Genomic DNA, 121,896 nt, shown 5'->3' on the forward strand with positions numbered 1-121,896 from the left:
TGCCCGGGCTGAGATGCTGGGAACGCTCGGTGTTGGTCCAACTCTGGCTCTCTGGGAGCAGGAGCAGGACAAGGCCAGCACGGGAAGTTGTAGGAACCCTGCTCCTAAAGTGCATGATGTGTCCCCAAAATGCCTACCCTGGCCTTGCTGGCACACGCCCCTCTCTGTCTTGCAGAGTCGTTCACTGCTGATCACAAGCCGCTCATGGGGGAAGCCCCAGAAGTCCGAGGCTTCTTCCTCGGCTGTGGCTTCAACAGCGCCGGTAAGAGAGACCTGAAGGGATCGCACCTTGGGCATCCCAACGCAGGCACCGTATCCCGGGCAGAGCCCGGCGTCCACAGCTGCGCTTGGCCTCCTGGCCTCATCTGGGTCCTCGCCTCTTCCCCCAGGGATGATGCTGGGAGGCGGCTGTGGGAGGGAGCTGGCTCACTGGATCATCCACGGGCGGCCAGAGAAGGACATGTATGGCTACGACATCAGGCAAGTCACCCCGGCTGCCCCAGGTCCCCACGGGCTATGGGCTCCTTCGCCGATACCCTTCATCCGCGCGTGGTCCTTGGGGACGGGTTTTGAGGCGGGGCTGGATGCTGGCATTGGGAGTGGGTGTCAGGCTGCAGCCCCTCCGAGGAGCTGGAATCAGTTACGCTCGATGGCTTTAATGAATTTACACGTGGGGTTTATCTCATTTGCCTCATCCTACTTCTATGCAAGCGGCTTCCATCAGACACGAGGAGATTGCAGTGGGGAAAGGGCAGGGTAATTACGTTTGGGTTTTGTTGTTGTTCAATTAGTGCCGTGCCTAATCCTCTAAGTTAATAATCGGGGGTGACGATTTCAACAGGAGAAAGATTAGCTTTTCCCTCCCTCTGCAGCACGACATGGGCCGGGAGTTTTGACTGTGCAGATGTTGGCTCTGTAATTGCTTTTGACTTGCTCGATTATATTTGATTGGGTTTGGGCTTTCTTATAGGGCTGCTAGTGACAGCAACCACCTTGGCAGGGACAAAGCTTTGAAAATCATGTTACTCTAGTGGCAAAGCTGGTAAACACCCATTGACTTGGGCTGGGAGGAGAGGGGAGTTGGTGCTGGTGCCTGCAGAGGTCAGCGGGAGATGCCTCCAGCAGCCCTTCCTCCACCAGCCCTGCAGGCAGGCCAGCCATGGGCCAAGCCCGGGAAGGAGAAACCCCTGGGCTGGGCAGGCACCGCTGCACCGTCAGACCGGCGGTTGGCACAAGCGCGGCCATCGTGGGGCTGACCTGCACCATGGGACCCCAGCCCCACTCAGACAGTGGCCGTGGGCTTTCCAGCCCTTGCATCTGGATTACCCGAGCATCCCCCGTATCCCATCTGCCTCGTCATCAAGCTGGTGTCAGTCCCATTTTTTTTTTTCTTTTGGTGACAATTACTAAGCTCCTCTTTAAATAACTCCCTTTCCCGCACATTTAAATATTTATCCTCCCAAAACACTCGCTTGTAAATATTTCATCTGGCAGCTGTTGCTCCTCTTGCCGCTGTCAAAAATGCAGCACGTTGGTGAAGGGGCTGGGGCTGACGGGGCAGCCGGGGGTGCCCGTGACATGCCATGTGTCACCTGCTGCCTGTCCCGTGCCTGCGGAAGAGGCAGCTGCCCTCGCAGCAAGCCCACAGCTGCTTTTGGGGAGCATTGCTTGCATTGCTTGCACCACTGCAGGGCTCGGCTCTGGTGCCCTGCCTCTCCTCTGCACCCAGGCAGCGGGGAGGGAAGCTGAAAATATTGTTTTCAAAGGCCCTATAGATGACATTTTGCCTTGCCTTTCACCTGCTGCCTGCCTCCCTTTCTCCAGACCTGGGGGCTTTGGTGATAATTCGGAGAGCCGCGCTCCCCTGCCTGCTGAAGCCGGAGGACGGGAAAGGTGCCACCGGCACCCGGGGCTGCTCTCCGTGAGTTATAGGTCTCTGGTAATAATAACCTGAGCATGTGCTGAGCTGGCACATTCCTTCAAGGAGCTTTTCTGTTTGAAAGATGAAAATATGTCAAACAAATTTAAAATGCTTGGGGTTTTATTTATCTTTCAGCCTAGGGAGAATTGGATGAAAAATGTAAGGAATGTCCAGGGCTCTTTCCTTCGTCAGGGCTGCGTTTAAACCCGGGCTGTGTGCGAGGCATGCTCTGAGGCTGGCCCCATGCTGAAGTGAAGCAGAATTAACCTCAATTCTCCTTTTTTTCTATTCCCCCCCACCCAGCAGGGCTGTATTCTGCTCCCAGTTGCCCTGGGGTACATGTGCCTGGAGCAGGGCTGGGGAGCTCGGTGCGGGGCTGTGGCGAGCGCCCGGCTCCGGTGGGCAGCACCACGGAGGCAAGAGGGGCTGCGGCACGGCCAGCACCAAGCCCTGCTCCGTTCCTCTGCTCTCCTACCCATGAAATGCGTGCAGGAATAGCAATTTTACACCGCAGCAGCTGCATCCACACCTGGGTCCATGGCTGGGGGAGGAGGCACGCTGTGAGCTGGTGGGCTCATCCGGACGCTGCCCTCTCCCTGCCTTCCAGGAGGTTTCACCACTCCCTCACCGACAACAACCGCTGGATCCGGGAGCGGAGCCACGAGTCCTACGCCAAGAACTACTCCGTCGTCTTCCCCCACGACGAGCCGCTGGCGGGGCGCAACGTGAGGAAGGACCCCCTGCACGAGGTGAGGACCCGCACCCCAACCTGCGCTGCCTTGTTGGAGCACGGGGATGCCCTCACACCACCCTTGCAGCCAAAAAGACGTGGCAAGGAGTGGCCGCGGCATTGCGGCACCTGCGGCTTAGAGCCCCCCAAAGCACCCAGCGCTCCCGAGGTGCTCGGGGTGACCCCGTCACTGCCAGCCCCAGTCCCAGCCCCGGCAAGGAGCAGCCACATTTCTCAAGCCCATTTCTGCTCGTCACTAATTCCTATCACACCATTCCTCTTCCGATGGAGAGCAGAGGCTCAAGCAGTAAAACAGACGTCCCTCCCCGCCGTCCCCCGGTGTTTGGTTGACAGCTCGGTTGTTTTCTGTCACCGAGGATGCAATTTATTTTTTAATAGCATGTCTAATAAGCGATGCCCATTTGACTGACAGCCTGGTATTTATACATGGAGCTCCAGAACATGTGCTGTGTTTTATAAATAGGCACTGAATCATTTCTGAAATGTTCAACAAAATCTATTCTTTTCCGAACAGAGGCACCAAACAAAAATATCTTAACGGATCCCTAATTAATTGTGTGCAGGGAGATTTTCCTGAGAGCACAAAGGAGGAATGAGAAGGCTGCCATATAAATCTTAAATGTTATTATATAATTACTTTTGTAAACATCGGGGGGAATCTTGCTCTCCGGATTTAGCATCTCTCGGTCAATAATTCCTGCACCGGAGCGCAAGCTTTGGAGGGGTGCGCAGCTGGGCTGCCAGACCCCTGCCCGTCAGCTGCCGTTGAGGCAAATACCTTTCTTGGGGGAACAAAAATATCAGGCAATTTGCAGGCAGCTCGGGTTTGCCACTGTTTTAAAAGACAAAGTGCAGAGCTGATTTTGGCTGCTGATAGCCAAAGCCAAGGGGTCACAAGTCAGGTCTTGAGCATGTGCTCAGGGAGGGCAGCCTGGGTGCTGCTCAAAAAGCAGCGAAAAGGCTTTTTTTTAACCATTTGTTCCCATTTCTCTGGCTTCGCTTGCGTAGGAGCTGCTGCGACAGGGCTGCGTTTTCCAGGAGCGGCACGGCTGGGAGAGGCCTGGCTGGTTCAGCCCCGGGGGAGCAGCCCCAGTAAGCACAGCACGCGTTTCGGGGGGGGTTTGGCCGGAGGGTACCGGCCGTGCCTGGTGCGTGCAGGATGTGTCCTGCATCTGCAGGGTGGGCGATATGCTGCAAGCAGGTGCATGTCCCCAAAATGGGCCCATAAAAGCTGTTGGGCTTTAATTCAGTGTAACAGCAGTAAGAAGGAGATCCGTGTGTGCATGTTGTGTGTGTCTGTCTGCCTGTCCCTCTGCAACAGGCAACATCTGCCTGCAATGCCCTCAGACGAGAGGCACCGATCTCAGTTCTATATATTGAAAAGCAGTGGGCAGGGATGCCAGGGATGGGACCCATCACCGCAGGCAGGGATGTTGGGGTGGGGACCCATCACCACGGGCAGGGATGCCAGGGAGGGGACCCATCACTGCACACAGGGATGTTGGGATGGGGACCCATCACTGTGGGCAGAGATGCCAGGGAGGGGACCCATCACCATGGGCAGGGATGTTGGGGATGGGACCCATCACCGCAGGGAGGGATGTTGGGGTGGGGACCCGTCACCACAGGCAGGGATGCTGGGGTGGGGACCCATCACCGGGGACAGGGATGTTGGGGAGGGGACCCATCACTGAAGGCAGGGATGTTGGGGTGGGGACCCGTCACCACGGGCAGGGATGCCAGGGAGGGGACCCATCACCATGGGCAGAGACACTGGGATGGGGACCCATCACCGCAGACAAGGATGCTGGGGTGGGGACCCATCACCGCGGGCAGGGATGCCAGGGAGGGGACCCATCATCGTGGGCAGGGATGCTGGGATGGGAACCCATCACCGTGGGCAGGGATGTTGGGGAGGGGACCCATCACCGCAGGGAGGGATGCCAGGGAGGGGACCCATCACTGTGGGCAGGGATGCCAGGGAGGGGACCCATCACTGGGGCCAAGTCCTGCACGGACCCGCTCCTCTCCTGGCATAGGGTGAATGTGACTGGGAGCAGCCCCTCAGCTTCAGCCTCATGCTGTCTTCCTCACTGCCCCCATCCTCCCGCTTCCCCCCCAGGTTCTGGATTACGACTACTACGGCGCGTATGGCCAGGAACGCCACAGGGACTACACCTACAACCGGCTGCTGGGGGATGAGTACACCTTCGACTTCCCCCCCCACCATGACATCGTGAGTGCGGGGGGCAGCCCCCCCCCCAGCCAAAACCGCTGGGCACATCTGGAGCGGGGGGGGGTTAGAGGCAGCAGAGCCCGTGCCACACCACTGCTTTGGGTGGAGTCAGTGAGGCTCAGAGGGAGGGGAAGCAGCGAGCTTTGCCCAAAACTGGGAAAAATGTTCCAAAAAGATTAGAAGAACTGCGTGGCGTGTGCTCGGAAACCTCGGCGGAGGGGCCACGGGAATTTTACTGCTGCTTTCCTAAATGAAAGAGTTGAGACTAGCTTGGGGGAAAAACCCAATCTGATAAAATTTAACTATTATTATTGATAACTGTCACTGTGTTAGTGAGGTAAGGAGTGGGATTGAGCATACAGGATGGCCTGCCAGGCTTGCTCCATTTAACACCTGATTTTTCAGGAGCGTTTTGAAGCTGTACAGCCTTTAAAGGCACCAGGCAAGTGTTCTGGTATTGTTTCCCATTACGTAAATGGTTTTAATGCGCATCTCCCTTTGTGGAGTGAGAATATGGATCAACTTCAGCAGTGTGTTTGCTGTAATTGTAGATCAAGAATGAATGCTTAATGTGCAGAAACGCCCTGGCTCTCTTCGACATGTCTTATTTTGGGAAATTCTACCTGGTTGGTCCTGAAGCAACAAAAGCGGCGAACTGGCTGTTTACTGCCGATGTGAGCAAAGCGCCAGGTACTGGCTCAGCCCCCTTATTTTGGCTGCGTGCTGCCCCTGCCGAGCGCTGCCCTGGAAGGATGCCCTGGGAAATCACATCTTACACCAAAACAAACCAGAGGGGACCCAAACTGGCTTTTCTTTTAAGTGCTGCTTTTGCAGAGGGTATGGGAAGCGTGTGAGAGCGACTGCTTTCCCTGTTCTCACCGGAGGCTGGATTCTGCTCTCATTTATACAGGGGCAAATGTGCTCTGAGCTGGGGGGTGAGGGAGGGGGGGTCCCTCTGGCTCCAGCTGTGGCTCACAGCTGGAGATGTGATGGGTACTGGAGTAAATCAAGCACAACCCTCGCCAGCCACGGTTTGGGTACTGGAGTAAATCAAGCACAACCCTCGCCAGCCACAGTTTGCACGGGGAGAAGCTGCGCCCTCCTCCAGGGCTGGGAGGCAGCTTATGGCATTTCCAAGGATGCAGCTTCAGCTCCTCACGCAGATCTCAAGGGGAAAAAGCATCGCTCCTCTCCCCCTCCTGATGCTGGGACGTGCAGGGCCAGTCAGGGCATACCCAGGCACTGGCAGCCGATGTAGCAATGAGGACAAATTTTCCTGGTACCCACCTCCCTCTGCCGGGGCCGTGGCTCTGTGCCAGGGCCGGCTGATGGGCAGCAGTGCCCGTCTCCTTTCCCCAGGCTCGACCGTGTACACCTGCATGCTGAACAAGCGGGGCGGCGTGGAGAGCGACCTGACCGTCAGCCGGATCAGCCCCGGGGACCCGGCCTCCCCCCTGGCCCCCGCCTTCGAAGGTAAAAGCCCTGAGCACAGGGATGCTAGAGTCGGGTGCATTTCTGCAGCCGCCGTGGGGCTGGGAGCGGATTGCCAGCTGGGTTTACCCTCCCGCAGCTCAGCTTCCAGCCTCTCCCGCTGCCTTTTTCAGCTGCATCAATGCACTCAAAGACCTTTCCAGCCCCGGGAAGCCATGGTGGCACGTTCGGTCCAAGGCCTGCCAGCATCTCCTCCATCCCCGCCATGCTCGGGGGGCTGCAGGCGCAGGGGTGATTGCATTTACCTAATGGCAGCCACCTGGCTTTTTCCACTGCCGCCCCTCGGTCCCTGTAACCCGATTATCCCCCTTGTCCCTGGGGGCCTGCGCTGCTCACCGGTGTTATTGGGTTTGTCCAGCCCCGGCTGGCGGCACTGACCTCTCCCCAAGTCCTTATCAGCTGCAATAAAGAGGAATTGAAAGGGAGCAGAGCAGTCAGCCCAGAGGGCAGAAATGGCATTAGGCAGCAGCAGCAGCAGCAGCGGAGGAAGGCGCTGAGCTCGGCTCCGGCAGCGCTGCCAAGCGCCGTGCCCAGTGGCACCGGGCTCTGCCAGGGCTGCTGCCAAGAAGGGAGGTTTGCACTGGGATGCCCGGTGCCAGCGCAGCCCCGTCCCCAGGCACTGTCACCCTCAGAGCTGCTGCTCGGAAGGGAGCAGCCCTGCAGCGGGTGCAGCCCCCAGCGCCGGCGCGGGGCGGTGGGCGTTGCGGGGACGATCTCGCTGCCTTTGCCCTGGCGTGGTCGGGTGCCAGTGAGCTCTCCCCTCCCCGTGGGAGAATCCTGCATCCCTCTCGTCTGGGGTGCTCGCAGGGGCGACGGGAAGCGCATGGCAGAGCTGCAGGGTCTGTCGGGCGATGGAGGAGTTTAATCACAGCAAAGTCTATTTTTCCGATTACAGTAGGTGGCTGCGCTTATTATCGTTATGACAGATTATCAGAGAGCAATTTTGTAGTGGCAGGAAAGACAGAGGGAAGATTGATTCCATATTAATCAGCTCTCAAACCCCATCCCTGAGGATTTTTCCAGCCAGGATTACTGACAAGACAAAATTCTTCCTGGTATACAGTGCAGCTCCCACCTGCAGTTCCCGGCTCCCTTCGCACTTTGGCATCCGCTCTGTACTGGGACAAAAGAGCAGATGCTTTTGCTGTTGGTCTCAAGGGACAAAGAGGTTTTTTTCTCTTCCCGTGATGCTCACACACACACAGGCACCTTCAGGGCTTGAACAGCTTTTTTTACCCTTTCTCCTTTCAGGTTTTAATGGTCATTTGCTTTTCACTGTGCTGAGCCCCACAAAAGGCAGAGTGGATGTTAGCGGAGCCCCAAAGCCCTCTCTTGCCCCAGCGCTATTTAACCCCCCCTTTCTTGGCAGTCCCCCCCCAGGCTGTGCAAGCTGGAGAGGCTCAGGGCTGCAGCTCAGCCTCCGGGGAGCAAAACCAGCCCCGAGCTGGGCTGGGCATCACCCCCAGCCGGATGCTCTCGAGCCTGAAAGGCTGCCGGGGGGTGTCTTCCAGGGGACGGCTACTACCTGGCTATCGGCGGGGCCGTGGCTCAGCACAACTGGTCACACATCACCGCTGTGCTGCAGGACATGAAGTTCCAGTGCAAACTCCTTGACTGCTCGGAGGAGCTGGGCATGATGAGCATCCAGGGACCCCTGAGGTGAGAGCGGGGAGGGTGTCACGGCCCCCTCCTTGCACCCTGACCATGGAGGGAGGGATGGAGGGATGGATGGAGACACAGACGCAGGCCAGGTCCCCGTATCGGGCAGGGGTAGGTGTGAGCCCCATGGCAACAGGCGATGGTCTGGCTGGAGCGACACTGTTTGCTGGGGAATTGGCATTTCTTTCGAGGCTCCCACAGCATGGCATATCACCCACGGCAGCTCCCCCTTGGAGGGAGAAGTCTGTCTTGCAGGCAAAACGAGAAAGCGAGTTTTAGTGATAACGCTCAGAGCAGGCTGACAAGCTACGTCCTTTCACTGTGGCCGCTTTGCTGTTTCCCCGCAGCCGCATCGTCCTCCAAGAAGTGCTCGACACCGACCTCAGCAACGAAGCCTTCCCCTTCTCCACCCACAAACTCGCCGTGGCTGCAGGATGCACGGTAGGACGGGGCCGGCCCTCCAGCTCCCCAGGGACGTCTGTTCCCTGGGGTGACTCCTCGCCAGCCTGCACGGCCGAGCATCCTCTGCTAGGGAACCCATCTGCCTCCACGTTGCTGCAGTGGGCAGCTGGGAGGTTTTGTTGGGTTTTTTGGTTGCAAAAGGCCAAAAACTGGGGTGTTTTCCTCCCCGTTTGCTTGCCAGGTGCCAGCCTGCTCTCCCAGCCTGCCCAGCAGTGTCGTAGCCCGGGCTGAGCTTGAGGAAGGGACATGGTGACTTATGGCTTTGCAGCGCTGTCGGAGGAACAAGAGATGCCTCCCACAGATTAGGGCTGAGCACTGGTGGTAAAGAGATTTGTGTGACACTCTAGATCCACTCCTTTTCACCCTACTCATAAAAAAAATAGGGACTATTTAACGTAAAGCACGTCAAGCACTGGCGATAAGGGCTGGGCAGCCTGCGGAGCCGGTGTATTTGATCACAGGAGAAGTCTGACAACCTTAAGCTTTCTGTACAAACGCAAATCATCCTGCGTTTGCCCAGACTTCAGGGCTCACACCAGCGGTTATGCAAGAAAAGTGCAGAAATGGTAATGCTTCGCACTAACACCCCGGGCTAAGCCCCTCAGTGTCACAGCAGGGGGACGAGAAGCCCTTCGGGGTGACGGTGGCAACCAGCCTGGCTGCCCAGCTTGGGTGCCTGGTGGGGAGTCACAGGTGGGGGGTGCTGGCCGGCTCCTGCCCCCCGATGCTTCGCGTGGGGAGGCAGCGCTGGTGCGGTGTTTTGCAGCTGGAGGTGAGCTCGCTTTGCCTGCGCTGCCTGCCTGCAGCGCTGCCTGCCTGCAGCACTGCCTGCAGAGCACGGGGCAGGCACATGCGTGCCCTCCTGAGAGCCACAGTCCTCAGCAAGCCGCGGGAGATGCACCTTGCCCAGGCTGGCAGCCCGGCACCTCTGCCGGCACCCGCAGCGATGGGTTTAACACATTGTGTGGCATCACTCGGAGGTGTTGAGGGAGCAAGGCTCAGCCTAAAGCGGTCTGGTGTCCTTTGCTGTGTTGCAAAGAGGCGGATCAGTCCCCGGGGTTTGCTGTGAGGTTTTGCAGTGCTGTCTGCTTGGTTGGACTCTGTCTTGCCTGGTGCAGGGCAGCGAGAAAAATGCCTTAAATCTCTCCCCAGCCTCATCCGGCAGAGGTCAACACGGTCTGAAGTTATCCGTGGGGAAAGTGGGTGATAGCAGTTCTTTGGGGAGTTTTGTCATGTGTGAAGCTGCTGATTCAGCCTGCTTGAAACACCCTAAATAGAAGAGTTGGTGACCATGAAGTGTCGTTTTGTCAAAAGAGAAACATTCTGGGAAAATCTGCTGCGGGCAAGTTTTGGTATCGGGGAAAAGGTTTTGCAAGGTTTGCCTGAGAAGCTCCGCCTCGGTTTCTTATTGATGTTTACCCCATCGGGGTAAAATATTCCCTCCGTTGCAAAAACACCCCTTTGGGAGAGGGGCTAGAGTTTGTACCCTGGCCTTCCCATGGGAAATCTGGGCAGGCAGCGGTCCCAGGGCATCCCTCTCCTGCCCGGAGGAGCCGGCTGGCAGGAGGGACTGTGCCGAGCTTTGCTCTGGCTCTTGGGCCAGTGTCTGATGGGAGATGAAGGGGGTGACGGTGCAGTGGTAAATCTTATAAAAGGCAGCAGGAAAACAGGGAGCCAGAGGCAGGCTGGATATTAGTGAAATTGGGTTAAGCCGCGTGCAGACACTTTTCATTCAGAATTAAAGTGACTTTAATTCGAATGCAGCTGGCTGCTGAAGGGATTGCTGCTAAATCAAATTAAGGTTACTTGATTTGTGAGCAAGAGCCTAGCCAGGGTTTAGGGTGGTTTAACTAAGCCACAGATTTTGCCCAACTCGGATTAATTCTCCAAACCATCACCATCAGTGTGTCCTGTGCTCCGGGTACCGAAACCTTGCAGTGTGCCCAGTGTCCCTTGGGGGAGAACAGTGGCACAGGGGACCCAAAAGCCAATCCGTGGTTGCAGGTTGTCCAGTGCGCTGCATTTCAGTCTCCACTGCTGAGTTATAACCCTCCCCACGTCCTCCCGTCACGCCCGTGGCAAGCTGATAACATCTCGTAATAATCTACTTATCCCCTGGGAAAGGTGTGTAAATGTTCCCGTCTTTAAGAGCGTGATTAGTTTATTTGCATTTCGCTTCAAGTTTATAAAAAATAATCCGGTCCTGCGAGGCAGAAATAGCTGGTAGAAATGTTGTGGCTTCTTTTGGGTGTAAATGCCCTGGCTGTAGGAAAAAAGCTTTCCTGCCCAAGGGCTCTGGGCTGGGGGGGCACCCTGCCTGCTGCGGGGCCACCCTTCAGGAGGTCTCCGTCAGGCCCCCGCCGCACAATGAGCCAGGGGACTCCATCCCACGCTGAAATTAGAGTAGGAGGGTTTCTCAGGACAGCAGGCTGAAGCCTTTGCTGATATTATCGCCTTCCAGGGGGATTAAACTGAACCCAACATCTTTAAAAAGTTATTGCTGAGATTTTCATGCATTAACTCAGTAGTTGAACAAAATCAGCTGGAGTGAAAGGAGAGCTCCAGCAGAGTTAATGACTCTGGAAATTACCGATCGGTTTGCGAGTTTATATATAGCGTCTCTCATTGTATTGAACAGCAGAGAAAGGTCTCCCTTTGAATTTCACTGCTGGATACAGGGTAAAGTTCGGGTTTTCATTTTCTAGAATACTTAAAATGCTTTTGAATTGCTGCTGAAAGACCCAGGAATTGATGCTATTTCATAGCTCCAGTTGAAATCTAACAGAAAAACCTGTTCCTAGGGGAATTTAGCAGAAAGCCGGCTGGGGTGGCTGAGCTCCAGCCTTGGCCTCCGTGGTGGGGTGCGCACCCCTGCCTGGGGTACGCTCGCGTGGGTGCAATCCCCAACCCCTGCCTGTGCAAAGCTAATGACTGGCACCCCAGTTTTCCTGAGGATACCTGTTTTCTACGGTGCACTGCTCTGCCTCGCCGCTCTTGCCGGGGTGCTCGCTCCCCCAGAGCAGCAGTGGTTTGCGGGGAAGTTTCTCCCAGGAGTAACTTGCTCCTGGAATTAAAATGCACTTGAGCTGCAGCGCTGACTGCTGAGTCGCAGGCAGGGAAGTTGCCTGCCAATCCCCAGAGCATCTCCTGCCGCATGAAGATGGTAGCTGGCTGCAGTGGCTTGATCGCTGGCTGTTCCCTAATTAGGTGACACCTTTGTGAAGAGTGAAAAGCTTCTCCATGCCGCTTGTGTCTGTGCACCTCGGAAGGCGGTTGCCAGCCTTTGGGCTTCGCTGTGCGGCTGGGGCAGGGGCTGGCTCCCCGGCACGTCTTCTGGAGAGGAGGCTCAAAATAAATTCCCAATATCTATTGTGTTCCTTCCTCCTCTCCACTTCTATTGTAAAGGTTAAGGCGTCTTAAAAGCTGCCTTAAACTCTGCTTGAGGACATTATTTTTACAGTGCCCATAGAGCACAGGGGGGGCTGGGGGAAGCAAGGATGGATTCGGGTTCTTGGCCATCGCCCGCTGGCCGTCCTCACAGCGGAGAGCCCGGGCACCCCTTGGTACTTCTCGTGCCTGTCGCTGCCTGTTTTGGGCAGCGGCTGCTGTTGTCTGTTGTTGTTTATACCTGGGATTAGACAGCACAGCTGAGACCAGACCAGTTCCCGATTGCAAATGGCAAGAGGCAGTTTCTGCCCCAATGACATCCAGAGCCACCACGGGCAAGACAGCCCCAAAGCTGCTGAGCATGCCTGGCCAACAGAACCAGCCTGGAAGTCTCTTCCTAGCTGAAAACTGCTTTATTAAGACTGCAGATCACAATCTGGTGTGAAACTCTTGAGTTAATCTCTCTCCCAAAGCGAGGTATGCATTTGCAGTTGATGTGCATCCGAAGAGATGAACCAGAGGAGTTTTTGTGGGGGAGGAAGTGGAGAAATCCAAAGGGATGAAGCAGAGGGAAATGCAGCTCAGACTCAGGGGGTATCTCCAGGGAAGATGCCTGAGCTGGGGTGGCCTCAGCCGGCCTGGAAAGCCTTGGGAATGCAGACTGGTTCAGCAGGGACAACAAGGGGATGCAGGCAAGCCTGCCTGGGTGAGAAGCTGGGGAGGGGACATGGGCAGGACAGTCCCAGCATGGCTGGGACGTCTGTGCCCCTGGCAATGCAGGCAGGCAGGCATATCTCCGAGGATGAGGCTTCCCCAGAGAAGCACCGAGTCCCCTGTGCTGATCTGCTCATTCCTCTTTGGAGCTTCATGCATTCGGTGTGGAGCTAATTTGGCAGCAGAGAGCAATGCTTTGGGGCACAACCTCCCCTGGGGGAAACCTGAGCATCCCCTGGGCTGAGCGGGGCGCGGGTCGGGACGCTGGGCTCAGCCCCTGCCCAGCAGCGTAGGGCCTTTGGGTGCCTCTGCCATGGGAGCACCGTCCCAGGTCGGGGACATCCCCGGGGGACAGCGGCCACCAAGTGCCCCAAAGCAGGACAGTCCTGCTGGGGGCCGTCTGACGGGCTGATGTGGGGAGACACAGGGCTGGGGGTGCCCGTGGGCTTTCTTCTGGCGTCGATGGATCAGCAGAGGGAGACAAAAGCCCGGCTGGAGCCGGAGCATCACGTCTAACCCCAGCCGGGCTGGTGCGACAGCCCTGGGATCGATGGCTGGAGGATGCTGAACGCAGCCCCCTCTGCCCGCTGGCCATCCCTCCTGGGCGCTGACGGTAGCTGGGTTTGAGGTGCCAAGTTAGGCTGTCCAGAGACAAGAAATTCAATCTGACCCTGGCTTCCTGCACTAGGGAGAGCACAGAAATGCCCTTCACCGAAGCAGGGCGTTTGCACAAGGTTCCTGGGCAAGCTGGCTTTCCCCCTGCCACGGCGGCACGTGGCCCCGCAGCCTCTCCCGCGCTGCACGGCCCAGCTCCGTCCGCAGCGGTGTTTGGCCTCTTGCATTTCGCAGGTCCGTGCCATGAGGTTGTCATTCGTCGGGGAGATGGGCTGGGAGCTGCACGTGCCCAAGGCGGACTGCGTGAAGGTTTACCAGGCGGTGATGCAGGCGGGTGCCCGGCACGGCATTACCAACGCTGGCTACAGAGCCATCGACAGCCTCAGCATCGAGAAAGGTTTCTTGCTTTCCTTACAGCAGCGCTCACTGCTTTGCCTCCGGCCAGGGGACCAGGGCAAATGAGTTTTTCCCGGCTTGAGGGCGGGTTAGTGTGACTGGAGGTCTGGCAGCTACTTGCAGAGATGCTACCAGCCCCAGCACTCCTTGTTGAGACTTCCCCAGTACAGGCTCCTCTCGAGGGTGCTTTGTCCAGGGCCAAGTGAATTGAGGGCAACAGGGGTGTCCACGAGGCAGGGGTGATGTCTTGGTCTCCTGATGCTGCTCACCCTGGCCTTGCTGCCGTGGCAGGGAGGGGCTGGGCGACTCATGCTTGCTCTCTGCAGGGTACAGGCACTGGCACGCAGACCTGCGCCCCGACGATACCCCGCTAGAAGCAGGCTTAGCCTTCACCTGCAAGCTCAAGTCCAGCATCCCCTTCCTGGGCCGGGAAGCTGTGGAGGCTCAAAAAGCCAAGGGCATCTTCCGCCGCCTCGTCTGCTTCACCACCGAGGAGTGAGTACCACTGTTGGGCTCTGCTCAGCGCCGGCAGCACCCAGTGCCAGTGGCCACCCTGGGACGAGCACCTTCAGCCATCCCCATCCACCCCTGCACCCGGGCACGCACGTGGAGCTGAGTTGCAAGCTGGCTCAGCTGTTTCCCATGCTCTGATTCCGTCTCTAATTTAAATCCCACTGCCAATCCCCTGCTGGATGTTTAATGGGAGCTGTAATGGTGTGACAGGGAGTGGGTTTATCTTGTTTCACCCAGAACAGCGGGAGATTTTGCAAATCGGGCTGGAGGGGCTTTGCCAGCACCTGGGATCACCGTGGGGGGGATAATGAACCCATGGGCAGCGGGAGCCCTGCCATGTGGGCTGGCCTGGGGCAGAGCCAGGGTCTGGTCCCCCCAAGCCCCTCTCCCCCATGGGGTCCCAACGTGGGGCTTTGCGGACGGCAGCTCTGCCTTCGCCTTGCAGGAAGGTGCCGATGTTCGGCCTGGAGGCGGTCTGGAGGGATGGCGAGGTGGTCGGCCACATCCGTCGGGCAGACTTTGGATTTGCCATCGACAAAACCATCGCCTACGGCTACATCCGCGACCCCGCGGGGGGCCCGGTGAGTACAGACCCCCCTGCTGCCGCCGCCAGGTCCCAGGGACATCAGCGCTTCCTTCCCCGCAGTGGGGGCTTGCTGGGGGGGAGCGTAGCACTTGTGTGGTTTGGAAGCCATATGCACAAACCTGTTGCAAACCCGCTGTCGTCTGGGGAGCAAGATGGAGCAGCCCCCCTCGCACTTCCCCCGCGGGAGGCTGGAGGGTGAGGGATGCCATGGCTCGGCGGCGAGGCTGGTCTCACTGGCTGTCGCTCTGCCTGGTCCCAGCAATGCTCTCTGGCTCAAGCGCTGCCTTGGACGTTAATTGCAACCAAGTATTTAATTGCAGCAGTGAATTAACTTATGTTACAGGGAGCAATGGCCAATAGGAGCCCAGCAGGCTCTTAATTAACCCTGGGAGACTCCTGGATAGTAAATCAGATGCCCTCATTAAGCAGCGTGCTGTAGGCAGAGGCCAAGGAACCCGTGCGGGGACGGAGGGTTCTGGATGACGTCCCCAGGGACCCTCCCTGTTGCAAACCAAGAGCAGTGCATATGCTCGTGCTTTCATCCTCTTGCTTGCCTTGACTTTTAATCCTGCATCACTGCAAGTCTCCCAAGTCAAGTGGTTTTGTGGTCCAGTTGCTCCCTCAGCCCCTGGAGACCACCTTTTCTCCCCATGGTGAATGTTCCCCCCTAGACTTTCCTCTCCTTTCCCCCTTCCCCCCCCCCCTCCTCCCTGTTGCATCTCGCTGCCCCGGCCGCCCCCACCTGCCCCAGGCAGCACGACGGAGGCAGCGGGATGGAGGTGGCGGGGGAACGATCCCCTCCTGCCTCCAGCGAGGCACCGATGCGGCAGAGCGGTGCTGAGCGCATCCCCGCCGGGTGCATCCATCGCGCTGCTCTCCCCGCTCGCACACCCGCTGCAGGGAAAGCTCTGCCGTGGCAGCGTGCCGCGGGGCTGGCAGCAGGCAGCTGCCTGCTGGGCTTTGCGGGGGCTGAAATGGCAACGGTGGGGAGAGGCACCGTGTACGGGTGGTCGCCCCGTGGGGTCCCCAGCCCTGCCAGCTCCTTTGCGTGGCCGCTGCAGCCAGGAAGCGGCGCTTGTTAAGCAGATGTTAATGTGCAGCCCTCGTGTCCCCGCTCCCTGGGATAGCTCTTGCTTGCTTTGGGCAGTAATTGCGGAAGGAGAGGGGAGTTTTGCTGTGCAGGGAAGGGAGGTGGCTCAGGGGACCTGCACTGGGACCCTGTCCCATACCATCCCCATCAGGGACTTGGTGCTGGACCCAGACCCCACACCAGCCCCGAGCCCTTGGAGGAGGGCACACAGAGCCCCCCTCTTTGCAGCTCCCTGGCAGTGAGGTGCCCAGCATGGCTGCTCAGGGCCTTGCCATGTTGCGTGAGACCCTTTAGTTTCCTTCCCGTGGGTATGGCCCTTCAGCGAGCGGGTGTGATGCTCCCCGGCTCTGGGAAGGGGGGTCCAGGATGGGGATGTCTCTGTGGCATCAGGGCTAGAGAGTCAGAAGAGCAGAAGAGGTCCAGGGGTTGAGGCGGCGAGGAGAGGAACAAAAATTCTGTTTGTTGCTGAATCACTGACAATTTCCAGGTGATAAAAACACACCAGCATCGAGAGCCTCCAGCCCTTCCCTGCGCCAGGGTGTCTCAGCCGCCGGCACTGCCTGGCACTGGGTGAGCCCCGCGGGCAGAGAGGACAGCTCATGCTTGTCACGCCGAGCGGTGACATCCTGGCCGCCACCGTGGTCCCCTCCTGCAGCCAGGGCTGACCCCGATGGGGTGTGCCATCCCCCCGCCCAGCCTGGTTGCTCTGGCCCCTCTGGCAATGAGCTCCCACAGCCTGGCTGTAAGTGCGCCTTGCCCTGGGTGCCATTGAAAAAATCCACGGGGGGGGGGGAAACAACCTCCAAAAAAATTAAATACTGCATTCTTTTTATTTTTTTTAGCTGAGTGCTTTTAAAAATCTATTTTTCTCCTCTCTGTGCATCCTCCTGGGATGGCAGAGCTGGGTTTTCTGCAGAAAGCAGATCTGCAGGGTGGTGTGGGGTCTTGCCCCGTGATGGAGCTGGGATGCTGGCAGGGCGCTGGTGCCCCACTGGTGCCTTGCAGCTCACAGCACCTAACGGGGGTTTCGCCGTGGCTCTGCCTTGCAGGTCTCGCTGGATTTTGTGAAGAGCGGCAGCTACCAGCTGGAGCGGATGGGAGTGACCTACCCTGCCCGAGCACACACCAAGTCCCCGTTCGACCCGGACAACAAGCGAGTGAAGGGCTTTTACTGAGAGCGTGACAGCGCGGGGCTGGCAAGCGGGTGCTGCGGACGCCGGGATGGGGAGAGGGAAGATGCCATTAGGAGCTGCCAGCCAAATTCCCAGCCCCTGGGTGCCCCAGCTGGCTCCAGAGTCTGCTGGGAGAGCTGGGCAAACGTCTGCAGCGAACTCATCGAGCAAATTTGGGTCAAATTAGAGGGGAAGAGGAGGAAGAGATTCCAAAAAATCCAAAGATTTTGTTCCTGTTTTCTAAATGAAGCAGTACCACTACAGCAATAATTCTTTTCCATGGGTTAATTGGCCTGAAAACAGTGTTTTGCTTGACTGCAAATGAAGTGGTTTCAATTTTTGACTTTGCTGGAAACCCTTTCCCCCAAAATGTAGTTTCACGCTGCCTGGAAATGAATTTTTTAAACTAACTCTGCTGTTAATAACAGCTGTAGCCTCCAAACCTGCTGTCTCTCTGGTCCTTGCTGCATCTGTCCCCGCTCTGAGGGCTGTCACCTCATCCTGGCTGTGCCCTGGGGACCTGGAGCTGGGGTGGGAGTGCTCATGGGGGCCACGGAGGAAGGGGCAGGGAGCCCAGGGCCATTGCCCAGGCTCACGCCGTGGATGTTCTGCCCACTGCAGCGTTCTTCTGCACCATGAAACTGTTGGCTTTACCCAGGGGGTTTCCAGACATGTTCTTCCCATGTCTGCAAGCACAGGTTCGTTCCTCCATCCCATCTTGCCCCGGTCACAGCTGAAGCTTCAGGTCCCGCTTTGGCAAAATGCTTCCTTGTGTCTCCAAAGTTCAGAGGGAGTTTAAGCACCAACTTCTGTTGCCTTCAGTGGTAATTGGCACCTGAGGCCCTTTAAAAAAATCAACCCTGGCGTACGAAACGTTCAGTGCCTGCTTCAGTTTTGTTCGTGGTGATCAAGTGCTGCCTCAGCGTGCAATGGCTGTGCGGAGGGCGGGGAGGGTCGATCCACCCCGGACCTGAACGATGACCTTGTCCGTTTGTGGGAGGGCGAAAGTAAAGGCAAGTCCCAGTTTTTGGCCGTGGCAATGGGAGCGCGTTGGTGCCCAGGGAGCACTGCCAGCCTGCGCTGGCCCCTGGGTTTGGAATGAGGAAAACACGGTGGTGCCGTGCAGCCCCTCGAGGCTTAACTGGGGCGAGATTCTCGTGTTGCGCCCCAGCGAATAAAAGAAACTCCGAAAGGCAAGTGCCGTTGGAATCTGGGTCCTTGCTGCACGTGTGTGTCTGTAGCCTCTGAATTTGGAGGAGAAGGAAAAAGAGTTTGATGAACGTGTTTTGGCCCACGGCTGCTTTGCCGGTACAGTTTGTGTTTGTGTGTCCTCTGGGCTGCTCCTGGTATGGGCAGGACCAGCTCAGCGCTGTGGTGTAAGCTCACCGACTGGGGCACCGACACCAGGGCTGCCCTTGGCCCCCGGCCGCCGGCGGCTCCACGTTCCCGTCTGCTCTGCTGGCATCTTCCCGAAGGTCGCCTTGGAGGTCCCTTTTAGCTCCCGATGGAGAGAGGGACGCACGCAGAGGCTGAGCTGCGTGCTGCCAGCCCCACAGCCTCTGCCAGTGCAGAGCTGGTCTCGGAGCCGTCAGGGAAGGGTTTTCATCGCGTGAACCCCTCCACTGCTAAGGGGAAGGGGCAGCTGCTCCCAGGCTGTCCCCATAAATCATCCCTTGCTCCGGTCCCCTTGCTGGGCTCCATCTTCAGCAGCGCAGCAAGGGCCTGATCTCTGCCGAAGCTTTTACCCGCCTGAAGAAATAATCACACTGCCTGCTTTCACTTTATTTCCCTTGACTAGGCTTGCTTGGTTTATACTCTCTTTAGAGCTGATTTCAATTCCTTAGCCTCGTGCAACAAGCGCCACGGGCAAGCGTTTGAACTCTCAAATGCTTTGGCTTTACTGGAAACATTAAAAAAGAAGATTGGGATGATTTTTTCTCTGAATAGGAGGTGATTGCACTCCCCCATGCTGCCCAGGAGGAGGGCAGAGGAGGGGGTGGCCGCAGTCCTGTCCATTTGTCCTGGGGATAAATGAGGGAGCTGGTGAAGGAGAAGAGGTGCAAGGAGCACACTGCCTCCCTGCTCAGCCAGGGATGCGCCGCGTGCCTGCGAAGATAATGTTTTGCTTCAAAACAGCCTTTCTGATCCGCCGTGCTCTGACCGGAGATTTTTCCTTAAACCTAAGGTGCCCTGGCTCCCACCCGCCCCAGGGCAGCGAGGGGCAGGGGCCCAGCTGGGACGGACGGGCTCTCCTGCAGCACCGCTGGCCTTTCCTCTGCTCCTCCTGAGTATTTTCCCTTTGGAGCTCAACAGCAAAAAGTAATTTTTCCTTTTTTTTTTTCCTAATTTTACATTTAGGTATTTCATGGAGTCATTTTTCCTGCCAAAAGGTTTGTTTCCCCCCCCCCCCCCCATGTCCCTCCCTCCTCTCCCTCCCACTTTCTAAACCCCATCACAGAGGTATCATTTGTTCCCGGCCATTGGCATCTGGTGGCGTCAAGACGAATATTCCCCAGCGCGGAGGAGTGGGAGGAGGAGCGTGGCGGGGAGCCGCAGGCCCTGCAGCGGGGAGGCAAGCGCCGGGTGGGAGTCGCAGCATCCCTCCCTCCCTCCATCCCTGCCAGGGTGCCAGCATGGGAGAGTGCCTGCAGAGCCGCCCCGAGCTAGACGGGACCGTGGGGCACTGGGAAGGCTTGTACGCTGCTCACACGCAGGTCTTTGCTCCGTGCCTCAGTTTCCCTGCGGGAAAACAGGCTTCTTCTCCCCCTCCCCGGGGCCGCGCTGGGTTCGACACAATAGCAAACCTCCACGTTATTATTCTGGGGGCGGAAAGCAGCATTACTCAGAGCCAGGATTGCTAATAACACACTAAATATAGCACTTCCCATCTCCAGAGTACTTTCTGAACTCTAGCTCATAAGCCCTAACCCCCTCCGGAGGCAGGGGCCAGGGCGCTGGCTGGCATCGCTGTGCGGGCAGGGATGCCAGGAGAGTGATGGGACGACGTTCCCTGCGGATGCTCCTGCCTGGAGGCACTTCCCATCGTGGTGGAGGGAGCAGGCATTGGGTCAGTCCCTCCTGAGCTTGCCCAGGTTGAGGGGGACAGGGACGGCAGCCTGAGGCCCCGGGGCGGGCGGGCAGCGCGGGACGGGCTCCTGCAGCCTCTCGGTGATGGTGGGAAGCGACTGCTTCTCCCACACGCCCTGCAAGAGAGATCGGTACCGTGAGACCACATTGGGATTTCGGGTATTTGGAGGCTCTGTGTTTCTCCCTGCTTGTAAAAATGAAATGATCTTTAACATTCAAAGTGTTTTTAGCCCAAACCAGGATGTTTTCTTACGAGGTGTTACTAATTATTTGTATTGCAGAAGCACCTACTCATCCCCCTGGCGACGCAGACGTCTGCGGTGCACCACATTGCACAGACCCACCACAGTTAGGGAGTTTCTGCCCCAAAAAGTGTTACCCACCAAATCAGATGGAGACAACCCAAACCAGGGAGTCCCACCGACCTGCTGTGCTCTCAGCCCAGCCTTGAAAAATGCTCTCCACCAGGTATTGGAAGGAAGGGTGGTTGGAGGCAACGTTTGCAGTGTGCCAGCATGGATTTCATGTGCAGCTGCCGCAAAACGGGAGGGACGCAGCAGCCTGGATGTGGTGCCGCGGGGCAGAGCCGGGGAAGGGCTGTCACAGCCATCAGGGCTCAAGGTGACCACAGCCAGGACAAAGCCCCCAGCTCCGTGCGTGCATGGGGGCACCTTGTCTTGGGGATGCTCCCTGCAAGGAGCGATCTGCTGGAGTCAGACAGTGCCGAGGGCTGAGCCCGCTGGGCAGGATCTAGCTCAGATGTGACGTGTTGGTCCGGGTTAGTGGCCGGGTGAGACGCGGGCAGGGGCTGCGAGGGCAAAGGGGGGCTCAGTCTGGGCTGAGCTCCGGTTCGGCGATGCAACGGTTTGGCTGCCGGCTGCGCGCTCATGCAGAAACGTCAGCGAGAGGCTGAGCTGCAGCGTGAGCAGGAGGAGGGAGGTCTGGAGAGGAGAGGTAGAGCCGTGAGTCATCAGCAAGAAGATGAAAGCTGAATTTATGTTTTCAGATGAAATTCCTTTTAGTATGTCAAGCGAAACAGGCCAGAGCCTGCACCAGCACAAGGAAAACCCTGGGGAAAGGGATGGAGGGACCCTCCCAAAGCACACGGGGAGTGACCGGAGAGGGGAGGGCATTGCAGGGAAGCACCAGCTGGAGAAACGACTATTTTCCTGTACCCTTATGGCTTAAGAGAGCAGTAAAGCATGTTTAGGGTGTGCCTGCTCCAGGGCTCGGCCCCAGCCCCGAGCCCATCTGCTGTGGCACTCTGCCCCGCCGACATGTCCCAAACCCTGTGCTAGCACCTCACCAGCGCCCTGCTTTTGGGGTAGATCGAAGGTATTTGGAGTGTCTCAATAGTGGTTGTTTGCAGTGCTTTTGGGTGGAGATATGAACATAGAGAGTATAGAGAGCTCACTGCGAGCCCTCGCAGGTGCAGGGGACTTGGGGACAGCGACATCCCCGCAGCCACTCACAAGTGTTACCTTGAGATTTTGCCAATAATTAACAGCACTCAGTCCTTCCAGAAAGCTCGTCAAGTTTGGGATCGCTGAACTGCAAAAACACGAGCTTAATTAGAAGCTGGTGCTTTTCTCTTGGCAGAAACAGTGTGGAATAAATGAGATGTCTTAAAATCAGGCTCGCTCTGAAAGCACCAGCAGAGCAGGAGGGGCAGCTCAGCTCCTTCGCCCTCGCTGCGATGCTTGTGACCCACTTTGTGCCGGCATCGGCTCTGCTCCGCTCCAGTCTCTTCCTGGCCGCTCCCCAGACCTCTCTGGAACCAAGAGAGTTGCTTGGGCCGTAATTAAGAGGCTTAATTCATAATTCTGCTGCTGCACAAAACTTCTATGCCACTTCTGTCTCTGCAGCAGAGCTCTGCATGGCCGAGGGATGCCGAGTCTCCTGTTCCAGGGAACTGGAAGGGTTTCTGCCCCCTCCAGAGCAGACTTTGCTAAAGGGGTTTTACCAGGGCAGAAAGCTGATGGTCTTTCCTGCAATCAGCTCGGCATCCTCCGGCGCTGCGGTGGTGTCCTGGTTTCAGCTGAGATTGAGTTAATTTTCTTTAGAGTGGCTGGTATGGGGCTATGTTTTGGATTTGTGCTGAAAACAGTGTTGATAATACAGAGATGTTTTAGTTGTTGCTGCACTAGCCAAGGACTTTTCAGCTTCCCATGCTCTGCCAGGTGCAGAAGAAGCTGGGAGGGGACACAGCCAGGATAGTTGATCCAAACTGACCAAAGAGGTATTCCATACCACATGACATCATGCTCAGTATATAAAGCTGGGGAAGAAGAAGGAAGGGGGGACATTTGGAGCGATGGCGTTTGTCTTCCCAAGTAACCATTACGCGTGATGGAGCCCTGCTGTCCTGGAGATGGCTGAACACCTGCCTGCCCATGGGAAGTAGTGAAGGAATTCCTTGCTTTGCTTTGCTTGCGTGCGCGGCTTTTGCTTTCCCTATTAAACTGTCTTTATCTCAACCCTCGAGTTTTCTTACTTTTGCTCTTCCGATTCTCTCCCCCATCCCACCAGGGGGGAGTGAGCGAGCGGCTGTGTGGTGCTTAGCTGCCGGCTGGGGCTAAACCACGACAGGTGGATAGCACTGGATCCAGAAATTGCATGTCATGTAAGTTTATTACACTGATAAATGGCGTCGGGAGCTGATGGTGATAGGGACCATCAGTAGTTTTAAAACTTCATCACCATCATCGTCATGACCATCATCGCTGGGCCTGTTTTTTCTTTAAAGACCTCACGGCCCTTTATCCTTCATGTTTTGCTGGATCGCCACATTTGGAGACTGCACAGATGCTGCGTGTAATGAGCTTGCTCTGCTGGGTCCTGATATAATTTGCCAAAATCCTAAAAACCACCTCACGTTTCTCCTTGGTCCTGGAGCTAGCCCTGCTTTAATGCTCAGTGAAAGTAGCCTCAAAATCGCTTTATGCAAATGCATCTCCTAATTGAATCTGGCCGAGGACATCCTCAGCGGGCTCATGCTGTGTTGTTTTAAGCACCAGGTTTGGGCTGGGCTCAGCGTCCTGCTGATGCCAGGGCTCCCCAGGCAGCACCAGCTCCTTGCCCTGAGCCCACTGGGTGCAGCCATGTCCTGAGCACCAGAGACCTGACTGTGACGGTGCACTTCCCCTGCCCCGGACCTTTATCTCCTGCAACCCTGCCCAGGTGATAACCACCAGTGGTGATTGTAATGGATGCATCTGGTCACGATGGCTGCATCGGCTCAAAGTGGCTTCAGGAGACAGATAACAACACAATAGCCTAGGGCTACTGTGCAATGTGCCCACCGAAGAAACTAAAATCTGTGGTCGGCATGCAAATATGACTATGGGTCAATTATCTTATCCCCTGTAAATAGTGAGCAGCCCAAGAGCCCTTTGAGCTCTCCTGCACGGCAGCGGGCTGCACGCCAGGATCTCCCCTTGAGCAGGGACGCCTCTCAAGGTTACTCCTCAAGGTTGAGAGATTCCTTGCCGCAACAGATCCTCGGGAAGTGACTAACAGCATGCTAAACTTTGAAATCTTAGCTAAGTGATATAAAGGATTGATTGTGCACATATAATCCTTTAGACTTAAACCGTTGACCAAGTCTGGGACTAGGACTGGATCTAGCCGCACCTAGACTCCTCTCTGAGAAGGAGTTTAGAAAGCAAGGGGATCTTTTCCGAACCTCAGGACTCAATGGAAGGGTCTCCCTGACAGTTTTGTCTGAGCCTGTCCTCTATGCAGTAAATAACCAAGTGTGCCTCGCCATCGAATCTTGTTAAAACACTGTCGCATTGAACTTTGTTAACTCCCTATCCTGTATCAATAAACTATATTTTTAAACTGTATTTTTACTTCTCTCTTGCGAGTGAAGTGCACTCTCACTCCATCCGCGACACTGACCCATCTCATCATGGTCACCCTGCGGCACAGCTCTGCCCAGCTGCTTTTTACCTACGGCCAGGAGTTATGCTGTGAAGCTTTGGTTGTGAAGCTATACGTACCGGGAACCGGACGGCTGAGGATTTGTTGCAGTGCATCGAAATCGGAGCAAAGCCGTAGAGGGATTTCAGCATGTCTCTGTTGAACATGTTCCAGGGGATGGAGAAAAACTGCTGCGGGATGGAGACCTGCGGGCATGTGCAGACCTCCTCGTCGTTAAACCTGGGGCAGGAGAAAAGCCACGCTGAAACGCATCGGTGCTGTCCCCTTTCAGCGCTGGATGTGTCTAATTCCTCCCCGCCTAAAGCTTGGCCTGGAACGGCTCCGAAGTCGGTGCTGGGAGCAGGGAGAGCCTAGCGCAGCCGGCACCTGCGGGGGAAGATTTGGGGCGAGCGGGACTGCCCGTGAGCAGGACACCCTGTGCCAGGTCAGCATCTCGCCCCTCTCATCGTGGGTGAATGAGCTGCAGCCTGCTTCTCTGGCAGGGATGCTTGGCGTCTATCTTGGGTTATAAGAAGTACTTTGCACATAAGCACTTGGCCATGCACTGACTTTTGCTGGGAAGTCCCTCCCCAGGAATGCTCTCCCTTCCCGGCGGTTCTCACTACACAGCCATCCTTAAAGCCCTGGGTTTGGCTACCTGCTCTGGACAGGACCGTGCTCCAGCACCGAGCCATGGCTCCCGAGTCCCGCACCGCCTGAGTGCCCCTGCATACCTACTGCACAGTCAGCGCCTCAAACCCCACTTTTTAAACTTTTTTCCAGTGTTACTAGCAAAGGGCCCTGCGATGGTCCCTCTCCCCTCAGCACCGCTGTGCAGGGGCTCTGTACCTGTTCACGAGGGTGAAGTATCGGTGCAGGTAGCCTGGGTCCACAGCGCTTTTGCACAGCTCCAGCTGCGTCTGGGGGTAGTAGTGCACGTAGTTGACGCACATCTCCTCCAGGATGCCAAACCCGCCCTGCGGCACAGACACAAACGTGCTGGCAGCGGGGTCCGGCTCTGCCCTGCCAGGGCTGCACAGGCAGCGGGGAGGGCAGAGGGGCTGCAAAGGCACAAAGTTCACACCTGTATGTGCACCCGTGCACATACACATACATATATATATATATATATACACCCCCCTTCAGATGCATGGGATCAGCTGCAATCTGCTCATCTGCCCATCCGCCCTTTATGCAAGGACAGACCTTCAGGCTAGATCGTGTGGTTTACATTAAAATGCAGATTTCCTATAATCCCTCTGCTATATTTAGCTTTGTCCCTGTTGATGGTACCTCTGACAGGCTCTTTTTTTTTGCTGCCTATGTAAGAAAATAACATGCACTGTCAAAAAGTGCCACTTCTCTTTAATTACAATTAATCCCCGGTGGAACAGTTTGTGATGGGAATTAGAGTGACACATGCTACTTCTCAATTAGCACCTTAACATCCCCGCTGCAGGCAGCAGAGCCTCGTGGGCTCGCTTCTTTACTGCCCTCCCTCTGTTTTCTGGCTGTGATTCAGCCCGGGTTCATGCAGGTGCTCACTTTGTGGGTGCCCCAACCCTGGGGTGCAAACACACGCCAGCCCCACGCGGGCAGGTGAGCTCGCCCCAGCACTCACCACGGTGGCTCGGCTCCGGTCCTCCGTGTTGTACGTGCAGGTCGTGATGAGTTCGTCGCCCTGGGGGGTTGGAACACAGACACGTGTAGGTGTGAGAGTGCAGAGCTTCCCCTCTCCAATCAGCAAATTTGGGGAGCGGGGAGTTTGTAACGTAGCAGATCTCTGCTCTCTGTCGAGGTGCCAGCCTGCGGGCAGCCTGCTTCCCCACCAGCACCCGCCACGGTGCCACAGGAGCATTTGCTAAACTTGCATCCCCTGCGGACATTCCCTAGGGCCATATCCCAGGGATGGTGTTTCCTCCTTTCCTCACTTTCTAAGGATTTCTGCAGGGTTGAAGCACCAAAAAATATGTACTTAGGCAACATTTTGAATCGGCAAACCTGTACCCAACTTGATGGCACAGCTGCCTCCCCGTCCACAGCTGGTGCCAGGGCCCGCGGGGACACCCCGGAGCACAGCCCTGGGTATGGCTTCAATGGGCGGTGAGGCTTTGAGCAGCCTCCTGGGACACGACGGCTCCTGGAGGTGCCCTCCGCTTTGCAGCCGGGTCCGTCCTCCCCTGTACAGCCCCGGGGAACACTCAGCCTCTGTTTTACCACCCATTCCCACCACATTCGCTGCCGAATCTCTTTTCTCCTTCCCCCAAGCAAGGAGGGAGGGGGCACCTGCAGTGCATGCATGGTTTGCCCTCACCCCTCCCCCGAGGAGCCTCCCTCTGCTAGAGGAAGCCCAGCTAAACTAGATGCTTAATTTAGCTCCTGGAACGGTTCGGTTGCCCACACACCATTTTGGTGCCATATGAGATGGGTCCTGGTGTCCCTGAGGCATCTGTGAGGAGGTGGCAGGTATGGCCCGGGGACCGCAGGGAGCGTGTCCTCCTGCAGCCCCCCGGGAGGTCCCAGATGGCAGCGGGTGCCAGCGCGTGGGCAGGGGCTGCCGGCGGCGGAGGGGGTGAGGCGGTGTAAAGGAGTCGGGGGTCTCAGGGCCGTGGGATCAGGGGAAGCTCTTGCACTATTTGGAAGCCACTGTGGTTTTTGGAGCCACTTACCGGAAAAACTGCAACCACCTCCTTCAGCATGCGGATCTCCTGGGAGGGAAGGAAAGGGGCCGCGTCAGAGCAACGCCGTGGTGCTGTGCCCGGGGCAGCCCCGTGGGTGACGTCCAGCCGGGACTGCCCGCTGCCCCTGCAGACCCCTGTACCTGGAAGTGAGGGCTGTAGTGACCGTCGGCATTCACGACCTGCCGCTCTCTCCCGTCCCGGGACAGCACTGTCACCACTTTTCTTCCTGCCAGGTGAGTGTGGAGCTGGGAGGCGAAGATGTGGATGCCGGCAGCAGGCAGAGCCTGAGGGAAGGATGGCTCAAGCCCCCGTGCCCAACCCTGTCCCTCTCCCGCACATCCCCTTGCTCCATGCTCGAGACCGGAGCGAGCTCCATGCTTGCTCCCTGCGCTGGCTCCCGCGCGGGGGTTTGGGGATTGCTGTGCCGTTGGGACAGCGTAGAAGTGAGCTCCCTGCAGAGGGAAAGATGCTCGGTCCGCTGCCAAATCCAGTGTATGTGCTGCCGTGCCCTAAGTCAGCAGGAGCAGCTGAGCCGGACGCTGCTTGCTTCCTTGCATTCGTTAGTGGTGGCACAAATGGTTCCTTTTGGGTAGGCCCTACAAAAACGTCCACTAAAAATTCCCTGAGAGCAAGGTGGGCATTTTGAAACTGTCCATGAGAGAGCTCTTGGCGAGCTCCTCGGAAGCAGAGGCCAATCTTCCCATCTCCGTGGAGGGAAGCACCGCCGAGGCACGGCCAGCTCGGCAGTAAGTTTTATGGGAATGGTACCCCGGGGAGCTGGAGCAGATGGCTCCCCAGGAGAGCTGCTTCGAGGGGGATTCAGTGCATCCCAACCAGCTGCTCGCTGTTTGTTGTACACGGCAGATTTTTCTTTCCAGTGCAACCTCATGGTAAGGGGTTCGGGGAGTTTAAAACTGGGAATTGGGAGCCTGGAGCTCGGTGCCGTATCACCGCTGCCTGGGTCCTGGGAAAAATTGTTTGCAACCTCTCTCCTCCGAGGCGAAGCCGGGGCGGAGAGGACGGGCACTCACCAGCCGGGTGCACTTGTCGGTGCAGTACCCTGTGAGGACGAAGGCATCCTCGCCCGGGGGAATGGCCATCACTGGCGTGTAGACCAAGCCCAGCTCCATGATGCCAGCATCGTAGCGTCGCAGGGTGGCCGTGTAGTAGAGGCGGATCCCCGAGGAGTCGTGGCGACCTGCCGGGCAAGAGGACGAGGCTGCAAGTCACCGTGGAAGAAGTGAAGGCTGCAGGGACAAGGTCAGACGTGAAAAATGATGCTGTGCTGTGGGTGTGGGGAGAGGTGCTCCGGCCTCTCACTCGCAGCTTGCTTTATGTGTGCAGTTTTTGCTCTTTTAAAATCCTAGATACACAAGTCTTTACTGAGCGGCCCCAAACACACGCCTGGTCCCCTAGAGAGGTCACCAACCTGAGGTCGAATTGCTCCCAAGGGAGGTAAGTAGTGCCTTTGGAGAGCCCAAAGCAGGAGGACAGATCATGGGGTGCTTTGGAGAGCTCCCTCATAAATATGGCTCATTGCATCTTTAACTGATAATTCCAAATAATTAAGGCCATGCTGTTATTGGGGGCCTGGGAGGCGGAGAAATGCATGTGGAGCAAGTACTCCTTGCGTTTGGAAAGCTTCTGGTCTCTCTTGCATTTGAGATGGCTCCATTTAACCTCCCCCAAGGAGCTGGTGGGAGCCATGGTGTGCCCCCGGCAGATGCTGACCGTGGGGCAGGCAGAGGCAGCAGCGAGCTCTGCTGAGATGCGAAGCCAAGCTCTGGCTCTCATTTGCCCCCCAGCTTTGCGAGCAAAGGGAAAGGGCAGGTTCAGGAGGTCAGAGGGGTTGAGGCTGGCCTTGAACCCTCTGTCTCTGGGCTGGAGCCCACCCAGGGATAAGAATAACGGGGGAGACACTATTGGTTAACACACAAAAGCAGATAAATTATGAAAGACGTGAGCTCTGTATTTATAGACGTGTTTCTTCTCGAGTTGCCGAATGTGCTATGATTGATCTACAGTACATATGCTCTGGTCTCCTAAAAATATACTTGGGTAGTCAAGAAGCTACTTGTTTTTATGTAAATGAAGAAACTGGGTTGTTTGGAATCCTTTTTTTTTTTTTAAATGTGTCTCCTGACAATGTTACCGAAGCAGGAGTACCAGTAAAACAACATCTAAATTCCCCCATCCCCAGCGAGGCTGGTGCTTCGGTGACTTCGGCACCGCTGTTGCTCTTGGCTCTGAGCTCAGACCCACCACCACGCACAGAAACTGGGGGGACACCCAACACCCAGCTAAATAATGGTGTTGCCTTGGAGCATTGCCCTGCACGAACGATGTGTAGGGGCAACTTTCTGCCTGGGGGGCTGCGGGCTCAGCCAGGCTCCCTTCCCTGAGCCTCCCTCCGCATGCATGAGGATGGGGTCCAGCCTCTGGTGAGGATGACTTCGCTGAGACCAGAAAGGCAGCAGCATGGTGGGGATTTAACATATTTCTCCCACTAGCGCAGATCTGGACCATGAGGTCTCCAGAAAGTTGCAAACAGGGCTCTGATTTTGGCCAAGTTTTCTTCTGTATGAAGCCCTCCTGGCAGGGTGGCAGTGCCTGCTTACCCAGCCCTCCTGCCACTGCCTCGCTGGGGAGGCACTGGGCATGGCCACGCGCCCACTCACCTTTGAACACCAGGGGATTGTGGTAATGAATCTCGAGGCGCAAATATCTGGAGGAGCCCGGGCCACCGAAGGCAAGACCTGCTTCTTCGGGGTAGTAGAAAGCCTGGAAGCAGAGGGAGGGTGTTAGGGGAGCGGTGGGGTGGCTTTCCTGGGGACAAGGCTGAAAAGCCTAAGGGAAATGTCTGGGCATAATCCCGACCCCCACTGTGGGCTGAGGGACATGATTTGTGCTCTTGGTTGTGCTTCGTGAGCTGGTCTTGCTTCAAAAGGCTTCTCGCAAGCCGGCATGCACGTGCAATGGCATAACCACTGAGCAGGGGCATCACACCGATTTACGGCACCGAGGAGGTGGGCTGGGGCGAGGTGGAAACTCAGACACATCTGGGGGGAGCTCAGGCAGGGCTGGACACAGATCCCAGCAGAGACCGGGGCTGGGGCAGCCCTCATGGGACAATCCCAGGATGGGATTGGGAAGGGTTGGGTGGTAGCAGGAAAGCGCCCAGGAGCAAAGCTTTCACCCAGCACAGTGGGTCCCATCTTGCACCCACCTGCGCTCCCATGGCCCACGCTGCAAGCACGTGCCTGCAGTAGTTGAGCCGGTCTGGCTTCATCTTGGAGTCGCAGGGCCCATTGTAATGGGGGAAGCTGTCAAACTCAGCAGCGCACTGGAAGACTTCCATGTGGTGGACCAGGGCCTCGTTGCCCGCTGTGATCACTGGCTCGTACTGCAAAGCAGTGTCCAAGAAGGAGGACACGTTAAGACCGTTTGCCGAGAGCCCATCCCCGGGGGCTGCTCTCTGTGCAGGCTCCACAAGGAGCCCAAGGCAGGTATGTCTGCTATCCGTTACTGAATGGGAGACAGTTTCTGCCGCGCGATGGGGAGGGAAGGTTGCTCTGGGCATGAGGTACCAAGGGCCAAGAGCTCTTGGCTGGCTTTGGGACCAACGCAGAGTCCACCAGAGCCCATGGAGAAACATCTCATCCCTTCTCCAGTGACAGATGCACCTGATCAGCAGAAGATCTCGGTCTGCTTTGTGATGACCGAGTCCTTTGCCAGTTTTGCAGGGCTGAGGTGACCCTAGGGACATGGCTTTTTCCTAAAGAGGGTCCTGGCCACGTTGCGGTAGCTCTGCCTGCAGCTCTTGGGTTTCATTTCTAGCCAACAGCTGCTTGGGGCATGGGGAGTGGGATTTGGGGTAGAAAGAGTGACTTCAAATAAGCCTGAGGAACAGCTCTGGCTAAAAGCGCCAGCTGTAGAAATGATCTGCAGCAGCAGGAAGGTATCAGGAGTTACGCACTTTTTACTTACACACAGATGATTCATTTCACACCATCTGTTGGAGAGAAAATCCTCCTTCTGAGTTTTCCTTTGCAACGCCATCTCTTCCCTATAAATCACTAAGCACTCACTTTGGCTCGTGTGTCAGGTTTTCCCTCTCCCCGTTGTGTGGTTTTGACTCTGGGTGTGCCAGGTCATCTGCCGAGCCACCTCCGTGCCTGCTGGGGCGATGCTCTCCCAGCAGCTCGTGACGGGCAGTCGGACTGGCGTTACGCCTGCCTTTCCCCGGTGCTAGGCTGCCTGCGGGTTTCTGCCTCTCCTGTGTGGGAGGTGACCCAAGCATGTGCAACACGTCTGGGCAATGCACACAAGTTGCATTTATGTCTGTAACCCTTTTTTGTTGTGGTTTTTTTGGAGTATGCCTAATCTTTTAGAAGCCAGTTCATATCCTGGCTCACTCTGCCCTGCTCTCCCCAGTCCTGGTCCTTTGTTTCCCATGTTTATATATTCCTCGTGGCTCGTCGTGTGCCATAATCCTGCCACGGGTCTCTTCTTGATGGCTACAGCTCTGCCTTCTGCAGGGGGTCAGCTCTGAGCCTGCCCTGGTATCTGCTCGATGTGCCAGGTGGAAAGTCACCACCTTGCCACCTCCTGCTGAGAAATTTCTGATTTGGGGTTCTCTAGGAGACATGAGGATGCTACTGGCTGGTGGGATGGCTATGGGAGATGTTTTGGTACCACGTTAGGGAAGACGTATGGGTCTGAAAGCCTCCCTGTGACGGGGCAGGAAAGAGGTGGACTTTGCAGAAGGGCTGAATGTGAACGTGATTGCTGATCTGCACTGGGGAAAGCAACCCTCTTCTCCTGCCTCTTACCATGATAATGTGATGTTTGGGGAAGCCGTCTGGGAGCTCTGCCATGTAACACCAGTAGGTTGTCTCCTGGCTGGGAATGACAATGTCGGGGGCCGTTATCTCCATGGTCTTCATGTCACTGGGCAGTTCAGGGATGGTGATGTTGGGCTTTAGCAGCTGCACCCTCTGCAGTCCCCTGTGGATGGCAGAGATGTTGATGGCTTGGAGGGAATGGACCGGTTTCTCCAGGATCCCGTAGATAAGGTGCACGGTGCCATCCTGAAGCGAGAGCAAAGTATATCTGGTAGTTTTTCATGCAGCAACTTGAACTGCATGGACTATTAGCACCAGTATTGGTGGCATGAGTCCAGGAATGGGCCTCTTGACCCATCCCCAGATGGGAAGCCACCTTGACTTCACCAGTAGCTCACTTTGCTGGTCTGTCCCAGAAAGACTGTAGATTTGGGGGCATTTCTTTGGCTAACATGATCACAGAGGGTTTCCTACCAGTTGGGAGAGGCTGAAAAGTTTTCCCTAGATAGCATCAGTTTTAAACTTAAGGAGTTAATACTATTGTCCTCACACCTCTCCCCTGCCCATAAGGGTAATGTCTCCTCTCTGCTTCTTCAGAGCCCCTTGTCCCTCCTGACCTCCAGGCTGGGATGGCCATGTCAGTTTAGGACTCATCCCACCCTAAACTCTGGTCCTGGCAATGGCCATGGGCAGCAGCCTGGGGAGGAACAGCAGAAACAAAACTTGTCCCTGAAGTCCTCCCTTTCTCCCAGCTTCTGTTGGGGGGTACCGCGAGAAGCTGTGCTGAAAGTCTACTGCAAGCAAGGAAGGTGCTGCTGAACCCAGTGAGCTCTGGACAGGAGATAAGGAAGAAAGGAAAAGAGAATAATTTTCTCTTAAAGGATCAGAGAATAAAGACCTGCAAGTCTTTTCCCGGTTCACACACAGATTTTTTTTCCCTCCAGGACTCTCCATGTTTTGGCAGACAGTAGACGTTCTCACCACAAGACAAGCTTTTGAAAACTAGCAACAAAAACTCAAGGATGCTCTGTGCCCACGTTGGCTTGAAAATATCCTGCCCGCCAAAGGCTTTCATCTGAAATGAGCCTGGTGCCGATTCCTGCCCGCACCCAGGGTCCATGGCTGAGACCCCAAAGCTCTTTGACATCCCCGCTGGGAACATTTCCCCCACGTCCTGTCTCGGGGGGGAGCAGTGAATGCAGACCAGGAGAGACTTCACCGAACCACACACAAGCACACCGCAGCAGCTCTGTTTGCCGTCCCTTTGCTCTGGCTCCTGCCAAAACCCTCCTCTTTGCCTCCCGTTGAACAACACCAACACCTCTTTGTAACACTCCAAACAGTTGGCTCCAGACTGCAAACCAGAGTGATGCAGGAGGGTATTTATATAGACCTAACACATGCTTAACAGGAGCGGATGATGCAAACGAGCTAAAATCTACACTTTACAGAGGTTTATAAGGGGTTGTAAATAGATCGTGCCAAACATTACTCATGTTCCAGGGCTGACATCTGTAGCACGCTTCCTTTCTGCCCTAGACAGCACAAACGCCTGATGCTGTCCCCAAAACAAAACACCGGTCAGGTATAACCATGCAGGTTGGGGTTTGGAGCTCTGCCCCAGGGCTGGGATGGGGCTGGGATGTGCTATAGCGGGGTGAGGGCGATGCCGTACCTCTATAAGGTAGTCCTTGGGGTCACAGGTACTGAAGGCTCTTCTGAAGAGGAGGTAGAGCCCCTCAGGAGCCCTCCGAGCCCCGAGGAGCTGGTAGTCCTGCTGCGAGTCCATGTGGAGCTGCCCCTTGGCATCGCTCCAGGCATCCTGCGGGAGGAAGAGCACCCTGCTAAGCCGGGAGCCTCCGCTGGCCCCGCTCAGCCCGAGGAGCCCACGGCGGTGACCTCCAGTGGTACCGCGGGTCGTGAGGTCCTCCTTCTGTTCACCCTCCGCGTCCCAGAGGTGGAAGGAGCCTTTGTTTTGGTTGCCCCGTGCTGCCCTCCAGCAGCCCACAGACAGAGCTGTGCCAGCGTGGCCCCTGCCGTGAGCCCCTTGGTGCTCGGCACAGGCAGACCTGTGAAATGCGTGACCCGGCATTAATAAATAGTCTGCAGAAAGACCTTTACAAGTTGAGATGCGACTGGGGGAAAGGAGGTGGGGGGAGGAAAGCCCGCAGGGACACGTGAAGGTGTTGCATCAGTCTGTGCTGCGTTTTGGGTGTATTTGGCTGGGGGGACATTCGGGGGGGGGGTGACGTGCTCTCCAAGAGCCTTGCCACAAACCAGCTGCTTACAATTTAAGATCAGACCCTTGCTGGGCTGTAGTGTCAGGCCTAGAAAGCACTACCCCTCTTCAAAATCCTTCATTTGTTGTGACCAGATTGTTTCGGCAGCCCAGCAAGGCCTCCCAAAAACTGCTCGCTGTTGATGATGGTGACAAAGCCAGACCGAGAAGCAAAGCAGTAGGTTACTCCTGTGCTGAAGGATTTGAAGGTTTGGAGTATAAAATCCTGCAATAATTTGGATTTCAACAGTGTTGTTTTCTCGATCTTTTGCATCTCCCATTGATACCTTTTGTTTACTGAGAAAAGGCACCTAAGAAGTACCTTGCTGTACATACACAAGTGGCATTGGTTCTCTTATCTTGGGGGAAAAAAACAGAAGAAAAAGAATAAAGCATCTTGGCATCATTTCAGCCAGAAGTATAGAGTGATATTTCGAGAACATATTGTCCTTAGAGGGGGAGAGTAAAATCAGCTACATGAAGCTAGCATGACATTTGTCTTCATAGGAGTATGGTGTGCAAATTAATCTTGTAGTACATGGGGGGTTAAGCAAATTTGGATCTTTTTAACAGCTGACATACTTATCCAGAAGAAAGGCTGCTGGGAGAGAGAAAACCAGGACTGGAGAAATTTATAGAAATCTCCTTGCAGGATGCTGTTCAGCACCAACTGAAAGAGAAAGCCCAAATGCTGCCCGGTGTTTAATTCAGCGCTGTTTGTCTTTCAGTGAGCACGCGAAGGCAGATTAGAAATGATCTTTTATGGTTTTTTAACATGATGCTGTGAAATACTGTAGCATTCGGGCCACCACACATCCTGAATGGCTGGTAATTAGCAGGAAAACAGTACAGATAATAAGCCCTCCTTTTCACCCTTTCATTACACTGCAGATCACATTGCAGCTGATTGTAAAAGAATGTATTTTACAGTTAATTTGAAGTAAGCAGAGAGGTAAAATTTAACTTACTGGAAAGCCTCACATGGGGAAAAAATGTGAATTGCTTTCTGCAGCCGAGCGCAATTGCAATAAGCCTAACCTGGTGGTCTGGGGATGGGTAGCTGCCGGACAGCACGGGGGTAGTTACTGTAACTGCAGCCCAGGCGGAAAGACAAACCAAACAAGAACCTGGACAAACGGACTGTGTCAGAAAGGACAGCGATTTGCAGTAGCAAAATCAAAGAGCAAAATTAGAAATTAGTTCCCCCCTCCATCTACTACCGCCAGGCATTTACATACCGCCCAAATACATTTGCATGTTTAATTTCTGATAACGCCGCGCCGCTGGCAGGCAGCCGTCAGGTCGTGTTTTCCTGTGTCCCGTTGATTTCTGCGATAGCGTCGAACGCGACTCGCAGCTGGGTTATTGGTGCTGGCAGGAGCAGCCTTTCCGGTTGATAACTTTTGCACCGTCTCAAAGTCATTAACAGGAGTCTGCGGTTAATTTTTAATGTGACTGACAGCAGCGCACAAGTGAACCGAGTTGTTGAAGCATCCTGCACGTGTGTGCGTGTGAGTGTGAGCGGGGGTGTACAACCATCTATTGGAGCTCTTTGCAGCTCGGCATAGCAGAGCCGTCCAGGGGTTGGTTCCGCTCAGCCTTGCTGATGTGCTGCTGGATTTATTCTTTTCTCTTTGGGTTTAAGATCCTATGCCAAACCCATAGCGTAGACCTGATCTGTTGCTCCCTCTGGGATAGAAACCCCCAAGCCCTTTTGGACCACTTTTTGCCCTGAGCAGCAGCAGCGGTCCAGCGTGTGCCGAGCCCTGGACCAGCCCCACTCTTTCAAACCACGAGCCAGATTCACCCGTGGGGAGGCAACCCCAAAAGCAGCCACGCAAACACAGAAGTGACTCACCCCAAAATAGGAATTGTGCCCGTCGCTCCAGAGCACAGCCAGGTCCGCGTTCTCGAACTCGCCCCTGTCCGACATCCCGAAGAGGAGCCCGAACTGCAGGTCCCTGACGAGGAGCTGGAAATACACGGCTTGCTCGGGATAGCTGACATTCCAGGAGAGCTCAAGCAGCCCCTGGGGATCGAGGGGCACCTTGTAGGGAAAATCACTCCCGCGGGGTGCCGAGCCCTGCAGGGCCACCACCAAGATGACCAGGAACACGGCGATCATGGTGAAGTACATGGATGCCACTTCCCGCAGCTTGAAGCTGGGGCAGGGGCAGGGCTTGCTCCCAGAGGTCTGCATGCTGGGCAGGACGGCACCCGCCTGCCTGGCTTTGCCCATTTATGCGCTGGCCCTCCTGGGCAAGCCGGGTGAGCGATACTCTTTAATTGCATTTGGTTGTTGGGAAATTGGATTGTTGTATTGACCCCCCCCACCTCCTGGCCAAACACTTGTCATTTGCTGCCTCCCTTTAATTGGCTCTAATTGCACATGGACATTATCAATAGCAATTGAATTCGACTGGGCTGATGTTATTCGCTCTTAAATCTTCCTTAGTGGCTGGAAAGGGCTGTTTACTCGCAAGCTGCTCTTCCTGAGCCCTGCGTGGACATGCTCTGCCCTGCTTGTGGTGCCACTCGCCCAACTCTGCAGGGCGAAAGCTCTGGGATAGCCCCGGGAGCAACCCCAGCCACAGCCCCCATGTCCCCCAGCCTGGGATCACTTATCACCCAAAAGGTGGCCAGACTAGGGGGGGATCAAATCCCAGGGTCAGCTGCCTGACGGACACAGAGTCCTGGTCCTGCTCCCTGCCCATGCTCTTCTGGGTGCAGGTCGGGGTATCACTGCGTGCATCCCCGTTTGATTTTTGCTCCTCTGAGTGACCACGCAGGTCCGTGGCTTGCAGGTCAGCCGGCCCCAGCACACCCTGGGGACCCCCCGGCTCCCCCAGCCCTGTTGCCGCTCAGCCTGTGCCAAGGTCTGGCTGCACGTTCCCTCCCAGAGGCCCCGCCAATGGCACGAAGCCCGGGGAGCCGTTTCTGTGTTTGTTTATTTATTTTTGGAGGCTGGCCTCCCTGGGGACATGTTTGCATGAGATGCTGCCGAAAGCTGAGCCAAGTCAAGTGATGCGGAGCTCCGTGGTCCTTTAGTCGCTGCTGGGTTTAAAATTAACCTTTCCGAGGCGACTGTGGTGTCATTTGCTGGAGCTCTCGCGGGTCTCAGAGCAGGTCCAGAGGGAGGATCCCAGGAGAAGACATGTCCTTCCCGTGCTTTGGGTGGTGGCAATGGTGCCTTCTGCTCCAGTGAGCCAGCCCGATAGCTCAGCCGGAGACGGTGTGGGAGATGGCTGTTCTCCTCCCATCTCAGCCTCCATCCATTTTTTTAACCTGTTAATAATAGTTTTACATGTAATCGTGATCACACCTCCAGGAAAATGCTGCAAGAGTTTATTTTAGCAGGGTAGAGATGGCCTGGCAGTGCTGAGCTGGGGTCCTGGCATCTCATGGGGTCTTTCCTGCGCACCCCGGCGTTGGAGACAGCCTCACAAACTCCGAGCAGCCGGGGACAGAAAGGGTACAAACCAGAGCAGAGTCACCCCAGCTTGTTAATGCTCAGAGAAATAAAGGAAGAAAATTAGAATGAACGGCACGTTATGAGCAGCGTGCCGTATCGTTCATCGGAGCGCCTGGGAGGACGCGGGGAGCGTGAACGGACTCAGCTGGGATGGCTGGAGGAGGCAGCTACCGGGGACTGCAGCGAGGAAGTATCTTACTGCTGGGGAGCGTGAACTCCTTCTCCACGGGGATGTATTGCCGGTGGAGGGCACCTCAGGGACTCAATTTAGTTTTCCAGGTGGAAGATTACATTTTTGGTTAATAAATGTCATGGGAACAGAACTCAGCCCTTCTCAGCCTCCTGCCCCGGCAGCTCCAAGGCTGCTCTTCTCCCCCATCCAGCAGTGCCAGGGAATGGCCCCCTCGCCCCGGTGGCCCCGGGGGCTTGGCAGCGCTGGCATTGCCCGGATTTCACCCCCGAGAGCACCTGGGACAAAGACGAGCCCAGCGGTGCTGCCCCGGGTCTCCAGTCCCGCGGTTGCTGAGGTCGTGGTGACCCAAGTGCAGGTGAATGTCCCTGTCTGCTTGTGTTTTCCTCCTGGGGGTTTCTCATTGGTGTGGTACAGAGTTTAGCACCGGGTGGCCAGCACCTGGGATGTGCTCCTCTTCTCAAATAGCATTACTCTGGAATGGGACAAGGAGAGAATATCCTCCCTGCACTGATTATTTAGATAATTATCCCATGAGGCTGAGTATCTCAGGAATAAGAAGGCAAATGGGAGATGCTGCAGGCTTTGAGATTTGCTCTCCTGCTTTTCTAACAATGCAATTAGCACAAAGGAGCCCTGATCATGAGCAGGGCCTTGTCTGAGCTCCCAGGCGTTAAGTAATATTGACAGTGTTTAGAAATATTTTCCCTGCAAAACTAAATGCCAGAGAAAATGCTGATTTCCCCCAAACAGCCAGAAATGAAACCCTCTTTTCTTTTCTTTTCTTTTCTTTTCTTTTCTTTTCTTTTCTTTTCTTTTCTTTTCTTTTCTTTTCTTTTCTTTTCTTTTCTTTTCTTTTCTTTTCTTTTCTTTTCTTTTCTTTTCTTTTCTTTTCTTTTCTTTTCTTTTCTTTTCTTTTCTTTCTTTTCTTTTCTTTTCTTTTCTTTTCTTTTCTTTTCTTTTCTTTTCTTTTCTTTTCTTTTCTTTTTTCTCTTCTCTTCTTTTCTCTTCTCCTCTCTTCTCTCCTCTTCTCTTCTCTTCTCTTCTCTTCTCTTCTCTTCTCTTCTCTTCTCTTCTCTTCTCTTCTCTTCTCTTCTCTTCTCGTCTCTTCTCGTCTCGTCTCTTCTCTTCTCTTCTCTTCTCTTCTCTTCTCTTCTCTTCTCTTCTCTTCTCTTCTCTTCTCTTCTCTTCTCTTCTCTTCTCTTCTCTTCTCTTCTCTTCTCTTCTCTTCTCTTCTCTTCTCTTCTCTTCTCTTCCTCTTCCCCTCTTGCCTTTGTGTGATTTATTTCTGGACCTTCCAAACCCAGCACAGCATTTAAGCAAAAATAAGGATCCCCATGCAAAGCCCAGCTCCTCTCACATCCTGGTTTGGCTCCCATCGAAGGTCCTGCCTACCTGGACCTTTGGGGATGTGAAGTATTTGTTATTGCTTTGCTTTTGTAGCAGCTGGGACTTTGGCTCCAGTTTAAAGATACCTTTTGTCTCTCCCCCTCCCCCTTCTCAGTTGTTTAAAGTCTGATGTATTCTCTTTCGGTTATTAACTTTTCTACGTTAATTGGAATTATAATGAACCGCCTCAAGCTCTTTGATACACACACACTGCCTTGCTTTAGTCTCGGAGTTTGTAATCTTGTTTTATTAATGCCAGCTCACGTGACAAGCGAAGCTCTCAGATGCTTTCTGTGCGGAGTCCCCTCCGGTCCCCTCTGGGTCTTGGGTTTCACTCGTGGTCCTTGCAGCAATGTCACGGGGGCAGATCCACGTTTCCCAGCCTGTGTAATGAGAGGAAATAGTTTCAGCTCACTGCCCGGGTGTTTTAATGAATCATCAGCGTGTGCATCTCTACGTTAAATTTGATGAGGTTTTACTGTCCTAAGACACAACCGTTACCCAGGAATGCGGCAATTGATCAGGAGCGTCTCTCCTTGCCAGGTGACCTGCCGGTTAGAGGTTTTGGTCTCTCATTCAGCTTTATCAGGCAAAAGGCCAAAGCAGAGAGAAAGCCGGAGAGCTGAGCTCTCCCAGACGAGCGCGTCCCTTGGCCCCGTGGGAGCAGTGACCCCAGTACACAGCCCGGCCGCACACCAGACCTCCTGCTGCTGCTGGTGTCAGCTTTGAAAGCACATGGCCGGACAGCTTAACATGCGGGAGGTCATTAGAGCCACCTGGAAAGGCTCCCACCCTGACAGCTCTTGGGGCCGTACTCACAGGAGGTGAGAACCAAACCCCCGCGGTGCCCCGGGCTGGGTCTGCAGCTCCATGGCTCAAATGATCCACAGCTCTGCTCATCTTCCTGAAGGAGCAGCATCCCCTCCTTTGCCTGAGGCTCCTGGGCTCGTTCCTGGACGTGCTGTGCTCTGAGATCCTTGTCTGAAAGCATCAGATGGATGTTCCTCGTCCTCCAGCCCTGGCTGCTTGGGTAGACGTCTGGCTGCGTTACAAAAGCCCCTGGGAACAGATTTTTGCCTTGCCCCATTTCTAACCTCCTCCAAGCACAGATTCACCCACTTCTCCTCCTCTCTTGGCTTTGTTTCCTCATCGTAAAGGGAAAGAAGCTGAGCTGCCAGCATGGCAGGAAGGCAAATGATCCTCACCGGGGGGCGGGAAGGGGTCCTTACCTAATGAGTTCTGCCTCCATCTATTAAAGATGAAACCCCAGGTTGCTGGCATATGCAAGTGGAGCCCCTGAGCTTTCCTGTACAGAAGGAATTTGCGGTGGAACAGCATAACACAGGCAGGTCAGCTTGAAAACAGCTGAACTTTGCAGATAAGCAGTGAGAATGTATTTAAAGAGAAAAAAATTATGTATATCTCTCTCTCCCCCCTTCAGTTTCTCCCCAGTCGTTGCTCATAAATCCAGGCAAGGAGCGAGGATCCAGCTTTCCACTCATTGCTCCGGGTGTTTATTTTAAGACTTCAATGAGATGTAGAAATGCCAGTTTCCTGACTCCGAAACTCCGACCGCTCGGGCTGACGCAGAGCGGCTTCCCGTGAGCCAGCTGCCAGGAGGAGCACCGGGAGGGCTGCAGGATGGGAGCCGTGGGTTCAGCCCCTTTCCTCGAAGGCAGAGGGGAGGCAGCAGCTTTCTGCCCACCTGCGAGCTCTCGGTGGAGCTAACGCCGGCACGACTGCGCTGGCACTAGCATGGGAGCATCCTGTGCTGGAGACGAGACCCCGGTGTCCCCATGCACCTCCCTGCCCTGCTCCAGGCAGAGCCTGCCAAACCCCCCTGCAGAAAAGAGCTAGGGGTGCAGTAATGCACAGGCAATACCTGTAGCATGCTTTCAGCCCCCAGAGAAGGGCTATTTTTAATGGACGGTGCTCAGATGTATCCCCCAGGCCCCAGCTCGGCTGTGCTGGATGCCGTACGAACCCCGGCAGCAGCATTAATCCCCCGCCGGGTGTTGCTGGCCCCGTCCTCTGCAGAGCCACACATCCAAACCCTCCTGGTGACCTGCAAAAACTACTGCGGCCTTTCATTGCCACTAACGACCCCGGATGCAAAGCCAGCCCTCAAGGGAGATAAGCTGTGGTTTCCAGAGCCCTGAAAGCAGCAATGCCTGACATTTGTGGCGGGGAGCTCGGGGAAAGCAGCTGCCTCCATCGGCAGGAGAAAAGGGCTGCCTGCCTGGAACAAAGACTGACATACAGGTAAGTAGGTTTAAACACAACTGATGCACCAAATTAGGGATTGAAGCAGGCAGCACCCCTCCGAGCTATAATCCATTGCCTCACTAACATAAATGGAAATTCAATTTGGGAGAGGGCAGGGAGGGAAGGGAAGCTCGCTGTCTGCTCCATCGCGGCCGGGCGCAGCTCTCCGTGCCCCGGGGGCTCTGCCGTTCGCAGCCCCCGTCCGTGGCCAGCCAGCGCCAGGATCGAATTTGCCTGGGTGCTGATGAGGTTAGGCAGTGTCTGACTCAGGCTGGACCCGGCATGGTATGAGAAGGGGGAAGAGAGGGCTGGCACACAGGGGAGATGCTCGTGCGGACAGGCAATCGTGCGGGGTCCCAGGGACCCCTGGCCTCATCAACACTGGGTGCAATTTCTCTGGCCAGATCCACCCCTCACCATTCATACCAAAGCCGTAGAGCCTGGCCCAGCCCCATGGCTCACAGGAACTGTTCGATATACATCCCAGGGTCGGGAGAATTGTTTATTGTCCTTTTAAAAGGATCCTGTCTCAGTCCTGTTCCCATAACAAATCAGAAGGGATCTGCAGGCTGCTCATCGGCTTCGTCGTGTGCCAAGAGGGTGCTGGGGCTGCAAAGCTGAGTTTGCATTTGCCCAACAGAGGCACGAGCGAGTATTTAATGTCTCTATGTCACCTGGGCCTTGCTGGGCCACGCGTGAAGGATTCGGGGTGGGTACCTCTGAGCTGTATTGTTTTGCAGGGGACTGCATGGGCATCTCTGCACGTGACTGCAGCAGTTGCTATTTAACAGCGTACAGCAGATGTGCTGGACGCTTACCGAGACAGGACACTCGGAGGAGACTGTGACCCAGCAGCGGTGGGTGGGAAGAGCCGTTCCATCCTCCTTGCATGTGAGTTTGTGCCTTACAGCACAAGAGCAACAAATGCTGTAATGTCCCCCTTGCTGAGCCTCCGCTCGTTCCACCTTCTTGCTTTCTCCTAACCCGTTTCTCTTTTTCGCCTTCCTCAGGACCAAATTTTCTCCTTCTTACACCAAGTAATGCCCCCTGCCTCATCCCCAGTGAGGACTGCATCCAAAGGGGACCCAGCCCCAACCGTGCAGTCGGACCTTCCCACTGCCACCGGAGGAGTCTCCCCGAATCGGAGACAGAATTGGACCTCAGCTGACCTTTACGGCTTGGTCCCACTGCTCCTGCTCTGGCAGTGGAGGTGAGGACTGCCATGCATGGAGGAGGCTGAGCAGCTTCCATCTCTTCTGCCTCCCCTCTCCAGCCAAGCCATGCACCCGTGGCTCTTCCGCAGCATGCAAGGCGGGCAGATGAGCTGCGCCCAGCCCTGTGCCATGGTGAGCTGGTGATGGGAGAGCAGGGAAAAGGCCAGAGTTAGCGAAAGGAGAGCATCATTTACTCTTTGGGAGGTGCTGCCTCACCAGGCGCTCGAGGCCGGGTGGGCAGCCAGGCCCCTTCTCAGCAGGCTGCTTGGGCAGCTCAGCATCCCAGAGAAATTCCCTCCCCAGTGCTGCCGCAGCTGAGCCACCTAATGAAATCTAGTCGCCTGTGCATGCTATATTAGGGTTACCATGGATATGGTGCCACAAACACTGGGCTGTGGCTTTGTTATATAAACAGGAGAGATTGCCACAAATACCCAAAATATCTGAAAAGGACAGAGGAAGAGACAAAAGCGTTCTCTGGGTTTGTTTATAAAGGGTTGTGTGATCCAGTGGATAATGCCAGTGGGAGGTGGGAGAGATTTGTGGTAGCTTTGAGAAGTGGAGCATAACTGAGCGATAGTCTCGGACTCGATGGCTCTGGAGACTCCCTCCAATCTTCAACAGGATCTTCCCAAAATGATCACAGAAGTGCTGCTGGCTAGGCTGCTTACTGACCCTGCTCGTGCCTGAGAGCTGGGCTCCCTGCAGATCATGGTGTGAAGTGCATCGTTCTTCATGCTCAAGTTCATCCTAGCTGAGCTTCACGTAGATCTTGGCCCTACCCGATTTCTGCCATGTGCAAAGAGATCCTGCTGCCTGCAGCTGGTGGGGGCCAGGACTGGTGATGATGGTGATGATGGTGGAGATATACAGTCATCAGCTCTCCCAGAACTGCCCACGCCTGACCCTGCTCAGCAAGACCATCCAGCTAATCTTGTACCATCTCAGGTACAGAAAGTCCCTTGTACAGTTTGAGGAATCATGTAATTTAAAGAAAAAAACTGCTCTAGAAATGGAGGTGGGATGTAAGGGAGATGGAGACATCAGAGTGGCTAAAATTGTATTGCACTCCCACTCCCCTGCCAATAAAAACACCATAAATAAAGTGGCTTTGCAATAACCATCTCCACGCGTGGTAACACAGATTCACGTGTCCCTGCGAAAGATGCTCCAAGCAGGATAAACCCTGCTCTAGCCTCGTTCTGCAAGAGAGGCACGACAAGCTCGCTCCAGTCCTGTCATGGGGATGGCTTTTCTCTTCCCAGCAGGTGCTACCCCCAAGCTCCAAGTCTCCATCAGTGGCTTCCTCTTCTCATCCTCCATGCTCACCTGTGGGTGACATCCCCAGCCCAGGGCTGCTTCAGATCCCTCGTGGCCTTCCAGATGCGCTTCACCATGGGACGCCGTTCATCGACTTGTTTTCTTTCCTATCGCTCTCCCTGTGAGTCCAAGCAGACATCTTTCCATGCTTCATTTTCTGGCATGTGGTGGAGAATACCAAATTCGGTAAGGAAAGATCTGCTTTATCGTTTAAAAACACACCAAATCCAGTTTTTGCTCTTCAGCTGTACAACACTCGGCCTTGCCCTCCTGCGTTACCTCTCATCCCTGATTTTGCAGCACCCATCTTAATTTTCATCAAGTGACCTCTTGCGTCTCCAGAGTGGTGGGGAAAAGAGTTCTTTGATTTGGTAGGAAACAACAGCAAAAGGAGCTGGGATCTGCTGCGGGCATGGGTCCAGAGGAAGGGCTGTCTGCCATGTGAGTTTTCAAGGGGGTGGGTTGGGGCTGAGCCCTTCTGCGTGGGGCTCTGCTCTTTGATGCCAGCCTTTCTTGTTGATTTTCCTCTGGCCATTGCTTTCTGGCACTAAGCTGCTTCCTGAAGATTACACAGCAAGCCAGGATCAACATCAAGAGGAGCCGATCCAGGCGAGGACGTGGGGCCAAAAGAGCCTGAGGAGTTTGAAGACGGAGCTTTATCAGCTTAGCGAAAGGGTTGGCACATTAAATGACAAAGGCTGCAGGCCCTGCACGCTTGAGGCTTGTAACAGACAAGTTAGCAGAAGGTCTAATAAAGGGTAGAAATAGTGAATAAATATGATTTCCTTCAGAAAACTCAATGTGGCTTCTGTACAGGGAGTGCTTGCCCTGCAAACCTCTTGACAACCTTAAAGGCGTCAATAAGCTTGAAGGGGAAGGTGTTTCCAGGAGATGCGGTCTCTTTGCCTTTCCAAGGCTGTGACAGAAGGCTCTGCACTGTTCCCACCACAGCCCACATGCTCATGGAAGGATTATTCCCCCAGCTCCTCACATGGCCCTTCAAGGCAGATATTCATGCCTCTGGGGTGAGGACTGCCCTGGGTAAAGGGGCATGAGGGAATCTGTGGGTGAGCATCCTTAAACTCACCCTCTGCCTCTCTAAGCCCTGCCTTTTGTTGGCACTTCCAGCCGAAGCAGCGGCTGCACAGGATCACGTTCCAGCAAGTCTGGCACGTCATGTCGGGTGCAGAGGCACGAGCTGACGGGTGTGATGCGACACGATGTGCCAGGCAAGCCCTGCCACGGAGCGGCTTTTAAGTGCACGTTCCCTCGGAGCACCTCTGACGCATGTTGCTCTGGCTGAGGCTGATGTTAGCCCGCGAGCCTTGGCGTACCGTGTCGGTCACGGGCTGGGGATGTTTAACCCAGTGAGCGTGGAGCTCACTGCCTTGTGGCACTGGGTAATTCATCTGTTTGGGTTAAATCCACTTATTTAAGAAGCAGTTTTCTCTGTTGTTGCTTTGTTAACTCTTTTAAGCAGATGCATGCCTCAGCACTCTGAGGTTGTCACCTTCAAGGACAGAAACATCTCAGATTAACACGTGGCAGGCCCAGCCCCAGGGCATCTTCAGCTCCATATCTGCCTGAATCAGTGCTGTAAGCCATGGCAGCACGGAGCAGTAGGTGCAAGAGGGACATGGAACAAGGTCGTGGTTATGGGCAGTTGTTAGGGCTGTGTTTATAAGCCAGGTGGTTCCTACATCGTGGGTGATTAAAGCAGGGGGGAGAAAGGCTGCTATGGAAGAGCACAAACCTAAGGATCAGGCTGCTGTTCTCACCTAAACAAAATTTTCCATTTAAATCCAGCGAAGGTGACTGAGGTGCTGCGAGCATGTGCTCACACCCCAGTGAGAGGAGGACAACGCAGTGGAGACCTTTCAGGCTGCCCTCATGAATATTTGGGATCAGCCTGGAGACTGCCCGAAGGTGCCTGCATAGTCATGAGGAAGATGGGGAAGCGGCAGAGGAAAGGGCCCGGCACTTCTGTCGGGAGCAGAGAGCAGCTCTCCCCACGAGGAGGTAAGCCTCCTCCTGCAAAGCTGCACACATGGGGCCCTATTTACTGCTGGGGAGCTTAGAGCAAAAACAAATGCCACAGAGCAGCAAAGGAAAAGGCCCTGCCCTTAGGAATGGAAAAAGACAGTATTTGGCAGGTGATGACAAGGTCGTGCTGTCACTGGACCTGGCTGCTGCGTCCAAACCCGCTCCCAGGGTCTGCGATAGGCAGAAGGTGCATGGCGTGTGCCTGCAAAATGCGCAGGGGTGGTTTATTAGAGACCTAATGCTGTCGGAGCAAAGCACTGGCAGAAGCAGTGTGACCCTTCAGCAATACTAAGTGCCCTCTGCTACTCTATTTCAGGTGTATTTTTGGTTTCTTTTTCATCTCTGAGAGGCCATGCACTTGATTTATGTCATGTCCACCAAACTGCAGTTGCTGAAAGAGGCTTGAATCTAGAAATGGCACCACTAGCCCCCGGGCTGGCAGAGCACTGGGAATCCACACAGAAAGCTGGGCAGTGTTTCAGTAGCTCGTTGCTCCCGGCAATATCCAGGTTTGGTTGTGGTTTGTGGTCACGTAGCCCCTGGGTGAAAGGGAGTCTCAGATGTCTTCAGGGTCATGACAACCAGATGGGAACCTGCCCTCCCCTGATAGCAGCGCATTACGAGTTGCTCCCTGGGGATGGACCAAGCTGGAGGTGGGAAAAAAAGCCTAGAGAGTGGTCTTAGATGCTGAGTGAAGGGAAGATCATGCAATATTCCTGGGCAGTTTGATCCCAGGTCCTGAGTCAAGTGTGAGGAAACCAAGAATTTTTGGGTGCAGGAGTGTGAATGCGTGAACTCACCGAAGGATTTACCCTGAGAATAACCCATTGGTGGTGGTGGAGGAAAGCAGGTGATTATAACCTGAACACTGTACTTAAAACCTACAAATGATTTGGCTCCTGGCTGCTGCTGGTCTGTTTATCCCACAAACTTGGCAGGCACTGGACTCTTCCCAAATGGCAAGAGGGGTTGTGGCTGGCCAGCTGCCAGCTCTCCAGGCTATGGACTGGCTCGCAAACTGCGGATACTAATTAGCACTTGCCTTCTGTAAAAATTTATGTTGCAAAGTCTAGGGGATCACGGCTCTTTGCGCTCTGTGCTTGTACGGCCCCCAGCACGACGAGACCGTGCTCACAATGGAGGTCTTGCGTACCCTTGCAATATAGAAACATATTATAAAAACCTTTGTCTCCTTCATAGGTAAGTGATCTTCACATAATTGCTCTTAGTGGACTTCGTGTTAGTCCAGAAAAATAGGTCTATATTTGCTCAAGGCAGCCCAAGTATTTGCTAAGTCCTTGTCGTAACATTATTTTTCCTTGCTTCTATCCTGAGTTCAGATTAGTGGAGAATTGCTTTGACAGACCCACTGGGGGCAAGGAGGCTGTTTATTGCAGTGCGGGAGTCCAGGCATAGAAACCGAAATGAATGGCCCAAGCAAAGAACCTCTGTTGTTCATATTTCTGAACAAAGATACAATGATAAATTGCTAGACAATGACGTTTGACCCATAAAAGTAATAAAAAGCTAAAATAGTTTTTTTCCTGGCGTAGCTTTTCAATATCTTTTGCACATAGTCCAAGCAACCTTGAAGCAAAACTGAGCAGGAACCATGACACGGACAGCTCAGTACCAACCGATACGGTCTATAATAATTAAACGTTAATAGTCTTAAGTAGACTCTCTGAAGATAAACTATATTTTGCCCCTTTGCTTTCATTTCTCGTCATTAGATTGGGTCGCTTGCCTTTCAGATCTCTGCACAGGCGTTTGAACTGCGTGCAAAGTATGCTGAAATTACTGGCAGTAATTAGTTTATTTAGGGAGCAATTAATTAAATGCAACTGTTTCCCTCTCTATAGATTAAAAGAGTGCTATAAGCGATACCATCTTAAAAAGAGCAGATGTGCTATAAAAGGACCAGAGACTAATTATTCTCATCAGTCAACAAGGACAGAACAAGTATCGATGGGCTAAAACTGCCAAAGAGAAAAATTAAGTTAGCTCTTAGGAATAACTTCGGGACTGCAAACGCAAGTCAGGCCAGGGAAATGAACGCCGCGGGACAAAAGTCACGCGTCCCGACAGACGGAGGCACTCCAGGCTGAACACGCTCCTCTTCGCAGCGTCATCGCCGGGAGGCTGGAAGAAGCAGTGGCCTGCAGAAGGGTCCCTGCTACTTGAGGAGTTTGACAGCTTGCAGACAACGTGGGTGACAGCAGCCGAGGCTGATGGCAGGGGCTGCAATTAGGCAGGGCTGGCAGGGCCTCCCGAGACATGCCGAGCATCCTCCGCGCCCGGGGAGCGAAGGCGCTGAGCTGCTCTGCAGAGGAGCCCGGGGATGGGCGGCTGCTGGGCCCAGGGGATGCACTGGGAGAGCTGGGGCAGTTTTTGCGTCCCTGTCACACCAGCTTGGGGAGGGGGGACAACCTCTATACCTGGCTGTGACAGTCCTTTCCGTGCCGGTTGCCTCTGCAGGTTGCCCACCTGCTAGAGGGGTCACGGCAGCTTGCATCGCCAGGTTTTGTCCCAAGTTCTGCTATTACCGAACGCTGCTTTTTTCAGCTCTGGGACATGGTAACCCCCTTGGCACTAACAAAGTCTTGTGAATCACCACTGCCAGGGCCGAACGTGCCCTGTACAGCGTCGGCATCTTCAGAGAAAGCTCGGGATGAGGACTCCTAAAGTAGCTGAGGTTGTGCTGGAACGGGGACGGATTTGGGAAGAGGAAAGATGCTCCCCTCCCCAGGGGTGGCCGTCACCGAAACCAGACAGCAAAAACCTCAGCGCAGCTCCTGATAAACGGCGCAGGGGACAAAGTCACGTCACGCGTAAAATACCCTGGGACCCTTGTGGGGCTAAACGCTGTGGGGTTCGCCTGGGTTTTCTCCCCTTTCTCCTTGCGGGGGTGGGATGCTTTCCCTGTGCCAGCACCGGGGATGAAGGCTCCCTCGGCCAAACTGCGATGTCCCCCGGCTCCGGGGGGGTGACCCGGCTCCGGGGGGGGGTGACCCGGCTCCGGGGGAGACCCGGCTCTGGGGGGGGTGACTCGGCCCCGGGGGGTGACCCGGCTCCGGGGGTGACCCGGCTCCGGGGGTAGACCCGGCTCTGGGGGGGGTGACTCGGCCCCGGGGGTGACCCGGCTCCGGGGGGTCGGCCCCTCTCTCCCCGCGGCGCGGACGCCGAGGACCGGCCCCGACCGCCGAGACAGCCCCGCAGCCCGGGACAGCCCCCGCAGCCCGGAGAGCGCCGGGGCCGGAGGGGGGGGGGGGGTGCGGGAAACGGCTGCCGCCTCCCGCTCCGCCGCGGCCCGGGGCGGGGGGTGCGGGGGGTGCGGGCGGGGGCCGGCAGCGCCGCTGCCGGTGCGGCCCCGGTGCGGGGCTCGGGGGGGCGCCGCTCCCCGCCGCTCCGCTCCGCTCCCCGCCGCCGTCATTGGCGGCACCGGCGGCGCTGGGGCGCGGGGCGGGGAGGGGAGGGAGCGCTCCCCCGCAGAGCCGCTGCTGCCGGGCCCGGCCATGTGCCGAGAGGGTGTCTGCTGCCAGCTCGCCTGCTCCGCACCGTGAGCTGGCGTCCGGCTTCGTATTCTTTAATTGTTTTTTTTAATTTTTTTTTTTAATTGTTTATTTTTGCATTGATGCTCGCCGAGCCGGAGTCTTCGGGAGACGCGGTCCTCACCTGAGAGATCCAGCACCATTCCCCCGGTTGAAGGTAAGCGGGGAGGGGAGGGCAGGGCGGCGGAGCGGCGAGAGGGCACCGGCGCGGAGGCTCCGCCGCTCGCAGCCGGACCTCCCCCGGCCCTGCCTGGGCTCCTTCCCCCCGGCCGTGCCCCGTCCTTCGCCAGGCCGGGGTCTTTCGCGGTGCTTTTCCCCTGTTTCCTTCTCTCTCCCCCCGCCCCGCCCTCCTCCCGGTGCATCCTGAACTGCCGTTCGGCAGCGGGGGGATTGCTGCTCCGGGGGAACCGGCGGCGAGCCCCGCGTCCTGGGGGAACGCCTGCAGGCGGAAAGCAGGCAGAGGTGGCCCCGGCTGCCGGAGTTGGGGCTGGGAAGGGATTTGGAGGGGGGAGGCAGAGCGAACAGGGACATGGAGAACTGCACAGCATCCGCTCCCCGATAGCCTGTCTCAGGGGGACCGGTCAAGTCCCACTGCCTGAGACCAGGATGAAAAATTCTGGGGTGCTGCAGGCTTGCTTTTCCCTGGTCCCACAGCATCTTTAGTTTCAAAGCCATGCCTATGAAGGAGGCCATGAAAGCATCTCTCAGGGATGGGGTGGGAAAGGTGCCCCCATGCCGTGCCTTGCCCGGGTGTGCAGGTCGTGTCCTTCTCTGCCCCAGGGACAGCTCGTCCTCCTTTGCGCGCTCAGCGTGGGGCTGAAACTGGCCTCTCTCGGCAGCCTGCCTGGGCATCTCACCTGGAGCCATATGCATCTAGGATAAAGGTTTGTTGCTGTCTTGTGCCCTGGCCCCGAAGGACGTAGGAACCCCCCACTCCATCCAGACGAGTTTATAGAGACCACCCCAGCCCCAGGTTAGGCAGCAAACCAGCCCGCAAGCTCACACGCAACGAAGCGATGGTGATGGAGAGGAATCCAGAGTTGAATGCAAGGAAGGTGATAGCACACTTATCTGTGAGTTGTTTTTGTCACTGTTTGGTTAATAGAGCAGCTGTCTAGGTCTGTGCTCTCAGAAGCACATGGACATTGTTCAGGACGTTAAAGGTAGTCTGCAGGCTCGGGGGGGCTGTGGGAGGGAGAGAGAAATCCCCCAAGGGAAGATGGCTTTTCATCTCCCCATATCGACTGGTTTCAGACAGGATTATTTATATTTGACATAACAGATCACCAAACTTGGAAGGTAGTGGGGGTGTGCTCATACTCATTAAGGTAGACAGTTTTCTGACAGAATAAATTAAAGGTAAGAGAAGACTGCACTTTGAGGTTCAACAGATTGTCTTCTAGCCTAAAACGAGCAGTGAAATCAGCATAAAACCTGGATGGTAAAATCATGCGCTTCCCTCTCTCATGATGGATGCCTGTCATTTTAGGAAACCTGGCGGAGAGCCCGATGTTGAGAGTGCAGACAGTGCTCCTGGGTGACCTCGTAGAGCAAAAGTACCCAGAATGATGGGATTTTTAGTCATTGTATCTTGTCTTCACTGAGTAAACATCTACATTATAATGCTGTTAAGGGAAAATAGCTTACATAAATCGTGCATGAACTAAGTGCCTGAACTATCCGCACACCTGTATTTAGGCTCTTGCCCTGTTGCGATGGCTTGTGAATAACGGAAGCTTGTTTGCAGCCTTTTGTTATTGGTTTTCGTCTTGTCTGAAATGAGCAGAAAGATGCATTACGGCTGTCAGTTGGTGAAAAGAGATTCCAAACACCTTAAAGACCGTGCAGCTGTAATTAGAAGTGTAACCTCCTTCCTCTGCGTGTCAGGATTTCTGTGCAGAACGATGACAGGACCTCTTCAGGAACGGTGCTGGTGCTCAGTAGATATAAAGAACTTCAACAAAATCCCCCGCAAAGTGACTGATGTCGATTTATCACCCCTCAGTACATTGGTTCTCACTTATGAAAGATGTGGGGATGTGAGGGGAAAGGAAGGAAACAGCATTTGTTCCTTTCTGTTTTCTTGTCAGTGAACACAGATGACGAAACCACGCAGTTCTTAAATACCTGTGCCTACCTGAGCACAAGAGTTGCAGAACGTTACCAGCACCGCGGTTAGTGGCTGTAGCTCTGCCGTGTTTCTCTTTGCTTTCCAGCAAAGCCTGATAGATCGGTCTCCTCCTCATCCTTTTCCATTGCAACGGCAGCACTCCCCAAACCCTCATGTAGGTGACATGAACGTCAAGCCTGAAGGTTTGGCCTCACGGGCTTTGCAATCTAAGGAGAGCATGTTCAGAAGTGGCTAAGTGACAGAGGACCCGCTCGCTGTCAGTGCTACATTGACCCAAGTCTTTCTGAAGGTATTCCCATGTCTAAAGCCGAAGAACACCAGCTGACCCTACAGCCGTACCTGAGCACCCCCCTTAGGATCCTTACAAGTTTTGCTGGGGGCCAGATACAAAGAGGTAAAGGTACTTAATGCCCTCGGGCATCTATGTGCAGCCCAGAGAGCTTAGCTGCACCCTCGCAGGCTGAAGAAGTCTGTGCCACTGACCTTTGGGCACGTCAGGATATGTCCTCGGTGCCCAGCACGTGGGTCAGTGAGGGGTTTTGCAGCTGGCCAAGCGGCTGTAAGGTATTTACATAACTCGAACCTTTTCATTTGGCCGCACAGTGCCTAGCTGTATTAGTAGGAAATGTAAGAAATGGGGATAACTTGGTACCTTCTCACTCGTCGTGTTCTGGTACCTGGCTGTCGTGTTGTCATGGATATGGATGAGGACATGGCTAGCGAAGAGGTGCTTGTTGCTGGCAGGGCTCCCGCAGCCACGGCTTGTGATGCAACTTATAACATTGAAGAAGAGCAGGGAAGGGATGGAGGAGAGGTGGCAGGTGTTGGGGTTGAACTTGCAACTCGTTCCCATTCTAATTTACACTTCTTCCCGTGTCGTTGTCTGTTATCTCCTTCTCTCCTCATGATCTAATTTATTACAGTAGGCAGGATTTGTTCACCCTTTGCCTGAGAAAAAAAACATATATTCCAGCACCACAGATTGGCAGAGGGATGACAAATATGTTGGGTGATGGACTCTGACCCTCTTCAGACCTTCCAGCCACATTCAGATCACAGCTGAGGCCAACCTGGGCAAGGCTGGGACCTCAGGAACCTGAGCCCTGCGATCCCTGCGAGAACAGCCGTGGGCAGAGGTCAGCTGGAAAGGCTGGGGAATGAAATTAAAAGTCATAATAACATTTTGAAACCTCCTTGGACCCATTTCTCCCTGGAAAGCTTAATAACAGCCATGACCCTATAATAGCAGTTCAGGGCACCAGAGAGAGGACCTGGCTCCCATCGTCTGTGCGGTTCTCAAGGTGCCTGTGTCAGAGGCAGCACGGAGAGGGGACGGGAGCAGAGCTGGCCAAAATCTAAACACCGGTGGTTTTGCCCCATCCTACATGGTGGGGAGTATGGATTTCTCACTGGAGTCGGGGGTGCAGCAGTGTAAGCTGCAGCCTCGGACGCTGTCGGGAGATGCTGGCATCTCCCTCAGCGTGTGCTGGTGCTCCTCTGGGCAGGCCATGGATGGAGACACGAGATGAGTCGGGGCTAGGGGAGATTTGTTGACTATCTCACTTCAGAGTTTTATCTTGCTTGTTGAAACAAGCACCTGTGATGGGCTGGAGCTGGCGTTCAACTTCATTCAGAGTAACGGCACAAGAGGGGCCAAGATGTCTTCCCCAGGTTTGCCTGGCCATGAGAGCAGCTCAGCCTCTCCTCTCTGTCTCCAATGCTTCTCTCCCCATCTCTTACCTCCAGGACAAAGCCACCTGTAGCAACACACCACCCAGCATGGCAGTTTGTGAGCTTGCCAAGCTTTGCTTGACAGCAACGCTCATTTTCTCCCCAGCCGGAAAGCACGTGCCGCTCGTACCTGCCCATGAGCTACAGGGAGGGATGCAGCTCCTGCGCAGGGCTGAGTTGAAGGTGCACGCAGCTCTGCCGCCCTGGGAAACATCCCTCTGCTCCACAGCTTTTATCAAAGGGATGGAAACTTGTCACATTCTGTCTGCAACAATATGACATTATCCAAGCAATTTGCCCTTGGTGTGTTTCCAGAAATAGTTAGGCCTACAGTAGACATGGGTGACATCTGGATGCATTACTGTTGAGTTCAGAAACATTCAGTAAACAAGACAGGATCTATTGTTTAAAGGTTATTTCAAAAGACTCCTAGCGAGTTATCTGGCCGTGCAATGGGGAAAGCCTTAATGGCACTGTGATAATTGCCTTTTTCTGAAGGACATTTTAGAGGCAAGTTACCAGAAACCTAAAAGCAAGGCTCAGCCCATCCTCGCCAGGCCAGGGACCTGACCCAACCTGAAAATGTGAGGAGTTTTTCTCTTTACTTCAGTGCTGGTCAAATCAAGCCCGGGAAATGTGTGTCTGCTGTGGGAAGAGCAGGCTGGGGGGCATGGACGGGGATGTAGGGGAGACCACCACCCATTCAACAGTAAAAATAAGTCTCAGATCAGCGTAACAGGGCAGCAGTGTTCACATCAGCAGGGAGGGGGAGAGAAAGAGTCCTCCCCGAGTCTTTGAAAAGCAAATAAATGTCATTAGCAGTGGGTAAAGCACCCGAGACGAGGGCAGGAGGCTCTGCAGGGAAAGGGGGGCTGGCAAGCTCTGCCAGTGCTCGGAGGGCTCAGCCAGGCCGCTGTAGGAGACACTCTGCAGCCCACATCTTTATTCATCACGTCCCTGTTCAGTTAATAGCCTCCTTATAAAAAAAGAAAACGAAAGAAAAAGAAGGGTGAGTGAATTTTTGGCAGAAGCAAAGTGCCAGCCATCCTCCCCTTCCCTCGCCCAGGTGGCAAGGATGCTGCTCATATGTGGCAGAAGGGAAGAGATGTGGCTTTGCTGTCACTTTTGCTGTCACCAGCCTTGCATCTGCACACTCTCTGGGCAGAAATCACCCCTGGCTTCTTACCTGGGCCCCAGGGCAAACAGACTTAATTCTCACCACTAATTTCATGCTCCTCGGAGAGCCGTGATGGGGAGGAAATCACATCGCCGTCTCCTATGTCTTTCTTTTGGTTTTGCCACTGATTTTCTCTGAGGGGAGGTGGGGGGCAGTGAGATCGGGGGGTGCCCACGGAGCCCTGGAGCCAAGGGGAGTGCTCTGCCCGCAGCGGGACATCCCGTCCCGGGTGCTGGCTCCAGCCCTCCTCTGCCTCATCTGGTGCTGCCGTGGGGCTGTGTCAGTGCTGCAGGGGAGCCCTGGCAGCGGGTGCTGGCTGAGAGCTGTGCAGGGCTCTTCGGAGCTGTGCGGAGCTGTGCAGAGCTGTTCAGAGCTGTGCAGAGCTGTTCAGAGCTGTGCAGAGCCGTTCAGAGCTGTTCGGAGCCGTTCAGAGCTGTTCGGAGCCGTTCAGAGCTGTTCGGAGCCGTTCCGAGCCCACACACCCCAGCCTGCTGCTCCCTATCTGCCTTCTCCCTTCTGTTCAGCTGCTGGTGCTCCAGCCCTGCCCTCCCGCCGGTCAGTCACTGAGATATCAATTACAAAACTTAGGTGGTGAGATAACCATCAGAAGTTGCCAGCCTGAAAAATAGGCTTTGGTGAAAAAGCTTGTAGGTTTTTTTTTTTAATTGCCACTAAACTGCAGCTTAGGCTCTCCCAAGGCTGCACTGGTTGGCCTCTCTTGGGCAGGGGATAAAGGAGATGATCTTCTCACTAGGTGGGCAACGAAGCCCTCCACGCTGCCAGCTTTAGGTATGGCTTTGAGGCCAGACTATGGCTTTTCTCTAGGTACAAGTTCATCAAAGGGTCTGAGCCGCAGAAGCTCATAAGCTCATTATATTGGGGGAATTGCAAGCAGTGGGCGCATCACACAGCTGGGTTTTCCTTCCTTTCTGCTGGAGGGGACTCTCAGCAAACTGGGAGGAAAAGTCCTTTGTGGTTTCATTTTTTCCTGTGCAGAGCAGTCCCTTGTTCCTCAGCTGCCTGCAAATCTAGGCTGGACCCTAATGGACAGAAGTGGCCTCTTGTAGCACTGCCTGTTCCTCTCGTACCTGCAGAGCTGGCATCACTCAAAGCCAGGTTGTCTCTTTACTCACTGAGAGTTTCGGAATGCTTGAGGTTAAAGGGGAAAACACATCAGCATTAACGAAAGGAAACTGGCTGCCTGGGGGAAGATAAATACCCAGATTGCTGGGTGATGTGGCTGCTTTGAAACCCTCTGGGGACCGCCGCAGCCTTGTGACGAATTCAGAAGTCGTCGTCTCCCCGGACCTCTCCCCAGCTCGGGTCACTTGAGCTGAAGTGGATCAAAATGTCTCGAGATTCAAAGACTTGTAAACCAGCACTGATCACAGCAGAGAGATGACTTGGACTTTGTTGTAAAAGATGATATACGGGCTCCATCAAAGCGGGTATTTGCTGTGACGGTGTGGGAGCGTGCCTGGAGACAGAGGGAGTTCACAGGCAAGTGCCAGACGAGTCCCCAAAGCGGCCGCGTTACGGCATGCGAATCGCAGCTCTGCTAAAGCATCCGCTTACAGGCACCGTTTCCTGCAAGAAAAATAACTTACCTGCAAATAGCTTTGCTCATTTTTATTCCCAATATTCCACCTGCACTCCTCTGGGTTGTTTGGATTTTTTTCCCTAGGAAATAATACAGTATTTTCTGAGGTGACCGGCAGGGACAGTGCGATCCCTGTACAGAGCTCCTCTTCTGAAGCCTCTGTTTGCTTCCCCCTTTACGCAGAGGATGTTGCTTGGGCTTTGCCGGGCGGTTTACATCTGGATTCCCTTTGCTCTCTCTGTGGATTTGTTTTAAGACCTGTCGTGGGTCTTCCTGCCTGAGCTTTGGCAAACCAGTAACTCTCTTCTTTTTGTTGCCTGCCTTCATTGCTAGATTACAGCTTGTGCGGTGCAGGGAGGCTCTCCCTAACAGGTATCTGCTTGCATTGCCCCTGCAGGCAGTGATGCTCGTGCTTCCTCCTGGTTTCCCACCCTTGCATCCGCAGAACAATAGCGTGCGCGTTGTCGCTCTGTAGTTAACACAATATACGTGAGTTACATAGCAAGACATGATGCCTTTTGTGGCAATCCGAGCTAAACTTTCCCCTGAGGAGAAAATATAGAGGAGATAGAGGAGAAAATATAGTATGGAGGCTGCCAAAGGCTCAGTTTTGAGCAAGTGCTGCGGTGCCCCGGCTGCGGGAGCGTGGCCTAGGAAATGCACGGCCTCGCTATTGGGGACCTCTCCCTGTCTCCCTCTCTCTGCAGGCCAGTGCAAGCAGGGATTTACAGGGATGCAATTTATAAAGCTCTCATGTGGAAGGAAAATGAGGTGTCTTGGTTTGATTGGTGTCGCCTGCTGGGTAGCTAAGCCCCGGGAAGATTAGTGGTGGGATCTGGGGAAAAATAGCTGTGCTGCGAGAGTGGGCGTGGAGTTGGGAGGGGAAGGATAATAAGTGTTGGTTTGGGTTTGCTGTTAGGCGAATTTTGTGGTTTTATTGTTATATTACACAAAGGAGGGGCTGGGGGAATAATTCAAACTTATGTCTGTCCTGTGGGTTTCCTTTGCGACTCCTTTCCTTGTGCAAACAGGGACAGGCGAAGAGCTGCGTGGTTCGGCCGCTGCCCGTGGCCGCAGCTCTCCCGAGAGCGTGCCGCCGGCAGAGAGCGGGGCCAGCCCCCCCTTCCCCACCCAAGTGCATTAAAGCGCTTGAAAGGTGTTTCTCAAACCCCTCCAGGTGACCTTTCCGATCCAGCTGTCACCAAAGCCATTTTCTTACTGGTTGCACCAGAGCCGAAGATGTACCCGGAGAAGGGCAGCTCTGGTCTGCAGCTCGCTCTGGCTCGGGCAGAAGCTCTCAGGGCGTTCGGCACCTTGGGGACACAAAGCCCCTGTGCCTGATTCTGGGCTGTAAGAAGTGCTGGAGGTACCTGCTGCCGTGCAGGGCGTGGCGGGGCAGGGGAGCGGGGCAGGCTGAGCTCCAGCCAGGATTTCACCCCGGGAGCTGCTGCGTCTTCACGGCTGCTTCAATCCGGGTTTGTGAGCGGGACGATCCCGGCTGCTCTTTGCAGGGGAGCTCTGCTGGTATCCCCTCTGGCCAGCGCTGGGTGTGACGTCCCATGCGCAGGCATAGCCCCCTGAGATAAAGACAAGCATAACATGTATGCAATTAATATTAGAGAGTTCCAGCTTGCTTTTTCTGATTTGCAACAGTTTAGCGTTACTGTCTTCTCAAGAGTTATTCCTGATTCTCACGGTAGCTCGTGGGAGCAGATTCAGCCCACAGAAAGTGGGGTTTTCTTGGTTGCACATATTTTCCCTTGTGTTTCTGGCATCACATCTTTGTTTTTGTTGTATTTTTAAATAAAACAACATAGGTTATAGAAAACACAAGACTGTGATACTGGTTTCTGAGAAACCAAACACTGATCTTACTAACTTTCTGGATACCTTTGTAAATATGTTATTTTGTTGAACGTTAGGATTGGCAGACAAAGGATTGGTCTTTAAAATACTGTCTGACTTGACTGGTAGTAAATATAAAGCATGAATATTGCTGGGCTATGGCAGTACTGTTGACTGCAGAGGATTAGAGTGGCCCAGCCTCAGAAATGCGTAACACTGGCATGCTGTTGCTGTAGCCAGTGCTTGGGTTTTGCTCAAAAAGAGAAGATTTCCAAAGATGAATACAGATGAGAACATTTGCAGGAACCTGAAAAGAAGTGCTTTGTTTGAGACAAATGCTAACATTGCCATGTAACCCGGATATCACAGTCTTGTGCAATGTCATGATATCCTAATTTAACCAACCAGAAGCAGAACCGAAACATCCTGTGATCACAGCAGAAATTCCTGGGCTCCCACGTGCTGCCCGGTCTTGCCGCTGTCAAGCCCAGGAGCAGTGGCAGCCAGGTTGCAGGGTGTTTTATTAAACAGGCCCATGGTTTGAGACAGCGGTGAACGCATTCCCGATTCCCAGAGGAGACCTGTGGTCTGTTTAGCCTTGCGAGGGGCATCTCCTGCAAGCAGAGCTCCATCGCGAGCCGGGCGCCTGCATTTCGGTGAACTGTGGTCTGCTAACCAGGCACGGGGCAGTGAAGACGCTCACATTTGCAGGGCTGGGTTTTGTAAGACTTAAACTTACCTGTTAAGCAGGTTTCTGTATGGTTTACCATTGAGGCGGGCTGTTAATGAAGTGCTCGTCGTGGTACTACAGCATTAGCATGGCCAGGACGATGCCTGCATAGCTCAGACATCAGCATAGGTTCAGTGAAAGGTTTTGCTACTTTGGTTATGGGTTCCCAGTTCATCACAACTACAAGGTTAGCTCTGGGGCAGAAAGTGTTATTTAACAGTATAATGTACCTGCTTCCCAATGAGTTCAAGCAAACGTGTTCAAGTGGAGTGAGCTTACTCACAGTGCAAGTGAAGAAAGGTGAAATTCAGCTGGGATTTGGAGGGTGGAGTGGGGCAGCGCTGGGGTGTGAGTCTTCTGCTTTCCAGGATGGATGGAACATCCCTAGGGGTTACGTGTTCTGACCCCCCTGGGGCTGTGGGAAGCACAGCCCATCCCACAGCAAGTACAGCTCTGGTACCCTGGCCTGTCCGCCCTTCAGCGAGACCAAGGAAGGGCTCAAATGCTGTGGGGTGATTCAGAGCGCTGGTCTAAGGCTTGGCTTTCCAAGAGAAGCTCCTTGGCATTTTCTAGTCCTTTGAGGTGCCGCGAGTCAGGCATCATTGAAGTGAGGAAGGCAGAAAGTGCAGCCTGCTCGGGAAGGTGCCGGCACTGATCTGCTGCAAACACGAGGAGTGGGGAGCGCAGAGCCTGACGTGCAGGCATCAGATGCCAGCAGAAGCGGTGGGAGCACCCTGCCCCACCAGCCTGGCCTGCCTCAGTTTCCCGTGCTGCTCAGTGCTGGCGGTAGCATTGCGTTGGCTCCTGGGGATGGCGAGAAGATGGGAGAGTGAGTGTGTGGGGAGCAGAAACCACTGCATCGCTCTCAAGGGCCTCTCTAGCATCAAGGAGTCATTTCAAAGGCAGGAGTTGCGCCGTCCTAATGCTGACGCTAGGCAAAAAGATCCATCACGTGTTTTGATTTCTGAAAGGTACTGTCCCTGGGAACAGTCAATATTTCAAACATTTGATCCCAGCAGCTCTGTTAAGCCCACATGGTTTTGATAGAGCAATTTGTGTGAAGGTTTTCTCTGCTTCTTTATTCGCCTAATGATGGTTGTCGGCTGAGCTGTATGAATTACTTTATCTTTTCCACTTTTTTGCTTATGATTTTGTTGTTGAGGGTTTTTTTTTTCCTCTGAGTTAAATCTTTCCCTCTCTCATCTCCCAGGAAAAGCTGTAACAGAATTAAGGTGAGGAAAAAAGGAAAATTTACTGGAACCGGTTCAGTGTAAGTTGCCAAGAATCTGAAAATTACCCTCTCAGACAGGTCTGTATTAATTCCCCTGATGCAGCAATGATAAATCCTTATTAAAAAGGATAACATAAGGAGATTTTACCGCCTATAGGAAAACTCCTGGTCACAAGCAATGAGGAAGCTCATCTCCCTCTTGTTCATGATCAGAGCGGTTTGCAAATGTGCGTGTCCTTCCCCAGGAGCGCGGTGCTGACACCAGCCTCAAGTGTGTGATGTTACGTTGTTCAAGGCACGGATACGAAGCAAGGCAAGCCCCATGTCCCATGGACAGTGACTCTGCGTTGGCAGCAGCACTAAATCTCTGCAGATTCACTGCTTGTGCTGGCTCCCCATCTCTCTGGAAGTCCAGCTATCCTGGATTCGTCTGGGATAGAGTTAATTTTCTTCCTAGTAGCTGGTACAGTGCTGTTGTTTGGATTTAGGATGAGAATAATGTTGATAGCACGCTGATGTTTTAGTTGTTGCTGAGCAGTGCTTACACTGGTCACGGACTTTTCAGCTCCCCATGCTCTGCCAGGCGCACAAGGAGCTGGGAGGGGGCACAGCCAGGACAGTTGATCCAAGCTGGCCCAAGGGCTATTCCATACCATATGCTCTCACGCTCACTGTAGAAACTGGGGGGGTTGGCCGGGGAGCAGCGATCGCTGCTCGGGGACGGGCTGGGGGCATCAGTGAGCGGGTGGTGAGCAATTGCATTGTGCATCACTTGTTTTGTACATTCTTTTATCATTATTATGATTATTTCTTCTTCCTCTGCTGTCCTATTAAACTGTCTTTATCTCAACCCACGGGTTTTACGTTTTTTCCCAATTCTCTCCCCCATCCCATCGGGGCAGGGGGAAGGGTGAGCGAGCGGCTGCGTAGAGCTTAGTTGCCGGCTGGGCTTAGACCACACCACCAGCCCTGGGAGCACCACGCAGGCAGTAATTTAAACGAAGCAGTTTTTGGCCTCTGACCACGTCAAGCGGCATGAAGGTACGTGTCTCGCTGGCCATGCTGACGAGAGGGGGGCTGGGAGGGCTCCTTCCCTTCCCACCTGCAAATGCAACTCGTGCCCCACACAAGCGATGGGTCAGGCAGGGCAGGGAGCCTCACGTGCCAGTCCTTAACATTTACGTGTTATTTCCAAAATCACTGAGCTCTCTTTCTCCTCTTCACTTCTTTATTCATGCACCATGCTACCTTGCTGGGCTGGAGGGGGGAAAAACACTCTGCTTGCTTCTCGTCACACAGGTTGAACCTGAGCCTTTGCCAGAGCAATGTAAAGCTGTAGCTATGGAAACTCCCTACCCATTTTTGTGATTTTTTTTTTTTTTTTAAGGCAGGAACATTTATCTCTTTGGAGATCCCAGGTGGGGCTGCTGGTGCCTGCGCAGTTGTTTGGGCAGCACCCCGGGAGTCAGCCGGTGTCACGCAGCAGCCGGGGCTGGAAGCACAGACCCAGGTCACACTGCAGGGACTCGGTGTCACAAGGGCAGAGGAGCGGGGACTGTTGAGGAATAAGCGGGTTGCACGGACAGCCGGAGCCCAGGGCGGCTCAGGAAACGGCGTGTGACAGCGGGGTGCTGGGGGGACAGTGTGGGGCTGCTGGAGGTGTCACCAGCCATCAGCCACCCACCCGCAGCTGGGGGGGCGAGGACAGAGGGGTGCTGGTCCCCCTCCTGCCCATTACTGCGGCTGGATGGGGGGGTCCCTGGAGCTCTTGGGTTGCTGCATTTAATGAGCACCCAGGAGATGGTGCTCCCTGCTGCCTCCACCCCAGTCTGGGTCCGTGAATCCTGAGCAAATGAGAGCGAGTTGTGCAGCTCGCAAAGACTTTAATCTGCCAAGGATCTTCCCGTCCCACGGAGCTCTGTTCATACCTCTTGGAAGTGCAAAGCCGTTGGATTTACTGCTTACTGGAAACGTACACTGTACGTGTCCTTCCTTCCCCAGCCCCTGATCGATGGCTCATTGCGTCTCAGGATCGCTGGCTCATCGGTGTCTCAGGACAGGGGCCGCTGGGTCAGGTGTGGGGACTCATCCTTCCCAGTCACCGGCGCAGGGGGTGGAAGGAGAGTGGAGCTGATCCCAGCTCGCCGCTTACCCAGTGCCTGGCCTGGGGGAAGCCACCTTAGTCTGGAAATGGGCTCATATTTGATAGATTTCAAGCAACCTAGCTTCAAAAGCAGAGCCTTAACCACCCCGAGGCTCAGTTTCCCTGTCTGTAAAATGGGTATTGGCATAGCAATGCTTTCCCTCTCGGGCATGACACTGCTTCATTTGCCAGAGCCAGACAGGAGCAGGGGCCGGAGGCCCTGGGCTGAACCAGGGCTTTAGCTCAGATGTTGTGCAAAGGCTGAATGTGCAGCTGGGGCTGGCTGCATTGGCTGCTGCTCTTCACGGTGCTGCGCGGGGCTCTGCATGGCTTTGTGGCTGCCTGAGGCAAAAGCTAAAGGGTGCAAACACAAGCTTTGAAGCACGTGGTGTTTCTAACAGCACAGGGCTGAATCCCAGCAGGGCTGACTCAGTCCATCTCCCCCAGGCAGGCTGCTGCAATGTCTTCCCATAAGAATGAAGCTCCATGCAGATGCCACGGCACGGCCAGAGCCAACAAATCCCCGGAGCTAAAGCAGCCGCTGCTGGGAGGGCCACCATGAGAGCTGCCGCTCCTGTTGCTTTGCAGGGCCATCAGAGGGTTCCAAGACCTTGCTCTCCCTCTGCGCAGTGTCCCTGGCCCGTAAAAGCTGTGTCCCCAGGACCATCGTGGATGGGAGTGCCGGACCCATCCCTCCTGCAGTGTCGGTGCCCCTGGGGCCAGGAGGCAGCTCCAGCTCCCAGCCAGGGTTGCAATCTGCCGAGAGCTCAGCCGGCGGCTCTGTGCGACTTTTCCCATCCGCATACCCCAGCAGTCCCGTCTGAGCCACGAAACCCTGCTCTCGAGGCATCTGCTGGGAGATGTGACAGCGGAAAAGCTGGTGTGAGCTATCGGTGTAAGGCACCGGGTCCCACAGGGCTCCCCTGGCTGTGTCAGGCTCTCGGGCAGCAGGGCCTGGTGTTCAGCCTGAGGAACTTTCAAAATCCAGGTGAATGGAGCAGTTCTGGAAAGACTTGCTCTTTCAGAAGGACAAATTCTCTTTTTTTCTTGCACCTCTGCATTCTCTTTTCTTGATGCACCTTTGGTGCATCATTTCAGAAACATTTTCTGACCATTTAGGCTTTTTGATCTTTCTGCCGGCGCTCCAGCAGACTGTGCCTTGCTGGGGGGCTGCGGTGAGCTCTCCCGCGGGACAGTGATGGAGAGGGAGCAATGCCTGCTCGGAGAATTGCAGGAAAAAGTACTGATCAGGAGTGAGATTTATCGTTAGTTCTCAGTAAGCTAACCCAAGCTTTTCAGGTTGGCCAGGGGACATTTCCAGCCTGCAAAACTGCCCTGCTAAGGAGAAGTCCCGGGGTGGGTGGGTGCTCCCCACCCTCTGACTTATTTCCCACTCAGCAGTGATTGCGGTAGCTTATCTCAAGCTGCTAATACCAAAACCTGCTCTCTCTGATGCTAATATCTCAGGCTGACTAAACCATAATTCAAGAGGCGATTAAATGATGCAGGGTGGAAAGACAGCCTGTCTTTCTTTTTTCTTTCCTTTTTTTTTTTTTTTGAAGGAGTTTAGGCTGCTTATGTGTGTTTGGGATTACGGCCTGCTTTCCAGCTGATGTATGGAAATAATTCCTGGTACTTAAGCAGAGTGTGATTGTTTGGGCAGTGAAAGGTGGGATTGGGGAGGGTAAAACCCTCTGGTGTGGTTTGACAGCAGCTCTCAAATCCTGACAGGGACCGGCTGGCTGCGAGCCCCTGCTGCGGCAGCTCACCGAGCGCGGGGTCGACCCGGAGGCGAGTCCATCACGTCTGCACCGGTTCCTTCCTTGGGCCTGTTTTTTGGGTTTACCTCTCCTGGATTGATGCGAGCGTAGGGCTGGTGTGCGGGGATGCACGGCTGGGCAGTGCTGCCAGCATCCCTATCAATATCGATAGCATCCCTATCGGTGCTTTATAGGATGTGTAGTTTTACAGAGCGTCAGAAGGGCAGAGCAGGGTGAATATACCCTGCTTTAGTCCAGGCGACGCTGAAGTGTCTGCAGACACCTTCCCTTGTCCCTTTGGGACAGAGATAGCACCTTTGGGATGGCCCCAGGGGCACTGGAAGGGGATGTTCCCGAGGGCAGCGCACACACCGTCCGGGTGATTCAGCGTTTTCCCCCCGTCCTTCCCCAGCAGCACCACTGCGCTCTGTTTAGCATCTGCAGTCATTTAAATTCATGCCTGGAGTTCTGCTTAGTAAGCCTCAGTGCCACTTTGATGAGCTGTGCAAATATTATTTTTCATTAGGCGTGATTTGGTTGTATTAAATGACATTATTGCCTCATTATTGCGAGAACACATATTCCCTCTCACACGCCGCTGGGGCAGGCATCCCCTAGATCGATGCGCTTTGAAGGCAGCCTGCGTAAGTGTGCTGAAAATTCAGATGGCTCACTAAGTGCCAATCTCTGCTTTAAAAACTAATAATGGTAATTGGTGGGAGGCGTTCCCTAATTGTCCCATGAGCTTCAGGAAGACCTGAAATTTGGAGTGGCTGGTGCTGTATGATCTATCTCCCGAATAGCCTGGGCCTCCTTTGCTGGGTTTCATTGCCGATGAGCTGCTCTCGCACAGGAGTACAGCCTGGCTGCTCTGGCAGTGCCACCGCTAGCAGGGACACCGGCAGGGACACGAATACGGTGTGTCCTCAGCATATGGACAAAGCTTATACAACTTCTTGGAAAAGCAGGGGCTTTTCTATGAGTTTTTGGGCTGCCGTGCGATATTTCACACAACACTTTGGATTATAAAATTCTGGGTTTTGATGACATATAATATTGTTATTATAATTCGTTATATCAGATGATAATAAGAGCAGAGAGAAGGAGCAGGTCACCGTGACATTTGGCTGTCCCCGTTCCCCATCTCAGCCTGAGCATCGGCACTACTGCAGGAGCGCTGGAGGAGCATTTCTGGCTGTAAAGGGCTGAGCTGAGAATGGGCAGAGAGGAGAGGAACGGTCCCCAGCCCCTCCAGTCCCCTGGAGGAGTTTATCGGGGGCTATGATTGATGCAAATACGGGGGATACATCCCCGTATCGTCCCAATGCTCATCTTGCATTAGCCTGATGTACCTCCAGGCTTAACTCTCACTGCCAGGGCACTAAAACCGGCACGGGAGAGCACCGAGCCAGTGCCTGCGGGTGGAGAGGGCTCTCGCACCCCAGCTCTCACCTTTCCATGGTGTTGTCCTCCTGCCCTTGGCCGTTCCCAGGCACCCCATGAGCCGTGGTCCCCGGCAGAGCCTGCCCCGAGCTGCTGTCCCAGCCCTGCCCGAGCCGCCCCGTGCCGTGCGGGAGCCTGGAGGTGGCTGGGATCCTGTTCTGCAGAGCTCAGCACTATTCCAGCAATGTGCCATCTGCTGAATAATTTATCAGGCACTGTGTACAGATTGCCTTTGAAATGTGTTTTTTTCCGGGTCTGGACATCAGTGGGAGCTGTATCGGGGTCTGTCCCAGCGGGCAGGAGGGCTGGGGGTGCTTAACTGGGGTGGAAACTGCATGGGTCACTGCAGCCTTAGCTGAACAGGCAGCTGTGAGTTACCTCTGTAAGAGTACCGGTGACCTCTGTAATTAATTGGCTTCAAACCAGGTAACTGCTCTAAGGCCACCAGAAAGGGCCATGCAGTTTCAGGTGGGTGTGAAAGGTTTTGCTCCCTGTTCTGATTTGTCCTTTAAAAGCCCACCGCAGAGTTACAGCCTGCAAGTGCCTGCCCAGACCCGGCTGCATCTCCCAGGCGGTGGAGCCCTCTCTGATGAGCCATAGACTCACTTCCAAAAATCCTTCCTATTCCAGGGACTATCAGTAGCGGTGCAAACCCCCCTTTTTAGGGTAGGGAAAGAGCCTGACCTCTGCATTGCCCCTGAGCACAGGAGCCACGCTGCAAAGGGCCGGTGTCCGAGCAGAGATGGGGGCGAGCGTGGTCCTGGTGGGTGCAGGTGGGAGGATGGGGCTGCGGGGATCTCCGAGCCATCTCCAGCACCCAGGAGAACCCGTCTGCTATGGAGCAGGCTGGTAAATTGTGAGTAGCGTTCTCCAGACAGGGGACAGCAGGGAGTTAAGTGCCCTCTGCTCATAAAATGTTCAAAAGAAACGTGGAGTATGGGGAGCCTGGAGATACGGGGGGGTCCCACACAGGATGCACTTGTGGTGAGATGGGGAAGCGTTGATTGCTGAGACATGTCTCGTGTTGAGGAGTGCTCAGGTGGGCTAGCCGAAGTGATGGGTCCGCAGGCATTGAGCCCCCATGCGCCCCTTCCCCAGCCCACCCGCCATCGAGCCTGGCTGTTTAAATCCCCGCTGTTTACGCAGAGCATCAGCCCCCAGGCCAGGAGTGCTGCCGTCAGGAGGAAGAGAGAGAAAGCAAACAAAAGTGATGCAGGCCTTCTGCTTAAAGTGTTTTTCATATGGAAAGCCACGTTCTCCGCCTGTGTTTCTGGCAGCTGCCCTGTCCGCTGGCTCCGTAAATGCAAAGTCTTCTGCTGGCACACTGCCCGGCTGTTCCTAGCAGCCCAGCTCTTATTCATTGACTGGGTAGGATTACAGGAACTGGGGGAAATGCAGAAATAAGGCTGCATTTGCCACCAAACTGTTTTTGGCTTCTAACTTATTTGCTGCATTCCCACCTCCCAGGCTGGTGGCCGTTGGCCGGGCAGTGGCTTGCCTTCATGCCGGAGTTTACCCTTGGGCAGAACCGTGGCACTTAGGTAGCACTGGGGGGGGCAACAGGGGAGTGTAAGCCAGGCTCACCCTGAAACTTTGCAGCATCAAGGGCTCGGATCCAGCCTCCTCTGCCCCAGCCAGTTTGTTATAGTGTGATTTCTGGTTACTCTGGGCCAAGGTCCTGGGCCCCGAATGCTGCTTGGGGGAGCAGGGGTGGAAAGCAGCAGCAGCAGCAGCAGCAAGACCCCGTGTCTCGGGGAAGCGGCGTCTCGGAGAGCCGGCATCAATCGCGTGCTCTCCTGTTTCCCCGGCCTCTTGCTGAGCTCTTTTCCTTTCTTGTGAAGTGAGGCTTGGTCAGAAGTGTTGGCATCAGGGTTCATTGTGCAGGGATGAGCTGGGAAACGGCCGCATTGCCCACCCAGGACAAGACCTGCAGCGCTCGTGACCCTCCACCACGGAGGGCCAGACTCATGCTCCCCCTGTACACAGCTGCTTAACGCCCAGTTCCCACGTAGGACTTAATCTTCCCAACCTGAACGTCCTCCCCGTTGAGGTCCCTCCCTTGGGACTTCTCCCCACAGCGACCCAAACAAGCTGACCCACCACCAGCCACTGCACACGATGCTTGGAGGAGGGTCAGTGCCGGCAGCATGGGGACCCTGCCCGGGGGGGCCGTGCTGGCGTGCGGGGTTGCTCCCCCCTCAGAGGCCCTTCCCGGGTGCGGGAGGACACCCACGCATGGCAGCAGGGCTCGGTGCAGAAACGACTCGGCCAAGCACACAGCACGGCCAGGGATGTGCTAGTGCAGAGCAGAGCCAAGACGAGGCAGGATGGTGTTACTTCAGGACACAGTGCTGGCCTCCTCTGCTCCCTGGGAAGGGCGGGGTGGGTTTTTTTTCCTTTTTTCTCTCCTTTTTCCATCTTGGCCATTTGGAAGCGCAGGGCAGAGCTGATCCCCGCTCCCCTCTGCACATGTGAGACCACTGTTGTGATCAGCAGAAGAGCTAGGATGGGGGCCAGAGGTCTCATGCAGAAGATTTGAGCTGTGTCCCTCGAGCGTGGGGTGTTTCTGGCTGTGTGTTTATTATAGCTGGGGTCCAAGCTCCTGCCTGCTCCAGTGCTGGGGTACCAGGCATGAGCAATCCTGCCAGCACTCATGTCTGTGCTGCCAGTTGTTGTTTTGTACTGGTTTTGGCTACTTTGTTTAAATCTCCAGCCTCTGGAGTCAGGTGAATACGAGCAATTCCCAACTTCCTTGTTAAATAGAGGGCTGTGCTGCTTCTGGCTGCGGAGGAAGCGGGTCCCAGGGCTGCTGGGGGATGCAGGCAGTGCTACAGTAGGACAAACCGTGGGCTACAGCTCTTTGTAGGTAAGACAGGGTCTGCTTGTGCAGGCACAGTTTCAGTGGGACCAGGACTCCCTTTTTTTGGTGCTTGCCATGACAGCACTTCCAGCTAGTGCAAAAGGCTTTGGGGTGACTGTGTTGCCCTGGGGATGGGATGGGATGGAATGGGACGGGCGGAAGCCCCGTTCATTTAAAGATCTGGCCTGAAGACTATTCTTAACACCCGCAAATCCTAGAAGCTGGCTTAACTGGCCATTTGACGGTCTCTTAAAGAAACCTTGGAGTGGGCTCCTTAGCAGTCCCCAGGTCTCCTTCTCCCACAGCCTCGGCAGGCAGGGTCAGGCCAGTCCACAGGAGCTGGCCATGGCTGGAGCGCTCCAGCACCTGGAGCTCGGCGTTTCGGAGCCACGGTTAGCCGTGCGTTAGCTGGAGCCCTCGGATGGGCTGCGCTCAGCCCCCCCCGACTGCTCTGAGCCTTCCTCCCACGCAGGCTCCCGAGAGGCGCGGGCTGCACAGCCGGTCTCCGCAGAGCCGGCCCAGGAATGAGGTGCAGCTGTGAGCAGCCTCTCCCTGCACCGGGCACCCGCAGCGGTCCAGGGGCCGCGTTGAAGATGCTGCGGGGGGGTGACTCGGGATGATTTCTCATCCCTCCCCTTCTCCTTTCTGCATTGTCAAGTGCAATTCTGTGCTGTCCCATTCTCTGTTGCTCGTGGGAAGCTTCCCCCACATGCTGCAGCACGTCGGGAAGGTCCGTCAGTCCCTCGTGGCAGTGCCCAGGCAAAGGGGTGAGCAGAGGCTGATGCAGCCCTGGCTCCTAGTCAGCAGCGCAACCTCAAAGCCCGCGTCCTCAGCCATGGCAGGGATGTGCAAGGAGTGTCAGTGAGGACAGAAGCCACCGGTCTGGGGCTGGAGCCGACGGAAGCTCTGCTTCTATCTTCTCCATGCTGCAAGGAATAGAAAAAGCCATTTTTTCACACCCTGGGACTTGCCAGCCACTGCAGGGATGGTGCCGCTGTAGCTGCAGCAATAGATGCCCCGGCAAAAGCAGGCAAACGGCACAGGATTGTGTGTAAAACCAAAAAGCTCATCCAGGAGCAGCCTGCAGCAGCCATGCAGTGACCTGTCTTCGGTTTGTTGCAGCACGAGCTGTCCTTTGCGCGCTGGGAAAGTGAAGCAGGGTGCCGGGGAAGGGGGAGCATTGCACCCAAGCTCCTGTCTGCCCGCACCATCCCCTGTCACCCCCGCGGCCCTGGGGACCGCTTTCCTACAGCAAAGGGCTCCTGGGCTGGGGGCAAAGAGCCTATGCAGAGTTAACATCCCCCCGCAGCCCCTTCCCTGCTGTCTGGCAGCGACGGAGGACGTGCTGGGGGCTGGATTTGGATGGGGTAGAGGGGCTGGCGGGGTTCAGGCATCCTCGGTAGCTCGAGGGCTCCTAACGTTACCGAGGGGCGAGGAAGGAGCCAAGCGACCGTCTGCTGGGACCGCGTCTCTCGGTGCCTGCGTTCCTAATACCAGGGCTCCTGCATACTTTCTCCAAGACCACAGCGGAGCTGCAAAGCACTTCCTTTTACCAGGATATTTATTACTAAATATATGAATCTGGGAGCCTGTGGAGCGTGAAATTAGGAACAAATGTATAAAGGAGGTCTAGACAGGAATTGTTCTGCTTATGGGCCTCCACATGCTCTGCTTTCCTCCCCCTTTGCATGCTGGAGAGTTTAATGCTTCCAGGTACGCAGCTTTAATCAGACAAGTATGTTATGGGAGGGAAAAAAGAGTGAAATGCAAATGGTCTTCTTCTGGATGGAGTGGTGGCTGCGATGCCACGTCTGGCTGACTGTGGCTGGACAGAAACCTCGAAAATTGTCTCTGTGTGACCCTCGCTGTCCCCCTGGGTTAAGTGACCATTTAATTAACCAGCGAGGAAGCCGGGGAGCCCTCCCTGCCCAAGCCCTGCCCGCCACCTTTCATCTTGGGCTGGCAAGGAGCTTGCTAAGATGCTGATCCTCTCTGATGGGTGCAGCGCCCGTCCCTGAGAAGCTGCAGGGCTGAGCCTGGCCACCCCAGAGCCAGGTCCTGCGCCGGTCCTGCCCTGGGCCCCATGGCAGCACAGAGATTGCAAATGGGAGCAGCAAAGGACCCACGGACGGGCATTTCCAGCCGGCTCTGCCAGGCCAGTGCATGCACCCACAGCACCCGGTGCAGCCCGAGGTCTGCAGCTGAGTGCCTCCATCCCTCTTTAAACAGTTTCTAAATCAGTAATGCATTTTTTTGCAAAACTTTCCCCTGACTGCGTTCCTCCCCCCCGAGCCTCCTCAGAGTATTTTGCCCAAGGAATGAGGGCAGGATTTGGCCCGGCGCTTGCCCCGTGGCCGCGCGGTGCGAGAAGGCGTTCAGATGTCGTTATAAATTACCGTCCCTCCTACAGCGCTGCTCAGCAGCAACATAAAATGTGATACTGCTTTATCCATTCAGCACTTACCCAACTTTAGCAGGACATTAAGCGCCTGAAAATATGCCACAGATTTATTTTCTTTGGAAGCGGGTTAAATCCCTGACAGATACAGTTGCTTTTCCTCGGGTGCTGAAGTAATTTGGGGCTGGGGCGGCTGGTTTTTTGTTTTAACCTGATAGCATGAGCTGGAGGCCAGCTTTGTTAAAGCGCTTGTAGAGTAGGTGGTCAGGGTACGATTTCTCTCTTAATTTATGTCGCTTCTCCTGTTCCCAGCCCAACGCTTGCAGCACTGAAGGGCTGCTGGAGCTTTAGCTGCAGAGTGATGCTGGCGGTAGTGCCGCTGTCTGCATAGCTGCTAGCAGGTGTCTGTAGGCAGGTACGCTTCTCCCCAGCATCCTTTCTGTGGCAAAGAGCTCGGCCTTATTCTGCACAGCATGAAGAGCAGGTCAAGCCCTCGCGAGCTCTCGGAGCAGAGATGCTCAGAGCAAGACCCATGCTGGCATGGCGGGGCTCGTGCGGGGCTCGTGCACAGCTCGTGCTGTGCCTGATGCACAGCGTCTGCCTTCTGGGTGAGCCCCGCGGTGCAAGAAGCAGGGACCTTTCACTGCTGCCAGTTCTGTGTCAGCACCCAGGTTCCTCCAAGGGGCTTTCCAGAGAGAGAAGGGTGCTGGTGGTACCCCAAAATGCAAGCGTGGGGCCAAGCTGAGCCATGGCATCTCTGCCATGTCCAGCACGCTTGGTCCCAGCAGCAGCACTTGCTGTGGGGGGAACGAACAGCTCGCCCAAGGCTGTCAGAAGCATCATCCCGGGGTGCCCCTACAGCCCCCCAACACTGTGGCTTGGCCGTGGCGAAGGCGAGGAGCTCGGTGCCTCCTGCGGTGGGCAGGCACATCCCGCACCCCAGCTCGCTGCTCGGTGAGGGGAGAGCGCCTGTCCCTGCAGTCATTAAAGGCTCGCTTAGCGGCCCCAGTTATTCCAAATTAAAATACCACATTGTTTTCATGGGGAAAATGGATTATAGGCTCAGAGAAAAATGTGTACAGCTCAGAAATCCTTACTGCAAAACTCCTTCTCCCATAACTGAGGCTCTCCGCCACCAGGCAGGAGCCAGGAGGGTGCCCTGAGTGCCACGGGCACTGGGCAGAAGGTTTTATTTCCCTTGGGTCCCCCTTCCCGCATGCAGAACAGCCCGGTGTGACCCCAGAGCTGCTGCTCACTAAATCTCTCACTCAGTGCACGAAGCTTTCTTTATCCCCCTGCACCTGCAAGGTGGCATTAGGGGGAGGATGGGGACTCCCTGATGGCTTTCACAAGCACCCGGTGCCAGGATCTGGCCCGATCCTGCCCATCACCTCCCACAGAGCCCTCCTGGTTTCTAGCCCCCCTGCAAACAGGGGTGAGCTGAGGGTTTGGGGACCTGCTGCCCGGTGCATTGCCCCACGCCAGCCTCACCCCAGCCCCGCCACACCCCGTCACCCCGTGCGCTCGCTTTTGCAGGCTGTTAATGGAGAAGAGGGCGGATGACAGCCGGGACCGTGGTCATCACAGGTGGAATATTAGCGACTGTCATTTTGCTTTGTATCATCGCCGTCCTCTGCTACTGTAGGCTCCAGGTAAGGTTGGGGGGACACGGCCCCAAAGGGTGCTGCGATGGAGAGGGGAGCCTGCGGGCAGCCCGGTGTCCCCTGCCTGCCGGTCCCAGGGCTGGCATGCACGGAGCAGCCCCTCAGTGACAGGGTGGGCAGTTTGGGATGCCGGCTGAGCCCCGGCCCCGCGGGGCCATCCCGTTTCAGTACTACTGCTGCAAGAAGGATGAGTCCGAGGAGGACGAGGAGGAGCCCGACTTCGCCGTGCACTCCCACATCCCGCCGCTCCACTGCAACCGCAACGTAGTGCTGACCAACGGCCCGTCCCTCTACGCCTCGTCACCCTTCGGCAAGAAGCCGGCACCGAGCCGGCCCAGCTGCCCCAGCTGCACGCCGTACGAGCCCCCCACCTTCTTCCTGCAGGAGCCCCCCGAGGAGCTGCACAATGGGGGCGACCGGGTGAGCTACAAGACGGTGAGCCAGGAAGATCTCGACCTGCCCGTGAGCGTGGCCAACCTGCAGGCGCTCAACCCCAACCGGCTCTCGGCCATGCGGGAAGCTTTCTCCCGTAGCCGCAGCATAAGCACCGACGTCTGAGGCACCGGCTGCCCACCCAGCCCGGAGCATCACATCGCGCTTCGCCGCTGCTGATGGGGCTTGTAACAGCGGGGAGAACTTTTTGAAATTCATGGAAGCGTTTTGAAAAAGAAAGAAGGAAAAAAATTTAATGTATTGCTACGTTCTGTAGGCAGTGACGTGCTAAATGGCAATGTAAAGGGGTAGCAAAAAAATAACCGAAAGGCGAGCGAGGGGGAGGACAGTTGCAGCTGGAACGCTAGGTTTTCTAGTGCTGCGTTGCATTTTTTTTTCTTTTATAAAGGGGATTTTGATATTGTGCGTCCTTTTATATGGAGTAAACACCACCCCCAGCCCCACCCCCCATTCAGCTGGAGCGCCGAGTGACGACAAGCAAGTAATGGGGCACAGGGCTGGCTGCAAAATGGCTCGTGCTGTACGTCAGTGGGCATCTGCTGCCATGTCGTGGGGGCACGCTGCAGCCGACGGCTCCTGGCCCTAGTGTGCGCACACACACACACACACACACAAAATACACGCACCCCATGGTCCCATAGCAGAGCAGGGCTGCTAATGCCCACCCTTCTGCCACCCGCTCCACGCTGCAGCCGTGCGCGTGTGTGTGTGTGTGTGTGTGTGTGTGCACAGCCCTGCCCTGTTCCCAGGCTGTCTCACTCCTCAAGTTGGTCATTTATTCCCGGGTGACAAGGAATAAATGACCAGGGTTAGGATGGGCTGGGTTATAACCCAGGGTTAGGGTTATTCTCTGGGTTAGGATGGCTGGTGGGTACACAGCCTGTCCCTGCCCCGGAGCCCCTGGAGCGGCCCCACAGCCCCCCTGATGGAGGTGGGCTTGGGTGGGGGGTTGCAAACCCATTGCATTACCTGGCCATGGAAATAACACACGGTGTGGTTTCGGATGGAGGAATATACCTGTCGCCACCCCTCTCGGACTAATGACTGTCCCCGCTCCGAATAATGCCATACACGATTTCTAATCGAGGGCTCTGCGTGCTGGGTGAGCAAGAGCGTGACCATGTATGTGCCCACCCCTCCCTGCATGCACATTTTAACATGCATTTGGGGTTTTTTTCATTTAAAAAAAAGGCCATGACATCTTCTCTCCATCCAGGAATGTGTCAAAACCCTTTAGATTTAGGCAAAGCCACCTCTTGCATTTTTCACCATGCCATTTCCCATGGCTGGGCAGCCTGGCCAGGGCTGCGGCACCGGCTCTGCCCCAGCTCCGCCGGCCACCGTGGATCCGGCCAGGGCTGCGCTGGCAGAGCAGCAGGCGTGGAGCCGGCCGCCGAGCGTGTCCCTCTGGGCTAAACGTGCTGCAAAGGAGCTGTTTGGTTAATTCAGTGCTTTGGGAGGAGGAATCACTCATCGCAGCAGTGCCTATGCGGGGACTCTCATGCTCTGGTTTCTCCTGGCTGTCTTGATTCCTCCCCTCCAACCCTGCAATACTCACGGTTCGTCTGACAAAACACCCTCTTTCTCCTGGATTGTGCATTATTCAGGTTAAAAGCATTGCGCTGGACTCGGGGACGGCTGGCTCAGCCGCAGCGGAGGATGGACTGGCTGCAAAGAGACTCTAGTGGCCTCAGCGCTGTGCTCTGGGTCAGCTTTCCTTCTTAAAGATGTGATGGGAAGAAAAAGCTGTTGCTTCAGCCCCATCGGCTCACAAACACTCTTTGCAGCCCAGCTGGATATTTTACTTTTAACCGCGAGGGCTTTTAATTCCACAGGAAATCTTTTGAAGTACAAGTCAGTCTTTGCAAATGAGTATCTTTGACTTTCTCGGGGGTTTCTGTTTGGGGCGGGGGGGCTGGGTTTGGTTTCATACATGTTTAATATTCTGGGCTTGGTCCCTGCGGTGCCACGTCCCGGGAGCACGATGCCTCTGCTCCGGGGGGACGGCATCCACTGTGGCCACGCTCCTGTGTATAGTTCTTACCGGGGTTTGTTTCAGTGCATCGAGCCCTCCTCTTCTTTGCATCTCTCGTGACCGTACTTCTCTCGCCAGCCTTCCGTTCTTCTTTTTTTTTTTTTTTTTCCATTTTTCCTTCCCATGTAGCTTGGAAACTAAGCAAACGGTTGGTTGATCACCTTCACCTGGTGATCTGTTGTACAGAACTTTGGGAATCACAGAGGGGGGAAAGAAAAAAAACAAAAAACAAACAAACAAACAAAAGAAATAAACTACTTTGACATGGGTTTTGAGGCTGGCCTTTTCGTCCCTGCATCTTCAAACGCCGGGTGGTGTTTGCAAAGCTTTCACCCAGGTGCAGGGGTTTCCCTGCTGCTGAGGGGAGCAATGCAGCAGTAATTGGGGTGCACGCACCAGTACGGGGGATGCTAAAGAGCGTCGGGCCCGGCCTCGGCGAGTCACGCCCGCAGAAACATGGAGTGATAACCGCCCTTGGGAGCACGGAAAGGCCCTTTGCTTGCTGGCACCGTACCAAACCTCTTTCCTTGCAAGCTCCTGAGAAGCTTCAGGGCTGCAGTTCCTAAAGCCACACACATAACCCCAAAGAGCCCCTAACCCAGGGCAACCATCCCAAAATCCCCAGCTCCCCCGCTGCTGGACTGTTCCTTGCATCACTGTCCAAGCAGCCGCGATTCCCAGACTTAGAGCTGCTCTGCCCTCCCCAGGCACCAGCAAGTTCATAGCCCCAACTCCAGTGTTCCCAGCACACGGGGCAAACGCCCACTACAAACTGGAGAATAAAACAAGATACCACCATAAATATGACAACTTTATTAAAATATACATATGAGTACAAATTAATGATTATATGGATAAAGTTCACTGTCTGTAAACAAATATATTAAAAAAGAGCACGTCTTTTTTGTGATATAAAGTGCAGTTATGTTTCCATATTATATACAATATGTCAGCATTACGGGGGGGTTGTAAGGACTATGGAACTAACATTTGATTATAAGATAAAATTCTCTGAAAAAGTATACACCTACATATTACAAAAAAAGGGCTTGGGCTTGAGTTCATTTAGTAAACGAAAATCAGCTTCCCACCACGTTAAATGCAGCCAACGAGAGAGCGCAGGTCTCAGGGATAAATTAGGAGAGAGGCACTAACGCCCTTTGCGAAGGGAAACTTGCACTTCACAGAGTTCACGCCTTCCCATCGTCAACCCCAAACTTGCATTAGAGGAAAGAAACCAAAGGACAAGACCTTGTGAAACACGGGCATGTGTCTGCAGTTCGGGGGAATCAAATATACACGACTTTATGTACAGCTCTGATAACGAGGGCTCCCAATGCACAGCGGTAGCGGCTTTGCAGCCGAGCCATGCCGGCACCGTTCCTCTACACGGGAGAGGGACAAGGAGAGTAGTTCTGCATCGGGGGGGGGGGGGAATCAACCCCAAAGCATCCTTAACACCAGTCTGTGGGATGTGTAGCGCTTACTAAATGGTATACAGAGCCCTTGCTAAGGGAGGCGCAGCCCGGGGTGCCGGCCCGGCGCGTGCCGCGGGCGCTGCCGGGCACTAGGAGTGGGGCACGCGGCAGGAGCGGCAGCAGGCTTTGCTGTAGTACCAGTGGCTGCACAGGTTGACTTTGATGGCCAAAGCGCAGTTGGTTCCTGCTTGGTCCTGGCAGCTGTCGTCTGGGGGAGAGAAGGCAAAAGGCACCCATGTGGAAAAGAAAGAGAAAATAAACCGTTGCAAGCTCATGAGCTCATTTTTCCCCCGTACGCAGCCTGCCCTAAACACCATGGGCTGTGCAACACGTCACCCCGGCTGCAACTGCCACCTCCCCAATATCTGGCAGAGCATCCCCTGGAAAACACCATGGAGCTTCTCCATAAATATCATTGTCAACCTAAGCAAAGGCATGAGAAGGCTGACCCATTTCATCACACCTAGCCTGGCCTGGGGAGTCGTATTTGGTCCCAGCCCCAAAACTCAAGCTCTTCCCTGCGAAACGGAGCTGCCCAGGGATTGCTGGAGCCACCAAGGGAGCCTGGCACTGAGCTGCCCCCAAGCCAAGGGCCTCCCACGGTAGGGCACAGGGTGACCCAACACACTCACAATTCCTGCCCCAAAAATGCTATGTGAGAAAGGGAACAGGAATCCAGCAGCATTACAGCAGGAGTTTGGGGCAAGTAAGCTGCTGGAGAGAGGGAGCAGGGCAGAAACCACTGTGAAGCTCTCCCAGCTCCCTTCAGAGCACTATGTTGCTTCAAACCCATAGGATTTACAGTTATATATATATAATTTTGCTTAAAATCCATAGGACACATGAAACCAGGCTGCTCCTAGGGCAGGCAGCTTGCTACAAGGGGGCCATGAGGCACCTCGCAAGCACCGTGTCGCATCCCCGACCCTGCCGGAAAGGCCAGCCAAGGGCACCCAGCGGGTCCAGAGCCGAGCCAGGAGCCAGCCCCAAATCTGTCTCCCATTTTCATGCTTTTCTCCCACACGGTCCTTATTCCCAAATCCTATTAAAGAATTAGAACGGCGTGTTCACTAAAGATCATAGGGGCTTTGAGCCAGCAGACGAGTCAGATAATGAGATAGTTACAAATCCTGCAGCACATTTGGAGACCAAAAATCATTAAAATAATGGCACAGACAAAACTTCCTAGACGTTAGCTGGAATCACACAGAAGCAGCACTCGAGTCAGCTCTCCAAAGCTCCCTTTTATCTTAAGGTCAGAGCATGCTTCTTTTAACTCTCCCCTTAATTTAATGGGGTTACCTCCAGAATAGCGAGTCCATAGTGCCCCATTACTTGGGCACAGAGGGAGAGCTGTTCCCTTTACGTCCTCCCTGGGATGACTATCAGCTTGGGGGCTGGCGGAAGCTAAGATGCCAGGCGGTGCTGCTTGGGGGTGATCGGGGAAAAATAAAGCCTAAGGGGTGCTGCCGGTGGTGGGGCTCACCTGGGGGCTCCGTGGGGCAGGGCTGCAGGTCGCAGGTCTGTTTGCCCACTGGCTTCACCAGTGGGTCGCAGCCCCGGACGATGTCCTTCCCTTGGTAGCACTTCACGTCCCGCATCCTCACGCCGATGCCGCAGGTTTTCGTGCACTGGGGAACAGAGAGAGGGGATGAGGCAAGACCCTGATGTCGCAGGGGTCTGTGCTAAGCATGAACCTGCTAAAAAAAATTTTTAAAAAATGTTTGCTGAAGATGTCAGGGCAGGGGGGTGAACTCTTCCCCCGGCTGAATGTCTCAGCCCTGCACCGCTGGCCTCTTGCTCCATCTTTGCTGCCAGCAAGATCAGCCGCCTGCAGCAGCCTCTGCCCAGGGACGTGTGGATGCGCTCCCATCCCCTGGCACTGCGATCCTCCCTCCTCCTGCTGCCCTTTGCAAAGGGCCATGAACGAGCTGGCCCAGTCCATACGCTGCTCCGTGGCACCAGGGTGGCTGCAGCCCCCCGAGGCCGCGGGACCCTTCACCAGCACCCCAGGCGTGGGTTTGCAGAGCCGCTGCTGGGCCCGGTGCTTGCTGCCTGCTGCCCTTTGGATGCCTCGTCAGGCTGGGATTACAGCAGGGCTGCTTTGGCTAATTATAGGCTGCAACAACGGTTTGCAAGACTAAACAAAACGAGGCGCCTGGAGCACGGATGAGGAGGGCTGCATCAGGGAGGGCTTGCAGGGCACTGGCCGCAGCCCTTCATAGCTCCTCACCCACACTCGCTGGGCTCATCCCCACAGCCACCGAGCCCTGGCTGCCTTTGCAGACCATGCAGAGTGCTGGGGCAAACTGCATCCCCAGCCTCTGCATCCCCAGCCTCTGCATCCCCAGCCTCTGCATCCCCAGCCTCTGCATCCCCAGCCTCTGCATCCCCAGCCTCTGCATCCCCGGGGCAGTCATCCCACAGGCTCCATGCACACCCCACCAGCAGCTGCAGGGTAAGAGGGGAAGAAGGGGAAAAAAAAAAAAAAAAAGAGAAAGTAAAAAAGCCAAAGCTGACCCCAAACACCTCCTCTCATTCCTCTTCTCCCTGAGCACAGCCAGTCCCAATTGCACCGTGGCATGGCAGGCGCTCTGCCCCGAGCCGCTAGTGCAGCGAAAGGGCCCCCCTGGGTGCTGCCTCGGGGCGGCAGCCTGCAGAGCTTTGCCCATCTCCTTGGGTTATTTTGCAGGTGGTGTGGCCCTTGGTACGAGGGGACGGGGCACCACAGGCTCAGGGCAAGCGCATGTCGAAGGAAGGGTATTTTCCCCCCACAGATCCCCCAAGCTGCCCTCGGCCCCCTCCCCGCTCACCTCCGACCAGGGGGTCGTGTACCATTTGAAGCACGGCCGCTCAAAGCACGTCGTCTCCTCCACGGGCTTTTTGGTGACGTCGCAGTCGGCGGGGTTGCGAGTCTTGATCTTGCCATTGACGATCTCCAGGCAGAGCACGATCCTCTTCTTCACGCCCCGGCCGCACGTGGTGTTGCACTGCGGGGGCACAAGCGTGGCCGGCTGAGACCCACGCACCCCCGTCCAACCCCCCTGCAGGGCACCCCTTCTCCATTACCCCCCAAACCCAAGCCCCCGCTCCAAGCACCCCCCGGCCCAGGGGGGGCTGCACTTACCCGCTCCCAGTCCTGCGCCAGCCAGTGCGAGGGGCAGTTCTTGTCCCCGCAGGGATGGATGGCCAGCGGCTTCGTCTCCAGGTTGCACTGCGACTCCGGCACCACCCGCCCGTCGCTGGTTTTGCAGTACACGTGCCGGATCATCCTGCCCTGCCCGCAGCCGCCGCTGCACTGAAACCACACCGGGCAGAGCGGGCAGTCAGCGGCAAGGAAGGCAGCATGGCTCCGGCTCCATCCCCATCCCGGCGACAGGGACCGAGATGCCTCTGTGGGGCTCAGCTGCCTTCCCAACCCCACCTTCCCCAAATCACGGAGGGATCATTGGGGCTCAGCTTAAAATAGCTGCAGGGAAGCTCAGCACATCTTCCCCTGGGCAGCCCTGCTGCAGCCAACCCATCCTGCAGCCCCATCATGCTGGTGCTGAGCAAACTCAGCATCTCCTCGGGCCGGGCAGGAGGGGAAGCACCATGAGCAGGAAACCCTGGGGTGGCTCTCGAAGAGGTCAAGGCAAAGGGGACCAAGCAAGTGGCTGCAAATATTCCTCCCCCCACAAAGGGCCAGGCAAGCACTGCCCTGAGTGCCGGCGGAGCCAGCGAGTGCTCCCCGGCTCTTTTGCAGCCGCTCTTGCAGGGACGTACGGTGTTTCACAGCGCCGCTGCTGCCATGGAAACTACTTATTTTTAGCTGATGCTAATGTATCAAAACCTGGGTAAAAATAGCTTGGGATGGCTTGGGATGGAGGGGGTCTCTGTAGCAGGATTGTGCAGGAAGGGAAGGGCGGGGGGAGAAGAAAAGGGAAAAGGTTCAGGGGAAAAAAAAATGGGAAAAGGTTCGGGGGGGAAAAAAAGGGAAAAGGTTCGGGGGGGAAAAAAAGGGAAAAGGTTCGGGGGGGAAAAAAAGGGAAAAGGTTCATTTTCTGGGCATGGAGCAGCATTGTCAAGGTACACTGTGGAGCAGACAGACAGGGCTTTTGACACCCACTAAGGCCCTCAGCCAGGTCTCTCGGGGTTTAACCCCGCCTGCACCCCGTCCCAGGGAGCCGTGGGACCCCCAGGATGCTGGATCACCCCCAGTGCCGGAGCCCATCCGGCAGCTCATCCCTGCCCTGCGCAAGGAGGAGCCTTGCGAAGAGGAGAGCTCAGTGCCCACAAACGCCATCAGACCCCAGCGCTGCCACGGGCACAGAGCCGGGGCGGCCGGTCAGGGTGACCCAGCGTGGCCGCGCTGGCGGGCAAGTCCTGGTGACGAGACAGAGACTTGAGGTGACGTGGGGACTAGGAAAGCCCAAGCGGCCAAATCGTGTGGAGGTCGGCTCCGGGTGCGGGCTGGCTGCGGGTCTGTTGGAGCTGGGAGCTGCCGGGGAGGATGAGTCTGACCCCAAAACTCCCAGCACCGGAGACACAAGCAAGCCTGCAAGCAGGGCCAGCCGCAACAGGTCACGATGGCCACTCAGCCAGCCACCCCAGGGTCTCACCGGTCCCCAGTCGGAGACGGTCCACTGCCGGTCGCAGGGTGGTCCGGTGCAGTTCTTCTCGGCCAGGGGCCGGGCGCTGGCATCGCACAGCTTCTCGTCCTCTGAGCAGCGGATGTCCCGTGTCACCACGCTCCGCTCTCCGCACCGGGCTGAGCACTGCCGGGAGGGGACAGAGGGGACAGCGTCAGCAGGAGCTCCTGCTTTCTGGTTTGGTTGGTTGTTTTTACATTTTTAACATGAAACTCTAAAACCACACACTGACAACGCATAGGTGACTGTCTGTAAAACAATCAGTAGCAAAGCCACCCCTCTTCCCCAAAACCCCTCCACAGCTTCAGCAGTCAGGTTAAGGTGCTGGAGGGCTGTATCCTGCCCGGGTGCGGTGCAAGCTCTCCGCCGGGCGATGCCAGATGCCAGAAGGTGAAAACCCAAGGCACCAAAAATACCTGATCAGGGCTGAAAAGTTTTAGCTGGCACTTTGAGACAGGGTGAGATCTCCCTCGCCTCCTTCCCAGGAACAGCCAGCTCCTTTCCACCTCTTTGGAGAATGTTTTCCCCAAGCCGCACAACTGAGATTTTTATGCTGTGGATAAATTTGGCACCGCGCAGCCCCGTGACATTATTTAGAACTGGATTTGAGTTACTACAGTCTCACATACACACATTTGCTCCATGCATAACGTAAAGCAGGGAAAAGTGTCAACAGCACAGCGCTCAGACGCACCGCGCTGATATGTTAATCCTCAGATCCCTGAAATGTGCTTTTTTTTTTATGCCTATTTCCCCAGCCAACTTGGCACCCTGCTTCAGATGGGATCCAAATGAGATTAGCTTTGCTGCTGGCTAAGAACAAACTACTCCAGGACTGTCTCAAGCAATCTGTCCCTGACACATGCTGGAGGAGAATACAGATTTCTGTAAAATAAGCCACTCTGGTTTGCTACGCCAGTCAAAATAACGCACCAGCACGTGCACTGGGAGCTCCTCTCTACCCAGCTGGGAAAGTCAAAACATCCTGCAACACCAGGGAACACACTAGCCCCTCCATCGGCTTGAGGGAAACGACTCACCCCAGCTTGAAGAGGAAAAGAGACATTTAAATTATGACCAAGAAGCGTTTTGGGAGCCTCCCAGGAGGAAGAGTCTGATCCCTCGTGGTTTAAACCGTGGGACAGGTTCGCACCTGCAGACCGCTTGGCTCGGAGCTGTCTGCTCTTGCTTAGAAGGTGTCTGGGCTTGATTTGGGAGCAGGAACGACATTTGCTCCTTTGCAGAGAGTCAATGAGCGTGCAGGCTCCGGGGCACAAATGCCACACTCCACACGCAGCCATCACCATCGTGGGGGGCTGGCGGTGGCACCCTGGGCGAGCTTGGAGACGGGTACAGACCCGAAGTCTCACTCTCCCCATGCACGCCTGCTTCCAGAAGATATTGAAGAGGCAGGGCTGTTTTCTAGCAATGCATGGGGGCATACTTATACCCCTCCACGTGTTTTATATGTTCACTGCGAGCCGAGCCTGCACCACGAGCATCAATCCAGTGCAACACCGGTGGCAGCCAGGGGACTGGCTCCCGAGCCACCCAAGCTCAGAGGCCAGCCCTGGCTCCCCGAGGAAGCGGCACTGGTTTGGTCGTTTCCATGGATTTACGTTCGCAAGTGACATGCCGGCGCGCTGGCCGCGCCTGGAAATGATTTCAGGGGCACAAATCCTTTCACAGGTTTTCCCGAGCAAACCGACAAGCTAAAGCAAAAGCAGCACCACACCGCCCCAAACCACCTCCCAACTGCTTTAGGGATCTGCTTAAGGCACAGCTAGGAAAAGGTTTAATTCTCCATGTGGTGCAGTGAAATCGGGAGGTGACGAAGGGAAGTTTATGGGAACGTAATTCACGTGTGAGGTGGGATCTCCTCCCTGCCGCGTTGTACTGCGGGGCGAAGAGGCTGCCGAGCAAGTAGTGATGGGAGGATCTCAGCTGCGGGCTCCTGCCCTATCTCAGCAGGCAATGCCAGCACCTTGCATGCGGTCAAAGACCCCATGAGTGACCGATGGTGGTGACCTCCCCCTCCTGGAGGGAACCCAAGGCTTCATTTTAGGGAAAAAAAAAAAAAAAATTACTGGTATATGTTGGTTCACATGCAGCGGCTGCAGCCAGTGTCCTACAAGGCAGAGTCTCTGATGGCCACGAATGAGTTTCAGTGGGAAAAGGCATGGAAAAGTGCAGGCACATGTGCTCGCCCTCAGCGCTGCCAGGCCAGCAGTCCCTGGGGACCTACCTCGGACCACTCCGACATCTCCCACTGGGGCCCGCAGGCTGGGTTCTTGCAGACCTTGCGCTCGTCCGGCCGGGTGATGTCAGCAGACTCGCAGAGGTCACTGTAAACGGAGCTGTCGAACCCCGGAGAGATCATCTTCCAGCAGCGGACGATGCGGAACTGGTAGCCCTCCCCGCAGGTACGGGAGCACTCGCTCCAGCTGCTCGTCTCCCACCTGCGGAGGCAAGAGAGGCCGTCACGCCTGGACCTGGGCTGGAGCATCCCACGGGAAAACCCTGCCTGCTCGCGGCTGGAGGGAGACAGCTGCAATAGGGATGAGCTCTAGTCAGGCTGCCAGCGTGCCAGAGGTTTTCCCACGAGATGGGATGTATTAACGGGCAGCGGTTTCACCCAGCAGACCTGAGTTCATGCCCGCAGCAGCGGATGCTAAAATCAGATTGACAAGAGGAAGAAGGTGCCGACGCGGTGCGGCACGGACCGGTGCGCGCGCTGCTCAGCGTTTGTCACCCGCAGGCTGCACGCTCCCGGCTGCAACCCCGCGTGTGCCGGCATGTCTCTCTGCCATGCTTTTTGCCCACACTTGCCCACTCTTTTTTTTCCTGATCAGCTAAAGGACAGAGAGGACATGACCATCCATCACCTTGCAAATTCCAGCAATAATGTCACACAAAGCTGTTTGTGCCCCAGTGAGACAGACGTTCATGTACCACCATCAGTCTAACTCTGCTAACCTCACGCGATGGGCTGGAAGAGCTGGGATCTGGCCTGAGACCCTGCCTGCCCCTTACTGTCCCCTGCCACTACTGTCCTGACATTGCAAGAGGAGAGTAGCTTGTAAACCAAGGGAAAAGACATAAAATTTCGATATTTTTACAGTACAGTAACATTATAATAATTCTGAATTAAAGAATAATCTAAAAAAAATGTAAAAACCTAAATGAATCAGAAATCACAACTCCTCTGGACATGCAGCTGCCCCACGCACCCCCAGGGCCACCCGCTGCCACCGCTCTCCGAGCAGGAGAGCCACATCCCCCGGCTGCACGCCAGCCCCGTGTCCTGCATGGGGCTCCAGGCACAACAAGCAGCTGTAGGGAGATGTCACACATTTAGAGGCGCCACCTAAACTCAGAAGAAAGATGAAACCAAGGTCTTTCCCATCCAGGTAAGGCAAAATTCTCTTGGCACTTTCTGTTGGAAAGGCTTTGCCAGCCCAAGCAGCATCCCGTCTGCCTGAGTGCTAGCGAACGTGCCCGGCTGCCCCGTCGGAGTTCCTGGCAGCTCCTTGGTTTACCCACCGCTGAGCTGTAATCACCGGTAAATCACAGAGCAGCTCTTCTCTCTCACAGTGCAAGCCCATGGAGCTGGAACAGCACAACTACAAGGAGGGGCAGCTTTATAAAAGACCAGTGGGATAATCTAAGCATGAAAATAGCCCTAATACTCGTGCTAAAAAATTATAAAGTTAATGCAAATAGAGATTAAAGTTCCCATGGTGTCTACAGGGCAGGTATGTTCCCAGCAGTAGCACCATCCACCTCCCCACACTCTTCTTGCCTCAATTACAGCCTGCCCTGGCTTTCAGCCTTAATGTGCAAGGTTCAACAAGATCTTACACTGCAAAGGGCACCTATTTTCCTCCCCCGTCCTCCTTCACAATTACCCAAGGTGAAAGCAAGCACTCTCCAGGGACCAGGTGCCATACCTGGTCCCTGGCATCACTCTAGTCTTGCTTTGCACTGTTCACGAGTGACACCATTCCAGGGCAAGCACCAGATCGCTTTACTTCTCCCTCTGCCCTGTCCGTAGTCTGACACCACCACAAGTCCTCCTCCCTTCGACAGACACCCGTCTGTCCTGCTCATAACTGCTGTTACTTGCAAACCTTCCAACAGGCACGTCCCGCGTTACAAACCAGCAGCGGAGGTGCCCCGAGCCGTACAGCCTGGCTCTGGACTGTAGCCACGCTTCTCGGATAAAGAGCTGGATCAGACGGGAAACCTTCTGCAGCACTTCCAGCACGGGTTCCCCTCTGCACCAGCTCTTGCAACCCTCAGCGATGTTTAGGACGCTGAAGGGACCAGAGGGCTGGATCCGTGGCACAGTTTGCAAGCCTGGCCCCCCCGCCCAATTCACGCACATGTTCCTCCACGCGCTGGCCAGGGCAGGATACTGCCTGTGTTGTTAGAAGCCGGACTTGCTGGGAGACACAGATGTAAACTCTGCCAGGATTTATGGAAGTTTTAATCTGGCAGCTTGAGCTAAAGCACTCAGGAGGAAAGTCTTGCTGGGTCCCGGTGCAGCCTGGGCAGATGCAGCTGGGGGAGGAGGGACGGGGGTGCTATGGGCCATCCCTGCTATGGGCCATCCCCCCAAATCCACACCGACCCCCCCCTCAAATATTTTCCACGGCGGAGCCCCCCAGGAGCACCCTGTCGAGGTGGTACCTTGGCTGGCACTCTCTCCCAGCACAGAACTCATGGACGGGCTCGGGACGGGTCATGGCATCACAGTACGTATCATCCACTTCGATCCCATCATAGCGAACACACATAGCATATGTGGACATCACTCCTAGTTTCAAAGAGAATACATACACACAACAGAGGACGCTTGGTGATTTTGACATCCAAACTCTTCTCTTTTTTTTTGTTTTGTTTTGGTTTTTTTTTTTGAGCTGCATTTTCCAAAACTTCCTCCCGATGGAAAGCAGCAAGCTGGACTTTCTGGCCCACGGGGTGGACGCTGCCGGGAGGGGAGGATCGCAGCAGCCACCCAGCCAACGCGGGCAGCGCGGCTGAGTTTGGCTGGCTCCGAAGGCGGGCACGGCCACCCCTGCCAGGGCTTGCCACCAAGATCAATATATGACTAACACATTTTTATAGGAAACGCTCAGGGCAACGAGTCTGCTCGGCAGCTCCCTCTGCCTCACAGCCATCAGCTCCCACCCTGCCGGGCTCGTGGGTGGAGGCGACAGATAATGGTCCCCAACCCGCTCCATCCACCCACTCTCTCTATATGCATTACACCCCATTTGTGCCCCGTTGTCCCCCAGATGCACCCAGCACTCCGGGCCAAGGAAGCGCTCCCGGGGGCTTTGCAAGGAGGCACCTGCCCCTCCTGTTCCCCCACCGAAAGCACAGGCAGCCAGTGTCGTCAGACCGAGACCTTTTCCCCCGCAGCCTGCCGTGCCAGAGTAAATGTTGTGAAGTCCATTCTGGGACCTGGCTGGGGACCAGGAGGCTGCTCTGGCTACAGGTAACAAGAATTGCAGCTCTCAGGAACATATGGTTTACATGAAACTAAAAAAGATCTACAGCTCTTGACATGGTATTGCTTCTCTGCGATATGTCATGAAGAAAAGGCAATGAGAAAGGAGAAATTTAAGTAAAACCTCTCTCTGCTAGCTGCAAGCCAGGGCAGAGCAGCCTAGCCCGGTCAAGGGGGAAATTTGTTCAGAGGGGATTAAAGAAGTTAAAAACGTCCCAGAACACGTGGCTGACAAGATCCCAGGGAAAGGGACAGCTTGCGAAGCTCCTGCTGCCGGCACGCTGCAGGCATGTGTCTGCTGGACAAGAACAAATGCTTAAAAAATAAAATCCTTGCATTTGCTCCTTTAAGAGGTGTCCCTTCGATTGCAATCTCCTCTCTCCCCTTTTTTTCCTTCTTTCTAATTCCAGAAGCACCGCAGGATCTGGATTATTTCAGGGACGGTGCCACTGGGGAGCGGAGCAGGCGAGCACACGACCCACACGCATGCTTCATCGCAAGTGATGGGCTCGCAGGGGCCAGGACCCCCTAACCAAGGAGTAAAGGAGGAGAGAGATCAGGTGGCTTGAAGCTTTTTGGGGGTGAAAAAGGGGGAATTTATGCAAAAAGAATACAAGCTCGGTTTTGATATCCCTGGCATCTACGTCGCTGTTCCAGATTTACACCCTCGCAGCCGAGATCAGGCTCCAGGGTAGAAGGAGTGGGAGAAACAAAACAAAATCAAAAAGCCAAATGCTATTTTGTTTCCTGCCAGAGCTGAACAATCTTCAAAATTTCACTCTGTGGGGAAGCAGCTGAGCTTTTCAAACCCCTCTGAACAGTCAAAAAGGGGAGGAAGGAAAAAAAAAGGAGGCAATATGCTGAGACTCAGCCCAGGTTTGGGGATCCTGCCGAGCCCCAGCGCGTCCCCGCTGGGCTGGGAAGCGAAGGCGATGTTCAGAGCTCCCCGAGGGAGAGCGTTTTGCAGGACGATGGACACGCTGGGCACAACGCCCGGCCCCCGGCACACCCGCAAGGTTGGTGAGCTTTGCACGCCGTGCACCCCGGCTCCTCTCCCCGTGTTCGCACCCGGGTGGAGCGGATTCGGGGTTGTGCTAAACCAGCTCCAGAGATCGTGAGATCCCCGACACATCACCAGGTCCTTCCCATCCCTAACAGACATAAAAGTGACTCACACACCAGGTGATTTCAGCGGTTGTGCAGACTTTGGCTGCTTCTTATAACTACCTGTGGTACATGTAGAGCTGCAGGGTTCATGGGAGGAAAGCTTCCACCTGTACATGTCAGCAGCACTCACACCTTGGCCCTTTCTTAACAACTTCAATCTGTTTCTAGCGATAAGCAAACAAAAAAACAAACAAAAACAAAACAAAAAAAAGGCATTTACAAGGCGAGCGGTGATAGGCCACGTCAGACACACACATCTGCCAGCAGGCTGCAGTTCGGTTGGGTTCGGGTTTGGGAGGGGATTTGCTTTGTTTGGCGTTGGGTTTGGTTTTTCTGATTTTTTTGGGGTTTGTTTGTTTGTTTTAATCGGTTTGGTTTGTTTCACAACATACCTGTCCTGAGCCCCAAGTAGAATCCCCAGCCCGGTTAGAGGCAGAGCTTCCACTGTCTAGAAATAGAGAGAATGGGATAAAAATACCCACAAGTAGAAACAGTTCAGAATTTAACAAAGTTTGCATTTTCTGCTCAAATACACCTGGCCCTCGGCATACAGCGACTAAAGGTGCAGTATCTCCTCCCCTGCGTCTCCAGGGCCGGGCACACCGACTCGTGCTGCTCAACGCAGCAGAGCTTTCGGCTGCTCAAATCTCAGCAGCTCACTCCTTCCGAAAGCCTACACGTGGCACAGGAGTTCATAAGCTTGCTTCTCAAAGCACACTTTGCTTTTAAATGCCAAGGCATGCCATTTGCCTACCCGCTGCTTTTGCCACTCTTGTTTTGGTTTATTTTAGATAGGTAATTTGCATCTCTCATATCCACACTGTGCTCAAACACGTAATGCCATCGGGAAAGGAGTAACGGAGTCAGCCTGGTGTACGAAAAAGCATTTGTCAAAGCAAGAATAACAGCTTCTCCCAGTTCAGTGCATCCTACATTCTGTAAGGTTGTAACACATCAGGGATACTGCACCTTTACAACAAAAGGCTTCAATTCTGTTCTCATACCTTTGTTCAAACCCTTGAAATGGCTACAATGAAATAGCGTACAAGGTTGTATCCTGACATCCAGTTGTCTCTGGCCTGGCGAGATATGCAGCTTGTATGATTTCTAGGCAGCAGAAGCTCTGAAATTGCCTTATTTAGTTGTTCGTAAGAAAAAGTTGAGGTCCAGTCTATCAAATCAGCCTTTAAAAGGACGCTGTTGAGAATCCAGCCGTTTCCTTTCGGACCCACCCTCCTTCCACCGCCAGCACTGAGCCTCCAGAAGGATTAAAACCAACAACAATCTCATTTTCCCTGTTGATTTTGCTCTGTCAGTTTGGCAAATGGTCGCTTCCTGGGTTTGAAATGGAACTGAAATGAATGTGACTGGTTTTTGCAGAAAAATAACAACCTCAGCTCACTATAAATAGTGCTTTATCTGGCCAAAACAGCTCTGCCTGGGGACCCGCGTCAGCCCCCGATCCCGGCTGCCATCGGTGTGCTGCCTGCTGCCACCCAGCCAGGAGAGGGCTCACAAGATGACAGTTTCAGTAAGATCCATTAAAGCATAGTCCACATCTGGGTTTTGTACTTTAATTTGCCTGGAAAACAGGGTATTACCTAGATCCTCCAGTCTATACCCTGCTCTCGGAGGCACCAAAAAACCACCAAGTTATCCTGTGACCGCGACCCCTCTCCCTTGAAAGGAGAAAATAAGCTTCAAAATAAGCTTTATACTACATCTGAGGACAGAAAATCTTTCAACAGTGTCCCTTTAATGTACGCGATCCTAAATAAAGAGCTGCTTCTATGCGTAACACGGTCGCAGGGACAAGTTCTTTCCAGACAAATCAGACATTTGGTCATAGGGCAGCATTTAGCTCTCTTACCATTTCAAGCAAAGACAAAACTGTCATTTTGTTCTCCTCTAAATGCAAACAGCAGCACATTGTCCTACAAAGCTGGTGGGTTTTTCCTCTTTTCTGTTATTTTTTTCTCTTTATTATGAGCTTATTATAAAGTCAAGTATTTTCTTCCCTGCCTGCACTGTGCTTCTGCTTTTCAAGCAAGCAACTGCACCAAAAAATAGCACCAGTCCCTCACCCCCAGCTGAGATCTGGGCTGCCCACCTTCCCAAAACAGTCCCTGTAGCAGAAGAATAATCCTAACAAGTGCACACGAACACAACAGATCGACGTCCAGAGTCCCTGGGCTCACATTTCTGTGTTTTATTTCAGTTTTTATTTTTAAGGAAAGGGGGAAACTCATGGCTTCTGTTGCAGGATCAGCCCTGGCTCCATACCGCAGCATGGGCACAGGACGAAGGACAAAGGGTACCTGGATCTGCCCCGGCATGCTGCAGAAAGACTTTAACTGCTCCAGGAGAGACAAAGCAGCACTGCATCCCTACCACGGCACAAGAGCACCCACCCATTCCCGTGCCAGCGGGGCTTGTTCCCAGAGAGGAAATCTAACACAGCACAGTGGTGCAAGGTGCTCCTGTAACTGGGTAACTCCGTCCACGCTAAGAACTACAACAGTTTAGAATGAAATAAAATGCCCCACCTCTAACCAACACTGTCCTGCATGTACAGACTGGCTGGTTACAGTCTGCAAAGAGATGATCCTCCCTTGCTTGTTCATTGACATGGAATGAAAAATGAGCAAAAAGCCACTGTCCATCCCAAACTGAGCCTGGGAAGGATTTGGGAGGTCTCAAGTCCAAGCTCCTGCCCAGAACTAGGCTGATCCCAATAAGAGACTGGGTCCTACAGGGCCTTGCACAGTCCAGTTTTGCCCATCTCCAGGGATGGGGATCCACCGCTCTGCCCCACACCCAGGGCAAGAGTTTTTCCCTTGTGCCCCATGGCCATCTCCTTCTGTGCAGCTTCTGGCTGTCCCCTCCACCGCCCTTCCTCCTGGAGGAACAAGTCCAATCCCGAATGCTCTTCACATGCCTCATGCTCCAGCACCCTGCCCGTGACACGCCAGACCCAAAACCGCATCCCGCTGTCAGGATGGGCTTTATCCTGCTGTGCTGGGTGCCAGCAGGAGCTTTAACCCTGGCCTCAGTGAGCTGAGCTGGGGCTCCTCATCCATCATTCCCACCCAGGAGATCCAGATTAGTGATTAGCATTACAAGTGCAACTGGGCTTGAAGTAATAAATAATTGGGGGAAGAGATAAAGGCCTGGGCACAAGCAGGCTGTCCCGACACGGTCCCTTCTGCCCCGTTCCCTGGAAGTGAGGCCTGTCCATCCGTGCGGTGGTGGCAGAACAGCCAGACCCCAAGCCTGGAAACATGCCCGCCTCTCCCTCCTCCCCAGGTGCCCACACATGCAGATGCTCTAATTGTCGATGACACGTGCATGTCCAGAGAAGGGCAAGGGAGCTGGGGAAGGGTCTGGAGCACAAGGCTGATGGGGAGCGGCTGAGGGACCTGGGGTTGTTCAGCCTGGAGAAGAGGAGGCTGAGGGGAGACCTCATCGCTCTCTACAACTGCCTGAAAGGAGGCTGGAGAGAGGTGGGGTCGGTCTCTTCTCCCAGGTAACAAGTGATAGGACAAGAGGAAATGGCCTCAAGTTGTGCCAGGGGAGGTTTAGACTGGATATTAAGAAATTTTACTTCACTGAAAGGGTTATCAAGCATTGGAACAGGCTGCCCAGGGAAGGGGTTGAGTCCCCATCCCTGGAGGTATTTAAAAGACATTTGGCTGAGGTGCTTATGGACATGGTGTAGTGGTGGTCGTGGCAGTGTTAGGTTTACAGTTGGACTCGATGATCTTAAAGGTCTTTTCCAGCCTCTGCAATTCTGTGATTATGGGCTGGAGAGCAATGCCTCCATGCAGTGGGTGAAGCTTCTTGAAATGAAGTGCAGGTTGTTTTGTTGCCTTCCCATATCCCTTTTTTTTTTTTTTTATAAAAAGACATGCCTCCAAAGGGCATGTTTCCTGCACTCCAGCTGCCCCACATCTGCCTCCACTGGCCTTTCAGCCACCCCCCACAGCCCCTTGAGCCCAGCCTGCCAGAGCCAGGGAAGAGCTGAGCATCTCAGCCCAGACCAGAGCCCCCGTTGGGCCTGAGTGCAGCCTTTCAGCTAATGCTAAACTTGAACTAAACACCTTTTTTGGATATTAATGTTTAGATCGGAAAAGTTCATATTTTATTTTAGAGTGGGGGGAATAAGAGGGAACACTGTAGAATAACCAAGGGAAGAATGGGGAAAAAAAAGATGGCAATGCTGGGTGTCCTTCCTGAAGGGGTTTAAATCCCTGCCCTGCATCTTCAGTAGAGGGGGAAGTGGGGTAGTGCAAGGAGCTTTTTAGTACCACAAAAAAACCCACACTGGAGCCACTGACAGTCTTTTGTGATTTCAAGCTGCTTTGAAGTTTAAAGCATGTAAAGATCCCTGTATTCCCAGGAGGTAGGAAAGTGTTAGACCCCTTTAACAGCTACGGGAGAGAGATGGGGGTACAGGGTGCCAGGTAAGGCCACCCAGGAGCATGGTGGGGACCAGGGGAGCCCCAAGGGGCAGGGCAGCCCCCTTCCTCGCTCCCATGGCACGGTAAGGCAGAGGAGCTGATAGCACTGCCCTTGCCTGTCAGGGTGCTAATGGAATGCCTGCTTTGGCAGCTGAAGGCAAAGTTTCCAAGCCAAGCCACGCCACCAGAAGAGATGATAGACTCAAGCCTTTGGCAATGTTTTAACGTTCTTACCATTAAGAAGTTTGTTGATACATTTGGCTGCATGGACATTTTCTTTAGCATAAGTTGCTTTAGCATAAGCTAGTGTAAGTTCTGGGTAAATACAGCTAACTATAACCAGAGAACATCTGCTCAGTGCTTTACATCTTCTGAAGCTCAGCATCGTAACCCATGTTTTACTGGTGGTGAAGACTGGGAGACAGAAGAGTCAAAGCAGTAGACCCACAGGGGAGGCTTGGGTGCCATGGGCCCCAAACAAGCCATGGGGGTGCACAGCAGGACCCAGATCCACAGCTGTGGGTCTGGGACCTGGATGACTCCCAAGGCCCTGATTTCAGTCCCAGCTATCCACGGACTGCTTTAATTTGTGGCTGCTCCCCAGAGAGCCCCAGGGCACCCCAAAAGACCCTAGACACAGACTTGTGGACAAGCACTATCCTGAGACTCCCCTTCACCCAGCCCATCCTTGCCTGGATGAATTTTGCTGCTAAACATAGATTAAGCCTTTTTTTACCTTCCCACTACATTTAACTCTACCACTCCAAACCAGCCACTCAAGGAATCCTGAAGTGACAGCCCTAATATCAATCAGCGAGCTGCCACGGGAGAGCTTTTCATATTCTTGTCAGAGCAGTGACTAATTGCACTGCTTCTGCATCGATCAAGGTAGCAGACCCAGCTATTTCTGCAGGCCCTACAGAAGAGCCCCTGTTGTCCTGCTCTGCCTCTCCAGCAGCAGTTAAGCAGGCAGGGCCGTGCCTGGGAGCTGCTGGAAGCATGTTCCTGCCAACACAAGTGAGGAGGATCATGGGTGGCAGTCAACAGGGCGGGTAAAAAGGGGCCAGGACCAACTTCTGCTGCATCAGAACTTGGAGGAAGGGGCCTTGGGAATCAGAGCAGGGTATCAAGAGAAGACAAAAGAAGAGGCTTCTTTACGGCCATGGCTCTGATAACGAGCTATGACAGGCAGAGCGCGATGCACAAGCTGACAGCCATCAGCACAGACTTGCCAACATCCCCACTAAGGAGGGCAGTGAGTTTTCCTCTTGCTTAAATGCTCTCTTGACTTTCTGCTCCCAAACCTCTGGCCCTTCCTTCCAAATTACCACCCCCACCACCACCCCCCCCGACAAAGCTTTCGCATAACATCATCCTACCCCCACTTACCGTCTGACTTCCAAAGCACATAGAAACCATGCAATGGGCTCTGCATTGAGTACAGGGCTATTACAAGTTGAGAAAAGCAACAAGTAGGATTGACTATAGTTAAAGACGTCTCCTACCTTGCTTTGTGGGTCCTGTTCCCTTGAGGGCTGGTCATGGTGACAGTGGCATTTGAAAACGGTGTCTCTGCAGACGTGTTGATGGCTTTGCCATTGCTCAGCTCCATGTAGGTGCTATTAATGGTGTAGGTCACAATGCCATCAGTGTCCTCGTAGTCAACATAGAGGCTGTCAATGTGTGACCCCACAGAGTTGATTGGGTCTCCCTGGGCAAAGATGCTGTTCATAGTCATGTTGAGCACCAACTCCTTGGAGTCCAAGGACTTGTCCAGCAGCTTGTCCATGATGGCATTCTCCGAAAGGAATTCCCTGGAGGTGAACCTGGGGTCGAAGTCTCTGTCATCATGGTCTGTCTGGTAAGTAGACCTGGTTACGTTTGAATCTAGATTGGAGCCAACAGGGGGAAACAACAGTGACAACCACAAAATGCATTCAGGCTGGGAGGTGAAAGCAGCCCAGAGCAGCGGGGGCACGCTGGAGCCTTAGCAGCCACCCGGGAGGCTAGAGACAGGAGTTGGGGTCTTGGGGAGGGGGAATCTCATAGGGTTGTACCCCTTTGGGAAAAGGGTGCAGCTCTGTGGGTCTCATCCTGCTATCGCATGGCCAGAGGAGAGCTCAGCACCTGCCAGCACTGCCCCAGGCAATAGCAGAGGTCAGAAAGGAAGATGCCCTCCTGGCCCCAGAGCCCATGCAGCCATGCTGGGAAAGCACTCAAGGCAGTTCAGTGATGGGATGCCCAAGGGACGGGAGTGGGAAGGAGGTTGCTGGGGGCCAGGCAGAGGTGGGAGGTGATGGAAGATGTTGTGACGGGGACCTCTGTGCACCCAGGGCTCCCTCCTGTCTTTGGCATGAGGCAAAGCACAGCAGGGCACCAGCGGGGAGACCTTACCCATGGCCACCCCCCCACCCGCCAGAAACCAGAACCTGAAGGGCAAAGAGGATTTATGAGCAGAGACATTTTAAAGAACTTTCCAAGGTTTCCAAAAAACAAACCAGAAGAATCACCAGAGGTAGAAACAGAGCGTTTCTCAACAAGAGCTCTGAGAAGCAGAACAGTGAGGCCCAAGTCTCCTCCTTACCTTGGGGTTGTTTGCCCTTCAGTTTTGGCTCACAGTCAATTGTTTCTGCTCTTTCATAGACCTCATTGGTTTCCTGACCTTTGCTCAAGTTTAAATCTTCCTCCGTGTCCTGCCTTCCAAACACCTGGTTCTCCAAGTCTATCCTTTCCCTGGAGATTTTCCCAAAATAGGTTGCATTGTGCTGGATAAAACCCAATGGCACATCTCCATCAAACTCTCTGCTTTCTTCACTATCTGACTCAGAGAAGGTGTAGTAGATGGGCTGCAGATTTTTTGAGTGTGGCTTCCTCAAGAGGGTGTATTCAAATGTGATGGATGGATTCTTGCCATTTTGATTCCAGACCTAGCAAACAAATTAAATTATTAGTGGATGCAGTGAGTATATGGCACACGAAGCTTGTGATTCATCTTGGACTTGACAGTTGGTGAGCATCTACTTTGCTATTTCCAATCTGCTTTCCATCGTATTGCCAACTTCTTACAACTGGAACCCAGCACAATTTTCCAAGGGCTATTTGGCAGCGCTGCCCTGGGGATTAGCCCCAGCTCAGGGACTGGGAGACGCAGGTCACTCTCCCTCCTCTGCTGCTGAGCAACCAGAGACTTAGGAGAACCACTTCAGAAGTTACTGACCATCACTTGCAAACCCTTTTTTTGTGGCTTTATGGTGAATGAGGAGCATGCACACACACCCCTTCGGCTACTACATCCCCACTGGGGATGGGGACTCACAGTTGATCACTACAACATCTTTTACTGGTCCAGTGCTTTATAAGCACCCAAGTAGCCATCCCTTCCCCTTCCAGAGGGGTCTGGGGCTACATGGAAGACGGTTGGAGCTGGGCTCTGGCTGGCTGCCCAGAAGAAAAATTAAATTACTTTTCTTCACATGCCTGGTTTTAGATAGTTTGCTTTCAAGAAAGAGTGGGGTTTAAGTTTTGTGCACTTCTCTAAGCTATCTGGCCCAATTTCTTATTTTTACTTTTCCTGCCAGGTAACTTAGATAAAAATGCCAAGGAGTAGAAGATAAATTCCCCCGCAGTGCCTGAGGCATCTTCTCCCTGCAGAGAGAGGGGTTACCAAGCCCACGTTCATTATTCACAGCCCTGCCTGCATCCGAGAGCACTGATGCAAATAAAATAGGTTCTTGCAAGGAACTGGGCACAGGCACTGCTCCCACTCCCCTCCTCAAGCTGCCCAGAAAAGCTGGGAAACCATGGCAGGACTCTGCTCCCACCCCTTCCTCGATCCAACATAGATTTTTCCCTTCCCCATCACCCCCAGCTTTGCAAACTTGAAAAGTCAAAGCACACCATTATATTCAGCCCTTGATTTGTCGGTCCTTGTGCAACAATATACTCTATGCCGGTCTCATAAACATCCATGGGCCTGCGGTACTTGAACACCGTGCCTGCAATGTTGAAGTTCTTTGGACTGTCAACTTTGTAGTTCCCATTGAAGAAATAGTACCCAGCTTCATCAGCCACAGCTTCAAACGAGAGAGAAAAATCAGTGCCATCACATGGAAGAGCAGAGGTATGCAATATTGCCACTTGTTCATTCAGGGGATAAAATTATTAGTGTGTCACAGTCACAAAACAAGTTGTTTCTCCTACATTACAATGCATTTGTCACCCATTCCCAACACATATCATGCGAGTACATGCCCAGAGTTCTGGGCCATGCGTCCCTCTACATCGCAAGCTCCTGGGTATGTGGCTTACACTAGTCCATGGCTCCTCTCACCCTTTTGGCACTACCACAGCATGAACGTTTAACAATCACAGCTCTGCAGACTATAAGCAGACTGTCAGCAGCAGGAGTCACCTCCTTGGGAGCACTGAGCTGATGCCACCTGAGCCAGCAGTGGCCCAAGACAGGTCATGCAGAGCTAGCCCAGGAACTGGACTAAATCAAGCCTTTTTCATTCAAGCCTTCCTGCACATGGCCATGAGCCTCTGAGGCAGCAGAGCATGATAGTAGCAAGTGTGCTTCTCTTGGGCAAGTCCAGATTTTTCCACACTCCTCCTGAGCAGCTCTGCCATCTCCATCGCGAGATGGATGGCGTGGCCACCAACACTTCAGCGAGGCAACACGTAGGTCACATCTCCTTGGTGCTGTTGTCATGTGGCCGTTGCACATTCCCCGAGCAGGAGAAGATCAAGAGGATCACAAGAGAGGTGAAGTCACTTGGCTATCTGTGATCCAGCACCAGCCTGTTTGTCATACCACACTGAAGCAGCAATAATATTGACCAACAGTTTCTGTATTAAAGCAATCAAAGTGTTGATATATACGGCCCAGGTGCTCAGACGGCAGAGAGGAGAAGTGCACTGGCTTAGACAACGCGGTTGTGATTTACATTGACTGGATTTAGCTCATGTCTGCAATAAAACTACATTCAGCTTCGCATTGGAAAAAGCATTAGCTAGTATAGGCATGCATGCTAGGGAAGTACCAAGAGGTTATACACACCCAAAACATCTGCAGATTTTTTCCGTTCTACTATCTGGATATCCCTTGCTCCAGCAGGAATGTGCGTTACCAGAGAATAGCCTACGGGAAACTACAGATTAATGAAAGGAACTTTGTAACGAATAATCTGAACGAAATACTTGGTAGTCAATACTGCAATATATCAAGCAAACTGGCCTTGATCCAAAATCATTTTTAAGGAGTTATGGATTAAAAAAAACTCCTAATGTTGATAACTGTTAGGCTGCAAACAGGACCTTATCAATAATAGAAAAGAAACACGTAAACTATGCATCCTGGTTTATGGTGGAAAAACTCAGCCAAGGGGGGGAAAAGATGCAATCCTTACATGCACAAATATCACGTTTTCTAAACCAGTGTAAGAAAATATACCTGAAGATTGCTTTGGGAGCCAGAGAAGCTGTCCTGTGGTTCAGTATTGAACCCTGTGCTAGCCAGTCTTCCCAAAACCCCAGCAAGAGATTACAACTTGTTTCTTCTCCGACTCCCCTTTGCTTAGCCCTAGGCAAGTAATGGGACGAGTCCTCCTAAGGCCACAGAAGTTCCCGCAGCTTGCTCCATCTTAAACTGTTCCTCAGAGAGCATTAATCATTATTCCCGAGTTAGATTGCTATATTCAGGACAAGTAGGTTCTGTTGCTTTACATGACACTGATTTTTGGAAATCCTGGTCTTTCAAAATATCCTCACTTCCTGTTATTACAAGTCGTTTATTTCTAGTCTTACTGGGTCATGAGAAAGACGACTAAAATAGACGCCAGCCTCTTACATAACCCTTTTGCACCATTCAGCATCAGAGACCTCAGGCTTCTGACAAGCACCATGCAAAGTTACTGGTTTTCTTTCGAGAAGGCTTTCCCTGCCCAAATTTAGAAGTGGCATTAACACACATAGAACACATGGGGAAAAACTGAAGCAGGGCAGTTGGTAAGAGCTGAAAGCAATTTACCAAAGAATAAGTACATTTAAAAAATAGCCCTCTGGTACAAATAAAGCAGAAGGTCCCCAAAAGCCTTACCAAGATGAGAATTTCCTTTCCGGTAACTGCCGGTCACGTGAGTGCAGCTGCTCCCATCTCCTTGGCAAACTCCACATTTATCCAAGGTGTGGGTGGAAAAGAGAACGCCATCGCACCCAATCGGCTAAAAAAAATGCACAAATAGAGTATTGAGGGTCAGGCAAACGTCGCACCCATTGTAATTTTCTGAATGCTACTAACAATATTTTTGCTATAATGTTTAACAACCTCACATTTTCCAGACACGCAAACCCCTCGGAAATCAGTGTATTTGCAGGATGTTCCATCCCGAGCCTGAACCATTAACTGTCTCTGACCATCCACAGTGGTGCAATGGAGGTCACAGGGCTTGCTAGAAATGTGAACATAGTCATCTAAGGGGAAAGGATATAAAGATATATTCAAAACAGCAGAAACAATAACTTTCATCCTACCAATGTCAATGAATCTCTGCCAAGCTAAACAACAGCAGCAACAGCACAATTGCACAGCAGCCAGCAGTTCAGAAGCTACCATCTCTTGTGTTTCAGGCTGAACAGGAGATTGCACTTCTGACAGCGTGACAGCCCACTGCTGCAAACCCTTGCACAGCCAGGCAGTCCTCTCTGCTGCCAGGAACAAATGCAGCCCGGGATGCTAGCGGTACCCCTAACATCAGCCCAGGGGATGCACTGAAGCAGCTACTGCCACTGTTCTGTGCGAGGACTTGCAGTAGTGATATATGTACATATTTCACAAAAATATACGCATGTTCACAATCAACATTTAATACATGAGTTAATTTAACACAGATATACTGTTATAAATACATATACAAGTAAGACTATAGTCAAAACCATAGCATCTTACAACATAAGAACTTTTCCATAAACATTCACCCAAGTTGGACTTAATTCGCCCTTTGCTTTCTGCAGGCAACTGGCTGGCTGCATCCACTGGCACAGTAAGTCCCACATTTTATAATATCCACAGGAAGCAAATGACAAATTCATATTTGTGTCAGAAGCCCAATGCTAAGTGTTGAACTCCGCCGACTAGTGAGCGGTCATATACCCACTGGCCCGCGTGCCCAAGCAAGACAGCATCAATGCCAAAACATTATTCTGCAAATCCCCCAGGAGCCACGTGAACGCCTGCTAAAAAACAAAACAATTCACTGTAACGATTCTGGTGAATCATCTTCAAGAGCAAATATGTTTAAAGAAATTGTCACCTTGCCATAGGAAAGGGACAAAAGCAGCCCAGTAGCTAGAGCTAACCAGACTGCCATGGGCCAAGTTCTACCACGCAGACCCTGCCAAGAAGGCTGGCGAGACAGGGGCTTGTTTCACAGAAAAGGAGGCAACAAGTAATTTCATATGCAGCAACTTCAGCATAATCGTTCTAGGTACATACAGAGACCCCTAAAATAAGAAATTTGCATTAGATCCCATCTCTCTTTTTAGACACCCAAATGGCATTGTGAATCTGAAGAGTGAGCGCTCAGGAGCCTCCTCCTCAGGAGAAGGGTCCTGGGTTCCCAATAGCTCTAAAAATTGGCCATGGTTTTTGTTTAATGCTTGATTTTGATGGGAGTTAGGCGCCTAAAAATTAAATAAAATCTCAGTCTCCAACTCCTAAGTTTTTCTGCAATTCTGTGTCGCTCACCCCAGATGACCAAACTGACTGACTGCATCTCTGTGACATTTGACAGAGCACACGAAGGGTGTGGGAGTGAGCAAATGTCACCAAAAGCAACGTGGCCAGTAACTGCCCCAGCTCAAAGGACATTTGTTCGGGTGAGCCGGACTCTCCCCGCCAGCACAGTCCATCACCCCATGCTCTCGCATCCTCCTCCAGCCTTCCAGATCTCTGGTCCTCGGGAGCTGTGACCAACACAGGCCACAGCCATAAATTCATGTTGTTATTTTATTTTTAAGCTACCCTGCAGCTGCAAAACACTCCTTTGAACTTGGGAGACAGCTGATTATGTCTCTGAAAAAAAATCACTTTAAAACAGCAGAGGAGGAGCCTTCCTGCAGGCTATAGCATCATAACTATCAAAATATTTTGGCTAAGCATTATGAAACACACAAAGAATGTCTTGTTACCAGGATATAAAGGTTTCCATTGATATGTTCTGCCGTTATACACATGGGAGTTAAATGATGAACACTGCTCCTCTCGAAAGCTCCTTCCGTTTGCAGGGCACTCCTAGAATGGGATACATTAATATCCTGATGAAAACAAAATGCGGGAAAGGTTTCTGGCACATCTCAACCGGCTGCAGGGAGCGTTTCCATCGCCTGCCCCATCCAGAGCCACATCCTCCTCCTCCTCCTCCCTCTGCAGGGACAACCAGGGGAAACCCCGGGAGGTGGTGCAAGAATCACCCACTGGGTTTTGTGGCCCCCAGCACAGGAAAAAGGCCCAAAGCCCCAACACAATGGTGACGGGCACCAAAGAAGGGAACTCCTGTTGCTTGGAGGGGTAATGGGGTGACAGCTACAGGACAAATGGTGTCCCCTCTGAGAGGTCCAGAAATGCCATTGCACGAAGCAAGCATGACTTTCCACATTTTGTTATCAAGTGTTCCGGATGAGACAAAGGATATCCTTACTTGTACTTTGCAGAGCTGGTATCTTTTGGATGTTCCAGTGCAAGTTTTATTAGCCAGCCCACTCACTGACTTTCTTCTGAATAAAGAAATGATGGTTAGACAGGGGTCAGAAACCCTTCTTTTCTCTTTTTTAAATATATTTGTCCCCTGCTTCTCTAAGAGCGGTCTCCATGGAGCGGAGCCACACAGAGATCTATCACGGTCTCATTGGAGTCGATAGCAAAGGTCTCTCTGGCTTTGTTACCTGCAGCATCAACTATTCTTATTACAGAATCCTAGGAGGTATCTCAGGGACAAGGGCCTGGGGACAAGGTTTGCAAGGCGCCTTCTGGCAACCACACAGCCCGGAGAGGGCAGAGCCATGCACAGAGCAGCTGGGATCAGGGGGTCCCCAACCAGCCCTGCACCACGGTGCCCTCGCTGCTGTGCCCAGAAGCCTTGAGAACGGGGGGCTTACGCTACATCCGCTGCCCATCTGCACTAATCCCCGCAGGAGAAACCTCAGGGCCAGCACAGGAATAGCTTGGCTGGTCCTCCAGGTCCGCCAGGATGCCCAGGGCACAGCATCCTCATGGCACACTTACCTTCTGCACAAGCAGGGTTTGCCAGACAACCCCTTTTCACCAGTGCTTATCTACTGAGCAATGACCTTCTGGATCAAGCCCACCTCCAATACGCTGGAGTTGCCCACACCCTGGCAGGCAGGCACCGTACCTCTGCCGCAGGCAGTGCCTCTCCTGGGACTTGACGCCTCCCCCGCAGGTCCTGGTACACGCCGTCCACTTGGTCCACTCGCCCCACCAGTACGCGGTGACGTCTGCCCCTTCCTCCAGGCTGTTGGAGGTCTGCGTCAGGTCCTGCTTGAAGCATCAGGCAGGTGGGGGAGAGAAGCAGCCGTCAGCATCCGCCCCGCAGAGCCTGCGCGGGGGGACTGAGGGCATCCCCCGCCCAGCCTGCCCTGAGCAAACGGGGCATTTCCTTCTCCATCTGAGGTCAAGTCTGAGACTTCCATCTTGCAAGAAACCCTGCATTTTTCCAATTGTGTTTTCATTACAAATTGGAATGAAATGGCAATATTTGGGATTCCTCAGGAAAGGAAACGTTCATTGTTTCGCTCAGTTGGCAAAACCGAGCTCCCAAACAACCCTAAACACTCGAAGTCTTTTGGTGCTCTCTGACTCCTGCTCCACAGTGAATTCAGGGAGCTGAAGAGCCAGCTGCAGCCAAAAGCTTCACCGAAAGCTTAAGCAAACCCTTGCAAAACCACTCTGCAGTGGGACAGCATGCCAGTGGATGCTAGCAGGCTGGAGGAGCCTCTGCGCTCTCTTTGCAAGTACAGGTTTGTCACTTCAGGAGGGTCCTTGACACCCCCCACCTCCCACCCCTCAGCCACTGCAGGCAGCAGTATGACCACGCAGAGGGCAGAGGAGCTGCTCCACCGGCAGCGTCACCACCACATGCCTGCGCTCGGTAAGGCATTCGCATCCCTTCACAAGGAGCACAGAACCTCCCGGGGGCTCCCAGCTATTGCTCATTGCAGGGGGAGGGATGTATTTTTCCATCCAGAATCACCTGCTGGTTAGGGGAGTTCTATTAATTCTGTATTTACTGGGAAAGGGATAATAATATTCCATGCAAAGTAAATGAAAGCTCCAACCACTGCAGGGACTGAGGAAGCGGTGCTCACCCAAGAGCAGGGCATGGCTTTTCAGAGTGCTGGAAGTGATCTGTGCACGCTCTTAGCCACAGAAGGTACAATTTAAGTCCAGACTAAAGAGCTAAGCCAAATCATGTGTCCTCACACTTGCTGGAGACCTGATACATGCACAGACCAGTCCTACAAGTCCCAGGGGTTACCCATCCCAGACACCACACCATTTTAAAGCTCAGGGACCCCCCAGCAAGGCGACGCGCTTACCTGAGCTATCACAAAGGCAAAGGCAACGTTGCCCACAAGAAGAAGGGCCAGGGTGCCTTTCAGCTGGGATCGCGCACTGATGGAGATGCTGCTCCACCTCCACTTAGATATCTTCATCCTAGAAAGCAACCAAACACCACGCTAAGCAAAACTCCCATTCAGCCCCAGGGCCTGTTGAGAGCAGGGGCTGCTTTGCAGCCTGGGTTACACAGCACACTTCTTCAGCACTCCCGGTCAGCTAAGTGACACCAACCACCAGCGACTGCAAGGGCTTGATCCTGAAGTTATATTTAATTAGTGGAAGCATTAACACAGTACAGGTTCACATCCCATCTCGGTTGCTATCTTCCAAACCACAACTTTGCACTGGTTCCCAGTGGCTGCACCTGATACCACCAGTGCGAGCTGAGGCTCCAAGCCTGTCTTGGAAGAGAGCGTGGCTTACACCGAAGCAAGCGTTGCACAAGAGGCAGCGAGTAACAAGAAGTGTCCCTGGATCTATGAAAGCAGTGCATTTAAATATCCCCATTTACAGAATTGCTCCTAGAAGAATGAGATGAAAGGCTTCATAAACAAAAAAAATGCAATTAACAGTCATTATTTTTCCTGTTTTCATTTGTTCCACTCTAATTCCCACCAATTCCCAGGGAAGAAGCCTGTTCTTATAGAAAAGAAACCACCCACAATTAAAGAGCAGAAACAAAGTATCCCAAGTGTCAGCCTTTCATCTCCTTCTCCATCTGCCTCATGAAAGACTAACCCAGAATGGCATTTTCTTAAATAAAACCCAGCTCAAAACCACAATACGTTTTATTGTGAACCTCACTGCAAGAGCCAGAAAGGAGCAGGTTTCAGGAAATCATGCTTCCAGGCAATCAAAGCAGCTCATGTCTGTAAGAAAAAGAAAAAAAAATATTCTCCCCTAAACTAATTTCCCTTGAAAAGTAACTAGGCAGTATCTCTGGGAAGTAGGGAAGTGGGAGAGGTGCTGCTCCTGGGGAGAGGGGGCAGGACTGCAGACCTGCAACATAAAGAGCTTCTTTCCTACCCCTTTTTTTCTTCTTGCAAGGGCTTTTGTAGCAGTTTTGGAAACGCAGAATTGCCGGCGATGCCAGCACGGCTTTGGTATCTGGCTTAGAGAAATTACCAGAGGGCTTCCAGGTCCCCAGCTCCGCTTTGCGGTCGCCCCAGGGTAGAGGTCCAGCATGCAAAAGACACTTTCCAAGAGGCAGATCCATTGATTAATGGAAGCCCAGAGCGCTTGGCTGGGGATCCCGGGGACAGGTGGCTGAGACTTGCCTTACACTTGGTTTTCATTAAGGCTTCCAGACACTTCTGACTCAAAGCCAGTAACAGAGCTCGCTCAGAGTTTATCCTAGAGGCGGTCAGAGCTGCATGTTTAAATAGAAGAAAAATTAAAGAAGGGGGGGGGAGGGATGTCGCCGACGAGCATCGCGGAGCCGGTACCGGAGGGAGCCCCGCGGCAGCCCGCGGACCTGCCGGCGGCGGGAGGGCGATGCCGGCGTGGCGGCGGGCGGGAGAGCCGCCCCGGGCAGCGCTGTCGGGGCTCGGCCCCCAGCGGAGCGGGCAGCGGGGAGCGAAGGGTCCGACCCCCGCGGGGCCGGGCCGGGACGGGCCGTACCTGGAGGCGGCGGGGCCGGGCGGGGCGATGCTCCGGGGCCGGGCGGTAGCGGCGGCGCGGAGCAGCAGCAGCGGCGGCGGCGGCAGCCCCAGACGCTCCCTCCCTCCCTCCTTCTCCCTCTCCCTCTCCGACTTCAAAGGGCAGCCAAAAGCGCCGGGGCTTCCAGCGAGGAGGAGCCGCCGCAGTGGCTCCCCCCAGCCCGCGCCGGCCGCTCTTATAGCGGCAGGGCTGTGCGTGGAAGGGGGGGAGCGGGCGGAATTCACACCTCTCGGCCCGGGATGCCCCCACCCCGGTTAACCCCTCGCCTCCCCCGGCGCCGGCCCGCGGCCGCCAGCCGGTTTCCTGCGGCGAGGCCGGGGGGGGGGGGGCACGGGCGGGGGCAGCCCGCACGCATGCGTCCCCGCCGCCGCCGCCCGCCCGGCACGCGCAGCGCCGGGCCCCCCCCCGCCCCCCCGGCAGCCCCGGGAGATGCTGCGCTCCCCCCCCGCCCCGGACGGGGGACGGTACCTGCCGCCCCCACCCGCCCCCGCATGGCCGGCACGGAGCGAGGCGGCCAAAATACCCCCGGTACCCCCGGAGGCACCGTGCGGCCGCATCCTGCCTGCGGAAGAGCAGGGAGGGCTGGCTGGATAGGGCCTGCCGGGTTTTTGATCGCGCTTTCTGCTGAAAAATAAAGCAAACCCCCTGTGATCCTGTGCTTTTGGTGTCATTCGCTAAGGCTCGGTGTCAGTTGTGCTGCTCGAAACCGTTTTCTGCCACGCGGGAGAACGGTGGTGGGCAGAAAATGGGCTTGGTGGACGCGAAGAGCCATTTTGGATGAGAACAGTCCCCCTGCTCAGTGACAGCCGTGCACGTATTGTATCTGATCTCTGCGTGTGTGCCAGAGAGAAAAGCCCGTGGCATAAAGAAGGACACGGTTATACGGTGTACGTAACCTATACACGATATACGTAGTCTGTTCTCTGCGGTCTTTACGTGTAAAATGTGGTTGATGAGACACCTCACCTACGTGGTGACACACATTGCTGTGCACTCCTTAGCACATCCCCCCTGCACGCACGGTGGTCACGTCCCAGCAGCTTTGAGCAGCCCTCCTGAACGATTTCCTTCGTCGCACCAGAGATGTTTCAGCTCAGGCCTTTCCTCCTTCCCCTCTAGATCTGCCCCGCACAGGGCAAAACCAGTGCTCCCAGTGAGGCACCACACCATGGCACTGGCTCTGCACCCAAGGCAGTTTATCGTGGTTATTGCCACCGGCTGCTCCTGGCCCTTGGTGGCAACATTCAGCCCTGTCACCTTTTGCCATGGGCCAGGAGCTCCCGTCTGCAGGGCCTCAGGGTGTGCTCTGACCCCACTGCGGGGCACAGATCCCTGCACAGCTCCCAGCACCCTGCGGGAATCACTGCGGGTCCGTGGTGTCGTTAATTTGGACCCTGTCCTCCCAGGGATGTGAAGTGTGAAGCTGAGCAGAGAATCCGTCCCAAAAAATTTACATGGGAAATGAAGTCTCCTTTTCTGTTTGGCTAAATGTCTGCCAGCCTGTTTTAATTTACCCAGCTAGGTTGATTTGCAACTTTCAATTTTCCATCGGTTGGCTGTGACCAGGACACTGGGAAAATTTAGCACTTGAGTTCACCCAACTTCTGCATTTCAAAATATCCCAGCCCGAGACACGCAGGAGAAAACCCTTTCCGTTTTGGAACAACCGGGAGGGAAAAGTCTGAACACGAGAGGTTTTAAAAGCATCAAAATATTTCACATTGAAAACGCCAGAGCAGCCTGGGTCCGTGCGAGCCCCAGCATCCCCCCAGCGCTCCCGCCAGCCCTGGGGTTTGGCAGGAGGTTGCACCCCAGGAGACCCCATCCCCAGGTGACCCCGCACCCCGTCCTGCCGCAGGGATGCCCCGGGGCTGGGGAGCACCGGGAGGGGGGAGAAAGCGGGAGGGTGGGGGAAGGCTGTCCCCGAGGCAAGCGCTGAGGGAGCCGGCAGCAGGCGAGACGCATTCGGTCTCTGTGCTTCACCAAAAGTTCATCAAAGCCAAAGGATTTTTTTTTTTTTTTTTTTTTATGAAACAGTTGAGATGACTCAGCGGTTTCTGACGCAATCCCCGTTTCATCGGAAAATTCCTAACCAGCTCCTAGTGGCAACTGATTGCTCCCATAAATCACGCAGTGTTATCCCTGGCCGCAGCAGCGCGGCTTACGCAGCCCCGGCCCGGCCTTGTGAAATCAGCAGGAGCGATGCCATCGCCTCGATGGGAGCAAAAACAGCCCCGAAAACAAAACACACCAGAGAGCAGATCCAAAACACGAGCCTCCGTCCAGCTTCACATCGGCCAAACCCCACGGCTTCAACGTGGGGCTGGACCGGCCCCTGCTCCCGTCACCCCAAAACCCCGGGGCCGCGGGTGCTGCTGCCGAGGCTGCCGGCAGGTACGGCATTAATCACCAACGGCCAGGCTCAGATGACAGCGTTTTTTATCTCCCGTTTTTTGGCATAAGCAGTAGAAATTACTTGCAGATGTTATTTACTGCTTTTGGGCTTGGAGTAAATTGAGACAAGATACACCTGCATGGACAGCGAGAGGCTTTCCCACCCAGGGACGGTCGCTGTGGGCTCGTATTGGACTTTCCTAGGGAAATTTAGGATTTGGGTGAGGGTCCCTGAGCCAGCCCCGCTCCCCACACCCCACACTTTGGCAAGGCAGTCCAGCGGTCCCGGTGCTGCGCGTTCACCTCCCAGCACCACACAAGGAGGCTCAGAGCCGCCAGAGCGATGCCCGTCCCTGCAGCGGTGTGGGGCTGGTGGCCTCATACCCCGACAGCCTCCCCGAGGGACACACGGCAGCCGTCCGGCAGGCAGCTGCCAGGCTTTCCATCCCAAACCGGTGCTGTGCATAATTCAAAGCGCAAATAAAAGGAACGACAGACACTCCAAAATAACCTCCTCCAGCCGGGGGAGAGTCGCCGGCGACTGGCTGCTGGTTTGGCCGGAGAAGTGCCTGCAGAGGAAAGGAGTTTCCTTGGCTGAAATGTGTTCAGCAAAGTGCTGGGCCGGGCACTGTCGCTGCTCAGTGGGAGCTGGGGCTGCTCAACTGAGCGGAGGCACTCTGCGTTCTGCAGGATCAGGCCCTCTCTCACCTAGGGAGGGGTGGGGTGATCCCTTTGCCAGGGCAGCCTCTGCTGCAGTAGAGGGACTTCCATCCTTGACCTGGAGCAGAGAGCGATGGTAAGCTCTGATCCAGGCACAAGACATTGACGGTCTTGCTGTGCTCCCCATCGCGGGACACCTTCCCATCCTGACCCAAGCACCAGCCCTTGGACTTGCTGGATGTGATGCCCAGCACCACCGAACCCCAAGCACGTCCCTAGAGCAGGTCCTCCGTGAATGATGTACCACAGGATGGTACCTGCTCTTGGTGAACTAGAGCCATGGCCCGGCCAAGGGCTGTGGCATTCCAGCACCACTTTCCCAGCAAAATTAGCCCTTTTCTGGCCCAGCCCTCATGCCAGCGTGGCAGACAGGATGGCTTTGTCATAGCCAGCCCCACCAAAACACCTGCTCAGGTCCAGAAGAGCCAGGCTGGAGGAAGAGCAGGAGCATGGTCTGGAGTCTGTTGGCCCAGGATCCCCCAGGAGCTTCATCTTCGCTCGGGGCTGAGACGACTAACTGATTTTCTTCTTTTTTAAGACTGCCTACAGAAGTGACCGTTCTGTTCCACACTCCTGCATAGCTGCACATGTTATTTCCAGGCAAGCCCAGAGCGGTGTGAGCAGATCTAAGCCATCCGCGGGGCGGGTGAGGTCCCTGCACAGCCAGGACATTGCCAGGGGGATCAAAATGTGGCGAAGCCCCCCAAAAAGACCCTGGCAGCCAGCCCTACCTTCTTCTCAAGAATTGTGGCTATGGCCTACCACTGGGTAACTAAAACAAGCAAGAGGAGACCAAAAAAAGTGTCCTTTAGAGACAGTCCCGGTCCCTTGCAGAGTGACCTACAGCGCAGTGTTGGGCAAGACACTTCATCTCTGCATGCCTCCATGCAATGTGGATAGCAATGATTTATATCATGTTAGCGTGAGGGTTTCATCCATGGAGATTTGCAAAATGTTGAGTCAAACTGAACAAGCCAAAGCCACCAAGCTGCTCTCGCCATCAGATTCCTATTAAAAAATATCTCTGGGCAGTTTGAAAGCCACAAGCGACCACAGTGACCCCAGGTATGGCCATGGCCATAGAGTTTCAATGGCTTTAAAAGCCTCTTTTTTCTGTGCAGACTGTAATTTTACCTGTCCCCAAAGAGCACACGTCCCTGCAAGAACCTGGAGGAGCTTCCAGACGAGTCACGCTTGGTTCGAAATTTTAGCTATGCAAAGATTAAAAAAAAAAAGTACAAAGCCTTTTCTTTTAATGGAATGAGTCTCGCATGGAAGTTGTGCAGTATTGTGCTGAGGGACATCAGCTATGCAGCATTGCCAACCACAGGCATTCAAAAATCATGAGTCAGACTCCCCAAAACCCTAAGACTGGTTTCATTCCCTTCTGGATTTTGAGCCTCGAAGCATCACAGCTTCAAGCTTTTCTCTTCAGAAAATGACATTTTTGACCAATGGGGTGAGAGCTGAGACCCTCACATCGTTACTGGGCTCCAGGAGTCGTGACTGTAAAAAAAAAACCCCATTAAACACCATGAAACGAGCAATAAACCCCGCACTGCCTTCCCGAATTTGGCAGCGGGATGACCGCCCCGGGACACCCCGAAGGGTACGAGCAATAGAAAACTAGAGGCAAGAAAAAAGATGTCCTCACCATTAACGGTGACATGCTTGTAACGGGCCACGACAGGGTAGAGGAGAAGAGAAGAGAGAGAAAAAAAAAACCCGAAGGAAAAAAGAAGCAGGGATACCTGCAAGGAATATGCATAATAGGTTTATTCAACAGGGAGACAGGAAGGGGGAATTTTTTTAAGGGCAAGTATTCAGCTAAAGCTGCCTAAAATGGGGCCAGGCCTTACGGAGAATGGATATTTTAAGTGGCAATTTATTCCACTAATAAAAAAAGAAGGATGCAGGTGCTTTGGCAGGGCCGTGGACGGGAGCGGGTGAGAGCTGCGGTTGATCAGAGCTGGGTCTGCAGCACCGGCCGTGCGAGGGGCTCAGGCACAGCTGGTGGCTCTGCGTTTATTGGGCTCCTTTTCCCTGGTGCCAGGGCCCGTGTATGGATTTCAGCTATCCAGAAACCACTAACCGCACCGGCATCTCGTGCAACGGCTCTGATCACAGCCTGCGGTAGGTAATTAAAGGTGTTTTATCCAGATGCTACAGCCGTCCCTTCTCCGGCTGGGCAGGGAAGGGCTTGTGCCCATGGGCTGCTCCACGCGTGCACCAGGCCCTTTCACGCTAGGAGGTTTCTTGATCAAATTCCCAAGGCAGAGCAGCAAGAAGACAAGAAATCTTTGCAAGCCGGATGGTGCCGTGCTCGTCAAATTGCTCAGGGCTCCTTGGGGCTGACCGTGCTGGTCAGAGCCGTGGTTCTTGCCCATCGTCCTGCTGAAACCAGGCCATCGTCCAGCTTTTCACCGTTATCCCTAAGTCCAGAGTGCAGGAGTCAAAGTGTTGTGGAGATGAAAGATTAGACTCCGAAGTAACGGAAGCGGTAAGTAACGCTTTGCGGTAAGCACTGAATTGGCGCAGCCGTCCGTGCGTACCTGCTCACGCTGACGCTTGTATTGCAGCGCTGCAAACTGCAAGCCCATATAGAAGCTGCAACCTTGACTCTCTATTTTCGTATCGTTATCACCATAATTTCAAACCTGGTGGTAACTGGGGACACGCAATGGAGCAGGTTTCAATTCTGATACAGCCTACACCGCACACAGATGAAAGATCATCCTATACTAATCCCAAGGAGAATATACTCTCAATACTCTCAATTGGCACAGATCCTTCATCCTCTGTTCCAATATATACTACTTTCAAACTATCACACTTGTATTAAAAATAAAACAAAACTATCTATGTCTCTCTCCTTCACTGCAATGTCTGAGTTGAAAGGGTAGAAGTGCTTACAGAAAGTCATGGTTAATGTTACCCTGGAAGGATCCAGGACAGCATACCAGAACCTGGTTTTGGCATCTGGGAGCCAGTTTTCAGCCATATATATCACCGTTCCTGCGTGCATTCTGGTCCACACAAAATTAGCCCTGTGGAACGTAGATTTCAAATTCGCTTTCCAGAAGTACTTAAACGCAGCAGCTAAAATTTGCTTTTTCTACATTTCCTACCTGTTTAGGAGAGAAGGAACAAAGTCCTGGCCCTTTGTTATTTGGGTTCCTTCCCGGGAAGGTTTGCAAAGCCCACGTCTAGCACTGCGGTTTGTTTGCAGCCTGAACAAAGACCTTTTAAGCAGCAGCTCCCGACAGGAGCTCACCACCTGCCTGCCCCTTGCCTTGCAGTTTACTTTGGGGTCTCTCTTTCAATAATAGCTGGAACACGTGTGCAAACCGGTGTGATTTTTTTCCTCTATGCCTACAGCGCTGGCTGCAAACCAAACGCCAGCCCAGGGTGTGCAGCTGGGAGAGGGAAAAAAAAAAAACAAAACCAACAACCTGTGGAATGTTTTCTTGCTCCTGAGAGCTCCAAGACTTCCCTGCTCGGGGGAGCGCTTGCCATGGCTGGCACTTGCTGCATCCAGCAGCCAACGGGGTTTCCTTTCCAGTGGGCTCCAGCTAGATTTTGGGCAAAGGATGGGGGCAAGGAGAATGCGTTTAACAACTGCTTGATCATATTTTTCAACTGATGCCATTTGGCCTGTTGCACACCCACCACCCTTGCACGTCCTTGCAAATGGTGGCTTGTAGCACAACTGCCATGTGCTTGCAAATGGTCCCACAAGGACGAGGGGGGCTGCTTTGCACCCAGACGGGGAAGTTTGTCCTCACCAACAGGTTTTGAGCTGTGTTTTCACCTCTCTGACACCAACCTCATGGCCACAAAAGCAGGGCAGACATGGTTTTCTTAGCCAGGAATCCAGAGCGGTTTGTGCAACCAGCTAACCCCAACCTCACTCGAAACCCTGCTGGAGACAAGCCCTGCCATGCAGCACACAGCGGCCCCGAGCACCTTCCTCGGTCCAAGCAGCTCATGCAAGAATAACACGGAATAACGGCTACGTCTGAGCATATGGCACAGAAAAGAAACAGGGTACTTCGGGGCGTGCTGGCACTCGGCTTCGCTTCCTGCTCAGGGCTGGATGCCTGGGGAGAAGCAGGGTATTTATGTGCTAGCTTGGAGGGATTAATTTTCACGGTAAGTAGGGACACCAGAGTTTTTCACTATTTATTGGTAGAGTTTCAATTTTGCAGGGGTTTGTGGTAAGTTTATGGCTTGTCCAGGCAGGAGGGCGGCTGGAGACATGGTGTGGGCAGTGCGTAGCCCCTGCGCTCTGCGAGGGATGCTGCCTGCAGCCGGCCAGGGAACGTGGATGGTTCCTGCGGTATCAGCTAAAAACAGGAGCCCTAGGCAGCTCATCTCAGCTGTGCCCCAGGAAGGCTCTCAGCACAGCCCTCTCGGGTCTGTCGTGCCATTCTTACCACACACGCAGCACCCCTGCGCTCCCCCTCCCTCAGCCCTTTCAAACTTGTCTGGAGTGCTTTAAAGAGCATTTTTTTTTCCCCTGTGCATGCCTGCCTTTCCACTGGACCCCTCTCCCGGGCGACAGGGGAGCCCGTCCTATCGGCCTCAGAAATGGGGGCTCGTATCGCAGCTCCCAGCCTCCTCCCCAAACCCGCAGCCACAAAGGCGGTTGCTCAAGCGTAGCATTCCTGCTCCCCGCGTCCCGGGAACAGCTGTACTGAAAAGATGCCGAGAATCCCTGCGAGGCTCCAAGGAAAAGATATTAACCCAGGAGGGGAGCAGCAGTGATATAATAAAAAGTCATAATAAAAGAGAGAAGCCACTGAGTGGATTAGCAGCCCAAACGCTCCTTGGCTTTTGGTCTCCTTTCCTCCAGTTTTTCTGCGCCGCACGACGATCTGCTCAAATTCCTCCATCCCGGAGACGCTCAGCTCCTGAATTTCAGACAAATCTCCTGGGGGTGTCCACGCTGCAAAGCCCGAGGGCGCGGCTGAGGAACTCGAGGGCACACCGCTCCACCCGCCCGCCCAGGAGGGCACGGAGGCAGGCGTAGCAGGCGTTAGGCACTGCACCGCACGAGCTCCCCGATGCCTGTGCTCCGCTAGAGCGGGGCCACCCACTCCAGGTACACCCTCGTGGGGAAATAAAAGGCAGATTTGGAGCTTGGTGTGTATTCCTCGGGAACAACAAAGGTAGCAGGACACGTCCCACTGTTTTAAAAACCCCTGGTACCTGCCACGTAGCAGTTCTTCCCTACTTTGTGCCAGCGCGGAGCAGAGGATGGCTTTTCCCTGCCAGGCTGCTCCAGCAGCACTGACCCAGGCTTGGCGTGGAGGCAGAGGTCGGGTGTCCCCATGGGGAGCAAGCAAACCCACAGTCCTCACCCACTGTGCACCCAGATCCGACACCCAGCACAAGGCGTGCAAGGGCGACATTCCCCTTCGCTCCTTTAGAAACACCCGGGGCGATATCGGGGGCACGGAGCATCTGCCGCTGGGAGCTGCCGGCTGTGTCAAGAATTTCGCTGTTGGGGAGAGACTGGAGCGAAGGGGGCGGCTGCGGCGGCGGCGGCAGCAGCTGTTCCCTGCCCGCAGTCCTCCCGGCCACACAGGGCATTTAAATTTTAAAGCACGCTTGCCACGGCTGTTTTCTCCGCCATCCCCGTCCAGCTCGCAGAGACCCCGTCCCCGGGAGCTGCTGGCCCGCGAGGCACCCATGGGTTCGCTGGTGGCCAAGCTCCTTCTGCCCACCATCAGCACCTTGGTCTTCCTCCCCACCATCAGCATCGCGGCCAAGCGGCGTTTCCACATGGAAGCCATGGTCTACTTCTTCACCATGTTCTTCGTGGCGGTAAGATGTCCCCGTCCCCTCCACCGCATGTTTCATCCCCCTGCATGCCCCCTGCATCGGGTCTCCACTGAGAAGGGTAGCTGGATCTCATCCAACAGCAGCAAGCGTGATCCCAGAATATCCATTTTCAGTTATTTCCCACCATGTGCGGTGCTGAGTAGCTGATTCTTCAGTTTAGGATGTCCTAAGGGGTGGCCTTACATAGATTTAATGGTGTTTTATGGTTGTGAGGTTAGGGAGAGGGTCTGGGTGCAAAGCGACTTGATTGATTCGCAGTGTTTTGGAGCTGGTTTTTCTCTTTGTTTTACAGCTGGTAAGTGGCCATGCTGAATTTGGGGTTTAAATTGTATCCAGAGTCTCTTGCTATGCTTCTGTTGCTTTAGCCAAAAGCACGTAGTCGAATTACTGATTTTGCAATTGCTAACTGGTGATGGGAGCAATGCTGGAGTCAGGGGAGTTTCTGCACTGGGAAAGACTAAAACATGCTGCTGAGCTATCAAGAAAAATAATTATTAACCCTCCACCCTGGCAGAGCGGTTTGAGAATGTTTCACCAGGCTCAGAATCACCCTGCCTTCCCTCGTGTGGGAATAACGAGTGGAGAAAGTCAGTTGTCTGTACATATGCAAAATAATTCATATCCCTCCTCCCGGCAGTAAGCTGCCCCGCGCTTTGTATCGCTGCTAAGTGCCTCCGTACCCGCACGGGCTGCGCACCTAAAGCAGCATTCCCACTGGAAAAAATCTCTTATTTAACCCCATGGCAACGCTCTGCTAAAGAACATGAAGGAAATAGCCCAGCAACACAACCAATATGGCATTTACCTCTTCTCCCCACCCATCTCAAGGCATCTCATGAGGGTTGTCACATCCCTTGCACAGAGCAGAGAAACCGAGGCAGGGAGTAGATAAAGGACCTTCCCAGTGTGAAAAGCTCTTCCACAGCAGCACTGAGGCTAAAGCAGGGTTCTGAACCAGGCTGGGCTCTTATTCCTAAGGATCCACCATTTAAGCCTCCAATTAAAGCACAATGCAGGGGGAGAAGTTCTGCCAGTTCCATAAAAACTACAGGACTAGTCAATAAAAACGTCCCAACCGAGCCCCCCCCCAGCTCCCCAGGGAAGCCAGACATCTACAATTTCATTTTGCACCAGTTTTGTGTCTGCTCCACCTCCCCAAGAAGTCAATAGGAAAATTGGCACGTGTTTCGACGGGAGGTGGAACAGGTCCTCGCTGAAGAGATTGAAGAGGCAAAATATCTGTGCGTGGGGAAGGGAAGGGAAGGGGAAGGAAGGGAAGGGAAGGCAGCTGCCAGCATGGTGGGGGGGGTAGGAAGGGCAGCAGCTGCTGCTGTTGCCTTTCTTGTAGCATCCCACTCCTCCTCCCCCAGGAGACCTCATCAGAGCAGTGAAAGCATATGTCCATCGCAGACAAGTGCTGCGACGCCGGCCAGAAACACGCTCTTTGTCTTCCACCCTTTCTTCCCCCCGTCTCCAGACTCCTCGAACCCAATCTCAAGCAGAGAAAAGAATTACGGCCGTGGTGCAATCTTTTCTAGAAACTGCAGCAAGCCAAAGGACTTGCAGCAATTCCCATTATAAATAATATCAGCATCCCCGCTGGGCCATGACAGCGAGGATCGTTCCAAGGGCGTCCTGCCAAGCGGTGAAGGGACTTCTTCAGAAACAGCAAAGCACGCTGGTGCTACCACTAGAAAACTCTCAGGGCTGAGTGCTCGGAGGAAAAGGCGAGCGCCAGGCAAACACTGGGAGCATTCCTCTGATTGCACTGGAAAATTTCTCTTGGCTTGGTTTGCATCTGTGTTGCATGACAATGGTTTTTTTGCAAATAACCTAATCAACGAGCTGATGGGCAGGAACCAGCAGCTTTTAAGGGAATGCACTAATGAGTGAATTCCCCAGTATTCAGACTCTGGCCGTATAAACTCTAGTTAGCCTGGACAGTGACCTGGCGTCTATACACATTTCATCAGGACACTCATTTTGAATTGTTTTACAAGAATCTTTCGCAATCAGAACCATAACCTCAGAGTCCTCCTGCTGGAGAGGACGTCCCCACACTGCCTGGGGCTCGGCTCGAAGCAGCTTGGTCATCAGATTGCAAATTCTGGCACAGACCAAGAGGCAGACTAAAGCTCGTCCACAAATAATTTCTACTAAGAGAGAAGAATGCTGATTCTCAGGCAATTTGCAATTGGGAACGGTGACATTATATCTCAAATATATGCGTTACTGCATATCAGTGACCCTGGTGTATATGAGACTGTCCTGTTCCTGGCTGGCCATCCTCTCAACAGCCAGGAAAAGCCTGTTTCAAACCAACTGATAAAAACAGAAGTATTTTATTTTACCTTAGTGGTCTGTGGGTAGAGAGCTAGCTTTCTTAATGCCTTTTTTTTTTTTTTTTTTTAATAGATTTACCATGCATGTGATGGCCCCGGCTTATCGGTGCTGTGCTTCATGCGCTACGATATCCTGGAGTACTTCAGCATCTATGGAACAGCTCTGTCCATCTGGGTGTCCCTGATGGGTAAGCACTGGTCACTCTGGTTCCTACAGAGCACCAGCGTTTGCAGGTCGGGTGGGCTTTGTCAGCATCGCTGGTGGGACGGTTAGTGGGTACAGTCCCCAGAAATGCTCTTGCCTTTCAGCTCCCATCTGCAAGGCTTAGCTCTGAGACTGTCTTTTACGGAAGTCAGCCCGTCCTATGGTTTAATCCATTTTTATATCATTCATGCCTTGGAAAGCCATTGCACTCGGGGGGGTCCAGACACACATGAAAACTGTCCTGAGTGGTGGCTGGGGAAGTTTTGTTCCTGGAGATAAACAGAGCTCTGGCGCTGGGTCTTTGTGTTAGGCGGGTGTTCCTCTGCCTTCACCAGCTCTTATGCGTGTCCTTACAACAGCAGAATTATTTATTTCAAATTGGCAAGTAACACATGCAGCCTTGCGCTTTAGTTCAAGGCAGGACAGTACGATGAGATGACTTAGTTTGAAACCTCATATATCAGGGAATCTCCCATTTCTCCTCATTTTTCCCATACTGAGCCCATCAGCTTGTCCTGCCCTGACTCGGGGGCATTAAGAAATGCAGAATCTGCCACTTCTCTTGGTAGCATGCAAATCAAAGTGGTTTACTCAAAACAAATACATCTTCCTAGTTTATCAAAAGCCTAGTCTGGGCTGGCAGAAAATATTAGATCTGCTTAGAAAAAGCAGAAATATATTTCACTTCCTTTTTATTAAAAATCCTGACCCTTGCCCTATTACTTAGTTTTCTTTTTCCCGCATCCCCTTCCCCCTCTTTTTTTCTCATTTTGTTCCTCAATTGCCACTGAAACAAGGTGTAATAGAAATGAAAAAAAAAACGACAGAACTAAAGAAGGACGAAAACTTCAAACCTATTATTTCCCCATTTGGTCAACATGTTTTTTGGAAGGACGAGAGTATTTCTGACAGAAGAGAGTAGGGTAAGGAGAGAGATGAGGGGACAGTCACCTTCCAACAGCAAAGGCTTTGCTCAACAGTTTCGGACCATCTCTAGCAGCCGCCCACCCAGTCCCCCCCCCAGCCAGGCAGGGTCCCCAGCCCTCCTGGTGCCGAGCTGGGGTCACCATGCTGATGCACAGCCCCAAAACTCCCCCAGGGCTTCCCCTCTGCCCTCGGGGCTCCAGGGATGGTGCAGGACCTCTGGCTGGGATGGGGGGCTCCTGCAGCCCCTGAGCCCAGCAGGAGCCGTGGGGCAGCCCCCCCTCCACCGGACGCAGGTCCATCCCTCCTCCCTTCACCGCCGAGCAGCGCAGACAGCAGCATCCCCCTTCCAGGGCACGCGACGGGATAAATCTTCCATGCAGGGAAAAATGAGGGGGGGAAATGTTAACCTTAGAAATGGCTCTGTTCCCCCAAGGTGCGAGTCCCAAGGTGGGCTCCCACACTGTCCATGGCAATTCAGTGCTCTCTCTGCTCAGCTAGAAAAGGCAACGAGGCAAATCATCTCCAAAGGGCATTTTCAGTAGACAACAGCAGTGTCAGGGTAGGTCAGAGCCGATCCAGACACTTTGGCTCCTTGCAGCAAAATTCAACTTGATTGCTTCATTACTGCATTCAAAAACCTTGCAAAAAAAATACAAATCCTGGACTACGATGTTTAAAATATTGACCCGCAGGGAAACAACAGAGATTAAAATGCGGACATTATCCCTTAGCCAAACTCCCTATAAAACCACGATCCAAGGACATGGAAGGTGTGGTGACTGAAGCCCAGGGAAGCCTCTCGCTGTGGCTTGTAAAGCCCGAGCGCACATGTGCGGACACAGACCCTCGGGCACGCTTCCCGGAATGCAAATCCAGGACAGCCATAACACAGCTGTGCGAGCTGGAAAAGCATGGAGCCCACTGGGATCCATAACTTTTATCAGTTATTACCCCATTCTGTGCTAAACAAAAGCCTCTAATAACTTACTTGCACTGGCGACTTCCAGCTTCAAACCTCAGGCAGGTGCCGGCACGGCCGGGCAGCCCGGTCCCCATCGCACCGGCGGGTGCGGTCCTACCGGAGCAGGGTGATGGAGGCTGTATCGGCATGAACCGGCAAGTTTGGGAGGGTTGGAGATGTAGGATGAACCCAAGAGCTGATGGCAGGCTCACCGGGTGCAAGCATCTTTGCAGTCACCTCCGACTTCTGGGTCGAGGCAGGAAAGGGGAATATGTGTGGGACATCTCCTTTAACTTCCACACGCAACACTGAGTGCAAGACCTTTAAAATCAGCTCCTAGACCTACCACTCCAATGCCTCAGGATGGTTCACTTTGCCCCTGGGTGCCTTAGTTTCCCCAGCTGTGAGGCATAAGAAGGGCAAACCAGACCTGGACGCAATGCTGAGGGTCCTCGGGGCAGGCGGGACGGACCCCCGTAAGGCTTTAGGGGAGCAGCCGAGGAAGGGGGTGGGTGAGCTGACGCTCCCTGTGCTCGGTGCCGTGCAGCCCTGGCAGAGTTTGACGAGCCGAAGAGATCGACCTTCGTCATGTTTGGTGTCCTCACCATCGCCGTGAGGATCTACCACGACCGCTGGGGCTACGGCGTCTACTCGGGACCCATCGGGACGGCCGTCCTGGTGATAACCGTGAAATGGGTATGTAGGGAAGGGCACCGCGCCGGGCCCTTGCAAGGATGCTCATGGCGGGGAAGGGGCTGAGCCCTGCACAGAGGGGTCCGACCTGCACCAGCAGTTTCCTCCTCGAGGTCCGGCTCTCGCAGCACAGGCCATCACGGTGATTAAACAGCACTTCTTCTTCAACCCTAGCAGAAAGTAGGCAGACGGCAAGCAGCCTTTGTGATAAACGCCAGATTCGATCGGTCTGAGACATCTACCACATCTCCTGCGTTTCTAATCAGGAGGAATGTATTTATGGAGTTTTTACAGCTACTCAGAGGCAGAGGGGTCTGGTAAACTGCCCCGGAGCCGGTGGAAGATGTGCATAAAATGCGGTGATAAAGTGGGAAGGAATCTGCCTGTAGTCTGCCTGAATCTGGCTGGCAGCTCCTGGGACAGTCGGGCACCGTGCCGCAGCGTGTCCCACACATAGCAGATGCTGGGGACCTGGGTGGGAGCACGGGTGGCAGAGCCATTGGCAGAAGCGGGCATGGCCGTAAAAGGGAAAGGACGAAGATTCAGTGGTGGGGTAAAAATTGCAGGAGGACGCTGCCGAGTGTCATGGAAACGCAGCGATGCAAGTCCCAGCCACAGACTGTCACTAAGCCCCGTCTACCTCCCGGCCGGCAGCTAAAAGCAAGTGGCCACGACAGGGAGGGGATGGGCAAGGAGGGGACCGAGGCATGGGACCACCCTGCATCCCCCAGCCCGCGGATGCTGTGCTGGGATCCGCTCTCCCAGAGACCGGGTTTGCGAGGGCACACGCTTCCTCAGCTGGGTTTGGGGCTGAATATTCAGAAAACAGCATTATGATCAGGAATAAAGCAGGAGGACCCCTTGCAGCACACAGGCAGAGGTGCTGCCCATGTGCAGGCAGACCCCGCAGCCTGGGGGAGCCGGTCTGTGGGCTTTGGGTGGTTTTATTTCAGCATTCATGGGATCTTTCGGATGCAGAGCAGCCAGCTAAATCCGGCTGAATACACTTGGTGTGCTCTCTCTTCCCTTCCAGCTACAAAAGATGAAAGAGAAGAAAGGGCTCTATCCAGACAAGAGCGTCTACACCCAACAGATCGGTCCCGGCTTCTGTTTTGGGGCGTTAGCACTGATGCTGAGGTTCTTCTTTGAGGTACCTGTTTGCACACTCAATCACCCCGACTTTACAAGGTGTAAAGGACGTTACCAAGATAGGAGACCTCCCCCTTCACGCTGCTGGGCTGCATCCAGCCTTGGACAAAATCCAGCTCAGGTGCAGGTCTCCGAGGCTGGCGTGCTGGGGTCTGGTGGCAGGGACGAGGGTCCCTCCCTGCTTGTCCCCATCCCCTGGCCCGTTAATTGCGGTGTGGGCAGGGACAGATGTGACTGCGAGTGACACGCAGGGTGATGCTCGCTCTCTTTTCCCTCCATTAAGTGAGTTGCAAGGACACGGACCACGCTTTCTTCAGCCGTACACGGTCCTCAAAATGGTTTTGTCAAATGCGAGCAGGGTTTTTTTGGAAACCGGGCACGGGTGACTTAAGGACACCTCGTGGAGCCACGGCAGGGACTGGATACGACCCAGGCATGGCCGGATCCAAAGCTGGCTCACGCCAAAGAAAAGACTCTCAGTTGACTCCCAGGGGCACTCGATCTCGTGTTTATAACCTTTTGCTCTCGCCGCTGGCCAGTCCACCCATCCTGTCAAAAGGGTCCGTCTGTCCCGTGCGGGGAAGGCGATAACCCCCCGACACAGCTGCCGGTCACGCCTGCGCTCAGCCCCGCCGTTACGGCTGCTCTGTGCATTGGGAGCTGCTAGATACAACCTCACAGTCATCCCCAAGGATTATTTTTCAAAGCATTTAGTAATTGCAAATTCTAGCAGAACATAAAAATGTCACTTAGCAGAAACCGCCTCCCCCCGCGCCCCGGCCTCGCCGCCGCGTCCTTTGCGGGGTAATGAAACACTTCATTCAAGAATTGGGAAATGTGCAAATTGGAATGTGTTAAATCCACTTTGCTTTTTTTTTTAAGGCTGGAAATCCTTTCTTCTCTGACAGCAAAAAGAGGCAGAAGGCTCAGGAATTTTTTTTATTCCTTTCCTTTTGGCTACTTGTAGGAACCTAATGTTTTGCACCTAACGCAGAGCCCCCCGGCACCGCTGCTCCCGCGGCCCCGGCAGGTCTCGCTAACGCTCTCCCCGCTTGCAGGAGTGGGATTACACCTACGTGCACAGCTTCTACCACTGCGCCTTGGCCATGGCCTTCGTGCTGCTGCTGCCCAAGGAGAACAAGAAGGCCGGGAGCGCCGGGACCCCTGCCAGGCTGGACTGCTCCACGCTCTGCTGCTGCGTCTGAGCCGCCCGGGCGAGCGGGGCACTTGCTTTTCCGCTCCTGGGGCGATGGAGGGGTGCAGCCAAAAGCACAACGCCTGCCCGCTGCGTTTTCCTCTGGGACAGCGGCACCTTTTCCCACCAGCTCTATGCACGCCCCGGGCTTTTCTTCCCTGGAGTCTTCACCTTTCCACCATCAGCCCTAGCAGGGGTTGCGCTTGCATTTTGCTGCGTACCCATACTTCTCCCTGGAGAAGTGCTTGCCTGGGCTGCAACCCTCAGGAGACCCTTGCACTCTTGGGCCATGCCACCGCCTGGGCTGTCACCTGCACCAGCCCAGGGGGACCCGAGTTGTCCCCTCCGTGGGAGTTCGCCCAGCCTGAGCACACGGGGCTTCATTTGTAACGCCCAGTTAACAGAACCTGTATTTTTGTGAGATATTTACTATTTTATTTATGCATTCTCTTGATGTAAATAATATATACTAACAAATACTTGGCAAGCGTGCAATGCCAGTGTCGCCTAAGCAGGGAAAGAAACTTCCCAGCTCAGCTCAGCTCCGCTCCGCTCAGTCGAGGGCAGATGCCAGCCCCAAAGCGGAGCTCGGGACACGGCCACCCCGTCCCCTGCCCACAGCCCCCCCGGCCTGGAGGGAGCTGCAACATTGGGCACTTTGTCCCTGCAGTCCTGCCTGGGCAGCGCGGGCAGCAGGTGCGCTTGCGGAGAGCTTCATTAGTATGGAAAGTACATGGAAAAGGAGAGGCTCACGCAGAAAAAGAAGCTCCAGGAGGGAGAGGGAGGGCTGTAAGCCTATAACATCTCTTCTAACAGACTATTTACTATAGCAGAAGTGTATGATTTATTTAGACTGTCTGGGAAAAACGCCAAGACTATATGTCATGGACAATTAGAGCAGTATTGATATACAGTGATGTCCACAGAAAGCCCACATTAAGCCTGGGTTCCTCTGGAAGAGAAATCCACCCCGGTCATTCATCAGAGCAACTTCCTGCAACGGGGCAACAACCAAAACTGAATGAGCTTCCAACAAAAATATAAATGAATTATGAACCCCCGAGCATCCAAGAGTCACTGGCAAGCGATGGCACAGCTGATGCAGCTGCACACAGAGGCAGCGCTAGCAAAGAGTTTTCAAAGGGTTCACCAGCACCTAAACCAACACAGCACACCAGGTCTTTCGGAGCATCCAGCCCCCGGGATGCTTTGCAAGATGCTCCGAGGGTTTGCGTGCAACACTTTCCCCATTGCATGCATGCTACTGGAGTACTTTGCCACACGACGACTGCTCAGGGCATCCCCAAAAAACAGTCCCAAGTGCTTTGACTCCTAATTCAGAGCTGAGTGCAAGAAGCACCTTGGCACTACATGCAAGAGCCGGCTCCGAGGGTGCGCAGCTGCTTCCCAAGAGGTCACCCACATGGGTGTCCCACGGCCGGGGCCACGCTGGCTCTCGCCGAGC

General features: G+C 54.3%; 5 protein-coding genes across 16 annotated transcripts in view; 3 read left to right on the forward strand and 2 right to left on the reverse strand.

Annotated features, from left to right (window-relative positions):
* SARDH (sarcosine dehydrogenase) overlaps positions 1-18,802 on the forward strand; it is a 26,799-nt gene extending 7,997 nt beyond the window's left edge. Inside the window, exons 9-21 of the mRNA XM_072883301.1 lie at positions 176-262; positions 390-480; positions 2,529-2,670; positions 3,681-3,764; positions 4,795-4,908; positions 5,460-5,598; positions 6,268-6,381; positions 7,911-8,058; positions 8,406-8,499; positions 13,471-13,633; positions 13,959-14,127; positions 14,591-14,726; positions 16,871-18,802. Coding sequence (XP_072739402.1) covers positions 176-262; positions 390-480; positions 2,529-2,670; positions 3,681-3,764; positions 4,795-4,908; positions 5,460-5,598; positions 6,268-6,381; positions 7,911-8,058; positions 8,406-8,499; positions 13,471-13,633; positions 13,959-14,127; positions 14,591-14,726; positions 16,871-16,996 — 1,607 coding nt within the window. The 3' untranslated portion in view covers positions 16,997-18,802. The remainder of the gene's footprint in view (positions 1-175; positions 263-389; positions 481-2,528; positions 2,671-3,680; positions 3,765-4,794; positions 4,909-5,459; positions 5,599-6,267; positions 6,382-7,910; positions 8,059-8,405; positions 8,500-13,470; positions 13,634-13,958; positions 14,128-14,590; positions 14,727-16,870) is intronic.
* A 1,259-nt stretch (positions 18,803-20,061) lies between these two features.
* On the reverse strand, positions 20,062-36,007 carry DBH (dopamine beta-hydroxylase). Its single transcript, XM_072883467.1, has 12 exons — positions 35,666-36,007; positions 33,205-33,351; positions 31,518-31,775; positions 29,912-30,088; positions 29,364-29,466; positions 27,717-27,883; positions 26,826-26,969; positions 26,674-26,712; positions 25,626-25,685; positions 24,854-24,981; positions 24,085-24,244; positions 20,062-20,196 (listed from the first exon to the last, which is right to left on the reverse strand). Exons 1-12 carry the CDS (start codon positions 36,005-36,007, stop codon positions 20,062-20,064), a joined length of 1,860 nt encoding a protein of 619 aa, XP_072739568.1.
* A 9,558-nt stretch (positions 36,008-45,565) lies between these two features.
* FAM163B (family with sequence similarity 163 member B) lies at positions 45,566-74,710 on the forward strand. Of its 2 annotated transcripts, none has more exons than XM_072883131.1 (3): positions 45,566-45,676; positions 71,837-71,952; positions 72,133-74,710. In XM_072883131.1, the coding sequence occupies exons 2-3, from the start codon at positions 71,860-71,862 to the stop codon at positions 72,520-72,522; spliced, it is 483 nt and encodes a 160-aa protein (XP_072739232.1). In that variant the 5' UTR covers positions 45,566-45,676; positions 71,837-71,859; the 3' UTR covers positions 72,523-74,710. The 2 variants fall into 2 exon arrangements, with proteins under 2 accessions (XP_072739232.1, XP_072739233.1); XM_072883132.1 differs by lacking the exon at positions 45,566-45,676 and adding an exon at positions 49,297-49,408.
* Positions 74,711-75,242: 532 nt separating this feature from the next.
* ADAMTSL2 (ADAMTS like 2) lies at positions 75,243-104,080 on the reverse strand. Of its 10 annotated transcripts, none has more exons than XM_072883232.1 (20): positions 103,960-104,080; positions 103,465-103,708; positions 102,318-102,435; positions 101,114-101,256; positions 100,400-100,475; positions 99,891-99,993; positions 98,029-98,174; positions 97,801-97,924; positions 96,763-96,843; positions 95,601-95,776; positions 94,288-94,630; positions 93,209-93,590; positions 87,304-87,407; positions 85,254-85,380; positions 82,807-83,020; positions 80,532-80,687; positions 79,058-79,228; positions 78,744-78,920; positions 77,417-77,561; positions 75,243-76,138 (listed from the first exon to the last, which is right to left on the reverse strand). In XM_072883232.1, exons 2-20 carry the CDS (start codon positions 103,632-103,634, stop codon positions 76,020-76,022), a joined length of 3,075 nt encoding a protein of 1,024 aa, XP_072739333.1. In that variant the 5' UTR covers positions 103,635-103,708; positions 103,960-104,080; the 3' UTR covers positions 75,243-76,019. The 10 variants fall into 10 exon arrangements, with proteins under 10 accessions (XP_072739333.1, XP_072739332.1, XP_072739338.1 ...); XM_072883231.1 differs by having other exon boundaries at positions 101,114-101,259; XM_072883237.1 differs by having other exon boundaries at positions 103,617-103,708; positions 103,960-104,007.
* A 7,838-nt stretch (positions 104,081-111,918) lies between these two features.
* MYMK (myomaker, myoblast fusion factor) lies at positions 111,919-120,845 on the forward strand. Of its 2 annotated transcripts, XM_072883073.1 has the most exons (6): positions 111,919-112,216; positions 112,761-112,941; positions 115,375-115,489; positions 117,942-118,090; positions 119,121-119,237; positions 120,295-120,845. In XM_072883073.1, the coding sequence occupies exons 2-6, from the start codon at positions 112,807-112,809 to the stop codon at positions 120,439-120,441; spliced, it is 663 nt and encodes a 220-aa protein (XP_072739174.1). In that variant the 5' UTR covers positions 111,919-112,216; positions 112,761-112,806; the 3' UTR covers positions 120,442-120,845. The 2 variants fall into 2 exon arrangements, with proteins under 2 accessions (XP_072739174.1, XP_072739176.1); XM_072883075.1 differs by lacking the exon at positions 111,919-112,216 and having other exon boundaries at positions 112,593-112,941.
* The last annotated feature ends 1,051 nt before the right edge of the window (positions 120,846-121,896 follow it).

The sequence above is a fragment of the Ciconia boyciana genome, chromosome 18, assembly GCF_034638445.1.
Source record: "Ciconia boyciana chromosome 18, ASM3463844v1, whole genome shotgun sequence".
In the NCBI taxonomy this organism is placed as follows: Eukaryota; Metazoa; Chordata; class Aves; order Ciconiiformes; family Ciconiidae; genus Ciconia; species Ciconia boyciana.

Excerpts from the sequence above, each read along its gene's own strand:
- DBH (XM_072883467.1), bottom strand. The coding sequence starts at position 36,007 with ATGCAGACCTCTGGGAGCAAGCCCTGCCCCTGCCCCAGCTTCAAGCTG. Across the intron at positions 25,686-26,673 it reads AGGTGGTTGCAGTTTTTCCG|GGCGACGAACTCATCACGAC; the intron begins GTAAGTGGCTCC and ends CCAACCCCCCAG. Across the intron at positions 24,245-24,853 it reads TACTTCACCCTCGTGAACAG|GTTTAACGACGAGGAGGTCT; the intron begins GTACAGAGCCCC and ends CTCCTGCCCCAG.
- FAM163B (XM_072883131.1), top strand. The coding sequence starts at position 71,860 with ATGACAGCCGGGACCGTGGTCATCACAGGTGGAATATTAGCGACTGTC. Across the intron at positions 71,953-72,132 it reads TCTGCTACTGTAGGCTCCAG|TACTACTGCTGCAAGAAGGA; the intron begins GTAAGGTTGGGG and ends ATCCCGTTTCAG.
- ADAMTSL2 (XM_072883231.1), bottom strand. The coding sequence starts at position 103,634 with ATGAAAACCAAGTGTAAGGCAAGTCTCAGCCACCTGTCCCCGGGATCC. Across the intron at positions 99,994-100,399 it reads ACCAGCTCTGCAAAGTACAA|GAGTGCCCTGCAAACGGAAG; the intron begins GTAAGGATATCC and ends ATCCCATTCTAG. Across the intron at positions 93,591-94,287 it reads GAAGGGCAAACAACCCCAAG|ATTCAAACGTAACCAGGTCT; the intron begins GTAAGGAGGAGA and ends GCTCCAATCTAG.
- MYMK (XM_072883073.1), top strand. The coding sequence starts at position 112,807 with ATGGGTTCGCTGGTGGCCAAGCTCCTTCTGCCCACCATCAGCACCTTG. Across the intron at positions 112,942-115,374 it reads TCACCATGTTCTTCGTGGCG|ATTTACCATGCATGTGATGG; the intron begins GTAAGATGTCCC and ends TTTTTTTAATAG. Across the intron at positions 119,238-120,294 it reads TGCTGAGGTTCTTCTTTGAG|GAGTGGGATTACACCTACGT; the intron begins GTACCTGTTTGC and ends CCCCGCTTGCAG.